General features: G+C 34.5%; 2 protein-coding genes and 1 long non-coding RNA gene across 3 annotated transcripts; 2 read left to right on the top strand and 1 right to left on the bottom strand.

Moving 5' to 3' along the window:
• The first annotated feature begins 3,968 nt into the window (after positions 1-3,968).
• LOC128984007 (uncharacterized protein K02A2.6-like) lies at positions 3,969-5,357 on the top strand. Its single transcript, XM_054403288.1, has one exon. It carries the CDS (start codon positions 3,969-3,971, stop codon positions 5,355-5,357), a length of 1,389 nt encoding a protein of 462 aa, XP_054259263.1.
• Positions 5,358-14,010: 8,653 nt separating this feature from the next.
• Positions 14,011-21,946, bottom strand: LOC128985435 (uncharacterized). The gene is made up of 3 exons (XR_008490021.1): positions 21,652-21,946; positions 18,515-18,673; positions 14,011-14,123 (listed from the first exon to the last, which is right to left on the bottom strand). It is a non-coding gene; the product is annotated as an uncharacterized LOC128985435 (long non-coding RNA).
• A 528-nt stretch (positions 21,947-22,474) lies between these two features.
• Positions 22,475-117,340, top strand: LOC128985434 (targeting protein for Xklp2). Its single transcript, XM_054404912.1, has 11 exons — positions 22,475-22,631; positions 23,032-23,125; positions 59,432-59,669; positions 75,750-76,060; positions 78,869-79,022; positions 84,103-84,223; positions 96,927-97,103; positions 98,273-98,419; positions 111,481-111,618; positions 111,987-112,187; positions 116,668-117,340. The coding sequence occupies exons 2-11, from the start codon at positions 23,038-23,040 to the stop codon at positions 116,878-116,880; spliced, it is 1,788 nt and encodes a 595-aa protein (XP_054260887.1). The 5' UTR covers positions 22,475-22,631; positions 23,032-23,037; the 3' UTR covers positions 116,881-117,340.
• Positions 117,341-130,199: the final 12,859 nt, after the last annotated feature.

Below are 130,199 nucleotides of genomic sequence, written 5' to 3' on the forward strand. Positions count from 1 at the left end.
CATACAAGATAGGAAATATTTTAATCATTGAATGATCAACCAAATTTGGCAACTAACGCAATATTGTTATTGTTTTTATACTTATTACTCTTAGAACAATGTTAAATGCTTAAAATATGTATATTTCTGTTGTGAGAACAGTTTATTTCATAACACCTGTTAATTTCTATTAATTATTATCATATGTTTATTTGTTATTCTATGTTTGTAAAAAGGTAAATAAAGTTAGTTGAGTTTGAGCATAGACAAAAAGAACTCTTTTTGTCTATGGTTTGAGTTATGACATAAAACAGTGCATTCACTTAATTCTTAGTAAAATAGTACATGGTGGCAGCGGTTTAGAGCTATGCCTCAGAAGAGAAATCCAAGAAGGAAACAATCTGACTATGAAGATGATGAAAATGAAAGAAGCAGAGAAAATGAATACAACAATTCAACTAAGAAGTCAATCAGTGTATCAAACACTCATTCAGTTATTCAACCTCCAGCTAGTTTCTCCTTTGTACCAGCAGATTGGCCAAGATGGAAAACACGATTTCAAAGATATCGGTCAGCATCTGGGCTATCTGAAGAGTCAGAGAACAAACAAATCAATACTCTTATATACACATTATAGTCCAGTCAATGAATGATCCAAAAGTAGGTGTAGAGTGCGTGAGCAGGTAACTAAGCGATTCCTTCAGAAACTTGTTCAGGGGGCTTAGGGTGTTAACATACCAAAAGTCCTGACTCCTAGGTGGTGAGCCAGGGGGTGGAGGGGGGAAAAAGGGGGGAAAAAGGTACGCATTTTGGGTTTTTTTGATTATATCTCGAAAACTATCAACTTTTTGTATACTATAGTAAATTATAAAATTGAAGAAGATTAAATTTTCTACAAGAAAAGTATATAATGTGTTTATTTTGGTTCAACAGATTACGAGTTATAACTTATTTAATTGATATTTTATTAAAATACTCCTTCCATAAGAAATACATGTAAATTAGTATGCGAAATGGGGCGAATCCTATCCGCTCAAAGGAAATATAACTGATATTCTGGAAATCTTGACAAAATTTCCAGTAATTTGACACTTTAATCATGAAATTTTGTCAAAAATTAAAGCGAGGGTGAGCGTTTAAAAATGGGATGATTTAAAGTTTTTTTTTATATTTCCAATAAAAAAACACCAAAACTCGACATTTTGTTACCTCGCCCTCGCCTTAATTTTGGATCAATTTTAATGATTAAAGTGTCTAATTACTGGAAATTTTGTAAATATTTCCAGAATATCATTTATATTTTCTTTGGGCGGATAGGATTCACCCCATTTCGCATACTAATTTACATGTATTTCTTATGGAAGAAGATTTTAATAAGATATCAATTAAATAAGTTATAACTCGTAATCTGTTGAACCAAAATAAACACATTATATACTTTTCTTGTAGAAAATTTAATCTTCTTTAATTTTATAATTTACTATAGTATACAAAAAGTTGATAGTTTTCGAGATATAATCAAAAAACCCAAAATGCGTACCTTTCTCCCCCCCTTTTTCCCCCCTCCACCCCCTGGCTCACCACCTAGGAGTCAGGACTTTTGGTATGTTAAGACCCTAAGCCCCCTGAACAAGTTTCTGAAGGAATCGCTTAGTTACCTGCTCACGCATTCTACACCTCATTCCTTGACTGGACTATTAGGTGAGAAAGCTGATGAGATTTTTGCATCTTTTAATTTAGCAACCGAATCAACGCTAACATTTGAAGAAGTCTTAGATTTATTTGACAAACATTTTATTCCACGGAGGAACTTAATTTTTGAAAGAGCAAAGTTTTTGAAGAGACAACAAAAAATTAATGAAACAGTTGAAGAGTTTATAGTTAGTCTCCATTCCTTGGCTAGAACCTGTGACTGGGGTTCACTTAATGATGAAATGGTGTTGATGGTACTAATACTGGGTTTAAATGATGAGAAACTTAGTGATCGCTTGTTGCTAGATCCCGAGATGAATTTAGACAAGGCCATTACAGTAATAAGACATGCAGATAACGTAAAGAAAGAGAAGGCAGATTTATGTGATGAGAAAAGAGTTCAAATTGAAGCAACTACGTCATCGAGTTCAAACCAAAATCAAGGATATAGGTTTCGTCAAAAGAAACAAGAATACCCAGCGCAATGCATCTGGTGTGGTTATAAACCGTCCCATCCAAGAAGCACGTGTCCAGCAAAAAGCGCAACATGTAACTTATGCAAAAAGATTGGACACTTTTCGAAGGTCTGCAGATCTAAAGAAGCACAGGAAGTAACTGACGAAAATGAAGTAAGTGAACTTGGACCTTCAAATAATAAAGTATTCATAGGTACACTTGGGGATGGGTCAAAATGTAAGCCCTGGAAACTAGAATTAGTATTTGAGGGAAAACCACAAACATTTAAAATCGATTCAGGGGCAGATGTAACAGTAATTCCCCCTGGCATAGTTGATTCAAGTAGGATCCAGCCGACTCTAGTTGAGTTGTTTGGGGCTGGTAGAACAAAATTAGAAACTGTAGGTTGTGTTAGAGCTAATATCCAATACAGAGATGTTAAAATAAATCACATGGTATACGTAGTGAAGGGACTCATAACACCCTTGCTTGGTCGTCCAGCAATACAGGACTTGAAAATTTTAACTTTTGTTAATTCAGTTGCAGAGGTAGACAGTGACTTTTTTACCGAATACGAATACCATGAAATGTTTAGTGGTCTGGGCGTCATTCCTGATCCCTACACAATAGCACTTAAGGATGGCGCAAAGCCATACGCAATAACCACTCCTAGGACAGTACCTTTACCCCTAATGTGTCAAGTGAAAAAAGAACTAGAAAGTATGGTACAAAATAATGTAATCACACCAGTTGAGCATGCTACTGAATGGTGCTCAGCAATGGTAGTAGTGCCTAAATCTAATGGAGATGTCCGCATATGTGTTGACTTAACAAAGTTGAATGAATCTATCCAGCGGTCTTATCATCCGATTCCCAAAATTGAAACGTCTCTCAGCTCAATCTCAGGAGCAAAATGGTTTTCAAAACTTGATGCAAACAGTGGTTTTTGGCAAGTCCCCTTAAATGTAAATTCCCAGGATCTTACTACTTTCCTTACCCCTTTTGGACGTTTTAAATTTCTCAAACTTCCATTTGGAATCACATCAGCACCTGAACATTTTCAGAAATGCATGAACAAAATCTTAGACAACCAGTCAAATGTCGCAGTCCATATGGACGATATTCTGATTTGGGGCAAAACGAAAGAAGAACATGATACAGTTGTTCGGCAAGTACTTGAAAAGCTTAAAAATGTAGGAATGACACTTAACAAAGACAAAACTGAGTTTGGGAAGTCAAGTATTAAATTCCTCGGGCATTTCCTCTCATCCGATGGAATTTCTGTTGATAAGGAAAAGGTTTCCGCCATTCTCAAAATGGACTGCCCAAAAAATGTAAAAGAACTTCAAAGGTTCAATGGGATGGTAAACTTTCTTGGTAAGTTTATTCCTGACAAAGCTAAGATTTTGGCCCCAATGAATTCACTACTTCAAGCTAACGTTCCATGGATATGGGGTCCAGAGCAGGCGAAGGCATTTGATGAAATAAAACTCATTTTGACTAACTCTCCTTGCCTAGCCATTTACGATGTAAATCGGGAAACAATTATCTCCTGTGATGCCTCGCTTCAAGGACTAGGATCAACTCTTTCACAAGTTCAAGATGATGGTTCTATACGACCAGTATCATTTGCATCCCGAAGCCTTCTTCCTTCTGAAAAAAACTATGCAAACATCGAGAGGGAGGCTACAGCTGTTGCTTGGGCATGTGAAAAGTTTCAAGAATTTATTATTGGCAAGAGAATAACAATACAAACAGATCACAAACCACTACTTCAAATTTTGAAATCCAAACATCTTGATGAATTGTCTCCAAGAATTCAAAGAATTCGATTGCGTCTCATGAGATATGATTTTTCAATTACTTATATTCCTGGAAAGCAGCTTCTAGTTCCTGATGCTCTTTCAAGAGCACCTCTCCCATTTTCAGGTACTGATGACCGTGAGTTAGAAGAAGAAACTCAAGCGTTTGTTCAAATGGTTTTGTCGTCCATCGATATAAACGACTGCATAGTTGCTAAAGTATTGGAGGAACAAAATAAAGATCCGACTTTACATGAACTGAAAAAAATAATCATCCAAGGATGGCCTTCTAAGACATCATTACGAGATGACCTAAAACCGTATAATTCAGTTAAGGATGAGCTAAGTATTGATAATGAGATGATACTACGAGGTTCAAGACTTGTAATTCCACCAGCTCTGCAGTCTTGGGCACTTCAAAGAGTACATGAAGGTCATTTTGGAATCACCAAGTGTCGTTTACGTGCAAAAGAGTCAGTCTGGTGGCCAGGAATTTCTTCAGCCATTGAAAGTATGGTGAAATCATGCCCTACTTGTATTAAACATTCAAGGAACAGTCATGAACCATTGCTTCCCACACAATTCCCTGACAGGCCATGGAAAACACTTGCGATGGATTTGTTCAAACTTGAAGGCGTTTGGTTTTTGACTGTGACAGATTATTACTCCAGATATTTTGAGATAGCTGAATTAGAGTCATTAACATCACGAGAAGTAATAATGAGATGCAAAGCCTTTTTCTGTCGACACGGCATTCCAGAAGAAATTAGATCTGACTGTGGGTCTCAATTTCAAGTCCTTGAACATTCAGATTTCAAGACATTTTCCAAAGTTTATGGCTTCAAGCATATAACAAGTAGCCCAAAATTTTCCCAAAGCAATGGAGAGGCTGAAGCGGCAGTGAAAATCGCCAAAATAATTCTAAAGAAAAATGTGGAAGACCCTTATTTAGCGCTTCTAGCCTATCGAACGACACCCCTCTGGAATGGGTTCAGTCCCTCTCAGCTTCTTATGAACAGGCGATTACGGAGCACATTGCCTCAGACAGGACATTTGCTTGGTGGAAAACCAGATCTAAAGGATCTTAAAGGGAGAGAAGAAACATATCGTGAGAAGTACAAACACAACTATGATAGAAGACACAAAGTGCAAACTCTCAATCCTCTTCATATAGGAGACCCAGTTTGGATTGTGGACCTCAGAAGACATGGCAAAATTGTGAAAATCCTGGACAGCCCTCGTTCATATATTGTTGAAACTGATAAGAGGAATGTGAGAAGAAATCGATTCCACCTCAAACTTGCCCCTTATTTAAGAGAGGAAAACAGTGAACAAAATTTGTCAGCGAATACACATCAAACAGAACAATACAACCGTCCAAAGAGAAATATACACAAACCAAGCTGGTTGAAGAACTTTCAAACTTAAAAGGGAGGATGTTGTGAAAACAGTTTATTTCATAACACCTGTTAATTTCTATTAATTATTATCATATGTTTATTTGTTATTCTATGTTTGTAAAAAGGTAAATAAAGTTAGTTGAGTTTGAGTTATGACATAAAACAGTGCATTCACTTAATTCTTAGTAAAATAGTACAATTTCACCCCACCCAATTCATCGCAGTTAGATGAATTAACGTAAGCCTTGAAAGTAACCGTCGATTTCGACGGGTTTCCCCTAGAATATCTTTAATAGTAGTTTGATATATTCAAATATATATTTAAAATATTACCAAAAAGCAGTGCAAAATATCAATTAAATATAAGTTTTGAATATATAAAATAGATTCATAATATATATTGATAAAATAAGTATAGAATCTATAATATACATATTTTATATGTATATTTTTCCTATTAAATATTTAAAAAAATTATGTGTTGAGAATATTTTAAATATATATATATAAAATATATTTGTAACTATATTATAGGTAGGTATATATAAAGTATTTATAAATATATTTTTAGACACGTCAGATATTTTTATTAATAAAATAATAATTTCTAGAATGTATATAATCTATTATAATTGGCAAATAAATAATTTGCATCTTTTTGTTTTTTATAGTGTCTATCAATTTATGCATGCATTTTTTGTATGATAATTGCTATTGTGAAAGCGTTAAAATTAAGTAAATACATACTCTGATAGATACATACTCTGAATGGTGCCACTCTATCATGCACGTAAAGAACAAATTACGCAAATAGTTAAGAGGCAGTATACATGTTCGACAGCTACATGTGGGTCAAACGAAAAAAGTGTTGATGGGTTTTATTTTTTAATTGCAGTATGTGACAATGAATGTGATCATAGAAATCTCGAACGATTGGCTAGAAAAGGGTGCTAGTGACTGGCGACCTTTTTCGTTCTAAAAATATTTATTTGATTAACTTATGTCATAAGTTACATAATATTTGTCATAGTATTTAAATTAATTTTTGTAGTTTACTGTATTTGTATTCGAGGGGACTAGTCACTATTCACTAATCACTACAGCACTATTCAACTCAACAACTTAATGCCAAAACAGATCAACAGAATCATATTATACTGTAGTATCAAAAATATTTCAAGTATTGCAACCATTGCAACTGTCGACTACTCTTTCACCATTTGAAAACTAAGCCTATCAACATTCACAGATAGCTCAGAGGTAAGGTAAGAGGTTCATGAGTCGAAGGATGGTTCGAGACCCCTCCGGGCCAAATCTAGTTTTTTTAAAAATTTGTTTTTATGAACTATTTAATCAATTTACGTAAATTGATTAAATAGTTGATTAAACAGTTGAGTACTCAACTGATAATTGTGCTTTTCATACTAAATCTATATTATTTTGTGTTTTTATGTTTAGGCCCCATGGGATGTTTTAAAGTGATATTAAATACATTTTTTATTTAAATATTATTCACTAAAATATATTATCGGAACATATTTGTTTAGTATTTAATAGATTCAAAAACATATTTTTTATATATTTAATATATTTTAAATATTATATAAAATTGACATTAATACACACTTGAGATATATAAAATAGATTTTTTATACAGTATATTTATTCATATGTATTTAATATTATATTTGTGCTACTAGGGATACTGCCTAATCCAAACACTTGTTAAGTAGATTGCATTTTTTAACAAATAGCCACCAAATTTGCACAAAAAAAGTATGCCCTACATTGTAATTGCCCCACTGTTAACATTAAAATATATCAACAACATAATTTTCACAACTTATGGTTATAGAATTTTTCTTCATTTCAATAATCATTGGCATAAATAAACCTACCACATAGTTGTGTAAATTACTTACAATTAACATATGTTCTTCTTCTCACTTTTAATTTCTGACAACAGCTGGAGTTACATAACAATGTCTGTTTCCCATGAATCTTTTGTAGAAATACGAAACTTTAAAGGGCCCCAGGGTCTCACCCTAATTATTTCTCTAAAAAGAAAGTGTCCTGTACAACTTCACGTTACGCACTTTCCAAATGACACCAAAACATGTCAATCGGTTTAGTAGTTTCGGAGGAGTAATTGTCACATAAGTTCAAAATCCCTCACCTCAGAATGTTGAAAGCCCGTGGAGCAGAGTACTCTAGTTCAATATCGAAGGGGGTAGTTATATCCTCGGAGCGGTACGTAAGCTGAAATATATTATCATAAGCTTGATGTTCCTCGTGTTGCTTATTTATGCTATGCATGATAACTATTGTATAATATTTATTTTGTAATATTGTGTAATACCGGTGTAAAAATACTTTTTCATAGATAAAACCGTAGACTATGCAACATAAGTAGACTTCTCATCCCATTGTTGATTTTGAAGCTTGTTTTTCGTGTCTAGTTCATGTATGTCGACACTGATCGCTAGTGTAAACGAAATATTGTTTCTATTATATTAGAGTAATTTTAAGATTTGTGCTTTACGGTTTGGTTAGATAACTAGGAGACCAGTTATTTTTTATGATTAGATAGTTTTTATTTGGTCAAATTAGGTTTTAAATAACTGAAATAACAATCAAGAAACATATTGTAAAAAAAAACACAACCTCTACAGTCGGCATAGAATATCAATAAAATTGCCTTCAGCTTTTCAACAAGGATGACAAATCTTCTAAGGGGCTTAATGTTTGATCTATGATCAAAACATATTTAGTAGATTTGTCATACTTATGGAACAGCTTAAGCCCAAATTGTAGTTTTATTTCTGTACGGTGCAATGTAGATTATAGAGGTCATGTTTTGTTTACAATTTGTTTCTTATTATTTTACTGTTTACGCCTTCATTTAGCCAAATAAAACGATCTTCTCATGTAGCGGTCAGTGTCACAGGACAAGAACTAAAGTAGACACAAAAACCGAGATTTAAAATTTACAGTCAGAATTCTGTGTTTAAATTTAGAGTTATCTAGCAGATGTTCAGCATGTGACCTCTGTTAAGCTCTTGGGGTATTTGCATTGATACAAAACTGACTTGGAGCCCTCATATAACCTTGGTTTGCAGTAAACTTTCCAGAGTTATCTTCCTTTTGAGAAGTCTAAAAAGTCGTCTAAATAAAAACTGTTTAAAAAAAGTAACCACAACAAACATTTTAATAAAATTACGTAAATTTTATCATAAATAATTGAACATTTATTTATTTCTTAGAATAATGATAATATCAAGGCAAATGTTCTGGCGCAGTGATTAAGAAAAGTAGTTTTTTAGATCCATCCCTAAAGTCTTAAGTATTTTCAATTGTAACATCCAGGGTTTGAATACTGAGGTTAAAATCGATGAGTTATATTTACTATTTCAATCAATGAAAATCACTAATCTATATATATAATTCCGTAAGTCAAATTTTTGTAAAGAAATTGTGAGTGACTGGATGGCCGTAGAAGGATGGGAGGGGTCTTATTTTAAAGGTCTTGACGTGAATTTTGAGGGAAAACTATTCATTTTTCTTATTTTTTCACCATAAATTCGCAACAGAATAAAACTTTTCCCATTAAAACAACATGGGGTTTAATTTGTTTACATCTTTTGAAATTAAAACAGCTGTGCCACAGATTTGAAAACAGTGATCAATACACACATTTGGTTTACTTTTAGCCAGTCAACTATGAAATGTATCCTATAATAAAACTGAAATATTGAAGATTAGTCGGAAAAACGTCTGCATTCTTTGTTTATATTTAAATCATATACTCAAGTTTAATTTTTTCATGCTTTTACGTTATTGTCGTGTTAAAGGAATAAACGACATAGAATAAATATTCTGTATAAATAATCAAAGAGTCGAAATTAAATCTAACTTCTGTTTTGTTTTTATTTTTAAATCATATGTTCAAGTTTATTTTAAATGATGTTGTTTTCTTTATATTTCTACACATTTTAAGGTTAGGGTTGTGTAAATATATACAACTAAAATAACCTATAAATGTTATTGGTTCTAAAATGGTGTATTTGCATTCCTTCGTAAGTAAATTTTTTTAGTGCAGTGAATATACAACGTAGAGTAATCATATTCGATCATACTTTTAAAAAATCACCAGGGATTCAAGATGTTTTGGTGTGTAGGCTGCTGGATATATATTCTTTTCATTATAAGTACTGTAATTAATATGAACGCCAGGGGAATACCACAAAGGCGGGGAACTGTTCATAGGAATGACAGTGCGCGTAGGAGAGCAAGAGTAGATAATGACGAACTTAATCAAGATATGTTACAACCCCTTTTTAGGAGACCCATGGTAGACGAGAGAAATGTAAAGATCCATGATGCAGGATTATTGGACTAAGAGTGCATTCAATGTTGTGCTCTTCATTTTAGAGAAGAACTAACGAATAATCATTTTATGACATTTTGCCATAACGGACTTATTAACCTTCCTCAGTCAAAAACTAATGTAGAACTTAAAAGTTTGTTTGAAGAGAGCCCACCACTGTATAAATTCATTCGACAATGCAACAGTGCGATGGCTTTTGTTTATTTTTCAGCCAGTAAGAAAGATATTCCAGGAAAAGGACCATACTGTTTCAAAATTCAAGGACAGATTTATCGTTCAATCTCAGATTTGCTGCCTCAACATGATGAAGACCCCGTGTATGGCCAATTGTACATTATTGACACATCAACAGCAACAGAAATTCGTCAAAGGCGTCAATAAAATAGTGACTTAAAACCTGAAATATTGTCAAAACTAGCTGAAATTCTATTAGAAAATCTATTTGCACAAATTTACAAAAGAGCTTCGGAAGAAATGGTTGTACAAGGTGACAGTGAATTAGAACTTAGGTTTGTAGACAGGATAAATATGGATCGTCGTAGGTATAATAAGCCTACTGCAGATAAAATTGCAGGTGTCTTCAATTCATCTGAAGGCGAACCTCCAATGAATTTTTAAAATTCCAAACAGGGAAGCCTTTATTTATCCTCATTAACCACAAGACCAAAGCTACCTTAGTAAACCAGTATTTATTCACAAACAATGATATGTTTGCTGCCTTTTCATGTTAAACCACTGGAGTGATTCAAATTATTTATTGAAAATGACATCAACAAAAGCAAACAAAGAAGAACAACAAACTGGTTTTTACACAAAAGATATGGTGTAGGGATGCCTATTCTGACACATAGATAATGTTATTCTGAGTTTGTTTAAATACCGGTATTGCAAAAAGTTCTTTTACATTTGAGCTTTTTAGGGACTTATGTCCCTACAAGCCACTAGTATAATATAAATACCTCGCGTACATGATTGTTACGAGTACTCGTAACAATCATGTACGCGACAGGCCTGTCTCTTGTTTTAAATGTTTTTGTGTTTTTATCGTGTTCGTGTATGTGTAAAGTTTAACGACGCCAATTCAGGTGGATATATGTATATCTGAGGATGGCATTTTAATGCCGAAACAGCTGTAATCTACAGTAACTACAGAGCTGTGACGAGGTATTTATATTATATTAGTCATCAATTCAGCTCAGGGGCTAAACCATGTCTATTAATGAAAATCAAACCGATATTTGTTTGTATTTCTGAGCACTGGTTAAATAATCACAATGCATTTATTATGGAAAACTTAGCAAACTACAAGCTTTCTTCTAAATTTATTAGAGAAAATCAAACAAGAGGTGGAGTCTGCATACTGTCTTACAGCACAATTGAAGCCATAGAAAAACATGACATTTGCAAATTTTCCATACAATCTGTTTTGGAGTGTTGTGCAGTTGAAGCCTCACTAGCTAAACCTGTCTTGGTAGTGTGTATATACAGACCACCACACAATGATACAACAACTTTAAAGAAATTCTTTAATATTCTAGATTCTTTGCTTTCTCATATTGTTAAAAAATATTCTAAGTAGGCTACAGTATATTTTTATGTGGAGATTTTAATTTTGATTTGTTCAAAAAAGAACCTCACACAGTGCATTTCAAATCCCTGATGGAATCTTACAGCATGTTTGCTATTATTTTACAACCCACTAGGATTACTAATGTTTCTAAAATCTGTAGATAACGTGTTTACTAATGTAGCTTTAGACAGTTGTCAAACTTTAGTTGTAGATACTGACATCTCTGACCACACTTATCAGATTTTATCAACTAATATTAATTATAAAGTAAATAAAAAAAAAAAAAAACTGAGACCAAAAAGCGATGTTTTAAGAAAGAAAACATGTTAAAATTCCAAGATTCAATCAGTAATGAAAATTGGGATTCTTTATATACTGCGCTAAAATCTCTGATCCTAACACTGCTTATAAACATTTTCTTGGTATATTCATGTATCATTATGAATTGGCATTTCCCTTGGTAAAGACAAAGAGCAAAAGGGGATAACAACAAAAAGCTGGCTAACAAAAGGCATTACAATAGCAAGTAGGAAAAAGAGAGAACTACATAAGTTGAGCAAATTATCAAATGATGTCAACTTTACCCAATATGTTAGATCTTATAAACTAATTTAAAAAAAGGTTGTACAGTGTGCTAAAATGAAGTTTAATAATAAAAGAATTAGTTGCAACCTTTTAGGAATAAAATTAGACTCAACTCTAACATGGTCTGATCATATAAATCAATTGGAATCTAAGCTTAATGCAGCATTTCACGTTACTTTAGTGCTTTCAAAATTAATAGATGAAAAAACTCAGATAATGGTATACTTTGCATATGTGGACTCTAACATTGGCTATGGTATTGAGTTCTGGGGAAATGCCACTGACAGTAAAAAAATATTTAAAATACAAAAGAGAATTATAAGAGTTATTGCACAAGTTAATCCAAGAACATCTTGTAGAAATTTGTTTAAAAGAATGAAGATTTTACCTGTGCCCTCTTTGTATATATTCAACACTTTAATCTTTGTCAAAAAACATTTTTCTATTTATGAAGAAAAAAGAAGTAACTCCCAATACAGCTTTAGGCCCATGAGCTCTGTGTTGCAGTACCCCATACATAAATCTGCTGCTTATGAAAAGAGTACTTTTTATAAGGGTCTCAAACTGTATAATAAGCTTCCTTTATCACTGAGAGAGGTAGAATCATTTAAAAAGTTCCTGTTACACTTACTGTCTTACCTGTTAGACAATTGTTGTTACAGAATTGAGGATTTTTTATCAGTCTGATTGTAGTAAACATAACTTATAGACATTGATATAACATATAACTTATTTGTAAACTTTGCTAATAACCTAACTTATTTTATACTTGTTTTTTAATACTGTTCAATACTGTTAATAATTTATTCTATTATGTTTATTACTATATTTATTATTATGTTGCTTTTATTCTATACTATTATTATATTTTGACAATTTACCTGCCTGCGTGCAGAAGCACTCCTTAGGCGTTATGTGATGTATTTTAATAAATAAATCACTGACTATGTATCAATACCAATTAATTATATCTATGTCTAATCAGCTGAAAACTTCGGAAAAGTTTCGGTTTCAAGATTCGATCACAAAGTTTCAAGATTCAAAAGTTTCGAAATTGAAGATTTTGGCAGTTTTATTTTTGAAACTACTGACATTTTTTTGTGCCATTGTTATTGTTTTTAAGCCTTAAATTTATTTTTAAGTAAATTTTATTCTGAACTTCAAAAGGTATCTTAAATACTATAACTGGTACAATTCAGTTTCACATCAATATTTACTAAATGCAAAAACAAATATTGACCACTTAATGTTCTAATTAATTTAATATTCATGTTTATGTTGGTGTTAGAAGTTTAATTATTTGTTTTGTTAGTTGTTTATAAAAAATTATTTTTGGGATTTAAGATTATCAGTCACATTCACATATTTATGTTTTGTCATGGTCAGGAATTGATCTCTTTCAGTTTTGATTGCATACTTAACATTTTATGATTATGTGTATTTTTTGTAACCTTGACCTTTGTAACCAGCTAAGTAAAAAAGTTTCGCGTTTAGGTTTTGAGATTCGAAATTTCTGGTTTAGACCATCACTATTGCATCACATTCGGTACAAAAGAATGAAATTTAAATTTTGCTTGTCGCTTGTTTTGGGCGACACACCAAGCCTTAGTTGCAACCCAAACTTGAGCATAAATGGGGCCTAAGGTAAATATCAGGGCTATCCCTAGGGTTGGCAGCGCCCGGAGCAAACATGGTTGTGGAGCCCCCTCCCCCCCAGTAATAATAGTCGCATTCACATATTTTAATCAATTTTATGTATAGATAATGAGAAAAAAGTTATAAATGAACATAATATTTGTATTAGCAAGCCTATTCTTTAAATATAATAATCTTAAAATTTGGTTGTCCGGATGCAGATAAACTCCTAGGGAGGAATTTGGAAATCCATTAGCCTATGTCTTACTGGGATAATTATGAAGTACTTTTATTTAAGGACTGGTGGTCTTGGTTGTGTTACTTACTTTTTTAAAAGGTGAAAATCAATATGATTAGGCTCAATAATGGGGTGTATTTTTAATATTTCATCAAGAATAATAGGCGAGCAGCATTAAACATTTTGGTTTATAAAATATTTCTTAGATAAGGGTAGGGACCTTAATAAAACACAACAATGAATCATAATAGGTAGTCTATAAATTTGAGAAAGTTTTACTGTTTAAAAAATACTTCTTACAACACAATTGAAATAAATAAAGATTATAAGGCGAAGTTAATAGCTGAGCAACCCTTCTGCATTCTTCTGTCATGATATCCTGAAAGAAATAAACAATAACTCAAAATTGTTATCAGAACTAAATAGAGAAAGGGGTGTCTTGTTAGCTTGGTGGTTAATTTACGTCCTGGATTTTGCTGCAAGAGAAATTGAGATTGACTTAAAGGATCCTTGCACAAGGTGAGAGGATTCAACATAATTTTTCCATGGATATTGCACACACTTGCCCAGCACAGCACAAACCTGCTAACAGCAGGCTACTATTAAAATTAAAGTAAAGTAAAGTACTGTAGAACCAAATCAGATTACGCTCTTGTGTCCACCATAGCACTATAGAACACCAAAGAGCACTAAACGGTTTTCATAGTCTTTTATCAATTAAGAATTAAATGTATCCATTCAAATACATACAAATTATAACCCAGTGAATGATTGAAATACATGTCATGATGAAACCATACAGCGGTAGCCCAAGTACGGCTTCATCATATAAAATCATATGCTAGTTGGTCTGACCATACTGGGCAGGAGTAGAGTGGCCAGCTGTGCTGCGGTTAGCGTATATTCCGGTGCCGACCGCCAGGGGTAATGTGTAGTTACGGCGCACACCGCTGCAGCATCAAGCGCTAGCGACCGTTTCCATAACAACTTGGTAGTTGGGAGTAGTGTTGCCAACTTTGGAGGAATCCCCCAGAATTGGAGTTTATTGACTTATTTAATATTAAGCAATAAATTAATTTAAATGCCATCTTTTATTGTATTTTTTTTTAACATATATTTGTTATACTTTTGTAGTTTCATTACAATGATTCAAAGTTTTCCTTTATTAATCCATAATTTTAGGAAGTGGTTTATTGGAAGGTTTTGTTTTATATTTGCAAGGTCAAAATTACATTTAACCAGGATGTCTAGTAGTCGGGGAAAACGGGGAAAGTCAGGTATTAGTATTGAATTTCAAAATGGTCTGGAAAAGTTGGAATTTAGTCTTTATTTTGATATCAAAGTCGGTAAATTTCATGATTTACCGCTACTCAATCGCGCTAGACAACGATTACGTTTCCGTGATGGCGCAAGACGATGATGTGTCTACACGACCGCGGGAGATGTTCTTAAACCGCGACTGTGCTAGACGACGTTTTCGTGACCACGGACCACGGGAAAAATGATCACGTCTTTTCTGCGATCGCGCAAGACGATTGTATATACGGCCGCTGAAGATGTTCACAATTTTCCCTCAATCGAGGACGACGATGACGTTTCGTGACCACGGCATTCAATGATGATGTCTACACAGCCGCGGTAGATGTTCATGATTTTGACGCGATTGCAGAAGACGACAATAGCGATTAGTAATCATTTCGTTTGCAAGAGTGGTAGTGCTGGTAACAGCTGGCGAGTAGTCGACGACGACACTGAATCGAATACCGATAACTGATATCGAATGGCAAAAAGGTCTAGCGGCAGATCGCAAAACCTTTCTTTGACAGTCTATATTTACTCTATTGTCTATGACTATAGTATTACTCATCTACCATAGCCATAATGTTCTACCACTTCACCCAAACAAAAGAAAAAAAATTAATTATTAAAGATTCACAAAATATCACAAATTATTCGTGAAATTAAAAACATAAACATAACTGTAAACAGACAGTTATCATTGTGTATCACAGTTTTTTGTTGCTGCTTAGTTCAAATTAGCTGTTTTCATAAATGAAAAAAAAAATAATAGTGCTGCATCCTGTTGGTAAATCTTATAACTTTTAATGCCTTTGCATATCATAGAACCAACCTTTTTAGTTGAAACAGCTGACTAAATTCTTTAATTCCATTTAAATATGAGTACTCATAAGGTTAACATGGGAAACTCTAGAGCCACTAAGGCGGAGCCCAAAAGGATTTTTGAGATAAAAATATGCCTATACCTATGTTAATCGTGAATGTGAGCTATCATCATGCCAAATTTGAGCCCAATCCATCCAGTAATTAACACGTGATTGAACTTCAAACAAACAAACAAACAAACAAACACACAAACTTTCACATTTATAACATTAGTCAGATAGTAGCCTTTCTCATTTCACATGATCTGACAAGCACGGTGTCTCATCAAACTAGTATGATTGTTTTTGTTCAAGCTCCTACATATGAGCAATCGATGTATGAGTGAAAATTTAAAAACGTACGTTTTCAGAAAAAGCACTTTGCAAATTTGTTTCCCCTTTTTTCAAAACTTTTATTATTTTTTTTATTTCATTAACATTTGAAGTTTCATAAAATGTCCATGGTAACGCAATATCTTTGGTAGTTATTTTTTAAAAGAGCATCTTTAGTGGAAAAACACAAAATCCTGTCACGACCATAACGGACGTTTAAATGAATATTAAAAATGGTTAATATTATTTTTATAACTATGTTTTGCTATAAACTAATTTACTTTTATGACCATTATACAATAAAAAGGTCACTAAGCTTTTAGTATATTTGGTCTTTCCAGAAAAAAATAAAAAAACTCAAAAAATTGAAATAAAGCCAATAAAATCTTTTTAAGTTTGTATAACTACGAAACAACTTACCTGAGACCCGAAAAATCGTTATGTTTGTATAGAGGTGTGCTTCTTTTGTGTATAAAACATTGAAATATGACAATATTTTAATTTTTGAAATTGTTATGATAGAAATCATAAACGTGATGGTCAGGGACAAGCGGTACGGTCGTGAATTGTCTGGGATAATTTAAATCTTTCTAGGCAATCCTTCAATTATACTGTTAGTTATAATAAAAATATGTGTTTCAATTGAACTAAACTGTTCAATTCACAATTATATTAAAGTTATTGTCACGACCAAACACACTATAATCCATAAGGCTGGATTGGTCGTGAAAAAACCCGCGATGGTCGTGAAACTTTGGTCGTGAAATTACGTGTTATTTGGCTCTGTTCTGGCGGTAGCCCTGCACCTCATGTTCGAGGATACAAAGTGGACTTCTAGGTTAATCTAGCAATTGAAATATCTTATAAACAAAAATTAACACCATGTCTACTTCATCGAATGACTACGTACGGTCATGGACACACCAAAATTACAAAAAACACAATCTTTCCTTTATTAATCTTGTAATTCCTCCTTTCAACTCGAAACGACCGGCACTACAATCCTGACGTACACCCCGAACTAGTCTCTCAAACCAACTGACTCCATCGACGCCAGGCTTGCCACTGTCGGGCTCCAAAGTTGAAAATTTTTCCCAAATGGTCGTGACGCCAAATCGAGGGACAGACTTATTTTGTTATGGTAGTCAGTTTGCAATGACAATAAAATTATAATATGCTCCTTTTTTGTAAGTTTAATAACCATTGATGACATAAAAATATGGCTTTATATATTTCGGCATGAATAATTAGTCTAAAAACAGCGTGAAAGTTGGAAAATGTACTCTAGGGACATGTCATGGTCGTGAATTTTGAGACTTTAAAAATACGAAAAAAATACCTAGAACCTATTTAAAACCAAATAAATGTGTGTAACGTGTTGCCCCCGTCCCAAAAAATATTAAAACACATAATAATAAACTACAAATCCAGTATCTACGAAGTAAAAGGCCAGGGACATGAAAACGTACGTTTTCAAATTTTCACTCGTATCTAAGGTTTAATGGGTGTTGGGGAAAAATAACTAATTTAATTCTGTGCTGGTATTAACATTTTTTTACCACAAAAAGATGTGAAACTACTTTATTGTTACCAGTTGTGTGGGGGCAATAAACTATAAACAAATAACTTGATCTTTCCACATATTTAGACTGGTGTAGTTGTACAGCGTAAGTCTCCGGTTCCAAAGATAACGGATTCACATCCTGGAAATCACCATGACAATTTGATAGATGGCCACCCTGTGCGTTGCTCCTCATGGACGTTGGTGCGGCCATCTTTAAATGCCCTTACCCACCTGCGTAGGTACAATTCCGCCACTCATAATTTTCTCCCCATACACTTCACTAATCTGACAATGAATTTAAATGGCTTTCACACCTTTAGCACTTAAAAATCTAATTACCGGTACAGCGCAAACTTCACAGGCGACGGCAGTCTCAATTGGCGGCACCGTTTTGAATGCTCTAAACCGGATGTAAACACAGCCGAAATTTCCAGCGCAGGCTTGCCAATACATCCACATACACAGCACAAATGTCCAAAATGCCAATTGCAGCACTGAAACGGAGAAATTTAAAAACAGTACTTACTTAAATAACATGCCTTGTATTATTCTGTCACCATAGGTAACTCTGAAACTTGAACAGTGCTGTAAGTTGATTAAAGTGTATTTTTTCCAAATATAAAAACTTAACCGCCACAGCACATCATAAGTTAATGTTAAACAAGGACTGAAAATGCTTTTTAATCATATTGATAAATTAGCCAAACTTACTTATCTTTATTGCTTTCGATTCTTTTCCAAGAAAATTTCTCTCCTTCTTATTTGGCCCCAAATAAGCAGACAACTTCATCAATATTGTTTACATGTGAAGTACTCTCATACATTAACACCAAACATTTGCAATGCTCCAAGCTTTACAAGAAAATTTACCTGGAACAAAAATAGGCAGTGTACATCATTCAGGCCTACTTCTTGTTAAAAGTAAAAACAGAATCTATATAAATAAAATTAGAGTTTTGTCTGTACATTGCTTAGAATAATGAACTTTTTGGTTATTTTTACATTTCATAGGTCAGAGAAACCGAATCAAACCTTATCTCAATTTCTGTCTGTCTGTCTGTCTGTCTGTCTGTCTGTCTATCTGTCATTCTCTTGGTAACGCTAAAATACACACTTTATTACAACTACTCCTCAATAACTATAGCACTGTCCCGCCTGAAACTTATTTTCCAAATACTATACATATATGAGATGGTTTTAGACGTATTTCATCGAATATGAGACAGTTAGATATTTAACAGTAAACCCTTGAAAATCAAGTTTTTGTCGATTTTTGACGTGGAATTTCTGGAAGCCCATGTTAACCTTATGAGAAATGAAATTATTGAATCTTAACAGCTGTTTCAATTAAACAAGTTGGTTCTGTTCTGTGATGTTCAATAGCATTAAAGTTACAAGGATTACCAACAGGGTGCAGCACTAGCACTATTATTTCTTTTACATTTATGACAACAGCTAATTTGCAACCTGGAGGCGAGTGAGCGTAGCGAACGAGCTAACCTGAAGGCAAGTGAGCGTAGCGAACGAGCTAACCTGAAGGAAAGTGAGCGCAGCGAACGAGCTCCAACATACAGGTGAGTGAGCGTAGCGAACGAACTTCAACCAGGACGTGATTGAGCCATGCAAACGAGATCAGATAGTAAAAATAAAAGTAAGCCTACCGTTATAGGATCGACCGGCAGACACAGAGGTAATTTAACCTTTTATTGATTGTCATACCGATCCGGAACAACAAAAAACAACATAAAATGAAGCTATGTATAATAGTTTGGCCAGCATATCTTAAAATATGCAAACCAACTGCTGTTCGTTATATAAGAAGGTTTCAACTGAATATTATAAGATCCCCGTGCGTAGAACGGGTACACAGCTAGTATAGAACTATAGCTCAAGGTAGGGCATATTTTCTTTGTACAAATATTTGGATTGGTAGATGAAAATTAAAAAACTCGAAGGCCACTGGTTCTCTCGGACCCAAGTGTCATTACCCAGGTGGAACTAATAAAGTGTGTTTTTTATTAAAACATTAATAGCTTAGTATAAAATAAAGCTTTCAAGTTTGATTTATAAATATAAATATAGCCTATATAGGCCTATATATATATATATAGTTTAAAATATAAATTAAGCTTTTTGTTGGTCGCAAAACATAAACAAATAAAAAGTAGAAGAAGGTAGCTTCTAATGTTATTCTTATGGGACAAATTTAAAAATGTATTTTGAGGGTTTTATAATTACTACTGAACGGAATCGTCTAAATTTTATGGTGTCTTTCCATTGGTGTCATAATTAAGATTCGTGCAATTTTTTAACACTATAGGTGCAACGGTTAGCTTGAGTTTTTTATGCGAACACTTACACACACACACAGTTAACTGACACAACTAATCCACGACTCCACTATACACAACACGATACATAGATGACATATTATTTTTTTTTAATTTCTTTAGAAAGGTCTAGAGAATAATTGATAAATTTTGTGTTTTAAGGGTAAAAAATGAGAAAACCCCATTTTTTGGCCTAGGCCCCTTCTCTGCATAGAACTCATTAAAACCCGGTCCCATGGCCCGATCATGCTAGTTCGCGAACTCATTCAGATTTATCCCGCCTTACACCTTCAAACCGAATTTTCATTTGATTTTAGGTTATGAAAGAAACATAATACAAGGATATTTGCCTTTGCCAATTACAATCAATTGTAAGTATGGTGGGCTTGGGCTAATATGAAAAAAGTTGACCCATAGGCCTACTTGCCTAATTTGTAATTTTATTCATGTACTCAGGTATGTGTCACAATTTCATTTTCTTAGGTAGCCTAAGTTACATGTTTTTTTGCCATAAGTTAACTGCATGGTTTGCTGCCTTGTTTACTGTGTGAAATTAACCTAACTTAAGTTTTGTGACGTTGCCTATTGTAAGTTATTTTATAGACTACTAAATTTCCATTCATACTTGGCTTAAAATACCTAATATGTATCGTCGCCATTTCATTGAATAGTATTAACAGTATTGATGGTAGAATAAGTTAAAGGGTACAGTTTCTCAACTGGGCTACGCTAATTTTATTGAAACTATCGATTCGATTAGTAAACCTACATGCGATTTTTTCACCATCAACAAGTTTGGTTGGTTAAGTTAGGTTATGATAATTTAATTTTATAATAAACTTCGATAGGTATATTTTAAAATATCTATTATTAATCAATATTTTTAATTCAATACTGTAGTTCAATAAAATATATTAACTTAAGTTAGCGTACCCAGTTAAGAAACTGTAGGCCTACCCAAGTTAAATCTCTTGGCTCAGTATTATCACGCTTACCATTTCTAAGGTTACACAAATGATACAAACTTGATAGCCTACTTATATCGAATATAGGCCTACTCGAATACTTAATACTCATTCAAATGAGTGTAGGACGTAAACTTAAGGGCTGCACTTTACTTTACGTCCTACACTCATTCGAATGAAAATATCGATCGATATATCGATTATTAGATAAGTTATATCATTTGGTTAGTTAGGTAAGGTTAACCTAACCTAACTAACCAAACGATATATCGAATGAAACAATCTAATAATCGATATTTTCATTCGAATGAGTGTAGGACGTAAAATAAAGTGCAGCCGTTAAATACATTCACTGATATTTTTATTAAGTTAATTGTTTAGGCCTGTCACAGGAAATCTGTAACTTGAGTCACAGCTACCTTAAGCTTAAGTAGGCTAGGCAACTGTACCTACTAACTTAACCTAATAACACTCAAGCAAATAATAGCCTACTGCATTTTGTTACTTTGAATAACAAGGCCTAGGAACAGGATTGGATTAAAACACAACTTACTGGATTTCAACACCTCAATAGTTTTGGAATTTTTTGATGTTTACAATTTATTAATAATTATTGTTCCACTTCTTTATCTTCTGTCAACACCAGCCGGACTATTGACAAGATTCATTAATTTTCAATGCCGTTATCCTTCACTTCATTTTCATATCTTTTAACTTCTCACTATAAATATTTCTTGCATTTTCATTGTCATATAGCATGTAATTGTTGCCATTTCTCGTATAAAAATCGTTTAAAACATTTAAATAAAAATGTTTAGGTTATAAATTACGATATCGCAGTTGTCAGTACGGTCAATTACAATAATTATCGTATCCTACCATAAAATATCGTATTTATGGTAGACCTGACTGAAGCGAGCAGCTGATGCCATTCCCACAATGCAACATTCTCTTCAATTATAAGCTATGCCCCAAAATCAGGATTATAAGGTATGACTCAAAATCAGGATTATAAGCTATAGAACAGAATCGGAATTATAAGCTGCGCCACTATTTGACCATTATAAGTTGTGAAACTGAAAATGTGTCATACCTTATAACGTTTTAGAGAAATTGTGGCATAGCTTATAATTTTTCGTGAAAGTGTGGCATAGCTTATAACTGATTATAAGCTATGCCACATTTTCAACATTATAAGCTATGGAACAAATTCACGATTATAAGCTATGACATTATAAGCTATGACACCCCACGCCTTTAACTACTCTGTAGTCATACAAACTTATATATAAAGTCAATGATAACACCCACTACTAGTTGAGTTGGGTTGGTCACATTGATTAGAATTAGGCGGCAAAGTTCATCGTTCAGCTCAGCAGGCAGCATCACATCACACAGACACACAATCTAAATCACAGATTTACAATACACACTAACACATTTCCTTCACAGAAAAAAAAACACTTATGCTAGTAGTTAGTAGTTGTGATGTGACTAGTTTCAAAATTAAATTTCGTTTTTCAGTTTGATTTGGTAAGTAAAGTAACTAATTTAAGTAAGCTGCTAGCTAAGTCCTTATGATTGTCTCATTATTGTCTGTCTGACTTCGACTTCCTTTGTTCGAAGTTTGGACAGGTTGAGTCGTGGTTTACGAATGATAGTTTGATTCAAGCATCTATTTTTACATTTAGGCTAATTAATTTTTACTCAATTTATATTTAGTTTTTTCGTAATTTTGGATTAAATTTTTTTGTTATGCAAATGTTATTTATTGAACCAAGTAACTTAAGACTGGTGTGAATGTACCGAGTTCCCTTAATTTAGGACAATTTATATGATTTGTATTGTTTAGCCTACCACTTATAAATTAGGCCTAGGCAAAAACTTAGACATACAATCTTCTTTAACCAGTATTACTGTGTTCGTGTTAAAGGAAAAAATGGCAAATGTGTATGAATATCATGCGCCCCAGTTCCGAGACTTCAATTCAGGATTTGATGACAGTGATGAAGCAGACAAATTCTTTGGTAAGATTTAACTGAGGCATATTAACATACAGTAACTTAGTCCATTTTAAACTTTACCCTCTGTTTTGAACTCAGGCTATATGGGCTATATATATATATGCATATGGGAATAGTAAGTACCTAACTTAAGTTAAATACAATTTGTATTTAAGTTACAGAGAGAGCCTAGGATTACTACTTAGGCTTTTGAAGTAGGCTTAAAAGAGTTGTATAGGCCCAACTCACATTTGGTTTTTCCATAACTTAGTTCTTGAATATTTAATTGAGATCCAGCCTAGGCCTACTCGTGTACAGACACTGGTTTTAACAATGCCAAATTTTTCTTATAAGATAGGCCTAGGGGTCATTCCACGCCAAATCATCCAGCCAAAAGTAGACTTGTCACCCAAGGTTTTCTGATTTCAATAAAATTTTGGGCAAATATTTGAAATATCAACAACGCGATATTATGTACTTTTTTGATGTCTACTTACAGTATTTTTCACGCTGAATCCAAAAATGCAATCAGTTTTTGTCGGAGAGATTCCTAAATGATCGTAAAACGAAGGTCAACATTACGAATCTAAGGTTAATTGAGGTATACTGATGGCAGTATGGCGTGGTCTGGACGGGTCCGTATGTGGACTGAGTACTGAGTGAGGAGGAGAGAAAACAGCTGTTTGTATTCGACTTAATGCGGAATACCCATAATCCAGAAATACCCGGGTATTTTGGGTATTTATGAAATCGATTGAAATTAATTCATATTTACCCCTAAATATGTTATTGTTATCATTACATGATAAATTAGGATAGTCTATAACACCTTTTACAGTAACTTGAAGCTTTGCTAGTACCTTTTATTGAATGATTTAGCACTTTTTTGTTATGAAATCAAGACAACATACCTATCAGAGAAATAGTGAACCTAAACCTACTTCTACTGCTATTAAATTATGATAGTTAAAATTTGTATTGTGTAAATGGCTTGGAAGGCTAGACAGACCCAGAGTCTGATTGACATAGGCAGAATGGCAGAATACTGAAAGTACAGTAGACTCCCTCTCATCCAGACTCCTCGGGACCGAGGCTAGTCCGGATAACGGGTTTTCCTGTTAAACCGATGTCCCCAACAATTTGTATCACAAGTTTATGAAATTAGTTTTTTTTATACCATTGATACCAACAACAATCTAGAACAAAAATATTATTAAATCCTGCCATCCTACAGATTGAATTTTAATAATTTTCTTAAGTTGTTTACACATAGGCCACTACTATGTTAAATTTTCCTATTTTTCTAAATAATAACGATTACTTTACAAATTATTTTTCTTCACTTTCAATAAAATAAATTCATCTATCATTGAAATTTAAAAAAAAATTATAAGTAGTCAGGACCAGTGCAACCATGCGACCAGGGTATTTATGCTTTATGCTCAGACCTGGGTATTTATGGTGATTATACCGAGAAGTAAAATGCTAGTGGTGTCCATATGAAATTTTGTTTAACACATTTTATTATCATTTTACTATCCTTACAGGGTAATAATTGCAAAAAAACATCTCAATCTTCTCTAACTTTAATACAAATTATAAATACCCAGTTTTTGGGTATTTACCCGGGCCTGGGGTAAATACCCAGGTAAATACCCAATTTATATTTACCTACCCACTGGGTATTTGCCCGGCCCACATCACTAGAAACCAGAGATAATCAGTTCTTATTTAGGCATGTGAGGAAGGTAGGTCGGGTTTTATGCGGATTCGTGACTGTATTAAGTGTTTTGAAGTGAGGTTAGATTAGGAAGGTAAAGGTTAGGTTATAATGAACCGACTCATTAATTTATGCTACTTCCAGACTGTTTTTGCACAATCAAATAGTGGTTGAAACACAATGAAATAACGATATCAAAAATGCGTAAGGATTGGAATGAGGACGATGATCATGTCGGCAGTGGCCTTGCTTCTATTACTGATATTTTACGTGAATAAATTTTATTTTGTTCTATAATTTATGTTGATGTGATTAATAGTTTATGTATCGTAGTTGAGTATCGGAGGTTGGTAATAATAGTGCCTATGGATGGGCGTAGTTGTATGTGGTGTGCATAAAAACTTTATTTTTATTTGTTACTATTGATTTATAACAGGTTCAGTACATTACATAGTTATATTAGTATATTTTCTTAAATATTGAAACAGCTAACAAGAACCGTAAGTTAACTAAATGTTTTTACAGCTCAATATTTGACTTGACCTCATCAGGAAAATACTAAAATAGGCTTGGTCATTCACCGAATTAGATCTAGTGCGCATCTACCTATGCGCCGCAGCCAACTGTAGATAGTGAAATATCACTAGCTGTTGAACTTAGTGACAAAGTGAATGCCTGTGCCATCTGTTAGGCATCACTCGAACTACGGCTGGTTAGGGGCTACGCCTGCAACTACCCCAACGCAACCGGACATCCATCAATGCACTGCATGTCTTCGGCCCCAATAATGATGGGACTTCAATAATCTGTCCTAGTTAGTTAGACATTTAGTTAGGCACAATGATCAACAATGAGGAGATATTGTTTACAAACGACACTGATGATGATCTTCAAGTCTGTCTCATCGCCTTAACGTCCGAGTTACACGCCCTCATATCAAACTACCCAGAGCTTGACCTCACTAACCTTAGTTTGCATATAAGCGATCTTTTAAATAAAATTGACAAACAAAACTCATCTTATAAATGCTGCTTAAGTGGTCTCTCTGAATCAAATAATGATGTTCAGTTACTTACAGTTATTAATGCGAAACTTTTGCTTTCGTCTCAGTGTAACGAGAAAAATGAATTAACAATCAAAAATCTTAGTTATAAGCTAGATTTAAGTAACGCTGAACTCAATGCAAATAGTACAAGTCACAAAAAATCAAGCTCCCATAAATGGGTAGAGGAGCATATTATCACAGATTACTTTTCAGCTATTGGTAATAGTGTTAAAGGTCGAGATGACATTTTATTGTTTAGCCCTGCCGTCTCTTATTTGTTAAAAGTTGGGACTCCAGAAGCAATTAATGACACTTTGACTAATTCCACTTTTAATAAAGCCAAGTATGTGTTTCTTTGTGTAAACAACAGTGTTGTTAGGCAGACAGCTGACTCTGGTTCACACTGGTCTCTTTTATTTATTGATCGAGGTAGTAGTAAGGCTTATCACATTGACTCGGCTTTAGGTGTTAACATAAGCTCAGCTATGAATATTGTAACAAACTTAAATTTACCACAATCTAGCCTGTCAGAGATTAAATGTCAACAACAGTCAAATGATTTTGAATGCGGTCTCAATGTAATTGTCAATGCAAAGTTCATTGTCAACTACTATTGTTCCCCTAGACGTAAGGAAGCATTCGCTGATTGGTTTTATTGCAACTTTGTATCTCCTGATCTTCCCTCTCCTGCCATCAACTCTCCCACACTTTCGAGTAGTCCTTCTCACACCCAGCCGCAATTATCTGATCCTAAGTTAGATAGCATTGCAACTAGCTGTAAAGTTAACCCTGTGAAACTTGTTAAAGGTAAAGATGATGACTGGAAACTAGTAAAATCAAAAAGTAAACGTTGTATAAAAAATTATCTCCCTCGCAAAGAAATGTCAATCGTGTGCGGAAATAAATACTCTGCCCTTAGTGAAAATAGTGTTGATGACTGTAGTGATTTAAACACGGCTTCTGGTGTCTGGAGGACTTCCAAATCGACTACCAGGCTTGTTGTTAGAGCTTCGAAACCTAAGTCTCCGGTCTCCTTAGCGAATCACAACCAGCAAAAAGAGTCTAATATACTTGTCGATGGAAACAATGTTAACAATAGTCCCTTGATTGCTAATGATTTATCATGTAATCCTAGTTGTACTGAGTTACCTTTAAGCACATGTTTGATCATAGGTGATTCTTTATTAAGACATTCGGGCAAGCAGTGTTCCGACTCTGGTGCTATAGTTGATATGAATCCTGGAGCTAGGATAAGTTCGATTAAGCAGAAACTAATGTCATATCAAAACAAAAAGCCTCAAACTATCTATTTAAATGTTGGAACTAATGATGTGCCCTTGCGCTACAATGGTGGATCTGGTTATAATGGTGGGTGTGGCAAACGTGTTATTCTTGATTCTATGGCAGATCTAAGTTACACGGTTAAATCTAAGTTTCCTACTTCCAATGTATTTTTGAATTGCATTCCAGTAAGACGTGATTTAAGGTATAGTTCTTTGTGCAAACTGAATGATCAGATAGAGTTGATGTGTTTCAATTTTGGAGTACATTATGTTGATGTAAACCACTGTTTAAGACTACATCATCTTGCAAGTGATGGTAGACACCTAAACAGGACTGGTAATTATTTACTGGGGTTCATAATGCATCAGGTTCTTTTAAAGATAAGTTCTCATAATGTAAAAACGCAACCCTCTGAACCTGGACCTGTCCCTGATACGCCAATATTTGAAGCTGATTTACCTGAACCTATACCGTGTATACCTGATCTCCTTTCGGGAAACGATCTCACACCTCATCCCAATCCCCCAACTTAGCTCAACGTCCCTTGTTACCCCATGCTTTTTCCTTGGACTCCACCTCAGTCGATGCACGCAATTCCTGTTTTAATCAGTCTCTGAAGATCCTTCATCAGAACATACGGGGCTTAGTATCAAACCAGGAAACCCTCCAGCTTTTCATTCATGTAGAGAATCCAGCAGTGGTGTGTATTAGTGAGCATCACGTTAACCATCTTGGCATCTTGCAACTGGATGGTTTTGTGACGGCAAGTTGGTACTGTAGATCTGAAATGGAAAGAGGTGGAGTGGCCCTCTTCGTTAAACCAGACGTTTCTTTCTTCCCAATAAATGTCACTAATTACTGTGTTGAAGGTGTTTGTGAACTGGCGGCAATTTCTGTTGAACTTGACAGTTCAAGGCTTCATATTGTTGGAGTATACAGACCTCCCTCTAATTGTAAGGAAGTCTTCTATGAAAATGTATATAACTGTCTCTCACAGGTCATGAAAGGTAGTACAAACACAATTGTCCTAGGTGATTTTAACATTGACTTATCGGTTTCTTCTAATGGCTCCAAAATGATTTTGAACTATATGTCTTCTTTTGGTCTTCGCCAAACAAGTACAGGGTGTCTACCAACCGGGAAATCCGGGAAAACCGGGAATTGTACTTAATTTTTTACTGGCCATGAAATGTACGGGAATTGTCCTTAAATGCCAGACTATGTCCTTAAATTTTTAATGGGCCATAATTTTATCGATCGCTAGTTGGTTAGGAGCACATAAAAGGTTTATCAGATGTTTGTTTACATTTTCATAATCTATTACTAGAGTAATAAAAACCCTAATAAAAACCAAATATGCAATAAAAACCCCAGCATTCTCAAACCCATTAATATTTTATCACGACAATCAAGTGTCAAATCAAGTACGTCCAAGAACTGTTGATTCAGTAGTAGTTTAGCTCATAAAAGCTGTATCACTTTTATTCCCTTACAACATTTATTTATTACTAGGGTAATCATTATTAGATCCCAAACATATTTTATCATGGAAATAATAGTTTTATAATGGTTGTTAAATTTCACTTCTTACTTGTACTTCAATTTGCCGCTGGCCATTGCCTAGGGCCATAAAACTGTTTATGGTTTCATATAAAACATGTAACTATAATCTTAAACATAACTAAATTAAACCCTTTTTTATGGATATTTTATCTTTCAATTGACAAAACCAAAAGCATCATTGTTTGCATTACATTTTTATCACTACGTAGGCCTACTTGGTTTCAAATGATGTCATAGCATTTTCTGTATCTTTGTACATTGTTGGCAGTCAGGTTTCAATGTTTTTTATTTCCCATATTTATTTATTGAGTTGTATGCTTTAAGCAATCTAAATCTTATTAACTATTATTAACTATCTTTTTATCTTATTATCTTATTGTAGTGACTTTGCTGTATAACCTCATAGTTTGTTTCTCAGTTTATATAGGCCCTCTTAAATAATTAGGCCTAGGCCTGGGTATTTTGATTCTTTGAAAGTGCTGTAAAATATACTAAGAAAATGTAATTGAGCCTAAGATAAAGTAATGATTGCTATGTGTCGATATTAACTTTGCAGATGAAAAGACAATAATCTTACTCTGTGCTTACTGGTACCGATTTGTACCTAGAACCGAGTTACAATATATTCATTATGCATTAAAGATTTTTTTTTTTTCAAAAGTAGTCGAGGACCTAACGTTGTGCCAGGGCGAATAATGCCAAATTAATCCACCTGCATCGGATAAGCTATGTTATGATGTTTCCGTGACCGATGGAGATATTTAGCATTTTGTCGCTATTGCAGGAGACATTGATTGCGTTTTTCTGTTAAACTATAAAAGCTGTACCTAAAGTATATGTTTGTTTACTTCAATAAGTTTCTATTTTGAAATTTAATTCTTGTCTATTATATTTTACTTTTCTCTCTGGAACAACCACGAAGAACAAGATTAATACAGTTTGACAAATCAGGAATATTATTCTGTAATCACACCAACAAAGGTCCTTAAATGTACGGGAATTGTCCATGAATTTTTTATCCAGAATGTAGTAGACACCCTGAAGTAGTTCATTTACTCGTGAGTTTAAGGAGTCTAAAACCCTGATTGATCACATTTACACAGATGTGCCTGAATCCTGTTTTTCCAGCTCGGTTATTGTGTCATACCTGAGTGACCATCACGCTCAAGCTGCTATTCTGGGTTCTCATCCATCTCCTAAGTCTTCTCCGACTCTTTTCTGCTACAAGCGCAGTTTTTCAGAGGAAAACATCAGGCTCTTTAAGTTTTACTTGAGTGAAGAAAAATGGGCTGATATGATCTCATTGACTGACTTAAATGCAAAGTTTGAGCTGTTCTTGAGTTACATTGACTATTATTTCAACGTTTCTTTTCCCTTAGTTAGGAGAAAGGTCTTCACAAGGAATAGCGACAAGGGTAAGATTAAACTCGATGATGAGGCAATAATGGTAAAGGATCAGTTAAGATCTTCTTACTTGGAATCAAAAGATTTGCCTTCTTCCCATCTTCTTAGGCAAAGGTATCTTGGCCTCAAAAAACTTTTTCGCAATCTTATTTTGAAACTTAAGTCTGATAATGTGGCAAAACAGCTTAAAACTTCTTCTAATAAATCAAAAACACTTTGGGGAATTGTCAATAAGAGTCGAGGTTCTCAGATCTTTAAAGAGTACCGTAAACCAGCGATTCGTAATAATGTGGGTGAGGTTGTCAACGATCCGTCAGAGGTTTGTAATATCTTCAATAATTATTTTCTCAATATCGGTGACAAATTCGATAATGCTTCGACAGTTTTCAGCTCCTCGGTAGCAAACACTTTGCCTTTGAATTCTTTCTTCTTGTCACCTACAACCCCTAAAGGTGGCCGAATCAGTTCACACTATGAGAACAAAGTATTCTGCTGGTTTGGACGGAATATCATCTGCCTTGATGAAAAAAGTTGCCCAAGAGCTAGCTGAGCCTCTTTGTGATTTGATTAATCACTCATTTTCGATTGGGACATTCCCTGATTGTTTGAAACTTGCTATGGTTACCCCCCTGCATAAAAAAGGATGCAAACTAGACTGCTCAAATTACAGGCCGATTTCAATAATTTCTACCTTCTCCAAAGTTGTAGAAAAAATTGTATTAAATAGGATTTGGAGTTTCTTGCAGCGCAACAAGTTAATGTTTCAACATCAATATGGGTTTACCCGAGGGAAGAGTACAGTTGATGCTATGTTTTGTGTCGTACAAAACATTGTTGATACAGTCCACTCTTGGTAATTCAAACACTTGATAATTCAAAACTTTCGATAATTCAAAATGAAGGCTCAGTCCCTAGAGAATCTCTCAATATTTCAAATTTTTACCATGCATTTTGATACACTCGGTATTTCAAAGTCCAAATAGAGGGCAGGTCAATTTGCAACACGCAGTAATTCGAAGTTTCGTCGGAAAAACACTCTATAATTCGAAGTTACTCAGTAATTCGAAGTTTCGTCGGTTAACACTCTACAATTCGAAGTCATGCTGTAATTCGAAGTTTCGTCGAAAAAACACTCTGTAAATCAAAGTCATGCAGTAATTCAAAGTTTAGTCGGCAAAACACTCTATAGTTCGAAGTGATCTCTTCCTGTTATAACAGGAAACTATACAGTACAGTACATCCTGTTCCCATGTTAGGCTAATGGGCTAGTGTTGGACGTTTTGATGTTTGTTTAGTTAGAGCAGTAGTCTGAGTTAGTTCGCTGACTTGTTTTTCTAAGTTGGCAATCCGATCACTAGATTGCGCGACATCTCCTTGAGCACAAACATAGTTGTCGACAGCTGATAGTTCAGCTATTTGGCGAAATATATAGTGCTAAATAACATTTGCAATTACAGTAACTGAAAAATAAGCCGGTGATTGTTTAAAAGTGTACTAAAATACTGTATGATGTTTTATTGTAACGTGCTGTACCTTTGTATGTATTAAACAAATGAACTCTCTGTAATTTGAATGGTTTATTTTTCTCCCGATAAATCGAACTCTTGATAATTCAAAACTCTTGATAATTCAAATGTATATGCTTGGCCCACCAATTTCGAATTATCAAGAGTACTGTACTGCCGACTCGGGCAACCGCTCCAGTGGCTTGTTCTTTGATCTAACTAAAGCATTTGATTTGGTAGACCATAGTCTTCTGCTAAATAAAATGTTCAATATGGGGATTAGAGGTATTGCACTTCAGTGGTTTCAGTCATATCTGGTCGAAAGGGTGCAATTCGTCAAGGTAAATTCCGTTGATAAGTCAAATAACATATGCAATAGGGTTTCCAAAAAAGGAACTGTCAATAAGGGCGTGCCACAAGGCTCAATTTTGCGCAGTATTTATTTGGGTGATGTACCTGTGTTTTCAGAACACTCCGTTAAGTTCCTTGGTCTAATCATTGATTGCAATTTGACGTTTCATGATCATATAGATCACGTATGTAATAAACTGAGTCAGGGTATTTCTGTGCTCCGGAAACTGGTTCACTTTGCATCGACTGATATACTCATGACCGCTTATTATGGTATTATCTATCCATTTATATCCTATGGGGTTTCAATTTGGGGCTCTGAGAGCACCAGATCCAAATCAGTGTTTGGGCTTCAGAAGAAGGCTATAAGATTAATTTTTCAGGTTTCATCTAGAACCTCATGTACCAAACTTTTCTCGTCCAACAAACTGTTAAAACCTTCCCATCGATTTATATTTTTGAAACTTGATCATTTTTGCATAAAAACTACCATCTTTTTCGTCATGGAACAAGAAGTAAGCCCAGATGCATTATGAATATCCCGCCACACTCCACCACATTTTTTCAGCATCATTTAAAATATTCAGCAATAGTTCTTTTCAACAATCTCCCACCAAGTTTAAGATCCGTTCAAGATTATGTAGTATTCAGGAGGAGGTTGAAATGTTTGTTAATTGAAAAAATGTATTACTCAGTAAATGCCTTTTTAACTGAATAGTTTGAAAATGTATAATTAGTTTTTAGAGGGATTGTTTTATTTGGTTGCCATTTTGTAATTTTGACTTGGCATATACATTGTAACTATGTCTACATGCTTAGTAAAGAATTTGAATTTGAATTTGAAAATTTGAATTTGAATTTGATTATTGTATTTTCTAAACAGCACCAAAGTCCATTGTCTTTTAAAAGTCTAGTTATTGCATATTGTAACTCTGATTTTGCTCTCATGGCGTCGTGTGTGGTTTTGTCTGTTATTATCGAATGTAAACAACTGACAGCTGTTTCCACTCCACAATCCTTCCTCCCCTTTAAGTATTAGTCGCCACTAGAACTTGGACTCGTCCATACCACAAATATGTGAATGCAACAAAACTGAAGCTTAATATTAATTATTTAACTGTACGGTCATTTAGGAATCTCTCCGACAAAAACTGATTGCATTTTTGGATTTTTGAAAAATACTGTAAGTAGACATCAAAAAAGTACATAATATCGCGTTGTAGACATATAAAATAATTACAAAATTTTGTATAGACAATATATACATATAGATAAGAAGCAATCCTAAATTTTATCTCAAATTTTGATCAAGAGCTTCAGAGATATGGCCAAGTTTCACACAAATTCAGTTTCCGAGGCTTATTTTTACGCTAAACGGAAATGCATAAACTCTCGTCTTTCTACATAAAAAGGACAATTTTGGAGCTATAGGCTCCAAATTTTACTTATAGGCTATATCCAAAACTTAATGCAAAATCATATTACACAATTGAAATGATAACTATTACCTACTATCACAAAAAAATTCCTAAATACAAATAATTTGATTTTTCCAAAATCGGAATATTAAGCTATTAAAAAGTTTTATAGGCCTAGCCAAAATCTCTCTCCAGCTACATCCATAAAACTACATATCACTGAAAAGAGGATAACATTATCTTTCAAATGGTATAATAACATGAGTTGGGTTTTGAGTATTAACATTGTTATCACACGTGAAAGTCAAAAATTAAATTTTACTTAGCTAAAAATTTCATTTGATGCTGAATATGTATGATGAACCTAACATAATACAAAAGGTCCATCAATTTAATATATATATTTTTTTGCAAATTACTAGAAATGTAAAAATATGAAACAAAATATTGTGGGGTCAGTCCATGTCAAATCAACACAGTTTTTATTAAGTTTTTACCTCACCACCTCAGATTTGGTTGAAATTTGGCACACTTGTAGCCTTTGTAGAAACTAAGAAAAATACAAAATTTCATTGAAAAATACTCATTTGTTTAGGATTTATAGCTACTTAAAGTTCCCAAAAAACGCCAAAAAAAGCTCGGCCGACTATATTTTAAACTGTCATTTCAGCTCTCCTAGTTGACTTAGAGAGATGGGAGTGGTGTCATTGTGTTGCATTTGTTGTGCTCTTTCATTTGATATACAACACAATATGTGTTAAGATGAAAATATTTTTTTCAAATTCAAAATCAAATTTTCAATTTCAATTTTTGAAAAATGCGTACTTTTGAAAATTTTCAAAAAAAAATATGTTTTAATCACTATCTTATTAATAGAGGATTCTCAAAGTTTGATAATGGGATTCCAATGGGTTCACTTACATTTAAATATTATAGTGAGCACTGTTTTGACTAAATGCGCAAACTTTAAGGTTTTATTCAAAATATTCTTAGTATTTTCATAAAACTAATGGGGGAGACATTAAAAGCATTTTTAATATGCTTTTAATAAGCTGCCTTATAAATAAAAATAACATTAAACTTAGGATAAGAATATTTAATTAAGTTGGCCCATAAATTATTTTATTGTGTTAAGTTACCTAAAGTTTTTTATTTACCTATCAACTAGATTCAAGATTCAAATAGTCTTTATTCAATATATAACATATATGAAACATACATGTATCTGAATAGAGTCAAAATCTATATACAAATCATACACATTAAAACATAGATCTACGCAAATGTCCATTATGAAAAATAAATGGAAATTCAAATGAAATATTTTGTTTTATCTACAAATTCTTGTAATGAATAAAAAGGATTTTTTACTAAGAAATCTTTTAAAAGTTTTTTGAATTTTTTGAAATTTGTCTCCTGCCGGATGTTTATTGGTAAATATTGTAAAAATTTCAATCCTGCATAGGTGGTTTTCTTTGTATAATATTCTAATTTATGCTGAGGCAATCTAATTTTTAACCTAGTATTATAGTTATGCCCGGGATTGGAGGGTGTTGTTAGTTCCCTTTGTTTCAAAAAGATTATGGTTTCAAGAATATATAAATTATACACAGTTAAAATGTCCAATTTACAAAAAAGATTCTTCACTGAGATGGTTTTCCGTAATTTCATAATAGTGCGAATTGCTCTTTTTTGCTGTTTAAGTACTTTATCAAGATTTGATTTTGTTGTTCCACCATAGACTGTGATTCCGTATGAAATGTGGGATTGAACTAATGAATAATAAATAATTTTTAAAGTTTCCAAATCACAGACTCTGGACATCTGTCTCAGAGCATAGATACCAGAAGATAATTTGTTTACTAGGTGATTGATGTGATCATCCCATGAGAGATTTTCATCAATGATTAAACCAAGAAATTTAGTTAGGCCCACTTGATCTATTCTATCTGATTTTAAGAAAATATTTGGCTCGAATTTGACTTTTGATTGTTTGGTTGAAAATGATATTAGGTTTGTTTTCTTTTTATTTACTAATAGATTTTTTTGATCAAGGAACTCATGGATAAACTGAACTGTTTTATTCAAAGATTTTTCCACATAATCATGTGACTTTCCTGAAAACAGAATATTACAGTCATCAGCATACAGACACATTGATGCATCGGGCCCAGGGATCATCTCCGGCATGCCTCTTATGTAGCAAAGAAAGAGCAGAGGGCCTAAGATTGACCCCTGGGGAACCCCGTAACGCAGTGTCCGACACTGAGACCTGGATTTTTCAAGGTATCGAGCTCTATCACTCTCGACAATATAATCAACTTCAACAAACTGTTCTCTGTTGTCTAAATATGAAGAAAACCATCTCAGCTCCTTACCACAAACTCCCAACTCCTCCAATTTAGCTAATAATTTGCAGTGTGATACACTGTCAAAAGCCCTACTAAGATCTAGAAATACTCCAATGACATTTTCGCCTTTGTCTATTGCATTTATGATGGATTCAATAAATTCAACAGCGGCAGTAATTGTGGATTTACCAGATCGAAACCCATGTTGTTCCCTATCTAGCAAATTGTTAATTTCAAGAAAATTAGAAAATTGGTTATATACGATACGTTCAAAGATTTTTGAAAAAACTGGTAATAATGAAACAGGGCGATAACATGTTGGATCTGTACTATTGCCACTCTTAAAAATAGGAATTACTTTAGCCAATTTTAATTTAGAAGGAAAAATACCAGAAATAAGAGAAGAATTTATTAAGTGAGTCAATGGTTTACGAATAAAAATTATAGATTTTTTAACAATTGTGATGGGTATCTCATCATACCCTGAGGAAAATTTGTTTTCAAAAGAAAGAACAGTTTTCTCAAGATAATCCTCTGTTATTGTTTGAAATTTAAAGATTTTATTTGGAGCTTTATGTTGAGTGTTACAATTTTGTAAAGATTGCTGAGAAACAGAGGGCAAAATTAGTTTTTCCACAGCAGAAGCAAAAAAGTTGTTTAAAATATTGCTCACAGCAATTGGATGTGTTATGATTTTTTCATTTTGAGACATACTAGTTGGTGTTAGAATTTTTCTTTGAGTTTAATTTTATTTCTTTTTTAATTATATTCCATGTCATTTTAGTTTTGTTTGTTGCACTTTTTATTTTTCCATTGTAAAATGTTTGTTTAGATTTAAGTATTGATTCTTTTAAGTCTTTTTTGCAGATTTTCAACTTTCTATTTAACTCTTTTGTTTTTTGCACTCTGATTAATTCTTCCAAATCCGTGAGGTGCCTTTTTTTCTCTAATATTTCATTTGAATTCCATACACAATTCCTGGTTCCCTTATCAACACTAACAATCTTTGGAAAACTCAAGTCAAACAAGTACTTAAAAATAGAAATAAAAACATCATATTTTTTATCCACAGGGGACTGAAAAACCTCAAACCAGGTTTCCTCATTTAAGTCATTTAAGAATACAGATAAGTTATTTTCATTAAATTTTCTACATCTCCTCTTAACTACTTTATTAGTTACACATTTTTTAACATTTAAAATCTCAAGAAGCTGAGCATCGTGATCAGAAATATGAGTAATAATCCCTGTTACTTTCATCTGTTTGGATTCTATATTAGTAATAAAATTGTCAATTGCTGTAGAACTTATTTCATTTACCCTTGTTGGAAAATCAACTAGGTAGGACATATTAAACATTGAAATAGTGCTGATAAAATTGTAGTACAAAGAGTCATGTTTTAAAACATTAATATATATATCTCCTGCTAAAATTATATTTTCATATTTACTTGTTAATATATCCAGTAAAATTTCCAGCTTATCTAAAAAAATATCATTGTATTTATAATTAGGTGATCTATATAAACAAATTAATACAAAAGAAAAGGCATCTACTGTTACTTCAACCATACAACACTCAAACTCCTTCTCCAATGTTAATTCTTGAGCTCTTTTAATTAATATTTTTTTATTTTTTATAGATTTGCTTGTCAGAATCATGACACCTCCACCTGTGGTTGTTGACCTGGTCCAGTAGGAGGATATATTATAATTATTGAAATTTAAGTATTGTATTTCTTCTTCACGCATATTTATTTCTGTCAAAACAACTATATCTGGTTTTATTTCATCAAGGTTAATTTCTAAAATGCCAATGCGTGTCGGTAAATTTTGAACATTTTGATGGAAAATTGAGAGGTTTTGAGTGCTGTATAAATCATAGCTCATGTTATCATCACATTTTTTAACACTTTCTCCAAAAAAGGTTTAATATGTTTGCCACTATCACTCACAACCCCAGAGAGAATCTGCCCCCCATCACTTGACACAGGCGCAGGCCGCTGCAGCTGATCTGGATCCGAAGTTTTATCCACCATTTGCAGCCTATCATTGTCAGCCATACTGTTGTTGTCATTGTTGCTGCTGCTGCTGATGTTGTTGTTATTGTGGTTGTTGTTGCCTTTGTTGTTGTTGTTGTTGTTGACATTCATGTAATGAGAGCTTTCGTCAGCAATGGTGCGCTTCAAGAGATCCACAAACTCATGATGGTCCTGAGTGTTCCTCCTTGATCCCGCTACATACTTCTTACAAGTGACAATGATTACAGAGGCTTCAGTCATGTTCTGGAATTTGACAATATTCTTAGCAAAGTGATATGGAGAGATCCTGTCCCTTGAGCACCCTAAAGGGGAACAAACTAGAGCTTTTAGTTTTTGTTTTTGGAACTCCTCCGTAAGTTGTTGAAATGCAGCATTATAGGAACTGTAGTTGTCATCATGGGGCTTGTCAAAATATTTTGACTTTGTGACTAGGTTGAATATCAACGCTCCATTTTTCTCTCTCTGAAGGGTTAAGTTGGTTCTACAGAAGTCTGAGTCAGTTGGTTTCCCAAAAGACTCCTTGAAAGCAACTGCAACACCAGCACTCATATTGTTCTTATGGCTAAGGTCAGATGAAATGCAATGAGCAAAGGCGATGTCCATGTTACTTTTATGCTGCTCTATTACTTCCTTCATATCGGCTTCCAAGACTTGAATTTTCATATTGTCACTGATGAAATCTTTCACCACTGACTAAATTGAATTATATTTATTAAGGACCTAGAAGGTTTGAAAAATAACAACAAAACATATTATAGTGTTGAATAATGTTACTTGCCTTTAATAAAAAATTTCTGTAGATAAACCTTGTTTACGTGAGCTAGACAAATAAAACTTATTTGTCTAACTGCTTTAGTGCTTCATTTGATTTTGCAGTGTCCTCCTCTGAAAGTTTGTATATTCTTCCTGTGGGTGTAGTAGGGTCAACTGCACACAAAATTTCATTTAAAGATGTCCACAAAATGTCAGGTTTTCCACTTGGGTATGAAAAAGATGGGGAAGGACCAGCTGGATGCAGAAATGTGACTTTTACTTCGTCATCACTTTCATTTTTATCTAGCACATAAGCTAGCCACCCCTTACTGTCATATTTGACAGTTACGTAACCGTTGACATCTGCCATTGACATTTTCCCAATTAGTTTTGTGGTGCTCACTGTGCTGTAATTTGTGTCATAAGAAAAAACTTTAACTTTTATTTCGGTCGAGTTGTCTTTGATTGGCAAATAAGCATGGAACTGCTGAGTTCCTTTTATGGTTTGTGCTTTCCCAAACCGTGTACTTAAAAACTTTTCAGTATCTATATATTCTTCTTGTTTCACAAACTCAAAGTTAACAGTTTTAATATTTTGAATCGACCGATCAAAAAGTTGTTGAAGTGTTAGTATCTGATTTTCATAAGGTCTCTGAAGGCTTGCCCTTGTAGCCAACCTTTTGACTGTACCGCCCACACCATCACATGCTCCTTTACCATGAGCTGTAGCCGAAAAGTGCCACTCAGCCTCTATTCCAAAATCTTGGGAATGAAAACACAGATTAGAAAAATTCTTTTTATTCTTGTATTGAGCTGCACTTCCGTCGGAAAAGTAATACATTTTCTCAATATCAAACTGAAATTAACTTTTCAAAAACTGAATGAGCTTTCTTTGAAAGCAGTAGACGGCTGTTGTATTGTGTTCCAGACATTCAGAGATAATAACATAGCTGACATGTTTTACCTTATCATCTTGTTTGTAATAAATTACAAAAGGGTGAATTGTTACATAGTCACTTGACCAGTGGTAGCTTTGGGCTTCATCCTGAACTACAAAAGCATAGTTTTCTGAGAAATCGAGTGTGACTAAACACTCATTTTCTTTCAATGTTTCTTTTACTTCGTTCATGATAAAACGAATATAAAATCATGGCGAACTAACTGACCAAGTTTGTCACATAACATCTCAAGGAACTCAGTTGAGCTTTTTTGAATGATCTCAAGATTACACCGGTCCACTGCAACCCATTGCCGAAAAGATATATTTTCAATCATATTTTCCTCGAAAACATTTTCTAATGTATCTGTCATTGTATTGGTTCCTGGGCAAGAACTGCAATTACCCATAATACAATCAATAGAAGGAGGGTTGCATAAAATATGAGCGAGAAAATGTTTGTAAGTTGCAAATTCTCCATTGGTCAATGTTCCTAAACAGGCATTCTCAATCATTAGTTTCACGTTTTGGTGGATTGTACAAACACAAACTGAGTGTGTACCACTTTTTCCTACCAAAAATACACTGTTTCGGCCTCAACTCCGCAAACTTTGAAAACCCTATTTTCATCTGAGGATATTTCTCTTTGCAAAGAACGTATGCTTCCTGCAGGTTGAACATGAAACTGTGAGTCACTGATGGGATGGCATTCTAATCTGAGTAGACTCTTCCAGTTGTGACATGACAATGTTCATGCCTTCATTTGAAACAGGAACACCTAAATTCACTTAAATAATTGTTTGTATCCTGTAGCGTGTATTTAAAAAAAGACAATCTCAAACTATGGGAATTTTAATGAATTAAATTAAATAATTGTAGACCAACATAATTAAATATTCTTATCCTAAGTTTAATGTTATAATTTTTATTTATAAGGCAGCTTATTAAAAGCATATAAAAATGCTTTTAATGTCTCCCCCATTAGTTTTATGAAAATACTTAGAATATTTTGAATAAAATCTTTTAAAGTTTGCGCATTTAGTCAAAACAGTGTTCACTATAATATTTAAATGTAAGTGAACCCATTGGAATCCCATTATCAAACTTTGAGAATCCTCTATTAATAAGATAGTGAAAAACATATTTTTTTTTGAAAATTTTCAAAAGTACGCGTTTTTCAAAAATTGAAATTGAAAATTTTATTTTGAATTTGAAAAAAATATTTTCATCTTAACATATATTGTGTTGTATATCAAATGAAAGAGCACAACAAATGCAACACAATGACACCACTCCCATCTCTCTAAGTCAACTAGGAGAGCTGAAATGACAGTTTAAAATATAGTCGGCCGAGCTTTTTTTGGCGTTTTTTGGGAACTTTAGGTAGCTATAAATCCTAAACAAAAGAGTATTTTTCAATAAAATTTTGTATTTTTCTTAGTTTCTACAAAGGCTACAAGTATGCCAAATTTCAACCAAATCTGAGATTATGAAGAAAATCCTTGTGTTGATTTGGCATGGACTGACCCTGTGTCCTTAAGTTGTTATTTTTGTATGAATTGAAATTTTACTTAAAAAAGGATAATTGCTCTAACTAAATCGTCTTATATCCTTCATTACTTTTACCTATAAATACAGGCTAATTATAGCTTTAAAGCAATTAAAATTACATTTATGCAACATTTATAAGTTTACCACTCTCAATAACAAATAAAATAATACCCCCGCCGCAGCAAACCTGCCGACTCAGCGAATTTCCATTTGTCTGAATTGATTTTCAGTTAAATATATTTTAATAACATTAGGTTTAATGAGTACCTAGGTTTGCTGCTACAAGGAAACTAATAAAGTGTGTTTTTGAGTAAAATATTGATAGCTTAGTACAAAATAAATAAATTTGCCAAGTTTGATCAAAATATATCCATAAACAAGCAAACTACAACATTTGACAATATTCTCCATAAGAATAACATGGGAATTTTAAATTAAAATTTTTTTTTAATTTTCTCCGTTACTAATAACCGAACAAAAATACTTTTATATACTAAATTATTTGTTTTTTTAAGCTCTTTAAAAAGGTCTAAAGAGATATTGGGAAATTTTGTGTTTTGAGGGTCAAAAGTGAGAAAAACCAATTTTTACCCCATTAAACCCCCCGTAAAGCCCCGTTCCCATGGTCCGATCATGCTGGTTCGCGAACTCATTCAAGTTTATCCCGCTTTACACCTTTAAACCAAATTTCATCAAAATCGGACAAAAATTACTCAAGTTATCGCGTTCACGGACATATATATATTATATAAGTCTATATATATACATATACAAAAATTTGAACGAATAGTGTTTTTGGCCTCTGGGGACATCAAAATGAAAAAGTAAATCGGTCCCGGGTCTAGGTCTTACCGTGCCACCTACGGTAATAGCTACTTCCCTATAGGGAAATTCGCTAAAAATATGCATTATTAATTTTTAACCGACTTCCCCACTACCAACAAAAGGAGGAGGTTCTCAATTTGTTTGTCGCGATGTTTTTTTTTTCTATGTATGTTCACCAATTTCTCTGTGATTATTTTACCGATCAGTGTGGTTCCACCACCAAAATAACCAGGAGAGTTTCTATTTGGTGCCTTATATATTATGTTTAAATATAATATATTATGTTTCAGTGAAAAATTTTGAAAACCTTAAATATTCAACATTTATTTTGTTTACATTTGTGCAGATTGTTTACATTTGTGCAGATAAGGCAATAAATAATAATAACATTCCTACAGCTGTTAGTTGAAACCATTTAAATGAAGCTACAGACAATTCTTCATGAAACAGTTGCTTCATATTGATCAATAAACTATTTCTTGCCATGGAGCCTAAATGAATTACATTGAGAAAAATGCATTTTATTTTGGTTACTATAAAAAATTTATTTTAACGTTTGACTTGATTTGTGTATACAGTAATTCTGTTTTTAGTATTGAATATTCTGACTTACAAAAACATATATGTTTCAGTGAATAGCTGTATGATATTGACAAATAAAGGTGTATTGTGAAGACCAAAGCATTCGTAAAACAGGTCTAAATATAAATCAAATGCAATTATTCCTTACACGACCTAAGAAGTGTGACAGTGCATAATCGTCAATTGTCTTAAAAGTGTTAAATATTTTAATTACTAAACATGCATTTGCAGATGTGGAATGTTTATTGATATTCTCTACCCAGTTACTATATCATAGAAATACTATTATGCCTGCTTCGGAAAGTCCTAGAGGAAGATGATTTGCAATTTCGACTAGGCTATATCTTGATCAAACAAAACCACCTACATGGCTTGCACCACTTTTAGCTGAACCAATCTTTCATATACATACTAGCTGTTGTACCCGTGCTTTGCAACGGGAAGAGGACACAAAATAGAAACATTTTAATCTTTACATCTGTTGCATATAATAGTTACACATCCGCCAACGCTTTTAGAAACAAAATTCAACTTTTATAGCCTTAATAGAAACTTTTAAGTTATATGACTTTTAAATCTGGTAAGTAGGGGATACCACTATTTTGGTTTTGATTAATTTTAAATCTTGTGTAGGCTGATATGAGAAAAAATTACCAAATCTTCGAATAAAACATTGACATAGGCCTACATGATTTACCTTAATCTTACATATCTTTTGATTTATTATTGCCATTTTAAATTTCAATTTTGATGTTGCAAAAATACGAATTATTAAATTGAAATGAACATTTTTTTTTTAATTTCACTCTTCTTTATATTAAATCACAAATCCTTCCATCTTCAGTTTCTTCACTCACAATAAATCATTAGCAAAACTAAGTCAGCTGTTATAAACTTTAGAAATATTGCTGTGCCTTATCAATACTGTTTTTTTGAAATATTAAAGAAACTATATCTATAGGTACTATACAAAAATTTAAACAAATAATTTAGCATTAAAGACAGCAGACAAAACTAATATGATTATCAAAGCATCAAGGACTAAAAAATGTAATAGCAAATACAGTATATGTTTCATTGCATCTCCTGATTCTACTCTACAAAAATATCAACAAACAACTTAATATACAAACTCGTTCTTTTAATCAGTTCCATCGTCCATTGCCTTTACATTTTCACAATTACCATTAAGTAAACATAGTATCAGATATTTCATTGATTTTAGAAACAACAGAACACTGTGTTCTGATTAGTTTTATGATATTTTCCTTGGTTTAATATAATCAGTGGTTTGGCAAAACACAAATAATAAATGTATCAAATAAAGTAAATGTGAACTGAAAGCTGTGTTAAGATAAAATAAGAGTATTTTGTATTAGCATTTGATAATTAAATATAGTTACATATATACAACAGATTTTAGAAAACAAAAATCAACGTACAATTTAGTTATTGATGATATTCTTTAGTTTAGTTTAAGCATAGGTTTAGCAAAACACAATAACTTAATTTACCTAAATATACATATAAAAAACAATGTGATGTGCAAGTTATGTTAAAATCTAACACATGTTAAGCAGTTTCAATTTATTTAAAGTAGCCTCCAAATTCATACAAACCATTTATACATTGTAATTTTCATACTGTTTCCATGAAAACATATCAATAACATTATTTTCATAACTTAGACGCTTTGAGTGGGGCCTTGAGTTGATACAGCAACGGTTATAGAATCTTTTTTTTCTATAATCATTGGCATAGTTTTAGAATAAATAATCCATGATAAAAAGTTAGATTAAAATAAACCTACCTCATAGATATGGAAAATATTATATTTAATTTCTTTGTATCAGCTGTCTAAAATTGTGAAATATGGGTATTTACTCAGGGGAGGTATAGAAGAGGCTACGATGACAGCTGAGGGCTTCTTATTAGCTGAGGGAACGCCATTACCGTAGCAAAACTTTCGATTGCCATCCGGCCTCGGTAGTCTAATGGTTAGCGTGCCGGGCTGATATACTGTAGGTCCCGGGTTCGAATCCCGCTAGTAGCATTAACTTTTTGTCCAAGATTTTTTTTATTATCAGCAAGTTTGGTTGGATTGGTTTGGTTATTACAGTTTAATTTTATAATTAAGTCACTATAAAATTTTAATTGAGCAATTTATAGTTTTATTTAATAAACAGAATTATTTTTCCGACTACTAAACTCTTGTTATATTATTTCTTTATCAGCAAGTTTGGTTAGTTCGGTTAGGTTATGATAGTTTAATTTTATAATTTAAAAATAGTAAAATTGAATTTGAGGCATTTATAATTTTATTTTATGAGCAGAACTATTTTTGCGATTAGTAAATCTTCATTGCCAAAGTGCTCTCTACTACAGCGCTGTTCACGGAGGAATTTTGAACTAAATGCCTCATTTGTACCTCCCCTAAGTCAGACCCTGAAATATGCAGTTTAGCAGTTCTTCTTGTTTACATTTAAATGTCAAAGCAAATGTAAACAAACATTGTTAGTGTTCTCATCACAGCCATGGAGACCAATCAATATTTACTTTTAAAATGTTCGCCTCAGAATTTTTAAAGCCAAAGGGGCAAAGCCTACGGTCAGTATCGAAATGTGAATAATCCTATAATGGTCCTTGGTATGGTAGCTATATTTTTGTATAATTTAAGCCCAGTTGGTTCAGTAGTTTTTGCACCTATTAGTAATACACATACAGACAGACACCATTAGATTTTTATATAATAGTATAGATTTCTTTTGCAGATGTGGAATGTTTATTAATATTCTCTACCCAGTTACTATAACATATCAATACTATTATGCCTGCTTCGGAAAGTCCTAGAGGAAGATGATTTGCAATTTCGACTAGACTATATCTTGAGCAAACAAAACCCCCTACATGACTTTTAACCACTTTTAGCTGAACCAATCTTTCATATAATATTTTCCGAAGGTACTATACGAAAGGTACTATGGTGTTAACGACCAATTTTCCACTTTTGAGAGATTTTTTAGTGATGGTAGCTGAGGAATAACTTTCATATTGTTCCAAAAGGCTTGAGACGTTACTGTATTTCTTTTTATAATGTAGAAGTACACTGATTGCAGGAAACGATGATGTCTGACATTTCAATGTATCTAGAAAAGACAATTAGTTTTTCATTAGGCCTAATGTAATGGACAACTCTTTCTTTCTTAAGGAATATCTAAAGATGTTTATTTTCATACCCATTGATTATGTAACCTGAACAGGTGACTCAAGCAGTTTCAAAATAATGATTGTTCTGTGGAACTTTTGATTGTTTCAAACAGTTTTGCATATCAAAAATCCTTAAGTAATTAATATACAGACTGTCCCAAAAGACCCGGACCGGTTTAATATTTTCTAAACGACAACAGATAAATCAATAATATTTTGCACATCAACACCACACTTAAAAATCTACTTTTTTAAGGAACTATCAATTTTCTGTCATATCATGGGGACGTCCCACAAGGAGTCAGAAGGAAATCGTAAATAGAAGCATAGGTCGATACGCACATCAGTTTAAAGGGCTTAGCTAGCAGAGTTCAATGCCGGAACCCGCGCCTCAAAAGGACCACCCTTTACAAAATGGCGGCCGTTCAAAGATTTCCTGAACCTGCCATTTTGAATCTTTGAACGACTGCCATTTTTTACTCAGGCGTTCTTTTGAGCTTGAATTTACGGCATTGTAATCTACTAGTGAAGACCTTTAATTTTATGTGCATATCGACCTATGCTTACGTTAAAAAATTTTTTCCGATTCCTAGGGCTGTGCCCCCAAATGCAAATTAAATGAATCTTTGAATCACTGTCATTCTTGACTTGGTTGTCCGTTTGAGTTCAAATTTGCAGCATTATATTCTGCTAGTAAAGACCTTTAATTTGATGTACATGTCAACCTATGCTTTTATTTAAGATTTCTTTCTGACTCCTTGCGGGACGTCCCCATGATGTGACAGAAATTCGATATTTCCTTAAAAAAGTAGATTTTTAGGTGTGGTGTTGATGTACCAAATCTTATTGATTTATCTGTTGTCGTTTGGAAAATATTAAACCGGTCCGGGACTTTTAGGACAGTCTGTATAAAAAAATATACAGTCACTAAAAATCATGAAATAATTTATTTTTGTAAAAAAATACAACCGACTTCAAACGCTCTAAAAAGAATGAAATAATTTCAATAAAGTAAACTTTTGTATTAGGCAACAAATACCTAATAAATTATGTGATATAAAAAAAATAAAAATCACATTTGATGACATGAAAAATTCAAGTCTAAACATGAAAGGCTCGTTTCACATCTATCCGGCATGTCGTTAACCCGACTCTTAACCGGCTCCGGCACGGGTGCACCTTACACATTACGCCGACACCGGCACTCCGGCAGTTGTAGCCTACTTCAGCTTGTGAAACTTGTGTGTCATAAGGATAGAAATGGAAGGTAATAGGCCTAGAGCAAATTTTACAATGTTACTTTGAAATTACTTTTATTGAAACTGTTTTTATATTTGGATAATTTTAGCGAATTTCCCATATAGGGAATAAGCTATTACCGTAGTACTCATGGTAAGACCTGGACCCGAGACCGATCTAATTTTTCATTTTGAGGTCCCTAGAGGCCAAAAACACCATCCGTTCAAATTCATATATATATATATATTTATATATATATTTATATATATATATATATATATGTGTCCGTTAGCGCGATAACTCGAGCAAAAATGATCCGATTTTGAAGAAATTTGGTACAAACGTGTAAACCTACGTTTATTCGAACGAGTTCGCGATCCAGCATAATCGGACCATGGGAACGGGGGATTATGGGGGGTTTTATGGGGTAAAAATGGGTTTTTCCCATTTTTGAACCTAAAAACAAAAAATTTTGCGATTTCTTTCTAAAACGTTTTGTAGAGCTTAAAAAAAAGAAATAATTTAGTATATTGAAGCGCTGTTGTATGCCTAACAGTCACGGAGAAAATTCAAAAATAGTGTAATTAAAAATTCCCATGTTATTCTTATGGAGAAAATGAAAATTGTTGTAGTTTACTTGTTTATGGGTATATATTGATAAAATTTGGCAAATTTATTTATTTCATCCTATACTATTGATGTATGGTCAAAAACACTTTTTACCTTCCCCGTAGCAGCAAACCTAAGCACTTGTTAAATCTAATGTTATTTAAATAGGGAATAATATGTCTTATTTATGGAAATATTTCAGTAAAAATGTAATCAGACAAGTTGAAATTCGCTTAGTCTGCAGGTTTGCTGCGGCGGGGGTATTTTTATATTATATATTTTTTTCTATTTGAATTTTGGTAAAATTTAATTCAATGTTACGTACTAATAAAAAAATAAAAATAAAATAGAGTAAAAACTCAATTTACTGTAATTCAATTCTGATCTTGAATTAAATTAATAAGTAGGCCTAGTTCAATGTCTATTTCTGACATGACCAAAACTTTGCAAACAAAGGCCTAATTAAAAGTAATACGCAAATAACTACCGGTACAAACAACTGAACTAAAAGTACACTTGGTGCACCCGACAGACGGCAGGTGCCGGTTGTATGTTAATAGTTACATTGGGCCGCTACACCCACTACTCCAGCCGGCTTGTTTACCCGACACCGGCAGCCGGCCTTCGACGAGGGGGCACCCGGCATCCCACGACTAGTACACGGCAGCCGGGCAAGTGATTAACCGACCACGACACATAAACGGTCCCATATACTTCTTCACCCAATTGCCGCTTAAACGACACCCGGCACCCGACAACCGGGTAGATGTGAAACAGGCCAAAGGCTCAGGTAGGCCTCTATTTGTAGTGAGATCAAGTCCAAGAAAGGCTCAGTATGTGTTGAGCTGTGGTTCAGTTGACATTGGTGGTGTGTACTGCACATTTTTATAAATTTGTTTACTTGATATAAATTGATATTATTGCATTCAAAATATGTAATTGTGTAATGTAAATTTTTATCATAGAAGGAATTGCTGGAACAAGTTAAGTGAGAACTAATTTGATTTGTACATGTACAGTAGGTAAACTGTCAGACTCTCCTTGTGAAAATGTTACTTTAACAAAAGAAAAAAATGTTCATTAAATTTTTGAAAAACTTTAAAATGAATACAGTAGACTCCCTCTAGTTCGGCTTCGGTTGGATCGGCCGCCGGATGGTCCGGCCCGGTCTCAGGGGGACAAGTTATATGTCACGGGCGAATGACCTTCGACAGGATTGAATTTGAATGTTTAGTTTCCGGCCATAGAAGTAAAAATTCATGTCAGTTTAGTTTACGGGTGCTTCTAAGGGTGAATTGTTGCATATTACAGATATTATCTATCTAAAACTATGTTATATAACCTCAAAAATGCCAAGAACATTTTTTATAAATAATTTTTCTTCGGTCTAATATGTTGAAATGCAGTGTATAATTAAATATTTTGGACCACTTTTTTATGCAGTAGGTTCCCTCATTATTGTTTTTGAAACACCACGGTTTCTTTGACAAAAATAAATTAAAACAAAACAAAGAAATAGCCATCGTTAGCTTCAAGGTCAAGCTATCCGCCTCTACTGACAATCATCTGCTCGCACAAACTGATGTCTGCTGTGCACTTGCTTGCTATCTCATAACAGTTTGTGATTGGGTGATTAGTAACTATGGCAACTTGTTGAATGTGTGGATGAAGAGAAACCAAAGAGGCAAAGAAAGAATAGAAGAACAAAGAAGAATGAATAAGCGGTGTTTTACGTCATCCATTGTTATCTTCATCCTGTTTTACGACTGTCCTTATCATCTTTAAGACTAAGTAGGCCTACTATGATTTTATGCTGTTTTATGAACTGTCTAATGTTTTTATCGACATTCTTATGTTCTAAAACAACATTTAGTAGTAGCATATGCTGACTACGGTAGCTTGCAGTACTAGACTTTCTATTGTTCTGTTCTTTACGTACGTACAGTGTTGTGTAATTTTTGTTTTGATTGAGTAAGCGTGATTTTAAACGTTTCAGATTTTATTACTGAACCAAGGTTATTGACTTAACATATCACGATTGCGCAATACTATAATTTGTATTTTGATTATGTAAAATGCACTAAATCCGGTTAGTCCGGCCGTTTTGTAGTTCGGCCAGTGGTCCGGTCCCGAGGTGGCCGAACTAGAGGGAGTCTACTGTAGTTAGAAACATTAAGGTGGCGCATAAATAATCAATATAATGAAAATTATAGAATTTGTTCTCATCATTTTTATTACTTTTTAAAATATTTTGAAAAAAAAAAAAAAACATGCTGTGACCCATTTAAAAAACATATGGCACCTTTGACAAAGAAAAAAGATTTAAGAGTAAACTTAATTTCTTTAGAAAAAGGCAAAAGAGGTAATTTAAGAGACATAACTTTAGTGCCAGGAAAGCTTACATCGTTAAATCGTTAAGCTTACATCGTTTTTTTAAAGTTTTGCAGACGACTGGAAATATAATAAATACCTGTAAATATTGTGCAAACTGTTTTAATTTGATTAAAAAGTTAGGAGCAAAGTTAACCTCATTGCCAGCAGGTTAGAACAATTTTCTAATTAAATTATTTTATTAAATTTTATTTGACAAACAAATAAACTTTTATAAGTGTATGCCTGTAAATCTTTAGTGGATCTAGCATATTCAGTTATATTATAATTTTACATTAGTAGCCTGCACAATCTACTACATAGACAATTACAAGTTTTTTGCAAAAACACTACTCACCATTATATGCTTTGTAATAACCAGTGCACAAATAACCCATAATTTATTACAAGTATACAACTACTATAAATAAATATTATAAGGAGTTAGATCAATAGTACCTACAGCACTGATCAGGACACTTTATCTTCAAGAAATAGCTCACAAACGAACCTGTTTTCAACTACTTGAACCTAGGTCATAAGTTCAACATCATCTGTGATAAGAATCAAGCTAGACAGAATAAGGATTTGTTATCTTCATTCATTCTGATTTATCAATCACATAGTTCATAATATCATCACAGCTAATTTACTATCTGCTTTGGTTAATTTAAATAATATTTGGTCTTGTACCATGTCTGGTTTATATTTAACACCAGATTTTGAAAACTGATCAAAGACACAGTTACGTGATTGGGAGAGTAAAGGTGTCATTTTTAAAAATGGAACAAAATTTATTGTTTAAAGAAAATGACTTAGTCTTTGGTAAGGTCAAAGGGTATCCATTTTGGCCAGCGAAAATAATAAATATTGACCGTGTGACCAACAGAAATGTTACTAAATATAAAGTTTATTTCTTTGCAACTAATGAGACTGCCATTTTACACAAAGGAGATCTTTTCCATTACCAGGAGAAAAGATTTCAATTTACTACAGAGTCAGTAGCTCAAAAACATAAGGAAATATATAAGAAAGCTTTGGTTGAAATTAAAGCAGCCTGGGCGTTAGCTAAAGCTACTAACAAAACAATGAGCCCATCTACTACGGTTCAGAGTAAAAAAAACCCAACTAAGGATACCTCTCTTAATCTACCCACACACATGAGTACAGCATGCAGCTCCACTCCTAGGGGTCATGGTGGTCAAGAAAGCTTAAATGGAACGTTGAATATGGTATCATTAGTGGACAGATGCTCTGAACTAGAAAGAGAATTGATTCAGCAAAAAGCCCTAAATGATGAGTTAAAACAATCTAGTAGGGAGGATTATTTTACACAAATTCTGAAACAAGAACTGGATAAGACTAAAGCAGAAAATAAAAACCTTCAAGCAGCAATACAGATTGTACAGGAAAAAAAAAGCTCATGCAAGACATCCAGACTAAGAATGAAAGTAGGTGTCTTCACTGTTTCCCTCCAATAGAAAGATCACCCCAGGATAAACAATGGCATTTGGTCAGGCAAAAATCAAGAAGAGGGATGATTCCTACTAACAATGAGACAAATTTTGTATGCAATAACAGCTATGACATACTTATATTGGATTAAGCGGAGGGGGAGGCAGGAGCAAATATAACATTGGCAACTGAAAATAAAAATTCCAACAGCAATAAAATACAACAAAAATTAAAAAGAAAACATGCTGAAAATTTAAGTGAGTTAAACAAAAAGAACGAGAAATCTAAACTTATTATTCTCAGCGATAGCCACGGAAAAAACTTAGGACATCAAATTGAACAGAGAACTTCATTAAATGTATGCTCATTCGTAAGACCAGGAGCTAGAATGGAGCAGGTTATTGAAGAGGTTGAAAACCATGCGAAGGAACTTACAATGAATGATTACCTTCTGGTAATCGGTGGCACAAACAACGTAGAGTGTTCTGACGCTATACAAATAACAGATAGTGTTCATGATCTTATTAAGAAAGCACAGCATACAAATTTGTTACTAGCTTCCTTACCGATGAGGCATGACAGGCCAGACTTGGACATCAAAATCTCACACATCAACTCTGAACTTGAAAGGATTGCTGAAGATCATTCACAAGTGGGACTTCTGCCTTTGCACTTGTTGCCAAGACACTATTTCACTGACCATGGACTACATTTTAATAGGCAAGGAAAAAGCTAATATTGTTCAAAAAGTTGCTGCCATATTAACAACATCTAACAAAATCTATTTTGACCAAAAAGACAAAGCTGTAAATTGTATAAAGACCGATACTACCAGCAAGATCAACATTGTAGAGGTGGACATGTTTGATGCAATGGATCAATGGAAAATGGATGTCTCGGCTGCTTTTGCACATACCATATCTGCTGATTTCTCTAATCCTCGACACATGTCAGCTGGTGTTGCAGTAAAATTCAGGAGAAAATGGGGTAAACCCATTGCTTCAGATTATGTTTCGGAGAAATTAACGTGTCAGAAAATCAGGAATGGAGCTGTTGTTTATAGTCTGGTAACAAAACCAATATATTACACCAAGCCATCCTCTCAAGACTACGATAGCGCCTTCAAGCAGTTGACAAATGATTTCAAGAAAAGGGGGCTGAAGACTTTGGTTTGCTCACCAATGGGATGCGTGAGGGATATGATCCAAATAGAGCACTTCATGGCAAATCTCTTGGAGTTTCAGCGCAGTACAGAGGCTACCATATATATTATTTCTTACTACCAAGCATCTTCCCGAGTTTTACGAAACGGACTATCACACCCACAATTTTTAAGCGCTCTGAATAGTGCAGCAAGCAAGATTGGAGGTTTGGAATGCACCAGGACTGCTGATTTAACACAAAATGATGAATCTACACTGCCTCCACCATGCAACAAAGATCAAGAGGATGGTAACGCTTCACAACCTGACGGAATTTCTTTTGAGCCTGAAACACAAACACCCCTGGTAAATCGGCCCTCACCATCGCAGCCTCACCTGACTCCACAGAACTGTAATTTAAACTCTTCTCTGAACCACCTCGTCAACCTGACTTAAATTTAAAATTGGCAAAAAATTCAAAAACAAAATTATCATCTATTCAAAATTTTAAATCAATTAAAATATTTCATCAAAATATTCAACACCTCTCATCTAGAAAAGAGTCTTTGGAAATTGTAATGGAGGAGATAAAACCAAATATTATTGTTTTGACTGAGCATAATATGACAAAAGGTAATCTAGAAAGATTTAATTTAAATCAATTTTCATTAACTGCCGAGTATTGCCGCACCACCACTTCAGGTGGAGGTGTGGTGATATTTTCAGAGAAGGGTTTGAAAGCTAGGCCTTTAAATTTAAAAAAGATAAAAGAGCTTACGGAGGATAAGATTTTTGAATGTTGTATAGCAAAGTGTAAAATAAATAAATTTAAGTTTGTTCTTGTAGGTATATACAGAAAGCCTCAGATGCAAAATATGGAGTTTCTTAATAGATTGGATAGGATGTTAGAATCTCTTCAAAAATATTCTTGCTTATTATAGTTTTAGTTATTTAGTAGACTTCCCCACAAGAGTAGGGCCTACATCAGCAACGGCCATAGATAATGTAATGTTCTTACCAATTTAGATCAATGCCTCACAGAAGTAACAGGGTTTATTACAAATCTTTCAGATCATGACAGTCAATTACTAACGCTTAAACTGCCGACTGATCATAATTCACAAACTAAACTTCAATACATTGAAAGTAGGGATTTTTCAGAAAAAAACATGAATATTTTTCTCAGACAACTCCAAAATGAGGACTGGTTACCTTTATACATGGCTAGGGTAGAGGATAAGTTTTACACTTTTGATAACATATTTCAATACTATTTTAACTTGGTATTTCCTAAAAAGAGAGTAAAAAGGAATTTAAATAAAAATAAGTGTGGCTGGATTGGTACAGATTTAATAACTGAACAACAAAACATTGTGGAGTTGACTAAAGAAGCTAAGATTACAGGTAATATGGAGCTCTTAAATCACTGTAAGAATTTGAATAAAAATTACAAAAATAAGCTATTAAGGGAAAAAAATCTTATTATGATGAAAAAATAAAAAATTCAGACAATGTATAAAAAAAACTTGGGAAATAATCAATAGGGAAACAGGTAAAAATTCAGACAGTCTAAAGAAAATAATTTCTAAAGTAAAACATGAAAATTATGTAGTAAGGGATCCAAAAACTATATCAAATACTTTTAATACATTTTTTATTGAAGCTATAGAGGATTTAGTGCAAAAAACATCCTTAAACTCTTGTTCTCAGTCATCACCTGGGCCAGCACAAATACCTGATGCTTTCCAAAATGAAATGAAATACAGATTTCAATGCACCCCAGTCGATGAGAAAGAGATAAAACACATCATCTCGTCCCTTAAAAATAAACTTTCTAGTGGTCATGATGAGGTTCCCTTGAAACTAATCAAGCATGCAGGGGAGTCGTTACTAAAACCCTTAGTGCATTTAATTAATAGCTCATTAATAACTGGAATTTTTCCTGACAATTTAAAGATTTCCAAGATTGTACCAATTTACAAAATCAGCAACATGGTTTTCGCAAGGGTAAATCGGTAACCACCGCTTTGGTAGACTTTACAGAGACTATTATAGAATCGGTTGAGAAAGGAAATAAAGTAGTTGGTATTTTTATGGACCTCACAAAAGCATTTGACAGTATTTCACACAAAATTCTTTTAAATAAATTAAAAAATATAGGTTTGCCTAACTTACAATTAAAATGTTTTGAATCGTATCTATTAAACAGAAAACAGTACGTGGAAATTACATCAATCAAAGACAACCAAGTTTTAAATCATAATTCTAATATAATGGAAATTAAACATGGCGTCCCTCAGGGATCAATTCTTGGGCCACTGTTGTTTCTGTGCTACGTTCAGGGAATGCCCTCTATTATAAATAATACTAATGACACGCAAAGCAATTTGATTCTCTATGCTGATGACTCAAATCTAATATCGACATCTAAAACATATCAAGGTCTTGAAGTATCATGTAGGGAACAGATACAAAATATCAAATCTTATTTCACAAGAAATTGTTTATTTTTAAACACGGATAAAACTAATAAAATGTTTTTTTCGACGGCACAGAACAAAGAAAAACCTACCATAAGAATAACCATTAACAATAGTGAAATAAACACAATAAACGTCACAACATTTTTAGGGATAGAGATTGATAATAATCTGAGTTGGGATGATCATGTTCAAAAAGTAACAAGTAAAATTTCTACAGGACTATATATTTTATATAGGATGTCATTTTTATGTAATTTTGATACTTTAAAAACAATATATTATGCTCATATTCATTCACATTTATCGTACGGGCTGGCAATTTATGGGGGCACTACAAAGCAAAACTTAGACAAAATCTTAATACTTCAAAAAAGAGCTTTGCGAATAATGCTAAATCTAGAGCGTGACGCTTCGGTAAAAAATAAGTTTTGCAATTTAAACATACTAACAGTGTATGACCAATATATTTTGGAGTGCATAATTTGCACAAAAAGTCAGCTCCACAATCACATCTTCCGTAGAGATATACATTCCTACTATACTAGAAATAGAAATACAATTGACATCCCCCAACATAAACTTAGCTTTTTTGAAAAAAAAGCGACTTACATGGGGACAAAATTTTTAAATAAATTGCCATTGAATTTAAAAACTCATATGGATAAAAAATGTTTCAGGGATAAAGTTAAAGCTTATCTTTTAACAAAGAATTGCTACTCTATAGAAGAGTTTTTTATTTGATTTTTATTCACCTTTTAAATCTGACAAGAATATTAGTTTTAAATCTATCAGTTTGTAATGTATATCTCTTCATATTTGAATTTTTGTATATACTTGCTGTTCTTAATGTATAGATTTGTTTCTATTGAGAATGAAGGTTTTTATTTTTTTGTATAAAACCGATATTAATTGTTGATTATATATGTTAAGATTTCTGTAAAACTATTTGTAGCCTATGTATTGAATGTATTGACTCTATTCATGTATGTACATACAGACCGAATAAAGATTATTGATTCTGATTCTGATTCTTTTGTACAGCAATTGTAGAAAGTTATTGAATGTGGTAAATACCGGTAAAAAAAATGAAGAAAATTCTGCATTTCATTATAGAGACAAAGAGCTTACAAACAAAATTTACAAAATATTTACTAAAAAAAATAGAATGTATTTGGTTATTTTCGCTTTACGTTTGAATTAAGTTGCTATCTTTTGACTTTGACGTGTAATAAAAATGTTAATACTCTAAACCCCACTTTTTTATACCATTTGAAAGATAATTTTATTCTCTTTCCAGCAGTAAATATTTACTTCTCTTTGTAACAAAAATTAACAAAAAAATTACTAAAAAATAGAAGGTATTTTGTTTTGTTATACGTTTGAAGAATCAAATTGTTAATACTCTAAACCCCACTCTTATTTTTATACCATTTAAAAGATAATTTTATTCTCTTTCCAGGAATAAAAAATTACTCCTCTTTGTAACAAAAATTTACAAAAAAATTACTAAATAGGTAATAGAAGGTATTTTGTTTTGTTTCACGTTTGAATCAAGTTGTTTTCTTTAGACTTTGATGTGTAATAAAAATGTTAATTCCACTCTAAACCCCACTCTTATTTTTATACCATTTGAAAGATAATTTTCCTTGTATTATACTTGAAATTTAACCAGTTAATTTTTCAGTAGTTTTGATCATTTGTGGTCAGATCCCTAACATAGACTGAGGTCATCACATGATTGATAATCGAGGATTGCCTCGTATGGTAATATTTACTGACAGCCCAAAGAGATGTTACGACCCTGAGAATACATTACATTGCAATGTTAACTTAAACGACCTCTAAACACATTTCAATTAGTGGATGGTATGTTAAAACCTGTAATTTAGTGTTAGATCACAGGAATTACTGTAAGCTAACCTTCGCGGCTTGGCGGTGACCATCGTGAATGGCTGGCATGTGGCAGGTGCAATGCTTCCGGCTCTACAATGCACGTAAATACATCCAGGATAGAATCATCAACATGCCAGAGTGATTATTGATTATTGATCATCTTACAATTCAAATTTCCTATCATATTATCATGATGCTGCTGATGATAAAACTTTTGACTTTTTACTGTATAATTTTAGATAGCGTTAACGTGGAGAAAAGACTACTAAACTCAATCGTCCATTTAGTATTGGCAATTCCTGGCCAGCTTGAAAGATTTCGACGCGTAATACACGAGTATAAGCAAGATTTTGCAATGTTCACGCATATCTAAGGTCCACCAACACTGATAGCATCTTGAATGGCGAAGATGGCCGACAACACTCCGTTGCCTCACGGTATGAAATATGCGACACGGAAGTCTGATGCTATTGTGTTTATGTTGTGATGCGGAGCATCGGAGAGAGTGTCTTGAACTTGAGGAACAATTCACAGGAAACACAACCGCATATTATTCATAGATGTTTTAATTTAGTTGAGTTGCTATCCTTGCTGAATAATTTATTGAAGGTTTCCTTAATATCGTATTGAAAACAATTACAGCTTTTACGTTTAAGGCTCGTAGACTATTAACATAAAAACCTTAGACAACGATTCTTTAATTTGACTAACTCCAGTGAATTAGTAAGAAAGTCCGTCTTAGTAATCGTTACTTTATTTAATTTCTTATCAAGCAGTGTTAGTTATATTTTGTACATATGTCCACAGAAAGGTGTGGTAGTAATGTTAAATTCTTATTTTGTTTATTAAAATAACATAAATTAATTTTGGTAATATTTTGTATCAATTTTTCTCAAGCAAATTATTTATCGAAAATTATTTAAAGAAGAAGTCAATCACAAAACTAAAATGATACTAATCTCTGATGTCAGAATTTACATGACTGTTCCATGAAAAAGTCGTCAGGCCTACTCATAGCTGTAGTATATTATTTAGATATTAGAAAGGTAAGTTTTTTTTTTATAATCCCACGTAAAATTTTAAATACGACCCCAAAATCTACCTAATTGAGTAGCATAAAAATTTGAATCAAGTAATATAACAAAAAATATTATTATAAGCACTAATATTACTCGTATATTACTTAATATTTACTTAAATGCATTGCCACTTGTAAAACCCAGTGAAAGGTAAGAATATTTTGTCTTAAACAGAATAAATTGTGATTCCTGCCTTATCAATTCTAGATATCGTCAGTTGAACTTAGATGGCTCTTATAAATCTTTTGTAATGGCTTCTGGTATCGGTGCTAAATCGTTTAAAAGCTTTTAAATAAATAACGTATACGCCAGAAACACATTAGAGAGAAACGCAGGGAAAACATAATAGACCCATATTTCTTATACAGAGTTCAATAAAGTAATGTCTATTAAATTTTATGATAAATGGGGAGTTATTTCATATTATATTATTGAATTTTTGTATTTCCCCCCTGAAGAACTCCAGGATTTCAAGATATCAAGGCAACCTTCTAGCAACAATAAAGAATAAAATAATTATTTTAAATAGCTGTAACAAAATTTTCATTGAGCATCAAAAATATTGAAAATCTAGCTATCTTCTATTTACCTCCTGATTGCTTATAGCGACCTTCAGTTGATAAGGAACCTCTACGAATGTATTGGAGTTTATTAGTAACAACACGTAAGCATATGCACGGCCAATAACAATGAACATGGAAAATAATAGTTTTGATCATATACTTTAATTCAATTTAATATTAACCTTTTTACCACTTTTCTTAGTTGAAATATTTAAAAATACAAAACGTGTAAGAACAAAACCTTCTTTAATCCAATGTATGAAAAATAATACTTTTATTAAATAGACTTTTGCATAGATCGTGTGCCTAATGCAAGATAATGGCCTCAGTAAGTCCAGCTCACTGCCACTAACGTTCACGAACCCTCAACATTACTGCCAAGGACACACGTGTTGCTTCACAGTATCGAGGGAACACATTCGGTGCCAAATAAGACCCGATCGATCTCATTTCCATTTGGAACCCATTTGTCAACTAGCTCCCTCTCGTCTCTCAGCCGCTCCATTTCCTTCTCCAGCCGTTGACGCTTCATTTCCTTCTCCTCCATCAGCTTTGTCATTCCAGCTACTTTTCTTCATTTTCTCGTTCCAGTTTTTGTATTTCTTCCAACTTTTCAAGTTCTATTTCCATTTGTCTCCTGTTGCTTGATGTTGCGGATTTACTTTTTGTTTTCCTTGAACTAATAGAAGTAATTCTGGTTTGTCTCAATGCTATTCCTTGAGTGTCAATGTTTGCATTCTCAGAAACTTTCTTTGATAATTTGTCAGTATCATTATTTTCATTCTGATCAGGGGAATACATTTTTGGAGGTTTAACTTTTTACTTTTTTGTTGTTGTTGCTATCAGATGACAAATAAAGAGTTAATCAGCAACATAATAGTGATAAGTGTCTAGGTTATTTATAAATTGATTGAACACATACCTTTACGTGTAACTTTTAAGACACTTAATATTTTTTAGATGTTGAAGATGATCCTTCTTTCAAAGATGATAACAAGGAAAATGAAAAGAACAGTGCAGCAACCAACGTTCAAATTGAAGTGGCTGCCAATGACAACGAAAGAAAAAAGATTATTAAAACCAGTTCAACTGGAAAACATGATCATGATCAAAACAAAGAAAAAGAAATATCAAATAATAATTCTCAGAGCACCATAAAAAGGGAAAGTTCTGAAGTTGAAGTTTCTGATACTCTAAGGTAAGATTGTTTACTTGTTCCCTTACATGTAGGACAAGTGCACCAGTGAATAACTATTTCATATAAAAAAATGTGAATAATAAATTTATTGCTTTGCTTTGTCTAGCTCCAAAGAAAGTATATAAAATAGGTCTAATAACACTTGTAACATTAATTACACTTATACTGTTGATACACAAGGTGGTAAATGCATTTAAAAGATCGCAAGTAGTGATTGATTTCGATTGGATACTCCAATCATCACCAGACCCAATAGGCCCAATAGAATGACAAGAACCTCGATGGCGTCCATACTTATATACTACTAGCTTGTACCTGCGGCTTCGCCTGTGATGGTATAACCATGAATGTCATACAGCATAAGAAATAAACAGAGTATTACAATCAATACAATAATCCGTAGTGACTTCGCCAACTATCACAAAAATAAAATATTATTCATTGCGTCACACACAGTTTAAAAAATAATGTTACAATTAAAAATTATACAGCGATTAAATTTCAATTAAAAACTAAATGAAAACCATTTAACCCAATACAACATGTTTAATCTCCTACTAAATAAAATCTTAAAACTGAAAATGCCACGACTCTTCAGCTTCAAAGTATAATTCTTTCAGCTGTATCGGCTCTTCTAATACAGGTAAAGAAACTTTTCCACCAGAACAACACATTCCAGCAGGTTCAGCTTTCCATTTCCTCTGCTCTGCAGAGTATACACTCTCTGCCTATTCAATATATTTTTAGTCTTGTTGCGTGGTATTCCATTCCATCATTTTCAAACACACAAGAAATACAGTTCGGCCAAAGTTTCTGTGCACATGACCAGATATGGTTGGGATATACCCAACCATATCTGGTCTCGCATAGGCGAGGGGGTTGGCGGGGGTACTTTTGTGTCTTGTTATTCACTAACCCCTACCTCCAGCACTGCCATTACCTGGTACCCGTATGTTTTAGTCCGGCTAGTAGCGACCCGTCCACATGCACAGAAGTCTTGGCCGAACTGTATCTCTGTTAAATGCTTTTCGCCATTAGTCTAATTGAGGCTGTAGCTGCTAAACGGGCCTATCTCAAACACTGATATTTTGAGATAATCGCTGTTAAAGTTTAGAGGTTATGTTTGGCTGTCTGCGTTGGCTATGCTTAAAGGGCCTGGTGACACCAGCTGACTTGAAGAGTCATACGAACAAAAAAAAAAAAATACCATTCCAAATTATCAAAGATTTTACTAGAAGATACGAGGAAGCAAAATAGCGATTCTCCTCTCAAAGGGCCCGTCCTAAAGTTTGACACAAAAGGCCTATGTTAGGTTATGTTTGGCTGCTGTCAGCATTGGCACTTGTCCATGCTAAAAGGGACACCAGCTGGCTTTCAGAGTTATACTAACCAAACAAACTGAAATACACCATTCCAAGTGATCAAAGATTATACTAGAAGACATAAAGAAGTTAAATAGCGAATCTCATCTATGCCCATCTCGACTTATGCCCCTTTAGCAGATACAGCTGTATCTATATAATTAATACGCAAACACGACATTTGTCGGTTGAACTCCTCCGCCATTTCTTAACCCATTTCATCTATTGACGTCTCACTGGAAAGTGTGTGCTGCGTAGATTTGCAAACTGACCTTACATTTTGGAAAAAGCACTTTGGGGCCCTTCTTGGAAATACTCAAAATAAAACAGCCAAAAGTCGCACCCAAATAAAAAGTGTTAAAAACTCCGTTTTCAATGTATTTCTTATGGAAAAAATTTTTTTTCAAAAATTTTCATCATAAATCATAACAAAAACAAACTGTCATAATTATTTGCAAATCTACACGACCTAAGCTTTCCAACGACCCATTAATTAATAAAATCGGCCCAGTAGAACTCTAGATTTAGTTGTACAAAGATTTTTAAAACTGAATTATATATAGAATAGATAAACTATTATAGGCTAACTACATGTACGGTATCTTAAAAAACATCAATATGCAATAAGGTATTTTACAATAATCACTTGGACAAGCACTGCATCTGCCTTAAGTTTGAAGGTTATGGGTTAGGGGGCTATCCTCTTTACTCATTACATTTATAAGAATGATAAAGTCACTCGTCTCTGACAGACTGAAAATATCAAACACAAACTTAGTAGGCCTATTATCTATATATTTAATACACAGTTGTAAGTCTGGTTTCTCAATAATTACTGGACCGATCCAAAAGATTTATGTCTCAAATTAAAGGGGATAGTGCGTAGATTTGCCGAACTTCCTTAGATTTTACATTTTTTCTAAGGGCTACGACCTACAGCCCTTTAAAGATTGAGTCAATACGTTTCTTATTAAAGAGTATACAGTAATAAACAGTTTATAAATTATTCGTCAGCTGTTTAAGGTTTGCCAGACATTTGTTATTATTTTTATAACCTCTTGTTCACTATGTAATAATTATAATCTAGGAATTCCTGTTAAAAAAAAACACGATTTGGAAAAAAGAAAAGTGTATTTGTTAACTTTTTATACCACAATGTATTACAGTAGAACCTCTTTAATCCGAACTAATTGGGACCAGGGGTAGTTCGGAATATTGAATAGTTCGGATTACAGAACATATTGTTGTTTTTACATAACAATAGCTAAAACATGGCTTAAATTGATCAACATTATTTTGTGAAAAGTGAAAAAATGTTTTATAAAGTAAAATACAGTGTTTATTTAATACAGTAGTAAACATGGTGAATAAACAGTACTGTAAATTAAATACAGTATACAGTAAAGAACTGCTGTCCTGTGTATAGAGTACAGCAATGAGGGGTTCGGATTAGTGGACGTTCAGATTACGGGTGTTCGGATTAAAGAGGTTCCACTGTACTTATAAATGTATTTGAACATTATTTGTAGCCTACGTTTTGGTGCAAATTTTGTATTTTCGAATAAAGTTTTAGTTTTCCTACGAAGTGATCTGAAGGAAAGTGGTAATTGTTTGAATTTGAGCATGTAATGTGAAAGAATACCCATCCATAGTAGGCGACGGAAACTTATTGTTTCGATCAGTAACATTTATTCTCTATTGCCACCGCCACTAGAACATCATAGGGAAATCCGCTTGCAAGTTGTAGCCTACAGAAAATTGCTAATGAGTGGGAAACATACAAACATTGTATTATAGGGGATTAATCTTACTCAAGGTCAATGTTTGATGTTCAGGAGAGCCAAACTTTTTTCTAGAGATGGTGAGAACGCTGGATAGGCCTACGTGGAACTACAATGTAGATTTTGTATTTTCAACAAATGTGTTACTTTTCCTGCGAAGTGATCCAAAGGAAATTGGTAATTGAGTTTAAGTTGGAGTATGGATCGGAACGTGTAATAATACCCATAGTTGGGGCGGAAACTGTTTGTTCCGATCAACATAATTTATTCTCTACGGCCACCAGAATAATCATAGGAAAATCCGCTTGCACGTTGTATAGAAAATTATTGCTAATGAGTGGAAAACATACAACCATTTTAACATAGGGATCAATCTTACTCAAGATCAGTGTTAGACGTTTAGCAGTACTAAACTTTACTTCTTGAGATGGTGAGTGCGCTGGATACGTCGAACTACAATGTAAATGTTGTATTTTTGAAAAATGTGTTTGTTTTCCTGGTCGATCCGAAGGAAAGTTGTAAATGAGTTTACGTTTGAGTATGGAACGTGAAATAATACCCATAGTAGGGGATATAAACTGTTTGTTCCGATCAAAACAATTTATTCTCTACGGCCTTCAGGAGATCAATCATGGGGAAATTCGCTTGCAAGTTGTACAGATAATTGCTAATGAGTGAGAAACATATAAATAAGCAATAAGTAAAGGTAGACATTTAGGATTGTTGTTAGGATTGATTATTGCTTCAGTAATATGTTTACTTTTACTTATTCCCTTTCACGAGACATGGTAACCAAGAAAGTCAATCTCTGGTACAAGGAATTGAGATTTAGAAACATTAATGTGTAAATCGTTGTCTTTGAACCGATTTAATACAGCACGGAGTCTTTTCAAATGTTCTTCCTCACTGTGGGCTGTTATTTTGACATCGTCAAAGAAAACATCAACACCATCAATACCTTGTAGAATATTTTCCATTGCTGATTGCCAAATAGCAGGTGCACTTGCAATTCCGAATGGTAGACGATTTACTTGATATAGACCTTTGTGTGTATTGATTGTGAGCAATTCTCTGTATTCTTCTTTCACTGGCATGTGTAGGTAAGCTTCGGATATATCAATCTTTGTAAATTTAGTCGAATTACCCATTCTGGCCAAAATATCATCAATGCGGGGCATGTTGTGTTCTGGTATTACCAAATGGGGATTGAGGGTTACTTTGTAGTCTCCACACAGTCTGATATTCCCATTTGCCTTCATAATCGGTACAACTGGAGTAGCCCAAGAACTCTGATTCACCTTTATAATTATACCTTCTTTTTCTAGTCTGTCGATTTCTGCACTAACTTTTGGTAACAAAGCATAAGGTAGTGGTCTAGCTTTTTTAAAAACTGGTGTAGTGTCAGGCTTTAAGTTTAGAAGTGCTTCTCCCCCTTTGAAACTTCCAACTCTTGGTTCAAATATGGATTTAAATTCCATTAATATATCGTGTACTTTGGGATTTGAGTGTCTCTATTCAAGTCAGCTCCGTGAACGTTATTTATGTCTGACCAATTTATTTTAATCGATCTCAGCCATTCCCTACCAAATATCGTATCTCCATTACCATCGACTATATACAATGGAAGATATTTGGTTTGGTTCCCGTAACCAACCTGAACAATGGTTTTACCCAATGGAACAAATTCATTTTTGTTGAAATCTCTTAAGATCATGTCTGGATTCATTAAAGGTCTGTGTTTTGGAAAAAACTTGGAAAAGTTACTTTTTGACATCAAAGATACCCCTGCTCCTGTATCTAGTTCAAACGGAATAGTTTTCCCATTTATTTTTATGTTTAACATAATTTTCCTAAATTTATCTTCTGAGGTATTCATAGAACAAATGTCAAAAACATTAGTTTCCTTATAGAGGGATCTAACAGAATTGTTCATATTTTGTTGTAGAAATATTTCACTTTGATCTTCGAACGAGTCTGTTATTTGTTTTACATTTCTTGAAGTAAATGTAGTCTTATTTTGTCTTTGCAATTTGATAGGTGCATTAGGATTCCTAAAACAAATCTTTGCTAGATGCCCTATTTTTTTACAGAAGTTACATGTTGTATTTTTGTGTTTGCATTCAGATATGTATTCATGTAACTCTCCACAACGGTAACATTGTTTAAGATTGGTACTGTTTTTAGGTTTTTGAAAACTTTTCTGTTGTACAACATTTAAGTTAACTGGCAATTCATTGTTTTCATGATTGAATTTTGATTGGATTGTTATTGAATCGTTTTGAGCCTTTTCAATTACTTGAGCCATGTCTACAGCTTTTTCAAAACTCAAATCACTGTCACTTAGAGTAATAAACCTTGTCTGTATTTTTTCATCCCTTAGCCCGAGTATGAATTGGTTTCTCAGGGCTTTTGACAGAAATGTGCCGAAATTACAATATCTAGACAACTTTCTAAGATCCAATGAAAATTCAGAAACGTTTTCTCCTTCATATTGGTGTCTACAATGAAATTTGAATGTCTCTGATACTTCATTTGGTTTCGGTGTAAAATGTGAGTTAAGAGTTTGAACTAATTCAGCATAGGATTTAGTTATAGGTGATACAGGATGCAATATATCCCTAAGTTTACAGTAAGTGTCTGATCCAATACAGTGAAGTAACGTAATTTTCTTTTTATCTTCCGAAATGTTGTTATAAATGAATGATATCTCTAGTCTTTCCATATACATTTCCCATGTTTCATATCTTTCATTAAAGGGTCCAATCAATGCTGAGTTAATCATTTGAATGTTTTGAGAGGTATTTGAATTACTTTTACTCACCTCCATCGTTGCCAAATTGTTCTGTACTAGTGTACATGTTGCTCGAATTCGAGCAATTGCAAAGTATTACAGGAGTTATTTCAAAACGAATAACAGTCATATTTAAAATGAGTTTAAAAGAGCCAACACAAAGATTACCAGTGTGTAACTCAGATCATATTTATCTTCGTTATTGATAAACCTAAAGCATTCCGGCTGATTTTCTCCTTCTCAAAGTGCCTTGCTGTACAGGCAATGCAGGTCATTGATATAGGGCCTATTGAGAAGGAAAAGTCGTATTGGGGTAGTGTTAGGGCGCATTTGTAACAAAATAGTTGAGATTGTCCAGGTTCAGGTTCAGACTGTAAAGCCTATTACCATTGACTATACACCTCTAGAGGTGTATAGTCAATGCTATTACGCGCCACTGTTCTGTAGCTGCGGTCGTTATCACGATTACGCCTCTTGTCTATGTTTCGTTGTCGTCGCGTCGGAGGCATTTAAAAGGAAAAACAACAAATAAACAAATTATAGCTACACAAAACAACGATAAATGCACAAATTTAAGTTACAATCATGCTAACTCGATCCGTCATAGCGACACAAAACAACGATAAATACACAAATTAAGTTACAATCATGCTAACTCGATCCGTCATAGCGACACAAAACAACGATAAATACACAAATTTAAGATACAACAACCATACTAATACGATCCGTATTGGGGGTTATGTTTACACAAACTCAAATAGTAAATAAATGTACTCAATGCGTTTTATTGAATTGAAAAATAAATAACAGCAATTAAATTATACAGCTGATCAAAATGTAAACAATTATGTTCTTCATAAGGATAACATGGGATCTTTCAAAGCCACTGGGGCAGAGCCCAAGGGACTATTTCAAAAATGTAAGGCCAGTTTGCAAATCTACGCGACACGCACTTTCCAATGAGACATCAATGGATAAAATCGGTTAAGAAATGACGGAGGAGTTCAACCGACAAAGTTTCATGTAGCGTATTAATTATATAGATGTAATTAGAACAAATAATAAATGTATTTGTCAAAGTACAATTTCAACCAACTTTATTCAACACAAATTAAAAACAAAGTGAACAAGTAAACATTATAACCAGCTGATAATAGTTATAGAATAAATAAGCAATAAGTAAAGGTAGACATTTAGGATGTAAGTTATTACCGTAGTACTCATGGTAAGACCTGGACGCGGGACCGATTTTTTTTTTCATTTTGAGGTCCCTAGAGGCCAAAAACACCATCCGTTCAAATTCATATATATATATTTATATATATATATCTATATAAATAAAATTACAGTTTTGTCTGTACATTGCTTAGAATCATGCAGTTTTTGGTTATTTTTACGTTTCATAGCCTAAGAAAGCCGAAACGAGTCTTATCTCAATTTCTGTCAGTATGTCTGTCTGTCCATTCTGTGACTCCGTCTGTAACGCCAAAATGTCATTTTACGCGGCCTACTCCTAGAAAACTAGAGTACCGATCAAGGTTCTAATCATTTTTCTGTATTTACTGAATTGGTTAGAGTGTCTTTGGCTATAAAAACATGGCCTCGCTTCTTTGAAAACAAAATAACAAACCACCAAAAACCCAATTTTGTTCGATTTTTGTCAAATTTTCTCCCAATGTTTACTATTACATTTTTTAAATAACGATCAGCTGTTTGGATTAGTTCTCACTTCTAGCTGTCACTGATATGTTTACATTCAAAGTTGTTTACAAATACCGCAACCATTTCCGATCAAGTTTTGTCAACACATCCAAACAAAGTGAGATTAAAAACGTTGTGCCTTACTTAACCGGTTTAATTAATCGCAAGTGCAACGATTGTTCTTGAGTTTTGATAACCGGGGAAAATACTAAATACTTTTTATGTAATCAGTGGTGTATTAGTGCAAGGAAACTTACATTTTTTTAATCATCCTCACCTATAGCGTAGCTTACAAAGGTTCCCACTCATTCACTCATTCAAGGACAGTTGTGTTAAGTGCAAAGTAAAAAATCACAACTGCAGTGGGTGATCGTTGATGTTGCTGCGATCTTGGAAGATCTTTCTGATTTCGCTGTGATCGTACCGTAACAGAGGTTTAACTTAACAGACGTAGCTAAACTCGCTTATCCAATGTGTCACTTTTGGTTTCTACTTACTTACATTTCGACAACGATATCGGTACTTTTCCTACTTAGGAAATAAAAGTACAAACGTACAAACCCCCAGATTTGTGCGTTTTTTGTCACATTTGCTCCGAATGTTTGCTAGATATATGTACCGATTATCGTTTAGAGATTATGTAATATTTTAAATAAGAAACCCTTGTTTGGATAAAGGTGGTTTCTTCAAACTGTCATTAATATGTTAACATATTTTCTCAAATGTAAACGTTGGTTTTTGATACTGCTACTTTTCTTTAGAACCGGTGGTAGCAGTAAGAACCATTTTTACATACAAACACATCACTATTTTCAATATTTATTTATAAACACTGCACCTTATTGCTTATTATTAAATTTAATTGATGTCTTACTGTATATTTTTTAGCGTTTTCTGTCTGGACTCCAAAATGTTGTGTGGACTCAATTCTGTATTTGTGTGTGTATGTCTATTGGTAACGCATTAATGTCCTTATTGTTCGTACCACTGTTAATAAAAATTTCAACCCGAATAAAGTGTGCAGTAGTAAGGTTGAGGTAGTGTTTGAACTACTTTTAACCAGTGTAAAAAGTAACTTTTAATTACAGGCCTACCTTAGGGCTATGCCTCATAGGTCTATACTGTAAAGCTATTCCTTTTATCGTTAGATATAAAATATGGACTAACACGATCGGGTGACATTTAATTGCGAAGCATTCGTTTTGGCTTTGAAACTGTCAGATATTGTATTTGAAGGTTTAAATGTATTCCTAAACAATAATAGTTTTGCCATCATATCTGGAAAAATGCACACTAAATATGCAAACCAACTCCTGTTCTGAATATAAGGTTTTAACTTACTACAAGATTCCCGTACGTAGAATGGGCAAACAGCTAGTATATATATATATATATATGTGTGTTAGCGCGATAACTCGAGCAAAAATGATCCGATTTTGATGAAATTTGGTACAAACAAGTAAACCTACGTTTATTCGAACGAGTTCGCGATCCAGCATAATCGGACCATGGGAACAGGGGTTTATGGGGGGTTTTATGGGGTAAAAATGGGTTTTTCCCATTTTTTACCCTAAAAACAAAAAATTTTGCAATTTCTTTCTAAACTGTTTTGTAGAGCTTAAAAAAAGAAATAATTTAGTATATTGAAGCGCTGTTGTATGCCTAACGGTCACAGAGAAAATTCAAAAATAGTTTAATTTAAAATTCCCATGTTATTCTTATGGAAAAAATAAAAATTGTTGTAGTTTACTTGTTTATGGATATATATTGATAAAATTTGGCAAATTTATTTATTTCATCCCATACTATTCACGTATGGTCAAAAAACACTTTTTACCTTCCCCGTAGCAGCAAACCTAAGCACTTGTTAAATCTAATGTTATTTAAATAGGGAATAAATACGTCTTATTTATGGAAATATTTGAGTAAAAATGTAATCAGACAAGTTGAAATTCGCTTAGTCTGCAGGTTTGCTGCGGCGGGGGTATTTCGAGTATACAGGGATGTTGCTTGAGAAACTGTGACTTACGATTTCGGTTCTGGCGAAGAAGTATGTGACTTGATGTTTAATGTCAATGTTGACTCGGGTCATTACAGCGTTATAAAATTTAATCATAATTCCCAGGATGTGAAAAATACAAAAAGAAAAAGAAAAGGTGAAAAGTCATTAACTGTGCATAAAGAGAAAACTAGTACAAACAAAACACGTGGAGAGCCTTCGAATAAAAAAAGTAAAAAGCAGTGATGGGTGTTAAATGGGCTCTGGAAGTTCTTACAAAAAACATTGACTCTTTTGAATTGGGGTCGTTAAATTGGATTTTTCACTACTGCAAATCTATGAATTTATGGGCAGAACAGACTAACAGGGCCACAAATATATTCTCCTTATATTGTCACAAGGGGAAGGTAAAATTAGCTCCTTATCAACATTTTGAGTTCAAGGAAAATGTTATCAACGAGACTACATCAAATATGAATAAAGTATTAAGTATAAAAAAAAAACAAAAAAAAAACTATTTGATAAATAAAAGATCATAGGCTTACAACTCTGCATTTGCAATGGTAAGTTTATAAGTCTCACATAGATGAATCACATTATTCTGGAAGTCTATATAATTTTGAAATCTGGGACTCCTATTACCACCACGGATTGGACCGTTAATACCCTCTAAAATTTAACCAAAGTATGCTACGAACCAACTTTATGTATACGACGTAAACAACAGCTGTTTCTCACAGAATGAGTCAAAGATCCGGGAAATGCGACCAACTGCTGATGCGTGATTTAAGTGACTATTTTTATTCCACACAACGAATGTAATGAACAAAAAAACAATGAATGTGGGAATATATATGAACAAATTATCTCCATAGCTTAAGTAGCTTATTAGGTTAACAGCATTGCGCAGTTCGTACACTATTTATTTTTCAAACAAAACTGGAATTAATATACCAATAGCCCAGTCAATCTAGGTTTTTACCCGGAAATGCGAGATATAAAGCTAATTTTTTGCACAGATGTCCGTTATGGTATGTAAAATCACACCCTAAAAGTCCCCGCCCGTCCCCTGTGTGCTTCCCCCGTTTAAGCGAAATAAAGGGGGGGAGGGGGCGCAACTTATTTAAACGTGTCCGTGAACGCGATAACTTGAGTAATTTTGGTCCGATTTTGATTAAATTTGGCTTGAAGGTGTAAGATGGGATATTCTTAAATGAGTTGCCAAATCAGCATGATCGGACGATGGGAACGGGTGTTTACAGGGGGTTTTATGGGGTAAAAATTAGGTTTTATAGGGTAGAAATTGAATTTTCTCATTTTTGACCCTCAAAACACAAACATTTCACCGGAGCAATTTCTTCCAATCCCAAGCCCTCTTTAAACACTGATAGGAACGGAGTAGTCATTTAATGATGTTATGTAATTAATTAAACGAGAGGTCGTCCAGTGGTCGAAACTCGACCAAAAATACGTAATGTACTCACTTATCTATTTTCACCCCACACTGTAAATGAAACATGTGATTTGAGTTTCTTCCATTTGTTTTGGTTTTCTGTTTATATTTCGTTGTTATTTCGTTTCCAGCATGGCAACGCATAAGATCCATGTTAATATTTTCAAATTTTTAAACTCATTTTTTGTGCTTATCTTTGAGCCTATTTAAATTTATAAAGGGATTCTGCACACCTACAGGAAAATAGTTTTCTAACGGTATGCGTAGATTTTCCCTACGATGAACACGAGCTGAGAAAAAAGGTTTTAAAGAAACATGCTTGCCTATTAATATATAGATAGATATTATGAATTATTTGTAGACTAATTATTAACAGTTTCAAATACCTATATATAAGTCAAACTAATCCTTCGATCTTCCTCAATATATAATATCCTGATCAAAAAATTCTCCTTTGTATCCTGGAAAATAAATTATGAAAATCAATCTACCTATATTTAGGCAAACATTCTAAATAAATGTTGCAACATACTTTATAGTTAAATGCAATATGTGAAAATATTTTTTTTTTACTTTTGTATAAACAATGTTAACAAGTCAGTAGATATATTTTTTTAAACATATACCTTATTCTAATTACCTACTGTTAGTATCTATCCGTAGTATTATCTAAATTTATTGACCAAATAAATAAATGTATGATAACAATTAATAAAATTAATATTGTAACCATGTTATTCGTTATTTCCTTCTTTATAATAAAAATATAGGAAGAAAAAAAATATGCCATTCTAAATATACAGGTAGGCCTATATAGAGCCATGAACAAAAATAGTAATTTATGCCCAATGTTAAATTACTGAAGATCTTCAAAACTTAATTCTTCTAAAAATAATTCAACAATAATATTTAGATTTATTTACATAGATCTATTTACAATCTCCTTCACCTTGGAAACTGGAACATAACAATTTAATGTTTGGCCTATTATGAGGACCGGGGCGTTTTGACAGCAACAGGGACGGTTCAGCTATGCTCTACGATTCGGAAGTGTTCATCACTGCGCGGTGGTGAGGAGTTGTTCCTCCAGAGAAGGTCTCGTTGCAGGATAATCAAATTTATGATTTTTGATTGAGTAATACACTATCTTGAGCTTAAATGATTCAAAAAATCAATAGCTCAAATTAAATCCTATAATTTTCTGATTAATTTGAGACTAAAACATATAGAAAAACATTAACAATACTGGAGCTATTGATTTTTACACATAGTAAAACCTTATGAAAAATAATTTTTATGTTGGTTGTTCAGCTTGCGTTTGCTTGAAACATGTCCGATTTGAATAACTAATAGCTTAAGAAAGCCAGTATTTCACTGAAGGTTCTTAGATTCATATATATAGGATTGTAAAATTATAACTGGTGAAGGTATATCTTAAATTGAAGAGTTAGAAAATAAATCACATTATGTGTTTCGGTCAAGTAGTACAGTAGGTAAATATTTGCCGATGCTTTATGTGAAAACTTGGCATGCATGCCTTCAATTTGAGACCTCGATCATGAAAATCGATCGGGTAGAAGAGCCAAACGAACTCGGAAAAACCAAATTTAACTTCCATAAGAAATACATGGGGAGCAAATTTTGTTTACGTGTAAGCCGAGTCGGATAATAGATATATATATATATATATGCCGATGCTTGATGGCAAATCTGTGCGTGCATACCTTCAATTTGAGACATCAATCATAAAAATCGGTCGGGAAGAAGAGCCAAACGTACTCGGAAAAGAAAACCCAAATTTAACTCCACTCCCATAAGAAATACATGCGGAGCAAATTTCGTTTACGTATACTCCGAGTGGGTTTATAGATAAATATATACCGATGCTTGATGGCAAATTTGTGCGTGCATACCTTCAATTTGAGACCTCAATCATGAAAATCGGTCGGGTAGAAGAGCCAAACGAACTCCGAAAAGAAAATCAAATTTAACTCCCATAAGAAATACATGGGGAGCAAATTTCGTTTACGTATACGCCGAGTGGGTTTATAGATAAATATATGCCGATACTTGATGGCAAGTCTGTGCGTGCACACCTTCAATTTGAGACCTCAATCATGAAAATCGGTCCGGTAGAAGAGCCAAACGAGCTTGGAAAAGAAATTCCAAGTTTTTTTAATATATAAGATTTGTCCCCTCCCCCCTTTTTTCTTTATACCGGAAGAAGCACACAGGGGACGGTAGGGGACTTTTAGGATATGGTCAAGGATATCATAAAGAACATCTGTGCCAAAATTCAGCTTTATATCTCGCATTTCCGGGTTTCCATGATTTTTTACCTAGATTGACTGGGCCATAAAACATTGAATTGGTTAAACTATTATAATATATCGGTTAGATTAACATAAATAGTTTCTATCAGTTCTATGTCATGTAAAAAAAATCAAGCAGTCCCTAAATAAAACACAAAGATAAACAGTATTTGTTCATTATTATGTCTTTTATTGCTGACAATATTCCCGAGGCGGAGCACGGTTAACTAGTCTTGAAATAAAATCCCACATTAAACTCTTAATTTAAAATTAAAACACATTTCACTGTAGCCCAGCATAGCCTATTTGGCCTTTCTTTAACTAGGTGGCGTTGGCAGAGACATCCACAAAATTGAGTGGAGTCAGCAGGGTTCATATTATATTTTTGTCGACCTTCTCTATCGAACTTCATAATTCTTCTTACCTGCAGTTTTAAGTGAAGACAACATTTGGGTAGAGATAAATATTGGGGTGATTAGATTGGCTAAGTAATGAAGATGAGTAAAAACACAGAGATGCAATTTTAGGTCTTCTTGAAGACCTGCATTCCTGCATTTGCATTAACATTTTAAGTTTAAAACCTCTGGGTTAGTCATCAACTTTTTCCCAAACAGTGTGGTACTCTTTTACTCTCAACAAAAAAATCGCCACGTGTGCGCCTAGACATAAATCAAGGGTGATTTATTTTTGACTGTGTGTGCCAGGCCTTAGTATAAGATTCAAGCTAGTGTCGTCATTTGATTATATTTATGATCCATACCGTTTCTGTTCTAATATTTGTGGAATAATGCTATGAGCTATTTCTTGATCTACTGAATTTTTAAACAGCTATTTTAGTCAACAGCTGATTTTATGCCTTTGTTTATATGTCAAATACTGTGTCCATAAGGATTACATTGAAACTTTGAGACCCCGTGGGGCAGAGTCCTGAGAGATTTTGTTAGCGCCATATAGATGTTGGCACTCACCAATATGGTCTTTATCACCATGCAAAATTTGAAAACGATTGCATGAGCCACCTAGGAGGAGTTTGCGCATTACCAAATGCATAAGAGTCGACTTATAAGAGCTTTGCTCGCTCCGCTCAATAAACTCTCCACTTTCTAGGTTAAGTTACAATTTAAACTGTAGTTGTAATTTTTCTGCCTCCAGATTGAAAATTGCACAGTCAAAATCATAAACAGAATATGTTTATTTTACTTTCTATCAAACTTCCACTAAACAAAATCAATTTTATTTTAGTAAAAACATAAAAAAACTTACGTTGACATAACTCCACTCCAATCCATTGTTTTGTTGTTTTGTTACACCGTCACAATCTCTCTCTAGTCGGTCCGCTGTTTGCTTACTCTGCTTCTGCTATGTTTTCCCATCAAACATCTGTTTTGAAGGGCTGAAGCTGCCATATTTATCATTACACCATTATGGTGAATATCGGCAAAATTAACATAAAATTGCTATAGCTTTTAATTTGTAAACGAAAGTTAATAGTTTGACTAATTTACCTAACCCGCCATTTTAAACTTCCCTATCCCAAGCGTGATGTATACAACTTCTTTACTTCTCGAGTGATGTAAAGTTGAAAAAAACTCACTCGGTGAGGTAATGAAACCCCTTAAATTAACATTGAGTGATTAACTTAAAAAATATACCTCTATGGAGCCAACGATGTTCAACGCTAGAAATCAGCTGTGCGCTTGAATTTTATTGTTATGTTTTTAAGAATTTTCCTTAAAAAAATGAAGTGAAATGGATAATGAAAAATATTGTTCGTAACCTCCTGTATATTGTCGGGTCAGGTAAAATCTTGTATGTTAAACGTTACGCAAGAGCGTGTTTACATCACTTGGGTAAATTATGCAACTCACTTCCGCTCGTTTTACAACATTCACCTGCGTGATGTAAAAACGCTCTTACTACACTTGTAAGGTATAGCTATTAAATCATGTGTATGTAAACTAATTAGAAAAATATACTTATAGTTTGTTTACGCCACTACCACAGTTGTACAAGTACAAAAATTATCGTCCATCTGGCAGCACTGAGTTTGAAGTGGAGATTAAATAAGACATCAAAAGAAAACAAATATCATTTATTCAATAAGGGTGTAGAAAATTGTGAAGTGGCATTATTTATAACTACTTGACTCAAATTTTTGAGTAGTAATTACTACTTGAGGTCGAGTGGGTCGAGTATTTGTAAAAAGTCGAGTAATTACTCGAAGTTTGAGTACTCGTCCACCCCTAGTGTTTAGTTGGGTTAGGGTTTATCTACCTTAAACTTACATCCGTTCGCTCGTATAACTCGAGACGTCCAGGGTCCTATTATACTGTCTCTATCTTTGTCACTCGTTATTGTTGCTGTTTAACTGAAAGCTGGTTAACATTTCAAGATTGGGATTTTTATTGTTTACCAAGAAGGATCATTGGGGAGAAAATTCTTACACAGCACTGATATTGAAATTTATTTAGAGTTGAGGCTTTTGTCAAACTCAAGTTTTTAACGTTTTACTTGCTTGGCCATAACTGACACTATTTAACAATGGGTTCCCCCCTCTTCTTCCCATCCACAGCTAGATTCTTAATAAACCTCAAAGAGCCAAATCCTTGTAATTTGATCAATTTTTTTTTAATGCATTTAACTTATTTGCTATGTTTTATTTTATTGCATGTGATCTAGTCAAGACCTGAAGAACATATCTTTAAGAACAAGAAAAAGGACCCATTTTGATGGAATTGAAATCAAAACTGATATTGAAAAACAACACTCTATGGTTACAAGAAACGATGAAAAGATAAAAACTCCTAAAATAGAACTACGCACAAGATCTATAGCTAAGGATGCTGACCTAAATAAAAATCGTAAAAGAAAAAGCACTTATGCAGAAGAGATGAGAGCCCCTGAAAAGTACATGGCGATGGCAGAACATATTTTACACTACCAGAGAGATACACCTCCTCGTTTCCACAGTCACAAACGCCAGTCTATAGGTAATGTATACCACAATTACTTATTCATTTGTCTTTTAATATTTTTTTGCTAACAATAAAACTAATAAGACTGCTTATTTAACTGCTTGCATTAATAGTGTTGCCAATTTTAATAATGAAATATTATTTTTAGATACAACGAGGTGTTAGCCCGTCCTACGTATGGGAGTAGTCAGTTAAAACTGTGTATAAATCAGAACAGCTAGAGTACACGTATAAAGACAAATTTTATAGCAGCCTACTGTAGAAAGAGTAATTATCAATTGAGAAAGTGTATAGGCCTAGTCAACGATATCACCTTCTAATTACATCGCATACCTGCCTCTTCCATAATCAATATCAACACAATACAATTACTCATACTATACACAATTTCCAGTAGGTCTGAATATAAACTCCCTAAAATAAAACAAAAACATCCAATAAAATTCACAGTACACATAATTATAAAGTTGGTGTCCTGACATCATTAAACAAATCGTCCACACACATCCTTTATGTCAATTTCACTGCATCAATTGCTAAATAAATAAGTGTACACAAAGAAAAGTAAAAACAACAACATATAGTTTGTTTTGATAAACAGCTGAGTCAAAAATAAAATAATATTCATTTAAACAAAAGAACTGGTCACATGTTGAAGGAATTTAAAACGTAAAACTCGCTAGTAAAGCTAGTGACGTAATTAATTGTCTATGTTTATTATCCATTCCGTTATCAGTTCTAATATCCTTAATAATTAAACCACCCTCATTGAATCAATATACACTGTAATTCCCCGTATTCATTTATTTAAACTTTAAAATATTCAGCACCTCCAAACGTAACCACAACTAAACACACCCCAAACAACTTTTTAGATTTCATAAAAAGATGGTTAGTCTAATTGCAGTATCCTAGGTCAATGATGACGTTGTGCTCAATCTATGTCATTCATCTGTATATCTTTGGATAAAACCCGTCTGGGCTGTGGTGCCAATTTAAAATTGTATTCCTGAGGATTCTTGTTCTTCTTTATGACATCAATACTTCCGGGCCTAATCCAAACAAAGTTTAATCATTCAAAAACATTGATTGTAAACAAACCAAGATGAATTGAAACGTGTAAAAAATGGATTTTCCTACCCTTTCCTAAAAGAGTTCAGCAGTATAATAATTTGCATATCCTTTTTTTAAGACTCGTGTACAGAGCCTCGACTTGTATACATCGATGGTGTTACTTTTCTCGGTGGTCTACTAATCTTACTTATTTCCTAAAAATCAATGACAAATCAGAGTAAATAAAATAACCTCATAGTTCTACAGAGCATTTTCATATTTAACCAGCTGGTAGTTAAAAGAAAATTATATTGCACTAAAACAAACCGAAGATTACAAAGATTTATTTAAAAAAATCCTTTGAACATCCTAGTATTTTACCTATGTATATTTAAATAATCTGTCATCCTCTTATTAGTTACAAACGCTGAATGTTTACAGCTGTTATGATAAACAAATTATATTACACCAAAAGCTAGTTTAGAATCTTAGCGTCGGCTGAGCGCTAGACTTTTCAAAAATTAAAACTTAATTTCTAAATAACTGGGATCCTAAACTAAAATTATGGCTTCGACATTCCCTAGTTCTCAAAATTATCTTTCTTTCAACACAAAAATCATGAAAATCCGTGGAGTGGTTGATTCAGAATCGTGAAATAAAAAAACCCTATTTTGTTTTAATATTATAGATGTGATGTAATATAATTTATGTAGGCCGAATAACATATGATAATTTGTAATATTGAAATGAATTGTAATTTAAACTTTAATAATAATAATTGTTAATGAATTTTGATTGACTTGTTTTGGAATAATTTAGATATGATTGAAATAAAGAAAACTAATAAATACTTAACAGTACCAGGGGACCAAGCCTTGCACAGTTGTGGTTATTTGGGTTTAATAGTTTGAAAAATATCACCAACAAACACATTTTTTTTATTTAAAAAAATGTTTTTTTAACAAACCATACACATTTAATCGTTATCAACTCTGTAATGTAAAAGTATGCAATAAAACAAAATTTAGATAAACATATGAACTTACTTTGGTTAAAGTGCTACTTGTACAACAATTTTCTCCCCTTTAGTCAACAAAACCTGCTCGTTGTTCAATTTTTACCCTGCTGATGACAGCAGAAAAAAATAAAATTTAACAAAATCATATTAGTTTTAAAATGGTTCCCTTTAATTTTCATCACGTAACTCGTCTTCATTTCATGATGGTATGGTTGATGACAATTTTTCACTTTTGCGCTATTACCTGCTTCTAAAGAAATGGAAATTCTGCTCTTTCATTGGGTTTTGCATTATATATTTATGCCAATTGAAACCCCAGATAATTAATTTACTTTTAATATTTTTATAATTATAAGTTTATAATTATTATTATTATTTTTAATTAATTTTTTTTATAATTATAAGTTATAATCTCGTTTTACTTCGGTAATTTTTCTGATCTAAATTTCAAAGTCCAAAGCTAAGACTTTTAATTACCGAATCAGCTATTTTCAGTACCATTCAAAGTTCCCTGCGGTACTGGTCCACCAATAAATTTGTTAGTTCCAAATTAACTTTTCCTAAAATTCCAGCCAAATTCTCACCCTAGTATTTTTAAATAAATGTTGTTAGAAATCCACAAACTAGTCACCCAAGAGACTAAATTAGGATTGATGGCATAAGGTATCTGAACCTATTTTAGTACTGTCAAAAAACAATCCTGGAGGCAGTGATGAATAAAAACAAATAACAAAGAGGATTTTTATTTTTAGGTAAAAGTGGGACACTCTTGAAGAGGAGACAATCTTATAAGCCTCGCCGAACAATCGCACTTACTCCCAAACTCATGACATTACAGAGATCACGTCCAGTGGAAGCACCTTCACTAGAGCAGCGTGAACAAATGGAGTTGGAGGAAATGAAAAAGTAAGGAGACAGTCTTCTTTAATCCCAAGGAATGCTCTCATTAGTTCATTGATATGAATTAGATGTCTAGTGCCTACTCTTAAAACATTTAATTGGACAATTATTAGCATTTATAAACTGCTATGTCAAAAAACATCAGCGAGCTTCAATACATGTAATACCAACAATAAAATACGAGTCTGCGGACCAGCCTTTTTTACTCCAGATCGGATTGATTGCCTTGAAAAGATTATTCACCGGGTATTATTTTTTTAAATGTCTACTGTGGTTACTTCTAAATACAGAACCTCCTTCATGGATGTAGTGGTGAAATGTCATCCTCTTCCACGACCTTGCAAAACCAAGAACATCACCTGCGATTGTGGCAAAAGTGTTAATTTTGATTGCAAAGTTGCAGATGCTTTCTGCGATTAAAAAATATAAACTCAGCTCAGAACAATTTAACATAGCCCAAAAATTATTTCTGGCCTGAACCAATGTCTCGGGCCAACTCTTAGTTGACTCTACCTGAAAATCTATAACCCTCTAAGTTTTAGGTTTAACATTACAACATCATTCAGAGAAGTGTTGGTAGGTGATGGTGTTGGAGTAATGGTGTCTGTAGCATGTGGAGCTGAAGTGTTTGGTGCGTCTCCTGGTTTCATTAGTTTTTCCAACTCTGCTGCCAAGCTGTACCTATCAGAGGAATTGTTCACTTCATTCACAACTTCTGAGACCAGTATTTTCTTGAAACTTCATTAAATTTTTTATAAAAATCAATGGCGCCACTTTGTCTTTAACGCATCCAAGTGGAGAACAGATCACTCGCTTTAGGTTCTTCTTTTTTTTAAGTCTTCTGTGAGCGCTTCAAATGCTTTCTCATAGTAACAAATTGTGGACTTCCTAAAGTAATGAGATTTTGTAACCAATCCACAGACTGTAGAGCCATCTTTAATTTGTTGACTGGTCAGGTGTTGGTTGATAAAGTCAGCCAAAGTTGGTTTGCCAAAGAAACTCTTTAAAATCACAGTGACACCTGCTGACATGTTCTTAATGTGCCAAATATCTGCAGAGATACAATGTGCAAAAGCTGTGTCTGGTTGGTTGGAGAGTTTATTTATGATTTCTGATTTCTGTTATGTCAGTTCTCACTACTTTTATACTATTGCTTCTGAGAATAAAAGGTGTATTCAAAACAGATGATGGGGAGTGTTCTGCAGGATCAAAAGATGTTGTCTGGGTTCTTGAATTGGACTCAGTACTGAAGGGTTTGTTTAGCCAATTTGCAATATTCCTAGATACAACAGATTTTCATATCTGATTTAAATTATATCCATCTTTAGTATAATGTTTTTTTGGGTTAAAAAATTAAGAACTTCACATTCATTTTGATTGACAGAGACAATAGCCAGGAATTACATTCTTATATCTCAAAAAATTGTTTCCCATTTTCTGGCTGTTGATAGATGTAGGGTAACTCTGTCAATATAATCCTTGCTTTAGAATGCCTAATAAGCGATTCGATCTTTGCTAAGGCTAGTTTGAAATGTGCTGGTTCTGTGTTGTTAGTTCCCCCATCAAGACAAAGACAACACAGTCATCTTCTTGACTCCAAGGTCAAGATAGTTTTTGTGCCTCGAACCTCCAGTGAGAGGCTATAAATAAACATCCTGTCTTGTAAGAAAATTGTTGCTTGTATCTTTAATTTCGACAAAAGGTTCTGTCTGTATTAAGATGGATTTGGAAAGCATCAATTAATACATTACAGTACTAAAGTTATTAAAATAGGAATTTTTATTGACTCTTGCCTAGTATTATAATACCGGGTGTCCATAAAGTCTTGACAACATTTGAAATGGTTTATGTTTGTAGAATTGATGGGGTTTTACATGTTTTATACATGTTGTTTAACAGCTGATTTTATGAAGTTTTGTTTGTATATGTTGGCAACCCATAATTTCATTGTTGAGTGTAATACCAAACAAAAGTTACAATTCTTGTGTCTGTCGTAAAAATGGCTACTAAGGAAGAAAAAGCTCAATGTGTTTTGTGGCGTCACGGTCTAATTCACCTGTTTACGTTCAAAGACAGTTTAGATTGCACTATGGGAGGCAAGCTCCAAGCTATAGATCAATTATTCGTTGGTTTAATAACTTCAAGAACAATGGAAGTGTTGCGGACCTGCCGCTTTCAGGTAGGCCTAAAATTACAGAAGACATCGTTGATGTCGTTAGACAATGCTTCACACGCAGTCCACGTACATCAGTACGCAAAGCTTCCAGGTAACTTGGTTTACCACGTACCACTGTACATAAGATTTTGCGTAAAAACCTCAAACTAAGCGCATACAAGATTCAACTAGTGCAACTTTTGAAACCGAATGATAACCCTTACCGATCTTCTTTTACTAATGTGACGGGCAGTCACCAAAAATTATTTTCTAAATTTTGGGATTATATTTCAAAAGTAAAAGACCTGGTAAATGGATTTCACAATGCATATACCAGTGTCTGAACATTGGCATTTAGTAGACAGAATTCTTGATGACACGTAGCTTGCTCAATCGACCGACCCACAAAAACCGTAGACTTAGCAATTGTACTTTGGAGAGACTGAGGTTGGAGTTGACCGAAAGGAAGACACTTGGCCCCAGTCATTTCACGGGGACACTTCGCCGGTCTCCGGGTTTTTTTGTAAGGCGATTACTTTATTAATATTTCAAATTTTCAACTTTATAATCTTTGTGATTGTCCAGGCTAACTTAACCTTTTAAAGTCAGTGATTAAATGATGTTAATCGTAATCATTTTTATAATAATTGATTTCATTTATAATTTGTGTGAAAAAATATAGTGACTATTAAATTACAATTAAAAGAAGCACAGATTCATTCTAATTATTCTAATTTTTGGTGACTGCCCGTCACACTAATGAAATTTTAGATCTCATTAATGTAGACATCACACCTTTAGACTTCTTCTTTTGGGGCTTTGTGAAAGACAAGGTTTATGCTACACCTCAGACGTGGGCGTGTTGAAGACCAGGATCAGAGAAGCAATTTCAACAATCGCTGGTTGGCAACAATGTTGGCAAGTACTTGGAAGGAGATTGAATTCAGACTGGAAATTCTACGGGACACAAATGGGTCTCATGTGGAAAAGTGTACTAATGTTAGGCCTATATGAATTGTGTATAAAAACTTTTTTTCATGCTCTTTCTAAAAAATAAAATCTCACTTTTGTATGTCTAATGGTTTTCAATTTATTACACAACAAAATGTTGTCAGGACTTTGTGGACACCCATTCCACTGAAAGTAGGCCTATTTGACTTGTTTTGTGTTTATTTGTGCCTTTTTTATTGATACGAAAAAGGAGATAAGAGTAATTTATTTTATAAATAATGCAAGTATGACTTAAAAATAATCTTACTAATATTATAAATGTGAAAGTTTGTGTGTTTGAAGTTCAATCACGCATTAACTACTGAACGGATTGGGCTGAAATTTGGCATGATGATAGCTCACATTCCCGATTAACATATAGGCATATTCTTATTTCAAAAATCCTTTCGGGCTCCGCCCCAGTGGTTCTGTAGTTCCCCATGTTAACCTTATGAGTAATCGCATTTAAAGGGAATTAAAGAATTTAGTCAGCTGTTTCAACTTAAAAGGTTGGTTCTATGATATGAAAAAGCATTAAAAGTTATAAGATTTACCAACAGGGTGAAGCACTATTATTTTTATTGCATATTTATGAAAACAGCTATTTTTTTACTAAGCGGCAACAAAAAAAAAACTGTGATACACAATGAGAACTGTCAAAGTAGGATTGTTTACATCATAATTTAAATAAATAATTTTTATTTTTATTAGTTTAGTTTAATTTCATAAATAATTTGTAATATTTTTCGAATTAATTTATTTTTCTCTATTGTTTAGGTGAAGTGGTAGAACATTATGGCTAAACTGTGGCCTCCCCCATTGCAAACGTAAAGCTCGAGTATAACTGCAATAAGCATTTTATACTTATATGCCAATCCCGTACGAAGTACGGGTACTCTGCTAGTGATTATATAATTCCAAATGAATAGCACTTCATTATGTTATGATTTTAGAGATTGCCCATTTTAACCGACCTTTTGAGTTATCCGACCTAGGTCCGGTCCCATTGGGTCGGTTAAGAGGGGGTCTACTGTATTATTATTTACAACCATAGCGGATTATCAAAATGTTTTACCCTCACTGCATACTAAAGGAATATCCAATTGTTGGATTGGGTATTTTGCTAAAATATTTTCTTAACAATCTCATATTTATTTTCAATTTAAATGACATAAGGTTTAACAAGTAATTAAATACCCTGCCAAAAGGAAGAAAGAAATGTTTTTTTTGTCATTATATAATGGTAACATATAGTAAGAAATACATAACTTACGCTTTGAAGGTCAAAAATGGGAAATTTGTACCCCATAACACCTTTATTCCATAGTCTGATCAAGATGGTTTGTCCAAATAAACGTAGGTTTGTGGACGTAAGTACAAAAACTCATTAAAACCATAGGATTTTTACTCAAGTTATCATGCCAACGGACATATACAATATACTGTATATGCATTTCAACGGTTGACACATCAAAACAACTTACAAATATCCATCCTGGTTTCAGGTCTTAACATAAGGCCTACGGTAATAGCTTAACAAGTTAAGCGCTCGGGTAGGGTGGGGTTTTGACTTGGATTTAGTGAAATGTCATGGTGGAATGGCCTCTGGATCGTCTGAATTAACTATATAGTGGTTTAAATTACCTTGTTACTGTCAAAACGATCAAGAAAAACTACAAAAACTGTCAAAACTACAAAGGATTGTTTTGACAGTAACAAGGTAATTTAAACCACTATATAGTTAGTGAAATGGAATAGAATAATGATAATAATTACTGTAGTGAAGCCTTGTCGAAGGAACCTAACCTCAAAATTGTGCTTGACACCTTTTTTACAATATTTATGGTGTGGCTGTGTTGGAAACTGAAAACGTCCTTTAGAAGTATAATTATTCAGGATATTTCTGTGTTCTAAAACTGATCAAGGATACTTTTATTTTAGGCATCAGATTAAAGCACATCCAATGAATGAAAAAATATTCATGCCTCCAAAGCTCCCACCAAAACCTGAAAAGTCAAAGACAGAACCAGCTCCATTCAATTTAACTCAAGTTCCTAAAAAGGTATGTACAAGTGTAGATTAAGTTGCTTGCACAAAATCTATCTAATGCAGATATTTATTTTCAGTTAACACCAGCTTATTGCCTTATTTTCTTCTGGTTATAGAACAAGGAGTATACTCAGTACTCGTTTTGTAAAAAATTAGAAGCCGGAACTCAGAATCAGAATTATTTATTTGTCATTGGACATTACAAAAAATGTATTGACAATTGTCATGTATGTAACTGTAACCTACCTACCAGGAATTATGACCCCCTCCTGCTATCCACCCTCAAAAAATTGTTGAGAGGCACCAAAACGCCATCCCGCCGCAAATTAAGCACTGAGTATAAGCATAGACAAAAAGAAAGAAATATAGACTGTCAGCTGTGCTGCGGTTAGAGTATATTCCGGCGCCGACCGCTAGGGGTAATGTGTAGTTACGGCGCAAACCACTGCAGCGTCAAGCACTAGCGACGGTTTCCATAACAACTTGGTAGTTGGGAGTAGTGTTGCCAACTTTGGAAGAATTCCCTGAGGAATTTCCTGAGGCTGAGCGGAAGCGATATAGTAAGCATTTTGTTTGCAAGAGTGATAGTGCTGGTAACAGCTGGCGAGTAGTCGACGACGACACCGAATCGAATACCGATAACCGATATCGAACGGTGATAACGTTCTAGCGGCAGATCGCAAAACCTTTCTTTGACAGTCTATGTTTATTCTATTGTTTATGGTATAAGTGTCTTCACTGTAAAGATATGAATAATTAATAAAGATTTAATATGTGTACATATACAATACAAGTAAATATGTATAGGCTTACTATTACTAGGTGCACGCTCATTCTTCCCGTGTGTGGACGAAACGAAGGTAGCCTAGTTAATAAGGCTGAGCTGGTTAGTTAGGCGTCCAGACTCCACGGTAGTACTCTAGGTTGGCGCACAAAGGACTACACTGGATCGAGCAGGCATGCATGCTCAATGCTCAAACAGTGTCTTGCAGAGCAGATCATTTCGAGCATGTCTGAGGCCTTGGTGCAGATGTGGTGAATGTGTATGGTTACAACTTAAATGACAAGTCAACAAAACACCATGGCCTCTGTTGGTTAGACGTCCAGAACAGGCTGCCGTATAGGAAATATTCGGTATCCAGAGGATTTTGTTTTATGCTAAAATGTATTAACTTATTTTTGGCGGGATTGATATCATATTATCTTTGGACTTGGGAAAAAACTTAGCTGAGAACATCATTATCAGCAAACTAAAGAAAAGGGCTTTTGACAACTCTCTTTATGTCATTAATTAATATGGAGATCAGAAAATATCTAAATTTTTTTATGTCTTCAAGTTAATTTAGAAAGAAATCATATTCACCCCATATAAAAGCCAGTTCACATGATCTAATCAAAACAGTTAGTAAAACTCAACCTGATGAGTGTTTATTGTATTTAACCAAATTACATTAATAGTGGAGCTTTACCTTAACATTAGTCTTATTAGAACTACATTGGAATCTGTATTGGAAATTTTCTCTGTATGGTAACCCTTTATCAAACAATAATATTATAATAGAGTGAGTATGATAAATTGAAAAAAAAACACAACACTAATAAATCTGACAATAGTAATTGTTTTTTTAGCTTTAAAAAAAAACTTCAGTTAGAATGTGGAATTTGGAAGTTTTCAAAGTAAAAAATACAACAATATATTTGCCCCATAACCCTATAAGAAAGCCTGTTCTCATCATCTGGCTAGGAAGCTTTCGCTTTTCATGCTAGAAAAGTCTTCACTCTCTTACATCCAGTCATATCAAAAGTGGAGTTTCATCAACAGTTTAGCCGCTTTTGATTTCATCCCAGGATGATAATTTTACCCATAGCATCGAGGAATTAAAGACACAATATATTACATTGTTTGTTTTTAAAACTCTTTTTTAACTAAACCCATTGGATTTTGAAGTTACATCTCATACAACCCCCTGTGAAAGCATATTCTCATGGTCCAGCTAGGATGCTTTGTGTAAATCAATAATTATAGTAGATATGTGTTTAATCTCTTATATACAATCATATCAAAAGTGGGGTTTTATCAACCATAGTCATTATAAATTTCATGGGATACTATTTTTTCCTATATACTACCACCGCAATCCTTCATCGGGGGAAGACACAATATACTACTTTGTTTTTAAAGCTCTTTTGAACACATCCACTAAACCCAAGCAAGGAATCTTAAGGTTTTCAGAGTGTATAGTTACAAAAATTCATATTTACCCCATAGGATGATGCTTTGTCCATGATGCTTTTCGAAACTCATCATATTGGATATGTATTTACTTTTGTATACCCAGTTTCATCCTAAGTACAGTAGACTCCCTCTTATCCAGGCCCTCGGGACCGAGGCCAGTCCGGATAATGGGTTTTCCGGTTAAACCGATGTCCCCAAAATCTCGTTAAAACGGACCGTTTAAATGCATAATCTAAACAGTATTTGACTTAAAATTAAGAGAGCATTGTATTTAAACACGTAATCACTGGTCTCAAATCTTTCCCATGAGAACAATCGTTTCAGTACCGCCCACTTCCTGCCGATCTAGACAGGTTAAACCGATGTGCTAATAAAAATTATCCGGATAAAGAGATGTCACTTCTAGAGAGAGAGAGAGAGAGAGATAGAGAGAGATAGATACTTTATTACATGAGCATTAAGCTCAGCAATGGTGTCAAAAATTACAATAAAACAATAAACATTTATTTTTTACAAAAGTCAAAGTTTCTTCCACAGAGTGCAATGAACTCGTCGATGGTATAGACAGGGTTCTCGATCATCCAGTGTAGCATCCTCTTTATTTCTACCAAGTTCAAGTTTATTTCTACCAAGTGTAGTCCAGTTAAACCGATCTCCGGTTAAAAGGTGTCCGGATAAGAGGGAGTATACTGTAGAGCAATAAGTTTTGTTGCATTAAAATAACATGTGAACTCCTTTTAGCGAATTTCCCTATGGAAAAGTGTAGCTATTAACGTAGGTGGCACGGTAAGACCTGGAGCTGGGACCGATATACTTTTCCATTTTGTTGTCCTCAAGGGCCAAAAAACCTATTGGTTCAAATATATATAAATATACGCCCGTGAACGTAATAAAATTAAGTAATTTTTGTCCGATTTAGATATTATTTTATTTGAAAGTGTAAGGGGGGATAAACTTCGATGATTTTGCAAACCAGCATGATCGGACCATCTTCTATAATAATTTTGTAGTATAAAATAAATAAATTTGCCAATTTTGATCAAAATATATCCATAAACAAGCAAACTACAACATTTACAATATTCTCAATAAGAATAACATGGGAATTTTAAATTTACAATTTTTTAAATTTTCAATGTTACCAATAGCTGTACAAAAACGCTTTGATGTACTAAATTATTTTTTCTTTAAGCTCTTTAAGAAGGTCAAGAGAGAAATTGGGAAATTTTATGTTTTGAGAGTTAAAAATGAGACCCCCTGTAAAACCCCGTTCCCATGGTCCGATCATGCTGGTTTGCGAACTCATTCAACTGTATCCCGCCTTACACCTTTAAACCAAATTTAATCAAAATCGGACAAAAATTACCCAAGTTTTTACGTTCGCGGACATGTATATATAATATATAGATTAAAGAATTGAAGATAAGTACCCTTTAAATTTAATATTTTATTGAAAAGCTAAGTACCCTTTAAATTTAATATTTTATTGAAAAGCTGACATGTTTGGGCTCTAAGGCCATGATCACGGGTAAGTTATGAATCCTACACTATAATACGAGCTAAGTCGGTTTGTCTATATGTCTGTAATATATATCTCAAAATCCAGCGGAAGGATTTTTACAAAATTTTGTAATTAGGCACTTATAGCCCTAAAAATGTGATTGGTGATAGCCACATGGATCAAAAAGATTACAACGAAGATTACTCAACATAGGGGAAAATAGAGTGAGTGTTTCTGTTTCATATTGGTGACGTTTGAGTGCACAGGCGTCGACTCAATGTTTCACTCTTGATTAAGGGTAGATTTTACAATTTCTATTTACTCTTTTATTGTTTACATAATTTGGACGGGTCTATTGCATCCACTCCAAAATCGTTCACTCCAAAAAGTGTTTTTACAATTTATTTGCCTGTTTGTTCACTCCAATGTTCATTCGATCCAAAGGGTACAGTCAGCTCCAGAAGTAGACGGGCCTGTGGAAAAACAAATTTTAAAGTGTACTGTACATTGGATCGAATGCACATTGGAGTGAACGAGCAGTATTATTGAAATATGTAATCATAGTAAACTGTTGCATTCACTCCAAGATCGTTCGCTCCAAAAGTGATGGGTGTTGCGTTCCCCAATCTGCAGGCTCGCGGCGCATTTACTGTCTGATAGTGGAACAAGACTGACGTATAAAAAAATGAAACAAATCTTGACCGAAGAAAAAATCATCAGTGGCACGTTCAAAGGAGATATAATCTTAATCCAATCCAAAGAATACCGATGATTTAATCTGAACCACCATTTGAATTTAAGTGTCTACAATTTCCTTTGGTTCTTGTTTTTTTTTTATTACAATTAATAAGGCACAATGGCATCCCTGAGTATCACATCTTTAATTTTAGCAAATGTATGATTTTCACACAAAGTACAAATAATAACATATTTAGTTATTGTCAATTGGTATCCCTATTGTTGTTATTTATCATAAATAAAACGATTATCATTTAAATTAATAGTAGTTAAGTGCAGCAACGCGCGCTGGGTAACTGTTACTACAGTTTTAATATTAACAACTATTTTAGAATAAGATATTGTACCTCTTTAAGGCCTCTGGGGAATTAGCTCATTTCTCTTTTGTTGGCTCATCTACAAACCAACCTTTCTTTGGACACATCTACCAAGTTTCTACACCCAGCCGTTCTCTCAAATTAGTTGAGACAAAGAAAACTAGTTTCCAATCAGATTAGGAAAATACATATGATATTGTGTAATGGCAATATCTATATTCTAGGAAATATAGATGTTATATATTTGCATTACACAACTACGCAATTATTTGTGGTAAATAATGCACAATGTGCTACTGGAAGTTGAAGTATATTCAACAATTAATTAACAACTATGAATCACATGTATTCATTATAGTTTTTAAGACTTTCGCGTATACATATTTATGAATACTTATGTAATGTTTGTACAGTATTAATAATTATGATGATTTATTATGCTATGCGTTGTATATTTCTTCAATGCCTTATTCTACCTTATACGTTCAAATTCATATTGCCTTATATTTGGCGTGATTAATTGATACACTTAGTTATTACATTTTTACATTGAGATTTCAAAAAATTTAATTTGTTTTCATTGTAAAACAGCTACTAACCCAGCTAGTTTAAATATTACTTACTATATTTAATTTAATTAATATTAAATCATCTTCATCTATATATATAATTCTATAAGACTAAATTTTACCAGAAAATTGTGGACGTGTGGTAAGTCGCAGAAATTTGGGAGGGGTCTTATAATTAAAGGTCTTGACCCCAGGGACTCGGGAAAAATAGAAGAATTCCCATAAAGCTATCATATAAGACTATTATACAGGGTGAGTTTTAAATGAGTCCCCCCCTACTTTTTTCTACATTTCTTAAGATATTAACTCCGGACCACGTCAGATCATTGTAAAGTAGTAAGTACTTCATTTTGACTGGGTATAAAATTTTGGCCGCCATCTTGGATCTGCCATATTGGATACAAAGTTTTTTTTTCAAATGCAAAGGTAGGATTGTGACCTATCGTTTCAAACTAGATTTTTACGCTGAATATGATGCTGCAATCCGTTTTTAAAAATCTTGATCCATTTTAAAGTTATGAAAACATTTTATAACTTATTTTTAGACCATTTTAACATTGTGCAGTTACAAACTCAGACTATAATCGTAAAATAGAGCTAGATAAAGATAAGTATAGACCACCAGTCATTGTCAACCTATTTTCACTTGGTTATGATCACTTGGATACGATTATGGTCTTAGTTTGTAACTGCACAATGTTAAAATTGGTTAAAAATAAAGTTTTAAACAGTACTCATAACTTTAGAACGGATAAAGATTTTTAAAAACGGATTGCAGCATCGTATTCAGCGTAAAAATCTAGTTTGAAACGATGGGTCACAACCCTACCTTTGCACTTGAAAAAAAACTTTGTATCCAATATGGCGGATCCAAGATGGCGGCCAAAAATTTATACCCAGTCAAAATGAAGTACTTACTACTCTACAATGATCTGATGTGGTCTGGAGTTGATATCTTAAGAAATGTAGAAAAAAGTAGGGGAGGAACTCATTTAAAACTCACCCTGTATAACGTAAAATGTTCTCCATAAGAATATCATTAGAAGCCATTTACTGCTGATTTTTGTTTACTTTAATACAGCTGATCGTGATTAATCATCAAGCAAGTACGCAATGTTAACATTTGGATTATGCCTACTTATTTGCCAGTCAATTATGTAATGTACTAGGGTGAGTTTTAAATGAGCCCCCCCCCCCAACCTTTTTCTACATTTCTTAAGATAACAACTCCAGACTACGTCAGATCATTGTGGAGTAGTTAGTACTTAATTTTGACAGGGTTTTAATTTTTAGCCACCATCTTGGATCCGCCATATTTTTCATCATATGTTTGCTGTCTTTAGCAGAGTTCAACGGTTAAACCTAAGTAGTGATTCGATTGATTTAATGAAAAAAAACATCAACAAAGGCAAACAAAGACAAACAACTAACTCTTTTTTACACAAAAGATATGGTGTAAAGTGATATCTATTATGAAACATAGATAATATATTTCTTATTTTGTTTAAATTTTAGAATATTTTTTTTCATATTATTAATCTTTCTAGGGACTTATGTCCCTATACAAGCCACTAGTTAATATTATATTACACAACGCGTGCCGGGTAACTACTAGTCTTATATATGTATATATAAATATATATAAATAAATATATATATATACGTGAACTGTTTTTTTTTTATTTAGAGATTATGAACCTTTTTTACGGATATAAATGAATTTTAGTGAAATTACTAGCTGTGTACCCGTTCTACGCACGGGGATCTTATAGTATTCAGTTGAAACCTTCTTATATAAAGAACAGCAGTTGGTATGCATATTTTCAGATATGCTGGCCAAACTATTATAAATAACTTCATTTTATGTTGTTTGTTGTTGTTCCGGATCGGTATGACAATCAATAAAAGGTTAAATTACCTGTGTCCGCCGGTCGATCATAATGTATCTTATTACAGGAGATGCATTTCGGCGAAATTAAATCGCCCTCATCAGTCCTAATATAAGGTCTTGAGCTTCCCCATTAGGTGCGTCTTGAAGTTTTTAAAATACATATACGAACTGTACACTTATACACATGACGAATAAAACATAATGCACACGGTAGGCCTACTTTTATTTTTACTAAGGACATGTAGACGCGCGTTGGTTGTGTGTCGAGTCTCGACTGAAAACGCTCATTTAATAAATGTGAGTTTCCAAGCCATATACAACACTGATTCAAGGTCTTTTTCCCGGTTATCAAAACTCAAGAACAATTTAATACACAAAGAATCTCTATTTTCATTTACGGTTACCCTAGAAATTATTGAACTTGCGATTAATTAAATCCGTTATATAAGGAAACACGTTTTTAATCTTACTTGGTTTGGATTTGCTTTCAAAATGTTATCGGAAAAGGTTGTGGTATTTGTAAACAACATTAAATTTAAACATACCAGTGACAGGTAGAAGAAATAATCTTGATTCGAACAGCTGTATAACTGCAATTACCATTTTATAATTATGCGCCAACTCCGTACGAAGACGGGTACTCGGGTGGTACAAAATATTTTTCATCATTTAGTGATTTTAAAACGTTAAAAAATATTTCCGTCATATCGTAGTTGGAAAACGGCGATTGCTGGAAAGCTTCGCACGTAAACTAGCCAGACCTAGAAGTGGCTATGAAGACGATTATTGGACAAACTAAAAAAAATCTAAAAACTCAAAAAATGTATCTAAAAACGTATTGAATTATTAACATTGAACACTATTTCCTATTAGCATATGTAATAATGGTTACAAACACAACACCTCCAAACCTTAATATTTTATACGAAAGTCAAAGTCTCTACTGTTAGTGATTACGAATTTTTGTTGTAAATAAAAGGTATACAACGCTAAGCTCTCCATTGAAAAGGTAAATGCCAATATAAATGATCGCGTTGTCAAAACTTTAACTTTATTGAACTAGGTGAACTAGGTATTATTATTCTGTGTATAGTCAATGGTATTAAAAATTTATGTGTATGTAAATTGTATTTCAGACGTTTTCCAATATGCCCGTAGAGTACGTCTTAAGTTATCGCCAATTAATGTCAATTTTGCATAAAATATAGTAGGCCTACGGTATGTCTAATTAGGTTTTATACCAGTAGGGACTTTAATAACTATATCAAAGTATTATTTTTGTAAAGACATAACAGTTAAGGTGAACAAGTGGTCAAAAAGATAAACTATCACGACAATATACAAGCGCCGCGAACCTGCAGATTGGGGAACGCAACACCCACCACTTTTGGAGCGAACGATCTTTGGAGTGAATGAACAGTTCAAGAGTATTACATATTTAAACTATACTGATCGTTCTCTCGAATGTGCATTCGATCCAATGTACAGTAAACTTCAAATTTAATATTTTCTACTGGTTAGTCTACTTCTAGAGTTGACTGTACCCTATGGATTGAATGAACATTGGAGCGAACGAACAGGCAAATAATTTATCAAATTAATTTTTGGAGTGAACGATTTTGGAGTGAATGAAACATCTCGAATTTGGACAGCTGTATTCAGCAGAATTATTGTTAAGTTAATTGTATTACAATAATCTTGATAGTAAGCAATGTACGCTTGAATAGGACTTATCTGTCTTCAGCTAATCCATAATATATGATAGTATTTTAGAGAGTATGATGCTCATGCTGAAGTTTGACTTATACTTAAAGAAAGATTTAATTTAGTACCAAGAAATAAATAACACCCCTTGCTAATAAATAAATAATGCTAATAATAATATAATATAATAATATATATAATTGCTAATAAATAAATAAATAATGCTGTACTATGCTATATTAATGCTATTGTAGCTGAATGCTACTGTATAAACCTGTGAGTGTATATTAATTCCTACAATAGGAACTAACATAAAAAAATACTTTAACTTTTTAACATTTGTTTTATTTATTTACAATGTAAGAAAGGCAAAATCTATACATATAAAAGGCAAAGCCCTCACTGACTCACTGACTGACTCACTCACTCATCACTAATTCTCTTACTTCCCTTTTACCTAGGAGGCTGAAATTTGGTACACTGATTCTTTAGGCATTAAATAGGAAAACTAAGCTGTTTTTATTCTGATCGGACTCTTGGGCTCCGCCCCAGTGGCTCTGGAGTTTCCCATGTTAACCTTATGAGTACTCATATTTAAATGGAATTAATGAATCTTAACAGCTGTTTCAATTAAACAAGTTGGTTCTGTTCTATGATGTTCAATAGCGCTAACGTTACAAGGATTACCAACAGGGTGCAGCAATATTATTTCTTTTACATTTATGACAACAGCTAATTTGCAACCAAAAGGTGAGTGAGCGTAGCGAACGAACTTCAGCCTAGAGGCGAGTTAGCGTAGCGAACGAGCTAACCTGAAGGCAAGTGAGCGCAGCGAACAAGCTCCAACCCAAAAATGAGTGAGCGTAGCGAACGAACTTCAACCAGGACGTGATTGAGCCATGCGAACGAGCTCACTTATAAAGTTAAACGGGGCAAAGCCCGTGGGTACAGCTAGTATTAAAATAAATCAATGTGTTTGATTGCCAAGTTAATTTTTTTTATAATAAAAGCCAGAATAATTTGCAAAGAAAATGCAAGTTTCCTTGATATTGTCGAAATAAACATACCGAGCCATGGCTCGGTCCCCCGTTACTAAATACTAAACAAACAGAAATTTAAATTATAAGAATTAAATCATCATATGTTTTTGGAATTTTGTCTTGAAACATAATTTGGATTAGGTATTATTTTATTTTAATTTACTTTATGAGATTTTTCTATATTTAAGTTTTGTTTTTGGATTTGCAATTTGCATTGTGTTGAGTAGATTTGTCAGGATCTTTTTTATGGTGGCTTGGCTATTGTACAATTCTTCTTTAATAAATAATTTGTCTTTGTTTGGTTCGAATTTGAGTACAGTACTGATAAATTTTGTTCTATGTTTTGATGTTTATGTTTAGTCTTTAATAAGTGTTCTGTATAGTTTTGATTTCATACTTGTGGCATTTTTAGATTTAAATACCTGTATGTAGTCTTGAAATATACAGTTGAAGTTTCTACAGTACTAGTTTGGCCAATATAATATTTATTACAATCTGTACAGGAAATTTTGTAAATGTCGCTTTTGTTAAATTTTGATGATTCTTCAGGTAGGCCTAGTGGTTGATTTTTGGAAACTTTTGAATTTTTAATTTTAAAGACATTGTTATTTGTTTTATATGTTGCTTTATAATTTTTTTTTTTTTAAAGGGTTTCCTTATGGCTTTATTTAATTTAGAGTTATGAGGGAGACATGTGTATTCTTTTTTCGATTTGTCTTCTTTTTTTCGTTTTTTTCTTAATCATATTATCAATAAGATTGTCTTTATATACATTTTTGGCTGCAATATATTTTATTAAATTATTTTCTTTAAAAAAATTTGTTTTGTGTTTAGTGGCAGTATAATCAGTCTAGAGTTTTTGTTACGAAGGGTGGTTTGCTGATTTTGGTATGATCAATTTAGTATTGGTTATTTTTATAAAAATAACAAATGAATGTTATCTGTTAATTTTTTAGATTGTCGAGTCTAACTATAACAGTTTGCAAGAAATACAAATTTTGCCCCCTCCCCTTTAAGGGTTGTTAGGGGCTGGCTAAAGTTTTCAAATATAAAGACCCATGTTGTGACCCCTCATTTTAAAGGTCATAATTAGTAGAATACAATGCCGCGAATTTTATCTCAAACGAATAACCGAGTAAAAAATGGCATTCGTTCAAAGATATCTTGAATCTGCCATTTTGAATCTTTGAACAGCTGCAATTGTTTAGCTGCATTTTTTTCACTCAGTTGTTTTTTTGAGCTCAAATTTGTGGCATTGTATTCTACTAACTAAGACTTTAAATTTGATATTTATATTGACCTATCCATACGTTTATGATTTTCCTTCGACTACTAGTGGGCCGGCCTGAGGAGGTACCGCATAACTAAATTACCGTATGTGTTAATATCATAAACGTATGGATGAGTCAATATGCACATCAAATTAAAGGTCTTAATTACAGTAATAGAATACAATGCCACAAATTTGAGCTCAAAAGAACAACTGAGTAAAATATGAGAGCCGTTCAAAGATTCAAAATGGCAGATTCTAGATATCTTTGATAGGCTGCCATGTTCGACTCGATTATCCATTTGAGTTAAATTTCCGGCATTGTATTCTACTATGTAATTAAAACCTTTAAAATGAGGGGTCACAACATAGTCTTTACATTTGATAATTTTTAGTTGCCCCCTATCTACCCTTAAAGGGGGTGGGGGCAAAATTTTGATTTCTTGCAAAAAGCTAGAAAATTCATCATATACTGATTTGTGTAAGTTGCAAAATTTTATCTTACACCATTTAGTTTATTTTTGGGTGGGTTAAGACTTTTTCAACACCGTGTATATACACATGTATAAAAATTTGAACGAATGGTGTTTTTGTTTTTGGCCTCTGGGGACATCAAAATGAAAAAGTAAATCAGCCCAGGGCCTAGGTCTTACCTTGCCACCTACGGTAATAGCTACTTGCCTATATTGAAATTCGCTAAAATATACAAAGAGAATATATTACAGTCACAGATCAATCTTAGGAATGAGAGGGGCTGAAACTCAGACAATTAAGGCCTTTTCACACCGGCGTACTGGGCGTACTGTACGTACAGTACGTACAGTACGCCCAGTACGCGGTCTTTTCACACCGCACAGAAACTTCCAAAATGTACACTTGTTCGTTTGCAGTCAGACAAGTAACACTGGCTGAGCACGTGGTTTTGAAGTGTTCACTGCGCATGCACGAGCCCATGTATGCCACGTACGTTTTAGAAAAATCGCTCTCCGGGCGATTCACACAAAACCATCGCGTACATACTGTACGTACAGTACGTACAGTACGTTCTGTACGCGCGGCGTGAACGAGCTCATATGATAACATGGGCAGGGATTTGTTGAAAAAAAAACGTACCAAACGTACAGTACGTCCAGTACGCCGGTGTGAAAAGGCCTTAAATCATTCAGTTATGGCAAATACTGCCATTTACAAGTCTTAGCAGCTGTTTTTGTTTTCCCACTACTTAGATAAATTATGACTAACTTGATTAAAGAATTAGCTTTTACTTTGTAACTATGGAGCAAATGTTTTGTAAGAAGTTTCATCGTTTTTGTTTGAATCTCTACTGACATAAGCCTTTTGGCCTGAGATATCCATAATCATAATTTATAAATAATTTCACTGATAAGCCTAAGTTATTTTTAATTTTTATAACCTCCAGCAATAATGTCAATTTTTACTTTAACAATAGATGACTCAAATTGAAGATGAGCCATACAAGTTCACTGCAAAACCTGCACCGAAGGCCATATTTGAGAAACCGGTTGGTGTTGCACCCAAAAAAGAACTCCCAATCACTGTTCCTGAATCACCTGCCATAACAAAACCTACTTGGGCTCACAAACGAGTCAAAGTTGCAGCAATTTCTGTAAGTATTAAAATGAAAAAACACATTAATAAATTCAAGGTTGTAATATAGAGGATACGGGTCTAAGTTTTTAGGGTTTTCTGTGAGGATAGCAGGCTTACTTGTATGGGAAAGAGTCCAAACTGGCACAAGAGACACAAAAATTAACACTATATATACACAAAACAGAATATTTCACTGTCAATGACAGCATTTTCACCTAAAGAAGTGAGAGTTTTCTTCGGGTCAAATATGGTGGCCAGTAAGTTCCAAAACCTTAATTATTTAATTTATTAAACTTATAATTTTATTTTCCATAAGTATAAGTCAAGAACACTTCTTAGCTGTGATAACTATACCCTTTATATTTTTAATTGCATGTGAAGTGCTTTTTACAAGGGCCTTTATAAAGAGTGGTAGTTGATCAGCCCCATTTAAGATCCGTTGTTAAATAGATGTGCATGAAGTTGGTCCCACCATAATGAGCACAAATTAAAAAAAAATCCATTATTTAGTGCTTATGAGTGGCACAAACGGTTTCGTGAAGGCCATGAAATCATTGATCAAGTATCATTTATTTATTTTTATAATTTTTTAAAAAAATTTCTAGAAAGAGGTTTTGAATAAGTAAGTTAATTCATTTTGTATGAAAATTCCCCAAATTTGGCTAATATATAGCTATGTGTAATATATTGCTATGTATGTACCACACCCGGCTTTCTTTAAAGATGAGGTTTTAGGAAAGTTCAATATTTGAGTTTATAAAGTGTCACTCATTTAAATTGAGCTTTTAAGGATGGAACTATTTCATCAAAATGAAGAGTTTCTGTTTGGGAACTGTAATAAGATGGTGGTCCTGGTGTGATAACTGAGCTATCAAGGCTAGAAAATACAGGTAAAAAATGGATGAGATTGTGAGATTCTCAGACCTCTGCAGTATCTAGGTTATGCTTAAAATTGGCATACGACTGGGTTCCCCCTGGTTCCCAAAAGGCTCCGTTTCAGACACTGAGTATTAGGCCCCCAGTGCCGCAAGGCTCTCAGCACGGGTCGCATTCCACCTTATGTTCCAATTATATGGTTATTAAAAAAAAATAATTTAATCAAAAATCAATATTCACCGCACATTATGAATTGGACATCATAACACAATTTTAATATTCCTAATTTGTAATTTTTTTAAAATCTAGAATGAGTTTCAAGAAAGCACAGAAGATCTTACGTCTTTTGGAGTACCAATGCCAGAGTTCATACCAAAACGAACTGAAGTGAAGCCATTCAGTTTTGAAGTTCGGGATAAAAAAATCCTAGAGAAAAAAGAGAAAAAAATGAAGGAGGTGAGTTTTATGTTTAATAAAATGATAAGATGCTGGTATTTAGTTTTGCTCCAATACAGGATTGAAGCAACCTCTATTGCTTTAAAGCCACTTCCAAGTCTGCATATATGTTTCAGCACATAGGGTACCCATTGACAATCTATTCTCCTAGTATCTATTATAATCATTATTTTCCCCTAAGTTTGCACTGTAGGTACATGTCTCTTTGGAACTATGACATTAACAAAATTCCTGTTATTGACTTTTTTTACAATTATATGTTTTATTTAAATTTAGATATTGATTAGACTTGTAACATTTAAGCGACAATTAAATAATCAAGGCCAAACCAAACCTATAAATATAAATGTTTGAAAAATAGCACTGATTTACAAAAACCCCAATTTAACTAAATATAGTAGAATCCCACAAATATGAACTCCACAAATCTGATCAGGGCTTGGCAAACAGACATAAATCTATATGGTATTTAATAGGGATCTGGGGTACAGAAAATTTAAGGTCGGTACAGTACAATATTTTGTACCTCGGTTCTCGGTACAAAATCGTTACGGTACGCGGCTACCCGTATTTTTGCGGTTTTCTTCTCAGAACTGTATTTAAACCATTATTTTTGATTTTAATAAATTTTTTTTATTTTCTTTATAGATGGCCAGGCTTTAAGTAACCATGGGATTGCATCGCAGCTAGAACAGCTTATTGTGCACCCTCATTCACAGGTCCTCATTCTTTGTCAAATCCCAGGTCCTTTGTGAACCGTGAGATCCTTTTGACTATGGTGACCCGTTCTGCCCTTTGATCTCCAGTCAATAGGCCAAGGGATCTCATGCGCAGACCTTGTAGGGCTGGGCACATAAATATCACGTGGAATGCTGTCTCCTCCTCCTCTCCACATTTCCTACATAAGAGGCTCTCAACTTGAATTCCCATCTTGTGTAAATGTCCACGGAATACCTAATGGCCGCTAATAAAGCCAACCACCTTCCGCAGGGTCTTCCTACTCAGCCCAAGGGCTTCTGCCGCTATTGCACCTGTAGGTGCCTTCAGCATTCTCTTGGACTGTACATTTCCTTCTGTTCTTTCCCAGTTCCTTCGATGTTCTATGCCCGTTCATACGACTGGGTTCCCCCTGGTTCCCAGAAGGCTCCGTTTCAGACACTGAGTATTAGGCCCCCAGTGCCGCAAGGCTCTCAGCACGGGTCACATTCCACCTTAGCCCAGGGCCCGCAGTGCTCAGACATAGCTATTGCTATGACTGAACGTCTGGGTGGGCGCCCTGCTCTAAGAGAGGCAAGCCTCATCTTAGACCAGCACGAAACACCCAGTTCTAATGGTGCTGCTGCCCCCCACCAGAGAGTCATTCAGGACTCTAGCCTAGATCCGCCGAGATCAGAGTGACAGGGGCCACGACGTGAACGGTGCACTCATTGGACTACACAGGCCTGTACTTCATTTTTGTACTGGCCTTCTCGGACGGTCTTGAGCACCATTTCTGATGCATGAAAATGGATAGCAAGCTGTATGGGGTTTCAGAGATTTCGCTGTAACATCCCATTTTTGATCGTCCTAAATAATTAATCAATTTATACAAAAATTGATCTACAGTACTTAAAAAGTTCATAATCTAGAGCAGGTAAAAAACAAAAGTTTTGCAATTTCTTTCTATACCGTTTGTAGAGCTTAAAAAAAGAAATAATTTAGTATGCTGAAGCGCTGTTGTATGCCTAAAAGTTTTGTTAGTGTAAGCAGTGTGAGACATGTTTTACTACTGTAAACATATAATTTACTCCAAAATCATTCTATTAATAACACAAGACTTAAAATTGTTACTTGATACTTAACTAGTAATACTGTGGTTTTTTATATTTTGCAAAGTTGAACTATATTATACCAACTGACATCTCCATGTTTCCTATGCCGAAGAGTTATTTTTAATAAGTTAGGCCTTATTCGTTTCTTTTATATAGGCTACTGATGTTTTTATCAATGTTTTCAATCAAAGATATTAAATATTTTTGTCTATTTTTTGCCAAGTTCTTAGAACTTGTAAATATATCTGAACTTAAAAAGTAGATATTAATTTTTTATAACTTTTCATTAAATCTCGTCCCGAAAAAAAATCTCGTCCCGCGGGAATTAAAAAAATCTTGTCTCGTCTCGTCTCGAAGTGAAAAATCTAGTCTCGTCCATCACTAAATAATTTGTGATATTTTGCGAATTTTTAATAATCTATTTTTCTCTATTGTGTAGGTGAAGTGGTAGAACATAATGGCTATGGTAGATGTGTAATACTTTTGTAATTCTATAGCATACCGTAAATTTTAGGAAGCTAATTTTCTCAGACCGTGTCTTCTTACATTGCAAACGCAAAGATCGAGTATAACTGCAATACGCATTTTATACTTAAATGCCAACCCCATACGAAGGACGGGTACTCTGCTAGTTATAAAATAAATGAAAAAAATTTATGTTTGCGCTCAATAAATTTTATAATTTTAGGTCTACAAACTTTTTTAAAATAGCCACTTTGTTCTAAATTTTATGAGGATTCCAAAAATATAATAATATAAGGAAGTAGGTTTGCAAATAAATAAGTTATGGGTGAAAAACATATTTCGTACATTAAGCGTTAGCTAAGAATGCATAGCCTAACCATAGCTAGGAATCTGGAGGATAATTTACATCAATATCACTACCTACTTTTTCAGGATCATCAACCAGCCCTTCAAAATCACTTAAATCTTTTTATAATGCACCAAGTATATCAAACACATCAGTCATTGGTCCGAGTCTAACCAAGCTGTTTACAAATACGCACGTCAGCTGTCTGCTACAATATTTTCGGAACTAAAATGAATAGCGCTTAGAGACAGACCTCCGGAGAAAGCTCTGAATCTAACAAAAAGAACGATACCTAACTCGATCCAGTTCAATCCGATTCAGTCAGTCATAGAGCCTTTGCCGTAAACAGTGTTTGTGAGTTGCTGCAGCGACACAAAGTGTGTTATGTGTCGCTGCAGCGACAAATAACACTCGGAGGGTTAAATAGTGATGGTCGGATCTGGATATCGGATTACCATAGCTAGAATCGATGTCCGATCGGATCCACAAAATAATCGAATCTAGAGCTGGAATTGGTTTTTGATGGATCCGATTATTTTAAAAATAGTTTTATCAACACAAAACGTTCTTGATAAAGAGCAATTCATACGAACAGGTGTTTTGTCATAGTGATGTATTCAAAAATAAAATTAATAGTTAAAATAATTAAAACTAAACTCCATATACAAGACTATCAGTCATAGTCATATATTCTTTATTCAAGAGTACAACATGATGCACCAGAATGGCGTTTGTTATGAAAAGAAATGTTTAGAAACCAAATTTATATGGTTTTATTCAACTTAATAGTCTAGTCAGCTACATTTTACATGAGAGAATTGCACAAAACTGTAAACATTACATACATAAACAAAACAGTCTTAAATAAAACAGCTGAAGAAATATTTGACAGTACAATAGGAATCATATTACATAACATTCACCCCATCTTTTTTTTTACGTAATCCCTTAAATAGGTGGGAGGTCTTCGGACTCTAGTGGAACGACGCAGGTTTGTTTCTTCGTCATCCCTCACAGAAGTAGGGGTCACGGTCTCATGCAGAGGGGATTTTTCGATTTCAGATTGAATAGAGTTCCCAATTTCAGGTTGAAGCAGGTTTGATTCACGTCTCAGGTCTTGAAGAACAGGATCTAGTTCTTGACTGGGATTTTCCGAAGTCACTGGCTCATCCTCTTGTTGGATAGCTTCAGGGGGAACAGCGAGATGTAGCACTGATACCAGAACCTCTCTACCATCTCTATACTTGATGGGAGCATAGTCTGGATTAGCCTCTATCAGCTGAGCTTGTTCCACTAAAGGTTCATATTTGTTATTTCTTACATGCCTTCTCACTAATATTGGTCCTGGATTCATGAGCCATTGAGGTTGAGAGGTGCCATAAAATGATCGTCTCTGGTGTTTGAAAAGACGTTCATGTGGGGTCTCATTCGTAGCTGTACATAGTAACGAGCCTATACAATGCAAAGCTTCTGGCAAAACACTCCCACTGTTCTGTCTTCAGTCCCTTGTTTCTCAGAACAAGAGATACAGTCTTCCAAATCGTTCCATTATATCACTCAGCTTGAGAATTACCTCGAGGGTTATAAGTAGGGATGGACGGGTCCCGAAATTTCGGGAATTTTTCGGGAAAAAAATATTCCCGATTATCGGGACGGGATTACATTTGATTCGGGAATTTTTCGGGACGGGATTTGGTCCGACCGCCGGCGATTTTGCCGCTTCGCGAGTGCCGATGACGCCGCTATTGCGAGCGATAGGTCCGCGAACGCAGGAGACGAAGTCGTTTCGACGGTTGCGCCGTGACCGCGGAGTCATAACAACGATCGTGCCGTGACCGCGGAGTCATACCGACGATCACGCCGTGACCGCGGAGTCATACCGACGATCACGCCGTGACCGCGGAGTCATACCGACGATCACGCCGTGACCGCGGAGTCATACCGACGATCACCCCGTGACCGCGGAGTCATACCGACGATCGCGCCGTGACCGCGGAGTCATACCGACGATCACCCCGTGACCACGGAGTCATACCGACGATCACCCCGTGACCGCGGAGTCATACCGACGATCGCGCCGTGGCCGCGAGTCACAACGACGATCACCCCGTGACAGCGGAGTCATACCGACGATCGCGCCCTGACCGCGGAGTCATACCGACGATCACCCCGTGACCACGGAGTCATACCGACGATCACCCCGTGACCGCGGAGTCATACCGACGATCGCGCCGTGGCCGCGAGTCACAACGACGATCACCCCGTGACAGCGGAGTCATACCGTCGATCACGCCGTGACCGCGGAGTCATGCCGACGATCGTGCCGTGACCGCGGAGTCATACCGACGATCACGCCGTGACCGCGGAGTCATACCGACGATCACGCCGTGACCGCGGAGTCATACCGACGATCATGCCGTGACCACGGAGTCATACCGACGATCGCGCCGTGACCGCGGAGTCATACCGACGATCGCGCCGTGACCGCGAGTCATACCGACGATCACCCCGTGACCGCGGAGTCATACCGACAATCACGCCGTGACCGCGGAGTCATACCAATTATCGCGACGTGACCGCGGAGTCATACCGACGATCGCGCCGTGGCCGTGAGTCAAACCGACGATCATGCCGTGACCGTGAGTCATACCGCGAGTCACAAGTTTCTATAGGTACCTGAAAAATTGTTACCCATTTTTTGGTTTTATAGATCAGTGCCACAAACGGTAAAGATTGATTTTGTATGCCTTTTTTGGTAGCTGCAATACTCAAGACTTTCTTTTAATGCACAGAAAAAAATCCCGTCCCGTCCCGTCCCGAAAATCGGGAAGGAAATAAAAATCCCGTCCCGTCCCGTCCCGAACTAAAAATTCAATCCCGTCCATCCCTAGTTATAAGGTGAAGATCGGCTAGTGGCGATTCCTTTAGAGTGTAAGAAATCACTCAGTTCTTTTGACATGAAAGCAGAACCTTGGTCGGAGTGGACAAAAGCAGGCATACCAAAGATGGTGAAGATTCAATCAATCAATCAATCAAATATTCTTTATTCAAGTTTAGACAATATGTCTTGATCGATGTAAGTGCTTTGATGACAGAAGATGCTGATGTGTCCGAGCAAGGAATAGCAAACGGATATCTTGAAAACTCATCAACAACCGTCAGTATATATTTATTCCTTGTCACAGATGGTATTGGTCCCTTAAAGTCAATGTTAAGTCTCTCGAAAGGAGCCATTGCATAGATGAGTGTTGATGGGGTTTTTTGGTAGAACCAAGGTTTCACTTCCGCACAAACAGAGCATAAAGCGGTCATTCGCCTGACATCTTCGATAGAGTAAGGGAGATTTTTACTTTTTAAGAAATGAACCATCCATACTATTCCAGGATGTCCAATGTCACAATGAATTCTACGGAGTTTTTAAAAATCTCTACAAGAGATGGAAGATGAAACTCGTGGAAATGCATCTACTACTACATTTTCCTTGCCAGAATGGTACACTATGTCGTAAGAGAAAGGTGCTAGTTCCAATCGCCACTTTAAAATCTTGTTGTTCCTAACCTTTCCCGCAAGTTTCTGATTGAATATATATGACACAGATTTCTGGTCTGTAATTAATTTAAACCGTCTTCCAATTAGGAAATGCCTCCATTTCTGTATTGAATCGAATATTGCGAGGGCCTCTTTTTCCACAGCAGGTAGATGTTGTTCACTCTTAGTTAGGGTTCTTGAAAAGAAACATACTGGCCTTCCAGCTTGTGAAAGGGTAGCCGCTATAGCTGATTCAGACGCATCTGTTTCTACAGTAAATGGAATATTCTCTTCAACTGCAGACATACTGGAGTTCGCTATTTCTTCTTTTAAATGTCTTAAAAGCCAATATTTCTTTACTGCCTACTGGGAATTATTTGACTGTAGTAAGGCAATGAACCTTCTCAGAGAATTTAGGAATCCACTTTGCGTAGTAGGACAACATGCCAAGAGCTCTTTTAAGGCTTGCATTATTAGTTGGAATGGGAAAATTCAAGAGTGATTGCAAGCGGTCAGGATCAGGACGCATGGACATGTTTTCTACAATGTACCCCAGAACTGGAATGTTGGTCAACGAAAACTTAGATTTTTCTTTGTTCGGGGTAAGATTGTACTTTTTAGTTGCTTCCATGAATCTCTGTAGGTTTTGATCGTGTTCTGCTTGGCTACAACCACAAATAGTTACATCGTCCAGATAAGCAAACGTGTCTAGTAGATTTTCAGTTTCTATAATCTGGTCAATAGTTCTTTGAAAACACGCCACACCATTAGTTACGCCGAAAGGAATTCGAGTGTATTGGTAAAGTCCCCCATTAGCTTCAAATGCAGTGAATGGTTTATCTTAATTCCAAATAGGTATTTGGTGATATGGCTCCTTCAGATCAATTGTACTGAACAATTTATATTGAGCAAGCTTAGAGACAAATGATTCAATGTGAGGTAGAAGGTAGGCATCAAGCTGTGTGAATTTGTTGATGGTTTGAGAGTAGTCAATACACAGACGTCTCTTGTGCCCATTGTTGACCACAATCACTTGGGCTCCCCAAGGTGATTTACTCGGTTCAATTATTCCTTCTGATATAAGCCTACTTCAATTTTTATGAACTTACTATCATCTTCAGAGTAGCGGCGGGACTTGATGGCTACAGGCTTGACGTCATTAGTTAGATTATCAAACAGTGGTGGTGGTGATACTTAAGCCCTAAGTAGATTGCAAACGTTGAAAGGTGGGCGTTTACCACCGAAATTCAGCTCCACAGCAGAATGTTGCCGAAGGATGTCATGTCCAATTACAACATCGGCACATAAATCAGTTAAGACGAGCAGCTTTGTCTGTGGGTATTCGTGGCCATCGCACACCATGTCAACAATACAGTGGCCAAGAGTTGATGAAACATGGCTTGTTGATGCCATCGATATTTCATGCTTTGTAGGGTATTTAGAAATATTGAATCTTTTCCCAGTAGCTTCAGATATAAAACTGTCGGAACTCCCAGTATCAATGAGTGCATCTACTGGTTTGCCATTTAACATCAGTGATACTGTAGCTTTTGAAAGACATTTTTGTGAGGCAGCAACAAGAAAGGAAGACATTGAGTTTATTTCTGTCTTATCACTTTGAGTTGTTTTACCCTTAAATGTCCTACTTTGGTTGCGAGAATTGCAAACTGTTGCCCAATGGTCTTTCTTGTCACAAATATTTCAAACTGAGTCTTTGGCAGGACAGTTGGCTCGAGAGTGTCGTGACCGTCCACAAAAGAAAAATTTTTCTCTTCTTATCGAGGATAATTGTTGTGAAGACGAATCAGAAGCTGCCTGAGAAACATTTGTATCAGTAACATCAACATTTTTAGGAGTTGACCGAGATATAGAGTTACAAAGGCTTGAAATATATGAAACCGCCTGATTTTCAGCTGATTCCAAGGTAATGGCTCAATTATAAGCTTCTTCAAGAGTCAAAGTTAGATTTTCAAGAAGTCTTTGTCGAATGGACTGTGATATTAGCCTAATCCTCGAATGAAAGCGTCTCTTATGTACTCGTTGCGATTTTCATTAGCAGTGACAGATTTAAAGTTGCATGCTTTACTAAGTTCTTTGAGTTTTCGAAGATACTGATCAATATTTTCTCCAGGTTCCTGTCTTCTAGTTGCCAGTTGATGACGTGAATATACCTCATTAGTAGGCTTTATAAAAAGTTTGTCGAGAATAGATATAGCTTCAGTATAAGAATCAGCCTCTGAGATCATTTCATATATGTTGTAGTCCACAAAATTAGTTAAAAGTTTTAGTAGATCATCTTCTGCAGCACATATTTCTTCCATGAAATTCTTGAAAGTGGTTTTACAATGTTTCCACTGACGATCAGAATGGTTTTTATATATGTATATATATATTTTATATATATACATATACAGTTTTATATATATTTTCACATTAGGGTCCAAAGATAGGAATTGAAGAATTTATATTGAAGGAATTAAGAATTATTATGTTTAGAACCGACAGTTGTTTTTGAAATTTATTTTAGTTCACATGTACAAAAACTTTGAGAATATTTTTGAAAAAATTACTCATTCCCACAATACGCGCTTCTCGCAAAACGTAGGTATATTTGTTCCACAGACCTTAAACTCATTTTCACACACAAACTGCTTTCATTTAACCCAAATTATCTATCGAAAGTTGTGTGACAAATACCAGAATGCCGACATATTTAATTCTCCATCTCTTTCTTTGTTTAAGAAGCATGTAGTAGCGTGGCTTGTAGGATTGAGCTCAGAGGACACCGAGGCTGTTATCGCGTTGGGCTGACCTGACCGTTGACCCTACACTACAATTCACAATCACTGATACAATGACTAACTAATACACCACCCACCACTCACCTCCATTCGACCTATTCACTTGATCACTTGATTTTTAAGAGAAATCATGATTCTTTTTAGTTCAGTAAAATATCGTAGTCCAGTTCCAAGCAAGATAAACATTTTACCCAGCAAGACGTGCTATAACAATTACACTAGATAACATTTCCCACTATACAATTTACCCGCAACTCATGTCTACGCACAGGCCCCTGCCTATGTAGACATTTTCCTTTTAATTTGGTAAGGTATTTTTATTTTTTCTCTTTGTGCCATTTAGTTATACAGTATTATACTTTTGTAATTATTATATTTTTTTTACGTTAAGTATTGTATAATTTATGTAAATACCACAAAATGTATTATGCCAGTTGGGAAATAAAATGTTATTTCATTCATTCATTCATTTATCCATTTAGATTTCTTGGAATAAACTTGAATAGAAAAGATAGAATACAACTTGTATAGAAGAACTTGTAATAATATAGTTAAAAGATTAAGTTGAATAAATTGTAATGAAAAGAAATGTTTAGAAACCAAATTTATATGGTTTTATTCAACTTAATAGTCAGCTACATTTTACATGAGAGAATTGCACAAAACTGTAAACATTACATACATAAACAAAACAGTCTTAAATAAAACAGCTAAAGAAATATTTGACAGTACAATAGGAATCATATTACATAACAACAATTAAATTATATTGTAAAAACATATATAAAAATTCTAAATAAAAGTACAAAACTTATAACTTAAAAATTTACAACACAGTCAACCAACAAATTCATCTAGGGTATAAACAGGCTTGGGTAGCATAACAGTTTTTAGTTGTTTTTTAAATTTATTTTTGTTTGCTATTTGTAAAATATTATCAGGCAGTAGGCTATACAATTTAATCACAGGTTTTTTTCAAAGAATTTAAAGTTGTGATTTGAAAAACTGAATTTATGTCTGTGCCTTGTCCCATAGCTGTGGCATGAACCCAAGGTCTCGAATTTTGGTAAATTATTCTTTACAAACAAGATCAAATCAAATATATGCTGGGCAAAAACAGTAATAATACCAAGTTTTGAAAATTGTTCTTAAACTGAAGTTCTCCAATCTTAAATTTTTAACATGTCGCGAAGTGCTTATTTTTTAAATGGTAATATTTGTTCCAAATTTTCTTGAGAGGTTGCTCCATATAAAATTATGCCAAAGGAGATGTGGGAGTGAATAAAAGCAAAGTAAATTATTTTTAATGTTTCCAAAGGACATAATTTAGAATTTTTCTCAGATCAAAAATCCCTAATAAAAATTTACGGCCAAGATGTTTAATATGAAGGTTCCAATTTAAATTTTTGTCCAACACAAGTCCTAGGAATTTAAATTTTTTCAGTTCTTCTAGACATTTTCCTTCCATAAAAATTCTGTGTTGAGCATGTTATAACTCTGATAATCGGGAATGTGAGCAATTATCATGCCAAATTTCAGCCCAATCTGTCCAGTAGATAATGCGTGTAGTATATGTGTATGTGTAGTGACTGAACTTCAAACAAACAAACAAACACACAAACTATTAGTAAGATATGCATTTTAGGTTAAAATAGATTTATTTTTATTTACAATATTCCAATCATTAGAAGAACCTGTATTGCTGGAAATGTCAGTGAGCTGCTTTAGTTGCCTTTTTCATAATGTTTACTTGCAGAATCATATTGTTAAGCATGTTACCTATTTATAATATTGAATTTACAAAGAAAGATTTGTTTTGGTGTAAACAAATAAAAACTTTCAATTGGTTTACATTGATAAAATGAGAGGATAGAATCAGACCTACAAACTGCAAGGTATACATAGCTTCAGACCTACAAAAATACCAAATTTATTAGTCTAAAACATCAGTCTTACTAGTTAGGTATCAAGTAACAATTTTTCAGAATGATTTTGGAGTGACTTGTTTCGGCTGTCTCACACTGCTTACACTTAACAAAACTTCTCATTTGCAATGTCAAAACAAAAAATTATAAAACAATTAAAGCAATATTTATATGCAAAGAATCGATTAAATAAGAACACCTTCGCAAAGGAAACACAATAACAACGCACTCCTGTATTGCGGGTATTGCATTGACTTTCTGCAGGCGTTTTTTGTATATGGATACTGATTTCCTCATAAATCAGATCATTTTTTGACCACCACTGAATTTAATCGCTATTCTATGCATCGAATCAAATCGGAATTTCGATGCATCGCACACCCCTACACTCTAAGAAATAAAAAAAAGATAGCGCTACCTGCTGGTAGCACGGGGTAGCGGATTTTTATACCCCTGGAATTTTACCCCCTGGGCAAACGTGACGTCACAAACCAGGGGGTAAAATTCCGGCCGCGAACTTTTGAGTTGATCGCGACATCAGCTCGATGGATTAAACGCGGAATTAAACATATATTTTCACGGTTGTGAATTTAATCAGAACACATCAAATTATAAAAACCTAGAATGTACTTGAAGAATGTATAGAATGTATAAGAATGTCTAGAATGTAGAATGTATTTTTACCCCCGGAATTTTACCCCCCGGATTTTTACCCCTGGATTTTCACCCCTGGATTTTTACCCCCGGAAGTTTACCCCCAGAATTTTACCCCCTGGCCAGATATATAAATGAGTGAAAATGATTAATTATCTTCATTCGGTTTTAATTTAATAGTAAACATTATATTAATAAGTAGTCTATCTTAATTTATTTGTAACATTAACTAATCAAACAGGTTTTTAATTTTAATTTTGAGATTCAAGTATCAGGATTCAATCTTTGAAGCCAACTGTTGGTTAATATGATCAAAATAAAACAGCAAATTCCGTTTACTTAGTTGAGATTACTAAATAAGTAAAGATAGGCTACTAAATAATGAAATGTTTAAAATTAATTAAAAACAGAAATAAGAAAATCAATCATTCAATTTCTAAAATCAGCCAGGGGGTAAAATTCCGGGGGGTAAAAATCCGGGGGTGAAATTCCAGGGGTAAAATTCCGGGGGATAAAATTCCAGGGGGTAAAATTCCGGGGGTAAAAATCCGGGGGTAAAAATCTGGCCCGTACATCTTCAGTTATCTAAACGCTAGTTATATGGACAGGGGGTAAAATTCCGGTTTCTATCGCTAATCTAATTAATCACGCTCTGACTATTTTCATTAGACTTCCAAATCCGCGGGGGTAAAATTCCGGCTGCGAACAAACTTTTGGCCACACAGGTTACTACGTCATAGTGACGTCAGCTTTGCCCAGGGGGTAAAATTCCAGGAGGATAAAATTCCGGCAACCCGGTAGCACGGCTATATCATATATCAAACCCGAAATAGATTCGATCTGTTTACTTTGAGTTTGATGATTAGTTCCCTAACACTGCACCACAAGGTTTGCATATAATAAATACTAGACAGGTCTCGGTATCTCAAAACTGAAAGTGGGAGGGTAAAATTCGAGATAGTGAAATGTTGCATGCTGACAATAATTGTGTAACAACCTTCATCAAGCCCATGGTTTGCATGTGATGCACTATGGGCGCGAGATATTGTTGCGCCCTTCTCCTCCTACCTTGTTGGAAATTTTTTAATCTTTCTTGCGATCCCAAACCTTTAAAACGAGAAAAAGGCTTTACCTTTGCTGTAAGAATAAGTTTCAAAATGGTCTTATGGTCTGTTATTGCTCTTATCAAATGTAGTATATTATTTAAATGACTTTATTATTGGCTATGTTGGTTTCTTAATAATAACTAAACGTATATACCGTACTACGATATTTTTTAACAGATTTTTAATAGACTGCAAAAGAATATTTGGATAAATGACATTGACCAAACAATACTCTCAGAGTATACTAATGAGTTTTTCCGAGCAAAGCTTTTCCCCAGGTACTTGAATTAATAAGATGAATTCACATAGTATGTTAAGCATACCAGATTTTCAGTTGATTTCTATCCTTATAAAGATTAGTAGACCAACCTACTAACTGCTCGTTTGGTGATTTTTTTAATTTGTAGATAAAAAATTATTTTCAGATTATTGAAGCAGAAAAAAAAATGCGAGAATTCAAAGCTAAACCCATGCCTGCATTTATAGCTTCCAAAGACACAACAATATCTTCATCACAAAAATCCCATTTGAACTGCTCAAAAATGTCTCTTACAAGTGTTAAGGTAAGTATATAAAAATTATTGTGGTAAAAACCTTAACATTTTTCACAGATGTTCAGCCTTGATTGGTTTGCCGGATGGTCCTGCTATCCTTGGCAAGATGTCATTTGCCCAAGACTTTGTTTCTTTTGACAACACAATTAATTATTATGTCCCTTAGTTTCCAGTTAAAATGTTTAACACATTATTTCTAATTTTAGCCGGTTATTGGTTTTTAATCCAAGTGTGAATACTGTGCAGTATCATTTGATGATTTCTTAGTTCCATTTACATAATCATCACAAGAATAAGTTTTTGATTCAGGGTGTTATCTGGAGATTTATAAAACCAATTAATTGCTTTGAGTCAACATACTATTTATTTTTAAATAGGAGTCTGAAGAGCCCACCAAGTCATTCAAGGCTCGCTCTCCACGTGTGTTGCGAAAGGAGCCGTTCAAACCAGTGACTGAGCACGCCCATAGCGAGCCGCTTGACATCCAGTTGCACACTGACCGCAGAGCTCTAGAGCGTCAGGAGTTTGAGATGAAGAAGGCTGAGAAGGAGCAAGAACTGGCTGGCCTCAAGCAATTGGTAACAACACAAATATCTGTTTCAAAAATGGTTTTTAGAGTGATTGGAACCTAAAATATATAATAAATAATTACATTTCACCTGGTGATGATAATAACCTGGTGAAAAAATTACATTTGACAAAAAAACCTGTTGTTGGGTTTCAAGTTAAATAAGATAAAAGAAAATATTTGTATAGTCTGATAAAAAGATAGGGCATTTACCAGGAATTATTAAGGAAATTGACGGGAAGCAGGCTTCCCTTAAATAAGTCCATAGAGACACATAAAATATACAACACAAAAGTAGGAATTTTAGTGGACAGTCCACTGGAAAAATGACAATGGCAGTTGCAATTTGAATCTATTACACTTTGTCAGAGTTGCCAACACAGCTGAAGAGACTAAATAAAAATTGTTTTACTGTTGAATATGTATGAATACACAATGTTCAAAAAAGGTGGGGACATAATTGACGTAATGATTCCTTGGGTCAAAATAAAGAGAAAATCAACAATAAAATTTTTTTCCAAAATCGCTTTGTTAACCAGATATCCACAGTTTTGTATTTTTTACATAAACATTTTTATCTTTGAATTTGTTCAACCGATCTTTATGAAACTTGGTGTATATGTTAAGAGTCCTTGGAGGCTAGTGGCCATCTTGGATAACTTCAAACACCAAAGTAACTAAGATTGCTTTCAGAGAGGTGAAAGCCAGTTGAGCGGAACAAACGTGATTTGATATTTATATAAGTAACTAAATGTAAAAAAAGTCAATAGATGTACTAATTCTTGTTTAATTTATTAAAATTATAATATTTCAAATTTAGTTTTGTTTACTACACCTTGTTATTCAGATACATCTTCCAAAAGTGGATTATGGTAGTTTTGACCAGGAAAATATTACAGTAGTTGGAATCTGATATTAACATGCAAAAAGGGCATTAAAGTATAAAAAAGAGAAAGGAAATTTAACATTCAAATTCAACTGTAGCCTACAACAAAAACATTGGACAAAGGCATTTTTACCCTTACAATCGGTTAAAAGTATTTAAGTATAAAAAACAGTAACTATTAAAAAAACGAGTATTTAAGTATAAAACCAGGAGGGGAAATTTGACATTTAAAATTGACATTTAAATTTAACTGTGCAACATAAACATTTGTCTTCATTTCAACCCATGCAATTGGTTAAACTCAGCTTTCTTTGCTGGAAATGATTTATGATTGTTAATACCAAGTATTCTTGATGGAGGATATGATTATAATGTAACTGGAATGTAGGTCTTCTACCAACGATTTAGAGACGGCATTTTAATACTGGCCTTAATAAAACATAGGCCTATGAAAAATAATAAATTATCATAATATTTAAACAAACTCAGAATCAAATTATCTATGTGTCGGGATAGATATCCCAGTACAAGATATCCTTTGTGTAAAAACCAGTTTGTTTGTCTTTGTTTGCTTTTGTTGATGTTATTATCTAAAATAATTTGAATGGCTCCAGAGGTTTAACTCTGCTAAAGGCAGCAAACATGTTTGTGGATGGATATTGGTTTACTTAGTTAGATTTGGTCTTTTGGTTAATGATGTTAAAAAGGCTTCCCTAACTGAAATATTGGAAAATGTCTTCATAAAATATGAAAAGGCAAATAAAAAGAAATGCGTGTTGAGAAGCTTAGTTCTTGGTCAATACCGCCAAAATAAAACCCTTGCCGGGAAGAATTTTCCTGTACAGTAGTCCCTCTCTAATCCGGCACTGCACCACTCCGGCACTCCAGTAATCCGTCGTCTTTTGACGGGTGAGGTCTTCCGCAATCGCGGCAAAATTCTGATTATCTCCCGCAGCTGTGTAGACATCATCATCCACTCCCGCGGTCACGAAAACGTCATTGTCGTCTGTGCGATCGCGTCAAAATCATGACCATCTCCCGCGGTCACGAAAACGTCATCGTCATCTGTGCAATCGCGGCAAAATCATGAACATCTCCCGCGGTCACGGAAAAGTCATCGTCGTCATGCGCGATCCCGGCAAAATCATGAACATCTCCCGCGGTCACGGAAAAGTCATCGTCGTCATGCACGATCGCGGCAAAATCATGAACATCTCCCACGGATGAATAGACGTTATCATTGCGTCCCGCGGTCACGGAAACGTCATCGTCGTCATGCGCGATAGCGGCAAAATTCTGATTATCTCCCGCGGACGTATAGACGTTATCATTGCCTCCTGCGGTCACACAAACGTGATCGTCGTCATGCGCTATCGCGGCAAAATTATAAATATCTCCCGCAGCCGTGTAGATGTTATCATCGTCTCCCATGATTACGGAAACGTGATCGTCGTCATGCGCGATCGCGGCAAAATCATGAACATCTCCTACGGACGAATAGACGTTATCATCGCGTCCCGCGGTCACGGAAACGTCATCGCGATCGCGGCAAAATCACGAACATCTCCCGCGGTCGTATAGATGTTATCATCGCCTCCCGGAAAGGTGATCGTCGTCATCTCCCGCAGCCGTGTAGACGTTATCATCGTCTCCCACGATTACGGAAACGTGATTGTCGTCATGCGCGATCGTGGCAAAATCATAAACATCTCCCACGGCCGTGTAGACGTTATCATCGTCTCCCACGATTACGGAAACGTCATCGTCGTCATGCCTGATCGCTGCAAAAGCGGTTTCCGATCGCGCGATCTTCGGAAATGTGTTTTAATTGCATTTTGAGTGTTTTTATTGATAACATTCCAGTAATCCGGCAGTATCACGGTCCTATATCTGCCGGATTACTGAGAGTCTATTGTATTATGGTACAAAAATCAATTCGATATTACAATCTTATACTTATGATCGATCTTATACTTATGATACTTATTATCTCAAAACAACAAAAGAATATCAATCATTTTTTATGTGTTTGTGAAGTGGCAGAGCGACTGTAGTAATAGTCGCAATCGTAAAACACGTTTTAAATCAATTCGATATTACAATCTTATACTTATGATACTTATTATCTCAAAACAACAAAAGAATATCAATCATTTTTTATGTGTTCGTGAAGTGGCAGAGTATTATCCATATGATAAATTATCTCATTCGAAAGACCATGAAATTCTGTGCATTTTGGTATACAATTGTTTTAGATTGCACTTCTGGTGCTGAAGTTATCAGCTGTTACTTTTCGTGAATATTTGTCTGACTAACTAACCTCAATCTCTGTTGACCAACCACTAACAAGTCAAGTTTTGGTGTGATTTTACTTTATCAGTTTACATCATGATTATAAGTTGTAAATTTGTTTATGTTTGGTTTTTGTATTGTTTATTGTGCTTTGACTGAATTGTGACATTACTTTAAGAAACTTGAGACACTATTTTAGCCGGTTTTTGTGAACTTCATTGACTGTTTACCAACAACGAATATCGCAGGTGTGACTTTATTACTTTGATTCATATTTATTAGTTGTAAATTTGTACATATTTAGTTTGTAAACTGTTTCTTGTGGATATACTTACGTAAGTAATTTGAGGTTTGGGACATTACATTTAGCCCGTTTTTGAAACATTTTGTCATAATAAACAAACGGTTTGATCGCCACATGAAAAAGGCACTTTGGTTTTTGTTTGAAATTTGTAGTGCAAAATCGTTAAACTTGCCATTTTATTGTTTTTGGTTCATAACTTTGTAAAAATAAGTGGTAATTGAAATCTTTTTAAATTTCTATTTAGGGAAATAAATTCCAGACATTTTGTATATTTTGAATTTTACATGACAAATCTTTGGGTCATGCAGCAAAGTTTTACTTTCAAAATTACAAAATTCAAAAAACAATTTTTTACATTTGTTCTACCTAATGTCAGTGTTTACTGTCCTAAATATTTATTCTGCCATTTTCAAATTCCTCATTTCTTTACAAACAATTCAAGTATACGGTTCAATAGGTTTGCTCTCTTGGTTTAGTTTATATGAATTTTCAAAAATACGACTGCAAAATCGTCAAAAATGCCTTTCCACTACAGCGTTTGCCCATTGCCAGCTGGAGGGTTAGGTTAGAATTGCTAAATTCTTTTATGTTTCAAGTTTTGAAAAAAAACATGCAATACAATAAATTGTTTTTCCCCTCTTCAAAATGTGTTTTCACTTGTATGTACATCTTCCTAACACTTAAGCATCATTACACAATTTTTTAAAAACATAATTCCAATATTTAGTCAATGTAAAAATACTTATATAGTAAAGTTGGTCTCACAGACTGACGTCACCAGTTGAAGCCACAAAATCACGTCACAACTGCAGGGTCAATGTACTCTCACCATGCACAACCATCTTTAACTCAGTAGAAGATTTGCTCACAATTTTGGGACAAAAATTAAATGCCAACATACTTGGCTTTGCTTCTTTATAATACCATACACATACTTATTTTTTCTTGTTGGTTTTGATGTGAGTGTTCCATTTAAAGTGGATTTTGATGAAAAGTGTTTGGTTACAGATGGAGATGCAAAAGAAGGAACAAGAAGAGGCTGAAACTGCTAAGATAAGAAAGGAGACAGTTCACAAGGCTCAGCCTATGCCCAAGTTTAAGCCTGTCCCTCTGAATCCAAAAACATCATCCAAAGTACCACTGACCCTTCCACAAAGTCCCAGATTCACAAAACGAACCCGAACTACAACTATGTGCAGCTCTAAAGTTGTGAAAAAATAATGCATTAACTCACAGACTAGAATTTCTCATAATTTAATCAGATGCTGTTTTTATTCTAATGCTTTAATAGTCTAATTATTTTAATTAAGCCTATTATTTTTACCATATATTGTATGTTCTTTACTTGTTCTTTTTAGATTCAATTTTATGTATATACACATTGTTATTAATGTTGGTTGTTCTCAGTTGTGTAACCAGGTTTTGGTTGGGGGAGGATCCTAAAGAAATTAGTTCAGGGACCCAGGGGAGGTTGAGTCCACGAGGCTGTGCCTTAACCTTAAAATATATTCCAGTTTTAAATTTGTTTATATATTTTAATTATTTACCTATAAATTGTCTGCTGTTTGTTGTAGGCTACCAATGATTACTTGAAGTTGTGACCTTGCTATTATCACTGAGAAAAGGATATGTTGACAATTTTAGCCTAGGCAAATTGGATTAAATAAAAAGTACTTTTTGATATGAGTTAACACTTCTCTCTTCTTGCTATTTTAAGAAAATAAATAATATGTGTGTCGTTTTCGGATTTAGAAAAATGTCTTGATGTAATTTGGTTATTAACAATACTGTTATAACAATAATATGACATAAACAAAGCTAGCCTAGTAATTATTTCTGCCAGCCTCAAAAATATTTTATGAATGATTATAGGCTACAGCATAATTTTATATGCCTACAAAATTGTATGATCTAAATTGCAAAGTTAAAAACTATTTTCATCATAAATTTATTATTGAATTCTGTAACATAGCCTGCTTATCTATACTGTCATATTTTTATAAAGTAGAGATTAAATTTATTATAGTTAAAAACGCCAGACATCAAGCATTTAGTAATAGATTAGGGCATTATAAAATATCTTGCAGAAAGGTTGGTGTAATGTTTGTAAATATTTCCTATTATATTTTTACTTTAAAACTAAACATAGGGTTATTCATTAGATAACTGCCAAAAGTTGTTACATTCGTTATTTCATGTCCAATAAATATGTGCTCAAATACACTTTATTTAAAGAAATGTAAAATTGTTTGTGTTATTCCGTTAACCTTTCAATTAAATGAGCGAACATTTATTTACAGAATATAGACCTTTTAAACTAGGTCTCCAACGAGCTCTGTTCACAACGGAGCAAGTTAATTAAGATCTGAAACCAGAGAGTTTCATACATCCTCTAGCTCTATTGAGGTTGTTAAAAACCTCTATATGGCATTAGTGACTTGTATACTAGATATGTAGGCCTATATAAAGCCTAACTGACCCTCAGTCATAAGTAAAAGTTTGCCATTCCAACCATGTGTTAAATGCATTTTGTGATTATATTTCTGTGGTCAGGGGATCAACCTCTAATAAAATCTTTTGCCAGTTCATGGAATATATTGTGAAACACAGTATAAGCATCAGTGGCGGGGCTTCCATAAGGACCAAGTGGGCAGGGCCCACCCAAAATAAACAGTAAAGTATATTTTTAAATACTTTATAGGTTATTTGGTTGATATTATTCAATAAACTGTGATATAAATTAATTTTGAACTTTCATGGAAAAATTATTATTAATTCAAGGCCATAACTTTTGTTGAAACATAATGCAATCTGCAATCATCTCTTAACACATTGGAGAGCCACGGATTTCGGGCCCTTCTAGCCACCATAAGAACGTTGTGAACAAGGCAACGCCAGCCGGCAGCCCTTGACTGTCAGGGAACAATGCATTGGTATATAGAGTTTGAGCTGGCCCACTGGACTCCTCAATATTCTCGCTGGAAGAGCTGAGCGCTAGTGTAGCTTTGTTTACATCCCGCCGTGTATGTTGTACACCAACCAGCAAACGGGTTGTAGTTTTGAAAAATGTTATGAAATTGAAAGTATTTACTTTATCAATTATATTTAATAGTATTCATTTTATTTTAGAACAAAACTTTAATAAGGTGAACTTGTAAAACAAATACATAGCAACAATAAAACAACTATTATCATATGGTTAAATTAAAACAGTAACACATGACAGTCTTCCTTCCTTATAAATTCAACCTCACTGGGTTTTTCCTTGGTCTGCTTGAGCGTCTTGTGATAAACGTTTGTGACCTTACTGGCGTATCAACTCTCGGTGGTTGCAGGAACTGTGAAGTGACATTAGGTGTTTGGGGAGACTGATTAAGTTAATGTAATAAATAAACCAGAAATATTATGGAAAACGTTTTTATACTGAACAAATTATTAATACATCTTTTTAACAATTACACCAAAACACAACATACAAAAGGTAAACAAGACAATTAATATTGGATCAGGTGATGATGTTAAGACAAGATCAGAAATATTACTTCTCTAAAACCACCCTTTAATGTTTATCAACTTGATCCAGTCCGATCATTGTACTAACTCTTCATGCATTGGGCCAGAATTCACCTAGATTTTGCAGGTCCTTTTATGGGATTTTTCTTCCTTGTTCTTGTTGATTCATATACAAAATGGTTAGAAGTAGTTGCGATGAAAAAAAAATCTTGAATCTTGAAAAGCATAACCTCATAGAAAACTATCTGTACATTAAGAGACATTTTTGCTAGATTCGGCACCTATTAAAATTGTGACAGACAATGGAACTACGTTCACATCTGAAGAATTCAAAGTATTTCTCAAGACAAATGGAATTAAACACAAACTTACAAGTCCAGCACATCCATCAACAAACGGTCAAGCCGAACGGTATGTACAAACAGTAAAGAACGGTTTGAAAACCATGGTTGACACACCTGGTGACATAAATTTAAAGCTATGTCGATTACTGATGCAATATCGGAAGGTAAAAAATTCTTCCACTAACAAGAGCCCTGCCGAATTAATGTTTAAAGGATCACTACAAACAAAAATAGATTGATCAAGCGAGATTTTTCAACGTAACAGAGGGATAGACAGTTTGAAAACACGTCAATATTTCAAAAACCAATCAGAGAATTTAAGGTTAAGGATTCTGTCCAAATTCGTTCATATCGTCTAGGGGGTGAAAAGTGGAGTTTTGGTAAGATTGTTGAAAGGGATGGATTACTTCATTATTGGATTGTGGTTGATGGTCTCAGATGGAGAAGACACATAGATCAAATAAGAAGCTGCTTGATATCACAAAGATGTGATGAACCATCTTAACTATTATCTTCCACTCAAGAACAATTGGATCAAGAAAAATATTGAGGGATGACTGTATCAATATGGAAGGATGGTTGAATGAAAATCATGATGATAGTGAACCCGTACAGAAAGAAACCCCAGTAACGTTGCAAGAACAAAACTTCAATAAGATGAACTTGTAAAACAAAAACATAGCAACAAGAAAACAACTATTATATGGTTAAATTAAAACAGTAAAACTTTACAGTCTTCCTCCCTTATAAATTCAACCTCACTTGGTTTCTCCTTGGTCTGCTTGAGCGTCTTGCAGACAAAGGTCATCAAACAAAGGTTTGACAAAACTTAGGGCGAACTTGTAAAACAAAAACATAGCAACAAGAATATAACTATTATCATATGGTTAAATTAAAATAGTAACACATGACAGAAATAATAAGTTGACACTTTTAGTAAGTTTTGTAGTATTAACTAGTAAAAAACAGGTTTTACCGAGTAAGATGTAATTGAAAAAAGAGTTTTTCATGCACTTACTAAATGTAATTTTAACCAACGATATTTTTGTAGACAAGTGTGCCGTGACTACAAACGTGTTCTAGTTAGTGTGCCCTGAACGGAAAAAGGTTGGGAAACACTGCTTTTAAACGATAATCGATACATTATCTAGCAAACATTCGGAGGAAATGTTACAAAAATGCACAAATCTGGGGTTTTGGACGTTTTTAGTTTTACTTCCTAGATAGAAAAAGTACCGATATCGTTGTCGAAATGTAAGTAGATACCAAAAGTGAACAACACATTACAAAAGCGAGTTTAGCTACATTTGTAAGTTAAACTTCTGTTACGATCACAGCGAAATCAGATAGATCTTCCAAGATTTCAGCAACATCCACGATCACCCACTGCATTTGTAATGTTTTACTTTGGCCTTTACACAACTGTCCTTGAAACGTCGTCAATAAGTGAAAACCTTTTTGTAAGCTATTGGTGACTATGATTAAAAAAATGTAGGTAAGTTTCCCAGCACTAATACAACACTGATTCACGGCATTTTCCCCGGTTATCATAACTCAAGAACAATCGTTTTACTTGCGATTAATTAAACCGGTTAAGTAAGGCACAACGTTTTTAATCTCACTTGGTTTGGATGTGCTAACAAAACTTGATCGGAAAATGGTTGCGGTATTTGTAAACAACTTTTAATGTAAACATATCAGTGACAGCTAGAAGTGAGAACTAATCCAAACAGCTGATTGTTATTTCATAAAATGTAATGGTAAACATTAGGAGAAAATTTGACAAAAATCGAAAGAGGGTTTTTGATGGCTCGTTATTTTGTTTTCAAAGAAGCGAGGCCATGTTTTTATGGCCAAAGACACTCTCACCAATCCAGTAAATACAGAAAGATGATTAGAACCTTGATCGGTAATCTAGTTTTCTAGGAGAAGGCCGCGTAAAATGACATTTTGGCGTTACAGACGGAGTCACAGAATGGACAAACAGACATACAGACAGAAATTGAGATAAGACTCGTTTCGGCTTTCTTATGCTATGAAACGTAAAAATTACCAAAAACTGCATGATTCTAAGCAATGTACAGACAAAACTCTAATTTTTTTTATATAGATTGTACAGATTTATTAGAATAGACATATTACGGTTTTAGTTATCATACATTTAAAGGGGTGATGGTGATGTTTACTGTGAAGTGTGTTTGGGTTCGTGGTTCAAATGGGGTTAGGCCTACTTCAACGGTACTGCAATCTTCAGAATTGTGAGTTATAAAAAATGCAGTGCTTGCCATGATTTTAATAGTAAAAAATAATTAATAGTAGAAAATTACGTACCATTTTCTAACCAACCCAACTTCTAATCAGGTGCTTCAAATGATAAAAACCCCGTCTAATTTTTATGTCAAAAATTTCAAAAAACCTAATTTCAAAATTCCATACTCCCCAAACCTGCTTTTGACCAGGTATGGCCTCTTATCAAAACTGAAAATTATTTTGCCCTCAACGTATTACTTGATTTAAGGTTCATTCTTGGACGATAGGTTTTTTATGGTCAATCAAGGGTCAAAACTACAAGGAATTTAACGCTGGAGTCCCTCAGGGTTCTATACTATCACCTCTTCTGTACAACGTCTACACGGCTGATCTACCTCAAAATGAACACACCAAAATTGCCACATTTGCTGACGACAGCAATATTAAGTTCATCAGAAGACCCTGTTGATGTGATTAACACTCTTCAAATCACAAATGTTTTAGGCGAGTGGTTAAACAACTGGAGGGGCGAAAGTTAACACTGGAAAATCTTGCCATGTAACATTTACATTGAGGCGAGGCTTTTGTCCCTCAGTCTACATAAATTCTCAAGAATTCCTCAGAGTGATAGTACTCGTTATCTTGGTCTTCACCTTGATCAACTTGAAAGACACACATTTCAACAAAACAGACTGCCCTTAGGGCCAGGACCAAACAACTTTTTTGTCTTCTCAACACAAATTCAAAATTATTACTGTGGTCAGGGGTTGCAGGGTGCCGAGGTTCTTCCAAACAGCAGTTTGTTGATACTCAACACTCCTGCTCGATCAGCCTGTTGTTCATTATTTTGCACGGTCATAAGATCTTAAATTATTTCTTGCCTATCACAAGGGAAATTCATGTGAAACAGCCCTGCATGCGCTGGTTTGCCAGATTGAAATTTCTATCTTGAGCAAGGAAATAGCAGTAGCAACATTTATTGGTATAGAAGGAGCTTTTGACTACACTAGTACTCGCTCTATTGTATCAAAGCTGGTATCAAGAAATGTGGAAAGCACTGTTGTGAGGTGGGTAAGCAACATGCTCGAAAGTAGGAGAGCGCAAGCTTCTCTGTGTGGGACGGTGAGAGAGGCCAAGGCCCAAAGAGGGTGTCAACAGGGTGGCGTCTTGTCACCAAATCTATGGAACCTGGTGGTCGACAATCTCCTGTCCGAGATCAATGCACAGGGCATGTACGCTCAAGGATATGCTGACGATATTGTTGTCCTAATAAGAGGAAAATTTATGAACACTTGCCTGGAACTCATGCAGAGTCCATAGTGGAAAGGTGGTGTTCCGAGAGTCGATCCAACAAAGACCGTAATGGTACCATTTAGCTGTATAAGCTCTATAAGAACACTTAATAAAGAATTTAGAATTTTTAGAATTTACAAAGAAGAGAAATGTTGATATTGCTTGAGTACCAACTCTCTTCGGTAATCAGATGCAGGTTAAGATGGAGTTCAAGTACCTAGGAATAGGAATAAGGCTGGACGACAAGCTCACCTGGAACAGCCATTTGGCATATGTAACGCAACACTCTCAGACCACACTTTATGATCACACTTATGGCTGTTGGGAAGACCTGGGGTCTTAAGTCCACAAATAACTAACTGGCTATACACTAGGGTTGCAAGACCGATGATGGTGTATGGCTCGGTGGTCTGGTGAACCAAGGTAATGCAAATTACCGCTGTAAAGTGTGTCGTTCCTTTTTTGTTTGTTTACTTTTGTATAAGGTATGTTTTGTCTTACTGTACTTGCAGATTAAATGTCAATATTTTACTTACTCTTTTTGAATTTAATAATTTCTTTAAGCTAGAGATCTTGTGGGCTGTTCTACAAATAAAATAATCATTCTCTTGTTTTTAACAAATTAATTTATTGATACAAAAAGATAGCCTAGGTAAAGTTCAATTGGTTGGATATTTTTATATTAAATTTTGATGAATCTTAAAATTTTCAAGATAACTTAGCCTATTTTTAATTAGCTTATACTATGTTACATAGCCTAGATCTTATCTGGTGTGGTAATGAGATGAACGTAGCCGCTCGAGGTCTAATCCTAGATTTGGACATCAGCACTCCTGCGTAGGTTAGGTTTAGCCACGGCGTCGTCATCATTCGTTGACAAGGATCTGCCATCGCCATTTTCCCATCCACGATGCGAAGACCGGCATTTTAATAGCCACAGTCACTCGCTTCACCAACTTGACTTTAAGTCTATTTAAACCTAATAACGGTTGTAGATATTCGGGTCACTTCACTTCCACACAAATGTTAGTCCTTAAAGACGTCTAAGTTTGAAGAAATCCAGGAAGCTTCACCGCTCAACTTAACTTCGATGAAACTATGACACGGTGGAAGGTACAAATGATGTCTTTACATTTTAAGAAATATATGGACTAACACAACACACGTCCTTTCGCTACGGCATCTCCTCGCTAAGTGCTCGATACCCGTACGTAATACTAGCGTCCATCCATCTAGACTCGAACCCAGAGCATCTGCTTTCTGATTGGTTCCAAAGTCAAGAGCGCACGCGTATTGGTTTTCCGAATGACGGATTCATACGAAATATCTATGCCCCTCCAATGTAATCTCAAACCCAGAGTGACTAATCTGAATCTCAAACCTAGAGCCTCTGCTCGCTGATTTTTTCCGAAGCCAAGAACGCAAGCGTATCGATCTTCTGAATATTTACAGAGATTTATGAAGTTGTGCAGCCATTGAATCTATTCTATAATGTTTAGCTTTAATATACAAATTTCATTATTTTTATATTTAATACGCGACATGAAACTTTGTGAACAATAAGGCTTTTTTGTTTTAAGATTTAACCCCACATATTATATACCAAAATGTTCGACTAGGTGTGTAGATGTGCAAACTGGCTTTAGATTTTCAAAATTTATCTTTCTAAGGGCGTGGACTGCCCTCAAAAGTTCCTTTCATAAGGATAACATTATGCTTGGTTTGAATGTTATTATATTCTGAAACAGATGTCAATACATTAGTTTCAAAAAAATCGCAGCTGTTTTGTTTGGTTTTTAAATGTAACCAGTTTGCATGTTTTTATACTTAGAAACTCGGCAAAGAAATGTTACCTATAGGACACGACGGGAGAAACATTTTACATTTTATTTTCGTTTAAACATGCCAAGGACCCGACGACAAAGAAATATTGCCAGTCGGACAAGGTGAGTCCACATACATCATGGTCAACATACGGCAAGCAATGCAAAACGTAAGGAGCCCAGACAAGGAACAGCTGGAACAGTTAGGTGCAACGTGTACCGGTACTTAAAAAAATTACACTGACAAATACAAGATATCTCAAAGATATTTTGCATCATGAAATACAAGAACTCAGCAGCATTCACTTGGCGAGATGGCATTAAAATGTTAGAAATGTAGTGTGCTACATTTTAAAGAAGTACAAAGAGGACGAGGCAAAGGATTTTCAACCTGCTGTCATAAAGAAAAGGTGAATCTACCACCATACCGAGAAAGCTATTATATCCAGAGCCTACTAAATGGAGTAAATACCCATGTAGCACAGATGGTTGGGCCAACGTTGGCCAACTGTGGGACAATTGGTCGATGGTTGGATGGAGCTTCCACAACCAACCAACCGTTGTCCAACTGTAGATCTCGTAGTTGGGCCAACCAATATTTACAACTGTGGACCAACATTGGTTCATTGTTAATGAAATACATTAATATGCATTGCTGGGTATCATACATAAAGCCAACCGTTGTCCAACCGTTTTTCACTCCGTTGGACCAACAAAAGATACTTTTGTTGGACCAACGATGGTCCATAGTTGAGTTAACACGACTTTCATTCTCTGGGTCTAGCTTTCACAACATAATTATAATAATGCAAATATTTTTTAAATTAATATTCTTTAACTTATTTGCAACAATTTAAGGGGAAAGAGTAATTAATCATATAACCGTCAATTATAATAGCATTAATAATCTAACGGTAATTAATTAATCTATATTCAAATACCAGTATCCTCTCTAACTAAAAAAAAAAAATAATAATAACTACTTATGATGCCTTAACAGATTAACAGAATCATATTATACTGTGTAGTATCAAACATGTTTTAAGTATTGCGACCATTGCAACTGTCGGCTACTCTCTGACCACTTGAAAACTTCTTATATCAACAATCACAGATAGCTCAGTGGTAAGGTAAGAGGCTCATAAGTCGAAGGACCCGGGTTCGAGACCCGTCTGGGCCAAAAAATTTTGTTCTAGCTTTTTTCAAAATTTGTTTTTATGAACTATTTAATCAATTTACTCAACTAATAATTATGCTTTTCATACTAAATCTTTATTATTTTGTGTGAAATAAGACGGTTTGTTGGATATCAGTTGTGTTATGGTTAGTTGGCCATCAGTATTTTTGGATGGTTGGGCCATTGTTGGACAATGGTTGGTTGGAAAACAGTTTAAAGAGGTGACATTTCTACCGTTGGCCAACCGTGTGGCTCCACAATTTACCAACGTTGGCCCAACCATCTGTGCTACATGGGTAATTTGAGCAGAAACTAAAAAGAGAACATTAGATTGTACAACTCTGCACTCGCAATGGTCAGCACTCAAGCTAAAATTGAAGAACATAACAACGGTGGAGGGCCTTTCAAGTATAAGGTGCCCGATACAATTTATCACTCAATTGGCACCTTTCAACCGTCAGAATGGGAGCATCCCACATATGCCCAAATTTATATATACGACGTCGAAACCGCTGTTCAAGAAAGAATGCTTAACAAAGCTCTTGCAGCACTGAACTCATGCACATTTTGACTCAACATTTAGTTGATATTAATCCACACGCAAGTTTTCAGCATGATGAGATCTGTTCTTCAAAATACTCCACTGAACAACAAAAAGAACTTAGAATGCACAAGCCAACGATCGAGCTCAAGACCAACGTCGATACAACGACGCAACTTCTAGCGACGTTGCTATAATATCCTAATTCGTGCGAATTCGCACGGGTTCACCTAGTTATTTGTTTATTACCTGATACAATCGACCCGTCACAAAAGAGACTACAAAAGATCCAGCGAGTGGCATGCCTTAGTATCACATGAGTTATGAGAGGCACGCCAACTGCAGCCCTGTGAGTAGTGCTAAACCTGCCACCTCTCGACATTATTGTGAAAGGAGAGGCAAGGATGGCAGCCTACAGAATGGTTTGCAGTGGCTACTGGAAGTATAATGCCTCCAGAGAGCTTACAAGAATTGTGGATAAGGTGCAGATGGACACCTTGGAAATGTTACCAGACAGGATGGTAAAGATCACAGATCTTGGAAAGCCATACAATGTCAACATTGTTGAAAGGGTTGCCTGGGATAAGGATAAACCTGAATACATGTAAAGGGCAGGGCCGTCCGAAGGGGAGGGGCAACCTGCCCCTGGCGCCGTGGCTTAGGGGGTGCCACACAGCGGGGTTTGTATTAACATAGTATTAAAATATGCGAATGCACTGACTATTACTGGGGGGGGAAGGGGCGCCACAACCACGTTTGCTCCGGGCGCCACCAACCCTAGGGACGGCCCTGGTAAAGGGGGATCACTTGGTATACGGATGGCTTGAAAAAGCCAGCAACGGGCACTGGGGCGGGATTATATGGAGTCAGACCCAAGGCACAGTTTTGTGTAAGCCTGGGGAAACTGGCCACTGTATTCCAGGCAGAAGTTGTTGCCCTGTCCAAGTATGCAAGAGTGTGTTTGAGGCGTGGTCTGACAGGCCACACTATATACATGAACTCGGGCATCATAGCAGCAATAATGGCACTTGACAGTTTTAACTTTACCTCTAAGGCTGTATGGGACTGTCATCGGGCCATGAAAGCCCTGGGAGAGAACAACAAGATTATCCTAAGTTGGATTCCAGGGCACAAAGGTATTGCTGGCAATGAGGGAGCTGACAAGTGGGCAAAAAAAGAAGCTGAAAGCCCGCTCATGGGTCCAGAGCCGACGTGTGGTTATTGCTTACAACACATCACGGAGATCTGTTCACCAGTGGATGGGCATAGAATATCGAAGGAGCTGGGAAAGAACAGAAGGCAACGTACAGTCAAAGAGAATGCTGCAGACACCTACTGGTGCGATAGCGGCAGATGCCTTTGGGCTGAATAGGAAGACCCTGCGGAAAGTGGTTGGCTTCATCAGCGGCAATTGGGTATTCCGCAGACATCTACGCAAGATGGAAATTCAAGTTGAAAGCCTCTTATGCAGGAAATGTGGAGAGGAGGAAGAGACAGCCTTCCACGTGATATTTATGTGCCCAGCCCTAAAAGGTCTGATATGAGATCCCTTGGCCTATCGACTGGAGATCAAAGGGAAGAACAGGTTAACAAAGGACCTGGGATTTGATGGAAAATGAGGACCTGTGAATGAGGGTGCACAATAAGCTGTTCCAGCTCCGATGCAATCCCATGGTTACTTGTAAGCCTGGCCCTCTATAAAAAAAAAATCCCTTACGCCTCGCGGATAAAACTGGATGTTTCAAGCGATCTCATTTTCTACCTGCCAGATTTCTGGATCAGTTTGCATGTAGAAGAACTACCCTCCAACTGCGGATCAGTTTGGGACACACGTCGTGTGCATTCATGCCTGGTCAAACGGTTCCAATCGTGAATATCCAAAATCTGCTGACATGGCGAGTTTAGATGTTTGAGGAATTTCAGTGCACTGAGGTTCTTCCAAACGTCGAACAGAGGTTCGTCGACATTCGACACTCCTGCTTAAGATGATCAGCCTGTTGTTCATTATTTTGCACGGCCATAGGATCTTAAATTATTTCTCTCCTTTTATTCTCCGATGCTAGTGTTCCCAGGGACCCTCCATCAAAAAAAGAGGACAATCATGACTCGCGGCACTTACCTTGGAGGAGGGAGGGGTCACCTCATTTTTTACTTTCTCCCCCTATACCATAGTATATGGAGAAAGTATTGCTTTCGTCAAAATTTTCGAGTTTGAGTGGATATATCCGTTTTGGGTCCCCCTGGACCCAAAAAAGTGGTTTTCAAAGTGATGTCTATGTGTGTGTGTGTGTCTGTGTGTCTAGATGTGTACAGAGCTACAGACCACATGAAGTCCGATTTTGATGAAATTTGGTATGTAGGTACTAATCCATGGTATCTCCAGGAGTTTTTTTCATTTTGATTTTTAATGTCAATTTTCCCATAAAATAACGGAAAAATCGGATTTTCTCAAAAGTGGCCCGAACGATTTTGATAAAATTTAGTATGTTGTAGCCCTTTAAATTCTGAACAAAATGGCAAAACTCCCATTTCTGTAAAAATTACGGTTCAAAAGTTATTGCAAATTATGTTATTTTCCCATAAAAAAACCTCATAAAATAAGAAAGTCATATTTTCGAAAGGAACCGGCTTAGATTGAAATTAGTATGTGGTAATACTTATAATTCCAAACAACACAGTGCAATCCCCCATTGCTGTAAAACTATGGTTGTAACTTATGAACTTATGTTATTTCCCCATAAAATCCTATTTAAAAAACCGGAAATATGGATTTTTTGAAAAAAAAACCCAATTCTGATTAAAATTCTTCTGAAAATAGAGCATCCCTTCATTCCTGTAAAAACTACTGTTCAAAAGCTAATGAAACTTTTGAGACCTTACCTATTAAATACCATAGTTACTCTCATTGCTTACCCATGATAAGGGTTGTTGACAAGCTAATGGGAGAAAGTATGTGTCAGATTGCTGAAACCGTTTATTTTAATAGTTTAGTGTCGGGCTAGTGCTGGCCCGACAGACATTGTCCTGTCCTAATGTGGTTTTATGTCAAATGCTCGTTCAATTTTTTTCAAGATGAGCTCGTTTGCATGGCTCAATCACGTACTGGTTGAAGTTTGTTTGCTACGCTCACTCACCTTTATGTTAGAGCTTGTTTTCGGAGCTCACTTGCCTTCAGGTTAGCTCGTTCGCTACGCTAACTCGCCTCCAGGTTGAAGTTCGTTCTCTACGCTCACTCACCTTTTGGTTGCAAATTAGCTGTTGTCATAAATTTAAAAAAATAATAGTGCTGCACACTGTTGGTAAGCCTATTAATTTTTTAATGCTATTGAATATCACAGAATCAAATTGTTTGGTTGAACCAGCTGTTAAGATTCTTTAATTCCCTTTAAACATGATAACTCATAAGGGTAACATGGGAAACTCCAGAGCCACTGGGGCGGAGCCCTTTTGACAGATCTGCACCAAACTTCACACAAACCATCCTTGAATAATGCTTAATAATGCCTGAAAGTTTCATTACAATCTGTCAAGCGGTTTCGGAGTCCATAAAGGACAAACAAACAAACAAACAAACATACATAGGATTTTATATTTATAGA

The sequence above is a fragment of the Macrosteles quadrilineatus genome, unplaced genomic scaffold (assembly GCF_028750875.1).
Source record: "Macrosteles quadrilineatus isolate MER2022 unplaced genomic scaffold, UCM_ALF_1.0 Scaffold_2__2_contigs__length_208266976, whole genome shotgun sequence".
Classification (NCBI taxonomy): domain Eukaryota; kingdom Metazoa; phylum Arthropoda; class Insecta; order Hemiptera; family Cicadellidae; genus Macrosteles; species Macrosteles quadrilineatus.

Excerpts from the sequence above, each read along its gene's own strand:
- LOC128984007 (XM_054403288.1), top strand. The coding sequence starts at position 3,969 with ATGAGATATGATTTTTCAATTACTTATATTCCTGGAAAGCAGCTTCTA.
- LOC128985434 (XM_054404912.1), top strand. The coding sequence starts at position 23,038 with ATGGCAAATGTGTATGAATATCATGCGCCCCAGTTCCGAGACTTCAAT. Across the intron at positions 98,420-111,480 it reads AAGAGAAAAAAATGAAGGAG|ATTATTGAAGCAGAAAAAAA; the intron begins GTGAGTTTTATG and ends AATTATTTTCAG. Across the intron at positions 111,619-111,986 it reads TGTCTCTTACAAGTGTTAAG|GAGTCTGAAGAGCCCACCAA; the intron begins GTAAGTATATAA and ends ATTTTTAAATAG.